General features: G+C 32.0%; 15 protein-coding genes across 18 annotated transcripts; 10 read left to right on the top strand and 5 right to left on the bottom strand.

Moving 5' to 3' along the window:
* Window positions 1-3,320: 3,320 nt before the first annotated feature.
* LOC106713496 (achaete-scute complex protein T5) lies at window positions 3,321-3,950 on the bottom strand. The gene has a single exon (XM_014506306.2). The coding sequence runs from the start codon at window positions 3,948-3,950 to the stop codon at window positions 3,321-3,323; it is 630 nt and encodes a 209-aa protein (XP_014361792.2).
* Window positions 3,951-47,929: 43,979 nt separating this feature from the next.
* Window positions 47,930-56,294, top strand: LOC106713552 (protein yellow). Its single transcript, XM_014506376.2, has 4 exons — window positions 47,930-47,971; window positions 49,735-49,964; window positions 54,237-54,425; window positions 54,533-56,294. Exons 2-4 carry the CDS (start codon window positions 49,742-49,744, stop codon window positions 55,648-55,650), a joined length of 1,530 nt encoding a protein of 509 aa, XP_014361862.2. The 5' UTR covers window positions 47,930-47,971; window positions 49,735-49,741; the 3' UTR covers window positions 55,651-56,294.
* A 2,385-nt stretch (window positions 56,295-58,679) lies between these two features.
* Window positions 58,680-65,209, top strand: LOC106713527 (proton-coupled amino acid transporter-like protein pathetic). Its single transcript, XM_014506341.2, has 8 exons — window positions 58,680-59,079; window positions 61,576-61,726; window positions 62,025-62,146; window positions 62,716-62,800; window positions 62,992-63,236; window positions 63,657-63,869; window positions 64,189-64,358; window positions 64,671-65,209. Exons 1-8 carry the CDS (start codon window positions 59,000-59,002, stop codon window positions 64,919-64,921), a joined length of 1,317 nt encoding a protein of 438 aa, XP_014361827.2. The 5' UTR covers window positions 58,680-58,999; the 3' UTR covers window positions 64,922-65,209.
* A 714-nt stretch (window positions 65,210-65,923) lies between these two features.
* LOC106713533 (proton-coupled amino acid transporter-like protein pathetic) lies at window positions 65,924-69,817 on the top strand. Its single transcript, XM_045678068.1, has 8 exons — window positions 65,924-66,160; window positions 66,529-66,679; window positions 67,121-67,242; window positions 67,577-67,661; window positions 67,853-68,097; window positions 68,475-68,687; window positions 69,149-69,318; window positions 69,562-69,817. The coding sequence occupies exons 1-8, from the start codon at window positions 66,087-66,089 to the stop codon at window positions 69,810-69,812; spliced, it is 1,311 nt and encodes a 436-aa protein (XP_045534024.1). The 5' UTR covers window positions 65,924-66,086; the 3' UTR covers window positions 69,813-69,817.
* Window positions 69,818-71,321: 1,504 nt separating this feature from the next.
* Window positions 71,322-84,250, top strand: LOC106713497 (proton-coupled amino acid transporter-like protein pathetic). Of its 2 annotated transcripts, none has more exons than XM_045677905.1 (9): window positions 71,322-71,595; window positions 79,103-79,232; window positions 79,584-79,734; window positions 80,324-80,445; window positions 81,090-81,174; window positions 81,490-81,734; window positions 82,002-82,214; window positions 82,538-82,707; window positions 83,836-84,250. In XM_045677905.1, exons 2-9 carry the CDS (start codon window positions 79,150-79,152, stop codon window positions 84,075-84,077), a joined length of 1,311 nt encoding a protein of 436 aa, XP_045533861.1. In that variant the 5' UTR covers window positions 71,322-71,595; window positions 79,103-79,149; the 3' UTR covers window positions 84,078-84,250. The 2 variants fall into 2 exon arrangements, with proteins under 2 accessions (XP_045533861.1, XP_045533860.1); XM_045677904.1 differs by having other exon boundaries at window positions 71,323-71,595; window positions 79,098-79,232.
* A 724-nt stretch (window positions 84,251-84,974) lies between these two features.
* Window positions 84,975-90,497, top strand: LOC106713545 (NADH-cytochrome b5 reductase 2). 3 transcript variants are annotated; one of them, XM_045677906.1, is made up of 6 exons: window positions 84,975-85,295; window positions 86,023-86,251; window positions 87,038-87,156; window positions 89,155-89,359; window positions 89,984-90,178; window positions 90,261-90,497. In XM_045677906.1, exons 1-6 carry the CDS (start codon window positions 85,269-85,271, stop codon window positions 90,431-90,433), a joined length of 948 nt encoding a protein of 315 aa, XP_045533862.1. In that variant the 5' UTR covers window positions 84,975-85,268; the 3' UTR covers window positions 90,434-90,497. The 3 variants fall into 3 exon arrangements, with proteins under 3 accessions (XP_045533862.1, XP_045533863.1, XP_014361848.1); XM_045677907.1 differs by lacking the exon at window positions 84,975-85,295 and adding an exon at window positions 85,434-85,472; XM_014506362.2 differs by lacking the exon at window positions 84,975-85,295 and adding an exon at window positions 85,651-85,810.
* Window positions 90,498-91,180: 683 nt separating this feature from the next.
* On the top strand, window positions 91,181-92,794 carry LOC106713498. Its single transcript, XM_014506308.2, has 3 exons — window positions 91,181-91,966; window positions 92,197-92,350; window positions 92,631-92,794. The coding sequence occupies exons 1-3, from the start codon at window positions 91,181-91,183 to the stop codon at window positions 92,792-92,794; spliced, it is 1,104 nt and encodes a 367-aa protein (XP_014361794.2).
* Window positions 92,795-93,086: 292 nt separating this feature from the next.
* On the top strand, window positions 93,087-95,779 carry LOC123721025. The gene is made up of 2 exons (XM_045678039.1): window positions 93,087-93,462; window positions 95,616-95,779. Exons 1-2 carry the CDS (start codon window positions 93,087-93,089, stop codon window positions 95,777-95,779), a joined length of 540 nt encoding a protein of 179 aa, XP_045533995.1.
* A 1,429-nt stretch (window positions 95,780-97,208) lies between these two features.
* On the bottom strand, window positions 97,209-98,948 carry LOC106713539. The gene is made up of 4 exons (XM_014506352.2): window positions 98,780-98,948; window positions 98,438-98,578; window positions 97,946-98,099; window positions 97,209-97,455 (listed from the first exon to the last, which is right to left on the bottom strand). Exons 1-4 carry the CDS (start codon window positions 98,823-98,825, stop codon window positions 97,323-97,325), a joined length of 474 nt encoding a protein of 157 aa, XP_014361838.2. The 5' UTR covers window positions 98,826-98,948; the 3' UTR covers window positions 97,209-97,322.
* Window positions 98,949-100,256: 1,308 nt separating this feature from the next.
* LOC106713499 lies at window positions 100,257-101,901 on the bottom strand. The gene is made up of 2 exons (XM_045678038.1): window positions 101,853-101,901; window positions 100,257-101,393 (listed from the first exon to the last, which is right to left on the bottom strand). The coding sequence occupies exon 2, from the start codon at window positions 101,286-101,288 to the stop codon at window positions 100,257-100,259; it is 1,032 nt and encodes a 343-aa protein (XP_045533994.1). The 5' UTR covers window positions 101,289-101,393; window positions 101,853-101,901.
* Window positions 101,902-102,854: 953 nt separating this feature from the next.
* On the top strand, window positions 102,855-117,145 carry LOC106713500. The gene is made up of 5 exons (XM_045678036.1): window positions 102,855-102,969; window positions 115,207-115,402; window positions 115,830-115,946; window positions 116,161-116,292; window positions 116,958-117,145. Exons 1-5 carry the CDS (start codon window positions 102,967-102,969, stop codon window positions 117,143-117,145), a joined length of 636 nt encoding a protein of 211 aa, XP_045533992.1. The 5' UTR covers window positions 102,855-102,966.
* An 871-nt stretch (window positions 117,146-118,016) lies between these two features.
* LOC106713538 lies at window positions 118,017-119,849 on the bottom strand. Its single transcript, XM_014506351.2, has 3 exons — window positions 119,617-119,849; window positions 118,910-119,086; window positions 118,017-118,293 (listed from the first exon to the last, which is right to left on the bottom strand). The coding sequence occupies exons 1-3, from the start codon at window positions 119,678-119,680 to the stop codon at window positions 118,085-118,087; spliced, it is 450 nt and encodes a 149-aa protein (XP_014361837.1). The 5' UTR covers window positions 119,681-119,849; the 3' UTR covers window positions 118,017-118,084.
* A 3,000-nt stretch (window positions 119,850-122,849) lies between these two features.
* On the top strand, window positions 122,850-125,173 carry LOC106713515 (protein lin-9 homolog). The gene is made up of 2 exons (XM_014506325.2): window positions 122,850-122,934; window positions 123,280-125,173. The coding sequence occupies exons 1-2, from the start codon at window positions 122,916-122,918 to the stop codon at window positions 124,986-124,988; spliced, it is 1,728 nt and encodes a 575-aa protein (XP_014361811.2). The 5' UTR covers window positions 122,850-122,915; the 3' UTR covers window positions 124,989-125,173.
* Window positions 125,174-126,458: 1,285 nt separating this feature from the next.
* LOC106713548 (nuclear pore complex protein Nup50) lies at window positions 126,459-129,221 on the bottom strand. Its single transcript, XM_014506366.2, has 3 exons — window positions 129,151-129,221; window positions 128,806-129,059; window positions 126,459-128,698 (listed from the first exon to the last, which is right to left on the bottom strand). The coding sequence occupies exons 2-3, from the start codon at window positions 128,968-128,970 to the stop codon at window positions 126,491-126,493; spliced, it is 2,373 nt and encodes a 790-aa protein (XP_014361852.2). The 5' UTR covers window positions 128,971-129,059; window positions 129,151-129,221; the 3' UTR covers window positions 126,459-126,490.
* A 6,329-nt stretch (window positions 129,222-135,550) lies between these two features.
* Window positions 135,551-141,191, top strand: LOC106713532 (PHD finger protein 21A). Its single transcript, XM_014506346.2, has 11 exons — window positions 135,551-135,708; window positions 135,810-135,842; window positions 135,919-135,984; window positions 136,158-136,552; window positions 136,847-136,987; window positions 137,330-137,456; window positions 137,876-137,962; window positions 138,207-138,264; window positions 139,984-140,082; window positions 140,347-140,520; window positions 140,920-141,191. Exons 1-11 carry the CDS (start codon window positions 135,625-135,627, stop codon window positions 141,189-141,191), a joined length of 1,536 nt encoding a protein of 511 aa, XP_014361832.2. The 5' UTR covers window positions 135,551-135,624.
* The last annotated feature ends 2,988 nt before the right edge of the window (window positions 141,192-144,179 follow it).

Genomic DNA, 144,179 nt, shown 5'->3' with positions numbered 1-144,179 from the left:
AACAATGTATTTTATGCTTGGCGCCGATGTCTTTACCCGCACGATTGTCGATTGGGTAACATCGATACTCCTGACCCTAAACGCATCTATCAAGCTGGTTCCCAGCGGCCGAAGGAAGCCGATATCCGACAATTATTTATAACCCAGTCCGCCGCTAGCCTTACACCAACTACCAACATACAGAAACAAAGGACTTCGTTATAACACTTCAATTAAGTTTTGATAGATTATTTTATAAGTTCACATTTGTAAATGTTTGAACACGATTTATTTAAAACGTTTTTGTACTTCAGATTTATTATATGTACTTTATTTAGCATTTTGTTATCTGAAAAAGTTAAACAATACAATTTCCATTGGTTTATAGCAAACTTAATTAATTTTAATTTTAACTTAACGATGGCATCATTTAGAATAACAATTTCTCAAAGACACGTTCTTTAAATCTTGAAGAACTAAAGGCTTTTTGAGACGTGCCTTCACCGGTATTATCTGTCTCATTTAAGTTAGTCGAATTAAAAAAATCGAAATAACGGTGTTATTTTATAATTAAGTATTCGAATACTCGTATAATATTAAATTAAGATACTTAAAAAGGTAAATGTAATAAAAATTAAGCAGTATTAAAATTGCTTTTCCCACCCACTGTCTGATACTCTAAGTACTTGTGTATTGGAATAAATCTTTCTCCAGTCGGTGCGACAGTCGAGCGAGGGCCATAAAACATTTGCATAAACGACGGTCGGCGATGTTTCGTATATACTCGTATATGTTTAATTTTAAATATCTTTTGTACCCACCGTTTTCTTATGAACGCAATTTTTTTAAACTTATTTGTTTGTTATAATTATTATTATTAATACATAATAACATTTTAATAAATTTATAAGAAAAATTTTTTTGAACATTTTTTGAAATTCGAACATTTTATAAATACACATTATTCATAAAATTAAACTTAACCTTAGTAATTAAAAACTAACTCAACTTTATCTGTAAAGATTCTAATTTGAGTAAAGAGAAAGTAACAATAATTAAAAATTTACAAATCAATGAACTCATTGTAGGTATAAAAGAAAGCACGAAGAAAATATTGACAATCGGATTAAACACAATTGAACGGCGCATTCAAGGGAAAAGTGAAATCCGCAAACAATGTTTACCACAAACCAACAAGAGATAAACTGATTTAATCTTTTAAAGTACATTCATAGAGATGTCAGATTAAACAAATAGGTATCAACTATTTCATCTTTATAAAGATTAAAATAATATGTTTAGATATCTATGAATTGCTTGTTAAAAAGTCACTAAATATCTGATAGTACATTTTTTATAAACTAATAAAAAATTGTTTAATTAATTATTTAAAATAATATTTAGGTATTTTGATAAATATCGACCAACACAAATGTAGAAAGTAATAATACCAAGTAAGTTATCACAGCCGAAACACTTAAACATATCACCAACCCTCTCATTTAGTTTGAAAAATTGAGAAAGGCAATATTTTTGTATTGAAGTTTCTGGTGTAGAAACCCACCATTCTACGTATTAGTAAAATGGACAAAACCGCAAGATTTCTCACTCACGGTGTAACTGCATGACGCGATTGCCGCTCTTTGTTGCCGGTATTAAAAAACTTACAACATTAAATTTAAATTGAATACACCGAGTAATCCATTTGTAAATGTTTATCGTTAACTTTACGCAAAAAGCACGAACGTTATAAAGCTCACGTGCGCCGAGTAATAAGATTACACGAACAAAGCGAATCGAAACCGAATCGTTACGAGTTTCCGGAATTCGCCAAAATCATTTTTGTATCGATATTCAACTTTTTATATCAATACAAAACAGGAAACATTCGAGTGGGAAATGTATTCACAGTCGCAAAAACTAATCTTTACCAATCCATACAAAGCCACGCGTGCGCGCAGAACTGAAATTAAAAGTAAATAGAGCTTTGAGATAATTACAAAACCTCTCACTTTCTTCACAACTATCATTACCGTAAATTTTTATTTACCACAAATTGATAATTAAAGTAATTATTTTAGAGTTACAAAAGGTTTATTTGCTGCCGTAACGTAAAGAAGTATATTAAAAACCCATTGTGTTACAGCATTTTTTACTTCATTCGGAGAACTCATTTAAAAAATACGAAGCGTTAAATTTAGCTTGTGCAGTTTTGCATCAACAATATATCTATTCGACTATTATATCTAAATACAATTTCAAATGATACAAAAATACATTAGTTTACTCTCACATAGCTAAATAAATGAGGTTCAGTATGATATGAAATTATGTCATACTGAACTTCGTTTATTAATAAGTGATTTCCCACGCATATGTAATACACCGCAAGTCCGCAAGCACAGAGCGTTTGCAAGAAAATAAACTGTATTAACGATTTCTATTCGCCGCAAACTTCTTTGTCCCTTTATCTGTATCGATTTCGCACATGTAAATGCATTCTGCTTCCACTTTCTTATCTCTGCGAACACCATTAATCTTGTATAACAATGTCCAGTCACTGTGACCGCGCATCGATGGCTTAATCAAGGCTCCATGTATAATTTTAGCAGTATTTTTAAGCATAATACTGATAACGGCCACTCTAAAAGATATCCGTACATTCCATAAGGTCTAAAAGATCGATCTTACCTTTAATCAAGACCCGTTGGTGTTACTTCGGTAGAGTTTAATTAAGATATCTACAGATCATTCGAGATATCAAAACCTGACTATATAAGACTACGAGATTTCACAGTCGAAGATATCTCGTTTAAGAACCTTAATTGTGTATTTCTTTTGAAACAACTGCCGCTATTGCATTGTTATCAATATCGAATGTTTTTTGTGTCATTATTTCAATAAAACTAAATAAAAGCATCAATTACTTTCAAAATTCAGAACTCGAAAGTGTGACTTGAATGTTCAGAAATTATAATGGTTAAACTTAAATGAACAGTAACTCTTTTGAAAAATTACTTAATTATTTCCTTTGTATAGAAGTACAACATAATAATAAATTAAAATAGAGTTTTTCATTAATAAAATAAAAAAAATGTTTATTTTAATCATCAATATATTTGTCACATTTTGTACAATGTTATAAACAGTCAGTCTTAACATCTTATAAAAATATATTACTCTCAAGGACGAAATATTTAAACGCTTAAGAATATACAAAACTAAAACATTTTTCTAACTCATCATTTACAATAATATTCACATAGTTACAAACTAAATCTTTGACTAGATATCACATAAAGTATCCGAACTGAATTACAAATTACATAACTCATATAATACTATTTTTGTTGCCACCAAGTTATAGCATCAAGTAGTTCACTGTCGTCCATCGGTGCAGCATCATCATTTTCATACCGCGACTCATAATTGCTTTGATAATGCGTATGATAATCGTTACTAGGTGAATCCGACGAAACGCCTGACGAACATTCCGAATGAACAGGAGAAGGCACGGACTCTGAATAAGGAGAACTTCTATCACCGAAAACACCTTCATCTTCATACGTAACTGGTACGAATGTTTCGGTTTTCTCAATGCCCATAGCCGCATCGCTTTCCTCGATAATTCCTTGTAGATATTTTATGTATTCAACGACCATTCGTAATGTGTCCACTTTGCTGAGCTTCTTGCCCGATCCCCGACGCGCACCTCCCGATAATGCTGCCACAACTGCAGCGGGTAATCTCTTTCTTAATGCGTTAAATCCATCATTCACTTGTTTTACGCGATTCCGTTCCCGAGCGTTTCTTCTCGCAATCGAAGCAGCTTGCCCTCCGACGCTCGCACTTTTGTAATTATATTTCACATAGGTCTCATTTTCCAAACTAATATGTTTTCTTTCCGATGCTGGAGCGATAGCCACTAATTTATGTAAGTCGTTTTTCGCATAATTCGTCAAATAAGCCATTTTATAGCTTAAAGATTTATTATTAACTTCGTGCATTAAATACCGACAGAATCGTTTCCAGTTCGCTATAGGAGCTGCTATGGTCTCCACAATCATGGAATGAATGAAAGTCGTCGGTTCCCGCTTCGGGTTATATGCTGACGGCTGAACAGAAAAAATGAATAGGGAACCCTCCCACCCCTACTCGAAGGTTGTATTCCTTTTTTTTTATTTGTACCTGGAACACTTCAAAGTGGGCTACGGACCCTTTTCGTACACGTGCCGTCGAATTTATTTTGACCATTAATTGACCAATAATTATATAACCCGTCTTCTAAGGTATGGAATTTAAGTAGAAATTTGAAACCTTATTTTTGATTTGATTAGACCTTACGATAGTACAAGTATTATGTGATAAGCCAAGTTATTATCAAACTTCATAAAACGCGTTATCATTTTTTAACTTTTCTATCAATTAGGTTCCTCTCATAGGTGATAATTGATTGGAGACTGAACTAATCAAAGTTTGCTTTTTCATGACCCTAGTAACTGCTTACAATCTATGATTGATCAAAACATATGAGTGCTGATTTAAATCACTGAGGTCTTCTCTACTTTTAGTACGAGTTTGATTAGTTATTTCTCTTACGAAGGAATAATTATATATATACAAGAACAACATTATTATTGTAACTTATATTCTCTATAAAGTAAGTGCTAGGAAAATGTATACGGCAGTGTTTTGCTATAAAAAATAGCAAGTGCATGTAAAAATTGTCCAAGGATTTGTAATTTAAATATATTATTATTCTTGAATGATAATTGCTAGATTTTATATCCTCTCGGTATGAAGTGAATTCACCTAAAATTGAATTAAAAGTATGCACAAAATTATCTTTAAAATAAAATCGTATATGGTCATATAATGCGCAATGGTTAATTTATTACGGTTGTTTAAAATTAAAAGAATTCACGCAATGTTTTATTATAGTTGTAGCAACAATGAGGTTCTGAATATATACAAATATCTAGTAGCTTCAAATTGAACAATTCAAAATGAACTTTATCTTGATATGCCTGAAGATTGATTTTGGAGTGAACGTAAATTATTGACTATTTTAAAAATGCCACTCGCACACTAGGCGGCATCGACTTCAGTGAATTTCTGAAAAAAGTTTACATTAATTTAGAACGTCGAGCATCAGTATTTTAGAGCCCTGAATGGCGAAGGGCCCTGCCATTGTCACATCCATTATGCAGTAAAAAGATTACACGGGGAATGTGGGCCAAGCCATTGAGACACTGCAAAGAATGAATTGTTTAGAAGCCTTCAATCATTCCCATTCAAGGAGGCGCTAAACTTGATTTTAATAGACTGGGTGTCGCCTCGGTCGAGTCATTCGTTTTTAATTTTATCCCATTGACTATTTCTTACCTGCCTGTCTTTGAATCTTATTGTTGGTTAATAAATTTAAATTAACGTATCCATTCGGAAAATAATTTTATTCTAACATTTTATCCCAACTCATTTAGACAAACTTAATCAGTGCTTTCAATAAACTAGAGATGTAATTTTACTAACCTTTAATTATTGTAATTTAGTTTTTTTTTTTCATTTTATTGACATTGATATATCCCTGTTAGGTATATCATTCTCATACTCTATGTATCAGTTTCGAACATTATCAGTACTCATCGACAGACATTCGTTTTGAAATCTTTAGCTTTCTAATCGGACCACCCAACTAAATTGCTATCATAACTATTTCTAGTTCACTAACATACCATTTACATTTTACTAACGTATCCCTAGAGCCCTATAACTTCACACATACAAAGTAACAATGCTGCAAAATACGAAAAGAAAATAATAGCGATCGATCATTTTAGCTCAGATATTCAATACAAGTGAATTCGCAAAATATAATAAAATTGTGGGAGTGATACAAGGAAGCTTAAAGTATAATCACAAAAGCTCAACGGGCGTGCTTACAAAGCGATCGTCAAATAACATTTAGCCAGCCCACACCTTAGAAAATCGCAAAATAGAGACATCTACTGCACAAAGACATATGAGACATACGGACCCGTAGACGATAATTACAGCCTTTGTTGGTCTGATACATTGAGATACTAAAACGCTACTTACAAAGAATTAAGATATATCTATTGTTAATATCTAAAATTAAAATATAAAAACTTTGATCGAATACCTATATATTGTAATAGGTATTTTAGATGCATCAAAAAAACACGACCTTATTTTTTTAGTATGATCAAGAAACTTTTTCTATTATAATCATCGAGTTAATCGAAGAGAGTAATTTAAAAAAAGACAAAATCACTACCATATCATATTTTCGTCGACTTCATATGCATTTTGCTAAATAACATAAAACTTAAATTAACAAATGATGTCTTTTGCAATATAAAAATAGTGAAAGAAATTAAAATAATCTCATTTTCCTTTACATGCTCGTTATTAAAATGCAAATTTCCCGCCCGCAATAGACTCATTCATTCGAAACGAAACTAGTAATTGAACGAGAGGTTCATTAGCCAACAAATATGTAGCCAATATTTATGTAAAGTTCATACAACTGAGGCAGATACGTCTCTTGGTGGTCCGTCCTGCACTGGATAAGTCTTTGATCGATAAAGTTGTAAGTTTAATTACTAAACTGGTACCGAAGCTCGTTTTAAAAGGGGCCGCGGCACGAGGTCCTCCTAAACATAACCATACTAATACAGATAAGCGTGCAATTATTGGAGACTAATATTCGCAAGGTATCTTACAATGTTTTAAATAAAAATGCTAATGGGGACATGAAAATTCCTTAAGATTCAATATATATATAAACTCTAAAACGGTTCGTTTGATTGTAGGCAGTCGGCACAAGCCATGGAAATCTATGATGCGCGGATAAACGCACCTTGCCAGCCATATGTATGCAATCCTTTCGCATCTGCCAGGCTTGCACTGATTTTTATTTATGAATAATATGACGAATTATGGCCAGCCTTTTATTTGCGCTACCACCTTTCCGGATGTACTTCGGCGGCGGATGTTGCCTTTACTATAAATTTGTGTCGTCGAGGTGTTATAATTTTGCTGAGGAAGTTTACAAAATTTATTTTTGGTACAAACATGTTTACAAATAATATTTTGTGAATCGAATTTAGTGTTGTTTTGTTGATTTATAGATATATTGGTGCGGTTAAATTGTATAAATATAAAACTACAGTCACAATATATTTATAACAAAGTTTCTCGTAGATTTACCTTTTTATATAGAATGCGATGCGGTATTAATAGAATATGTCCAAAAAAACATCAATTTAAACATCTTAATGTGGTATTAAGATGTTCCATTTGAGGTTACGAAGTGTACATTACAATAACAGCATTATAAAGCACGCGCCTATCAATCCTCCACGGGGATATCTACTTAATAAAGTTATACGCATCATGGTGTCCTTAGAATTGTGTATTGTTGCGCAACATTACCTCCCCTATTGACATATTACGTATAAGTGGCTCGCGCGTCTTTTGTTATACATCAACCTAACCACAAAAACTAAATGCAAAATAACATAATGCACATTACAAGAAATAGGTCAGTTATTTACGTTTTCAGGAATATATTGGTATATGATCACGATTATAAGTCTCTTAGTTTCATTATTAGTATTGATTTATGACAAGAAATTGAAAACTACGCAGATACCCAAAAATAGCGTCTAATAGAACCATAAGGTCCAACTTATTATATGATTAAATTATTTAATAATCATAAATTCAAGAAGTAAAAGATTTTTACCACTGTAATAAATATACCTTAACCATATTTTACAAATTTTATTCAACTTGTTAATTCTTTACCACCAAAGGTGTAATTTCTTTTATGTTCACATAAAAAGTAAGAAAAAATATTGGGATAACATTATGCCTATTCTCGCACCATATTTTTATACAGACGAAGTTAAAGAAATTAGAAAGTTAAAAACATCTTTTTTACGACTATACATTGACTAAAGTTTATCTAAATATATGTTATTACAGAGTTATAACACAAGTTTAGCTGGTTTCCATGATCCGCGGCGCATCCCGTTGTGAAATGCAAATTTAAACTCAATTTAAAGGCAATAAAAAGCAAGTGAATTGAAGTATCGTTGTAGGGTTAGACTCTTCGTACACAAAGTAACGTAAACTAATATCTTGCCCTTATGTCGTAAGTATCGCGAAGCGAGCGCTTTAGACATACAATGATGAATCGTCGATACGAATTGGCTATTCGGTCAGCCCAGGTATATCGACTACGTGTCAACTGTATTGACTTGATCTACCATCTTGAAAATCGCAGCGACTTTTCTCACGACGATCTGAACAAACAGGTAGCGAGCGACTAGCTTTGGCAATATGTAGAAATGACGACGATGACGCGTCTAAGACCCTAATGATGTGTTGAGTAAAACTAAAATCGCCAGGTTTTGAAAATTTAAATCACCTTGTGTACAAATAGCCTTAAAAATGAAAGAAGTTAAAACTATTCAAATAATATAATAATAAATTGTAATGTAATAATTCATTTATTTAAACTATAATTGGAGTTGAAGTGAGATTAAATTGTAAACTATTATGAGAAATAAGTGTTGAGTATGACATAATTTTCAACAAAACCCATACAATTAAACAACATATGTGAAATTAAACAATACTTTGTAGTTATAAATTAAAACAAAACACTATCTTAGTCGTCGCACTCAATTGAGAGTTTAAAGAAATATGCTATCCATAACAGCTTGTAATTTTTAAAATCGAATTTTTATAAATCAAGAGTTAATAAGAAGTAGACATGAAACTTGATACGGTATACTTTCTCTAATAGGACCTTTAAATAAAATTTGTCGAAATTGAAACAACTCATCACTCTTATCTAATTAATAGAATTATTCAAATTATTTAAACAAATAAGCATATCATTAAATATTAAATTGAAAGTAAAAAGCGGGTCATGCAAATTATGTACTCTTTACAACAAATGTGGTGAAGCGTGAGAGGTTCTTTAAAACTGGAATTTATTATGAACAATTAATAAATAGAAAAACAAACATCTCCAACCGACTTGCGCCGACAGACCTAGGACATATTTACAATGACATTCCGAAAAATAAAATCAAATCAAAATCGCTACTGAAAACTAACGGTAAATAACCACAAATTCTTCGTCAATTTTTAGTTTGTATTTTTTCAGTATTGAAAAAAATTAACTACGGAACCCTTAAGAATGTATAAAAATAACGTGATTAGTTTAGTCGCACCGTAACGGTAGGAAAACTATTAATCACTAATACACTACGATAATTTATTATCTACAGCTATTTGTTCCATTTATGTATTAATCTAATTATATATTCAGTGAACATAAAAATTCTTTCTTGATAAATAAATCTTTATTGAGGCTTACTTGTTTTACAAGATGTTTAATTTATGTATGAAATATTTTCCTAATTTATAAGAATATGTCAATTTTAAAGCTTACTATTAGTCTACAAGTCTACAATCAAATCAACTCATTTAAAAGTGTTTAAGGATAACTGATTTATTTTTTTATGTAAGAGAAGACTATGAAAATCGAAGAGAAATAGACCGCTTTTAGAAAATAGTCACACAGATTATAAAGTAAAAAATAAATAATAGAAAGACTATTCCGTTACAATTCACTTAAAAAAAAAAAAAAAAAAACTTTTGAATAGCTAAGTAAAATCGATGTAAACATTTTCTGAAAAGGATAACTAAACATAAAATATCCACATACAAAATTGTGGATATATTAACCCCATCGTATAAAATATCTTAACGTTAAGTGATTAAAGCCTAAGTCCGACCCTTTTGAAATAAAGTCATGATACTGCGAACTACTTTTTTTTCCTCTCAGCTACCTCATCGTAAAGATCTTGAGACTCTTAGATAGGCGACATTTAATACCTCAGTATAAATGACTTCGAATCTCACGTTTAAGTGATCGTAAAAAAATCATGATGAAATTTATTGGTTAAGCTTTAATATAAATTGATGTTTAATACTTTCATAAAGTACTTAATTATCCTTATATGTGTACTTAATAAAGGAGATATTACATTATACTAACAAAATTGCGTCACATTCACTAATGAGAAAGGACCTAGTGATAACATAATATTCCTTTCAAACCCGAAAGTATTTAAAATAACTTATATGTGTAAGTTTTAAAGAAATTCTTTTTACATTCTATGTCTTTTCTGAGTATAAATTAGTAGGTGCAATAAAACATAACTTATTGATACACTCGTACGAGAAGTAATTTGTCTTATTCAAAAAATTAAATTGTCTAAAGTAACACCTTTGTTGTGTAATTTTACACCACCCTTTAGATTTATGAGGTTAGTTTTATGTTTCACTTGACTTTCGGCTCTTACAGACGAGTATATTTTTCAACAATTTTGAAAATGTTCAAACAAGATGCTATACTTTTATTTGAATTTGAATATCCTGTCAAAACACTTCAATGTTAGGTATATGATAATATGCTTTAAACAAGCATTTTATTCTTACTCAGTTACCTGTCACTAAAATGAGCTCAGATCTGAGAATTTTAGTAACTTTCAATTACCATTAAGTCATCTTTTGCTGTAAATGAATATGTGAAGTACTCGTAGAGTTCGTAATATTGTCAAACTAAATAATTTTTCTACATTATCTCGTCAGTCTGACACGGTATATTGTGCCAAAACAATCTACACATGTATCAAAAGGTCTGAGTTATATTTTTAGTTGATATATGAAGTCAATATAGCACAGTATCTGTTTATGGCTGTTGCGTTGCCTGAGGCTGTTACGATAGTAAATGATGTATCCATTTCGGTCGGAAGATGATCTGCTTGATAACATATCTGATACGAAATTAATATCTACTCCTTCACTTCTCTTAAACAAACATTCATTTGCATATCGGGATCAGAGTTTTTTTCCTAATGTCTACAGAAAGTTGCGATGAACATACGAAAGTAACCTGGGAATTGGTATAGTGAAATTATATCAGAATTCTATGACAGTATTATTCAATAAATATGCTGTTTTTTAATACATGATGATAGAGTTAATTTTTTTCTACAACTTCCTAATCGAAATATATTATGCTACTTTACTAGATTTTATTGTGTCACCATGTATAAGAAAAAGCTATTAAAAATGACAATTTCTTTATTTTCCTATTCACATCTGATTTGCTTTGAATTAAAAGATTGTTCAAGACTTATTATTCTTTCTCTATTAAAAAAATATTCTTATGTGAACCTAAAATCAAACGAGGCAAGTATCAAAATCATTCAGTCAGCAACTACAAACAATATTTATTTTTCCCCCAAAAAAATCAACCTGTTTGGATAAGTAATAGCTTAATACCACGTTGCCTTAGCAAAGGTGCTTGCTTTCTCAGCTCGGGCTTGCGAACTCAACCTGTAGTACAAATGCATGTTATTAAAAACTTCAGACAGTCTACAAATAACTGCCAATAACAATGGCCTATCTGGCTTTTGTTTGATATTCAAATTTGGAACACTGCATGATCAAGTTGCCTTTCCGAACAAATTGTGCAAATTTTTTTTTTTAATCGAACGTAATCTTTGTTCTCAACAATAACAACATGCAACAAGAACATATTTTTTATGTTTTTTACATATTAAAAAAAAAATATAGCTTAATTTTTGTAATAGTATGATAAAAACAATAAAATACTGCGAGTCCCTTAATTTAGTTAATTATAAAAAAGTAATTCGATTGTTATCTTAAATTAACTGATTAACAGGCGAACCGAGTGATATGCAACAATGTATAACGAAATACAGAAGTAATATTTGATCATTTCGATTTTATGAACGTTTAAGGATCTCTTAATTGTAGCATTAAAGATCGCCGGCCACCCATCCAGCGCCCCACGCGGCGTCCTCCGCCACTGTGACGGATTCCCGCCACGCCCCTCATTTGTTATACAAATTTTATACTACCCTCCGAGCGAAAGCTCCGTAAACCTTCAAAGCGCTTCAAAAGAAACAATGGACGAAATGTTTGCACCGTGACTATATTTACGATCTCTCTGAATTCACCTAAAACTAAATAAAATCGTGATTTAAATATTTTTACGAAACAGAAACACAGACTAAATAATTTTAAATTGAAACGAGAAAGACGTCGACAACAAACAGACAATTTGATTATTTTGTTCTAATTGAATTAACTTCTGAATGCGTTCTTCAAATAATAAAAACCCACAGAGTGGGGGAATTTCATTAAACTATCACCCGAGGAAACCGTACAATTGCACGGAGGCTTGGATTGAGTTGGCAGATATGGATTGCACTATGCCGCCCGAGGGACTCGGTGTATGGTACTGCTTTGATTAAATAAATTCTCAAGTGTACATCAGCCCGCGGCATATGTCAGTCATCGGCATGTACCCGGCTACTACGCCTCAACACAGATTTCATTTCAAGTAGTAGATATTTTTATATCTACGTATATTTAAAATGCATACACAATCTCATCCTACAATGACGTTAAATTACCTTAATTTGTGATTTATTAAAAATGAAGGGATATGATAAGGGCTATAAAAACCGCGAAAAGAAAAGTGAAGTCTCTTTACACTACTTTTTGCGGTTTTTCTCTGCGCTGTTTTAAGCTAGTTATTTTTGACCATCATTTAAAAGATGAGTGAAAGTGATATAGTAATTTTAGAAATCAAATTAATAATCAAAAAATAACTGAACGACTGAATATCATCACGTTTTACTTTATTTCTTGGGTAGCTAAACCTATGAATATTCACCGCTTACCGTAGTTTATATTTTTACTTCAAAGAGTAATGGTTCGTTTGAAATCCCTGAGGGACATGTTGCTAGACGAAGCAATTCGTCAGTGCGGACAGCTATTTGTCTGTAAGAAACCGCATCAGTCAACCAGAAATATTGTAGGATGATTGCTTTACCGCAAACCATATAATTTAAGTCTCGATTAAACGTTTAGAATTATTATTAGATCTATTTAATTAAGTGTATTAGCAGATCCGTAAAGTTTTGGAAACAATACAGTTTTAGGAGCTTTGACATTCTGCAATTCGCATGTGTATATTTTATACTGAAGTTACGGTTTTGTACACTGCAGATACTTTCGAACTCAGACTGTTTTTAAATAAAAACTTCGCATCTTTTTACTTAAATTCAATAATGCAGTCTGTCCTCCTTTAAATTATATGAAAATCCATTGTCAAATTATCCTAGGAATGTTATAATGAAGTAATGAACCCAAATAAAAATAGATTTTAACATTTCGTTCCGGTCAAAATTACGACTTAATAAAATTAACCACGTATCATATTTCAAGCTGCGTTAAAAGAATCTGTGACACGTGTGACCATATTAAATAATTTACAAAATAGTGCCATCAAATAAGAATAATTTTGATTTAAAAACATCTATTAGGAACATTTCACTCGACCTGGATAAGGTAAAGTAATTTAAGAATTTCCAATAATGTTATCAAATTACTATCTATTATCCTAAATGTTGTAGGAAAATACCAAAAGACGTCTCAGTCAAAGAGCAACAGTCTTAATTATGAGGAAAATTTCATAACAAACTCTATGTACCTATATCTAACTTTAGATAGAAAAGCAAGTATAATATGAAAATTTAAATTCATATAGGCCTATAGTTCGGCTTAATAGTGTTGTGAGTTTTATCTTCATTGTAAGTAAATCAGTAATCAAACAATAGCTTACGTTCAGTCGGCTACATAAGTCTTGTGACTGTCTTACTTAATAAATTCATGGGATTGACTTTGCGGTGTAGTGAAAATGCATGTTTTACAAAAGCCGCCAGTACGCGGGCATAAATCTAAGCGAAGTGTCGTCGGATGCCAGTTTCTGCATGAATGGCCCTTCGGTATGAGGGATGGCCCCGCATTACACCAAAGGCAGTGCACCGCATGTCAACTAACCGTCTTTAACACGACGTTTTGACAATCGCCGATACGAAAATTGAATTATAAACTGTTGAATTCGATCGTCAATATGGACCTTCCTATCTTAATTTAGATAGTCTCCGAAGAAAATGTTAACTCAACCATAGCATTGTTTTGTAATCTTTACAAACAATCTGTTTTTCAAAATAAGACATTAAACTTTAGAGGCACAAAAAAACTAATATATATCGACCCTTTTATTAAACGCTAATTTAAATGTTACCAGAAATAATGATTAACTATTGAAATATGATTATGCGTAAGCTTCGGAAATCGTGGTCTTGACTAATAAATAACAAAGTACATATACCACAAGTACGTATAAGCAGTTTCATTGATACATATAATAGGTCCTTACATATGAAATTGGCGTTTTGTATGGGAGGAACAAAAAGTCGAATATTTTTTAATATAATATATTTAATTAATCAAAGTATGAACCATTATTTTCTATGCACTTTTGCCATCTCATAGGTAGTTCATTGGTCCCTTTACTAAAAAAACCAGTCGGACGGGAATCAATAAAATCTTTGAAGGCGATTTGGACTGCCCCATCGGAGTTGAATTTTTTCCCTTGCAAGAAGTTATCCAAATTTCGAAAAAAATGGTAATCTGTTGGAGCAAGGTCCGGGGAGTACGGAGGATGTCTTAGACTTTCCAATTGAAGCTCTTCTAATTTAGTAGCCGTCTGTTGCGCAGTGTGTGGTCTAGCGTTGTCGTGAAGCAGCAGTGGCGTGGAGCGATTGACCAGCCTAGGTTGTTTAGCCGCTAGCTTTTCCATCATGGTTTACAATTGCTGACAATAGACATCAGCCGTAATAGTCTGGCCAGATTTGAGAAAACTGTAATGAACAATACCGGCACTAGTCCACCAAACGCTTACAAGTAATTTTTTTGGGGTTAATTTTCGCTTGGGGCAGGATTTGGCTGGCTGGCCAGGATCCAACCATTGCGCTGAGTGCTTCCGATTATCGTAAAGAACCCATTTTTCATCACAGGTAATGATTCGGTTTAAAATACCTTCATTATTGTGCCGGTTTAGTAATGTAACGCAACAGTCGACGCGCGTTTGCCGGTTTGCTTCAGTCAATTCGTGAGGTACCCACCTTTCAAGCTTTTTAATCTTCCCAATTTGCTTCAAGTGAATTAAAACAGTTTTATCACTAACATCGCAGCCTGCAGCTAACTCGGACGTGGTTTGCGATGGATCCGCTTCCACAATAGCCTTCAACTCTTCATTATCAACTTGAGTCTCAGGCCGTCCACGGGGCTTGTTCTGTAGATCGAAATTTCCAGAACGAAAACGTTGGAACCAAAAACGAACTGTGTTTTCTTTTGCAACACGACCGCCATACACATCATTCACCCTTCGAGTCGTTTCCGCAGCACTAGTGCCACGGCGGAACTCGTACTCGTAAATAATGCGATATTTTAAGTTTTCCATTTTGTAAAATGAGTGACGCAAACAGAAAAAAACAGAAGAAAAAAAACAAATGAATGACGGTCATCGAACCACAAATACATGAGTCTATAGCTGTACAAATTTGAATTTGGAATTCCTTACCAAAGAGGAGAAATTCGTGATTAAAGTGGCCAGTACGAAAAACGCCAATTTCATATGTAAGGACCTAATATAAGAGGAAAACATATTATGTACAACCACGTAGATTCTTAGAACAATAATCATCACCGATCAGGGGATTAAAATAAAACACGTGTTTAACTAAACACATGAACTGTATTTTTTGAAGTAATACAGTAGAAGTAGTAAAATATACCAATCGATTCCTTTTTGTAATTTAAAGCTAAAGGTTACAATCCATTTTTTTTATCTTAATGTTGAATGACATTAATTCATATTTATTTACACATTCATTATTTTAACCATTCCATTGAAAACGTCAGACCAGTGCCCGTCGATTTGGAAACATTAAAATCAGTTTAAAAAAATACAATGGCGATTATGCGGTCCTAATGGGCATCGCGACATCGACATTTATCTTATCATACAATATTGATGTTGCCAAAATTTATGGCCAATGTTTGAAGCGGAATCAAAAAGTCAATACGGCTCTATCACTATAAAGAGGCAGGACCTGTCAAGCGCGCTCATTCCCCTTTACAAAATAACAACAATAAATAAGTTCTTCACTTAATTACACGTTTAATGTATAGTCGAATTCAATAGTATTGAGAAATTATAACAAGCCAATCTAAATAGTTTTACTTTTATAAGTCACTTATTAATTTAAACACTATAATTTACAAAATTAAATCCATAGACGAAACATGACATTGTAAGCATAGTGGAATGTGTAAATATAACTTCTCATTCCTTTCTATTTTTCAATTATTACAACGGCGCTTTGTCTAGTCCATTACTCTATAGTCGAAGGTACTTATTAATGTGTGAAGAGGATCACCTCGCAGAATCAGTTCCTTATTGACATATTTTTATCGACGTCACTGAGATCGTTAGCGATGCTTTCCCTCGAATACAATTGAATGTGATAGACGAAAATATAATTCATAATTTTTGATACCATAACGAATTCTTACATTTACAATGTGTTCTTCTGATGTGTAAAAAACTTACACCCTTCAGACTTTCGAAACTCAAAGTTTTTTTTTAATAACAATAAGAAGCAAAGCTTTGAAGTTCTTTGTGACGCTTCTTGACTTTAATCTACTTACTATCAGAGGACATTCGCTTCTGAGGCACGTTTTTCGTTTCAAACTGATTTAATCTTTCCTCTTGTGCTCAATATTTACAATCAATTCCTAAGAAATTTAATCGCTAAATAATTCAGTGACATGTGTTTACATTTGCATTTCTAATACATTGATATATGTTTATATAAAATTTTTATGTTGCTCTATCTTTTGTTATACTTAAATCTATATACAATTAATAAATTGGAGCGTCTGTAATATCAAAAAACAACATATTTTGCATATATGATGTATTTGCTTTACTTATAATCAAAATCCGATTGTAAAATGGTATTCTTCTGTCTGTCTGAAGGCCACGTTTGTTCCGGATAATTTCCGGAACGGTTAGATTTTAACGGGAATAAGACAGGATAGTAGTTGATCCATATGAAGTCACGGATGACTGTTAATATTAATGAAATTAGTTGAATTGTCTTTTATGTAAGACTTTTGGTTTAATACAGTTGTCACAGTTGGCAATATCAGATTGCCTAGTGGGTGCAATATAATATCACAAATTAGCCTTATATGAATTAAGATTCTACGCATCAAAATTTGAAGATTTTTTGAAAATAAGTAAAATATGTTACTTCTTATAAAAGACATCAACGCATTAAACGACAAATTTATTATTTGAATATTATTACATTAGTTCAAGAAACTGAATTCAAATAAATCAGAAATGAAGTTTTGACTAATATTTAAATATTAAAATATGAAGATAAGACTTTACAGCTGACGTAACTTTTTTCATAAATTAAATGTTCCTTTAAAAATCTCAGTGTAAGGTGCAAATTATACTTTTAAAACCTTTAATAAACACAACATACACTTTTATGCAGATTCATTTAAGTGGCATTCCTCAAACCAATCTATTTATCTTCTTTCGGTATTAATTCAAATTTTCACACCTCGTGTGATGTGGGGGCGGGTCGTAATTGCCCGCTTGTATCAACCTTAAATGACTACGTTTCCTTAATAAAAAGTATTTAGATGGTGAAACGTGACGACAGCCGCTTGGGGCCAGTGTCAGTAGAAGCAAATTATGGCAATCCCGACTCCTACGAGGTGCTAACTGACGCCGCAACCTACAATTTGCGAATCTTTGAAGCCGAGGTAACGTACGCTGCCGGCAGTGGTAATAAAGGCACTGATTTTCTCACTTATTGTGTACTTTTGCACAAAAAACTTCTTTCCTCATGTTTTATTGACGTCGAAGATTATTAATATGATAATAAAACACTTATCACTTATATGTATATTAACAAAATGGCATTGACGTTGAATTTCAATGAAAAAATATTAACATAATGTCGTATAATAAGTAAAATATTGCTGCAAGGAAAATTAAAAGAAGTACATTTATAAAATGAACAAATTTGTTTTATAATATCGCGCATTAAAAAGTAAAAAATAAAAAACTAAAAAAAATTAAACGTAAAAAGTGAAAATTGTAAAGACAGTCACACAGGTAAGCAACGTTAAGAATTTGCCTGTGTGTTCTAACAAACCTAATATTCATGTTCTAAAATTTTAAAAAGCTCAAGATAAATGGTTAGTGATAAAGATTGCCGGCAGCTGGGGTGGCTGCCGAAAGCAACCGTGTGTAATTCGGTTTAGACTGGGCAGCGCCGGCCCTTACCGGATTCACTCCTACCGCATCCTCAAGACAATAGCCCCGCAACAAAAGGAAACAGCCGATCGATTTTAAAATCAGCCAGGGCAATCTCCGCGCGGTATAATCTTACAAATATTTATTATATGTCAAAACAATATGCCGAAATGGTACGCTTATTGTGGTTTTTACAAATGCGTCTGTTGCGCCTCGAAGCGCTCGTTAGCGTGAAGTACGGCGCATTGTGGGGGTTACAATGGGGGGCGGCACGGGGCCTCCGGCCATCGCCACGAGACGTGTTCGTTTACGTTTAAATTATTGACACACTTACCTCGCTGTAGAGAACTATCTGTTCACATCAGCTTATAATCTAGCCTGCGATTCCGGACGCGCGGAATTAAAAAAAGTTAATAAGCCAATGTGTTCTTTCAGACTATGCTCTACATCTGTGGCAAATTTCATCAAGATCCGTTCAGCAGTTCCGGAGATACATTCGAACAAAAATCCATCAATCCATCTAAATTTTCGCATTTATAATATTAGTAAGATTAACTGCGGATATTTGTTTACGTTTAAACCCTAAAATTCAGGATGCAATACAATTTATGGGTTAAATTTACTTGATCTAGTCGAAAATTATTTAATCTGGTCGTTTAAAATAAATTTCGGTATTATATATAAGTTTTGGTCAATAAAATTAAACCGCTATTTGTATTAAGAATAATTATCGCATCAAAACATGTATGTAATATTTAGAATTTCGAAAGAAAAAATTCAAGGCGCCATCGCGTGGAATCCTCAGTATTGCACCTTCTTGTACGAATTACACTTATAAGTTTATAATTAAAAACCAGATTTCAACCCGCAATTAAATAACAAGGTTCCGCCACATACTTGAGCATGGAACATCGCGTTTTCCGTAGCGGCCACATCACAGGAGCTTATATCAGATATTTAAATTTCTCATTAAGTTCCCTGTTAATAAAGAAATAATCATAACATTTGTAAAATCCCGTTGCATGAGTTTCAATATTGGCGCGTGGCGAGTCGAAGTGCCTCATTTTTATGACAAAATAATATTCTTTAATTATAATGGAGCGTCTTGAAGTAAAAAGGCGGGACACGCGACATCTGTATTAAATTTTAATTGAATAACAGTTGCACCTGCGCGGATCGAAGTCCGCTTAACTCAGTGGCCGAACTTCGAGCGTCGTAAAGCCCTATGGAATCTGCAAACTGTATCTAATTAAATGTTAATTACATCCAGTGGTCCAAACAAGAATTCTAACGATTGAATTTCACGTAACGAAACGTGAAAAAAACAAATATAATGCCTTTTAAGCTCGAGACGATTTGAAAAACACAAATATCCTCTGTAAATTAATAAGGATGTGAAATAAAAAGTAAGGAGTCGTAAAACAAATAGAAGCAATTGTTTTTACTTATTTTTTTTTTTCAAATATGACTGTTAACCAATTCTATAAAATATCAAACGTTACATTTGATTTGTTTGTCAAATTGATTCGATCCCATTACTATACGTCCCCACTAAGGTGTTCGGAGCCTACCCTAGGTTAGGGGTGACTAGGCCTTTGTCAACCACACTGGCCCAGTGCGGTTTGGTTGACTTCACACATATCTTTGAATTTATTCGCAGATATGTGCAAGTTGCATCACGATGTTTTCCTTCAATGTAAGAACGTGAAAGCGACCGGATAAATGTTTACATATATTTTTAAATCGAAAATCAATATACACATTGGTACATGGGATTCGAACCCACGACCTGTTGAATAAAAGTCAAGTGCTTAACCCCTGAGACATCGACACTCTTATGAAAATATATTAATGCGTATTTCCGTGGCTGGTAATATATCTACATTTTTTTTTATATGAGAAGGGGGCAAACGAGCAGCGGGAACACCAAGGTGTTTAATTAAAGTATGATCCTCTCGTAAGTACGGCCTCTGAAATGTCTATACTAAATCCTAACGATGTTTTACTTTATATTCCTTGATTTGCGTAATTGAACACGTGCGATATATCAACGGAATATGATTATACTTTGTAATGCGTTATAGAAAACCGACTCCATTACTGTTTCGATTTTAATTATTAATTGACATGATTATAAACCATAAATAAAGACAGGTGCAAAATTGACTTTGAAACGAATTAACGGTCGGTTTAACGTTAACAGTTTATCTTGATTTTAACCGATGGTTCTGATTAGCTTAAAGGAATTTTGAATAAAGAAAGATGAAAAAGGAAAGTGATATCTAGGGATCAGGCGTCAAATTCACAATAAGACTTAAAAAAATGGTTCAATCAAACGTATTTGAGATGTGATTAGGATGTTGAGTTTTATCAGAAGTATTACAACTTTACTCATACAAATGTGTCAGTTTTACCGTGCGTTTTCATCACCGAAACATTCCGACAAAGAACACTTATCATCCCTTTTATTTTCCTTAAAAAAAACTTAGACGTCAATATATATTTGCACGGCTTTCGTCATTGGATACTAAAGGTTTCCAATCTTAAACGATGTCAATAGAGAGTAAAACAAACAAATAGCAACCCTATAGAAAATAAGAAAGTAAAACCCACAACGGAAATAGAAAACAAACGGATATGTTGTGGAACTTTAACTTTCGCTGCTGAAACAAACAATAATTGAGAAATAACTTTCACTATCAACATTATTTTGTTATTCTTTTGTTTGTATAGTGTTATTTTGTTTATCATAAAAACGAATTAGGTTTTCTTTATAATTTCCAAGTAGTTAACTATCATATTTTCATCATCGCCAGCTTAATAGCTTAATAAAAGCATCTACCAAAGTAAGTACACACCAAGACGTAGAAACTTCAAAGTAACTTTCAAAGAGATTTCATGTCGATCTAGTCCATTAAACTCCCTTAACCATAACCAAATCGATTGGTTAAAGTACTAAGACCGAGATTTACTTTCTATATAACTAGATTATTTCGTTTCGAATATACGAACTGACCACTACACCTGAAAATAATAATTTAGATATAGACAACTTTAAGGGTAATAAACTTACGCAACTAGAACGTAATCGAATAGGTATGGTCATAACCGCCACAAGGTCCATTCTAGTTACCATCACATTGTATAAATTATATAAAAATAAGCACGTCGAGAAAGGGATATATATAACGGCGATTGGTGTAGTTGAGACAGTGATGGGCGAGGTGGCGAGGGCAGGTGTCACGAGACATCTGCTGGCTCGGCCGCACGTGGCCCAACCCTCTACTCCGACCTCCGCCGCCCGGCTGCAGGAAAAAGTTGAGAAATCCCTCTCGTATCGCAATAACGAATACTTTTAATTACCACTTTGATATTAGGAAATAGATTTTTAACGTGAATATTCTAATACGACAAACTTTGTTAATAATTGTCCAACAATAGCTTGAGTGCTCACTTCCGAATCTACATTCTTATATTGTTTATAACCTTTTCAGATAAAACTTTTTATCTACAGTAAAGTAAACAGTTGAAAGATAGGATTATAGTCTTAGTAGATAATATTGAACTTCAGTGCGCTGTAGTTAAGCACTATATTTGTAATCTATAGATCTGGATACGAACACCGCCATGTCTCGATGTGTTTTTCAATTTTCGAATAATACATACATTTATTCGAAGTACTTACAGTAAAAAATAACATGGTTATGCAACCTTTCCATAATTGCAATAAAATGCAAAGACATGTGAATCAATCTGCACTGAATCAGCGTTGGTCATTGGTATTTGAGGTAGACTCACACCTCTCGATTGGGATGTACATATATGAGCGGAATCAGCCGACCAAATTAAGATCTGAGGATGTGGTCTTCCATGTATTACAATTTAAAGCTAAAAATCTGTTTCACGCTTATCTTGTGAACAACCCATGAGAAGAAATCTTTTACCAAAGAAATTATTAAAATAGTATGCCATGTGAAACCACGTAGTTCATAGCAATAAGAGCTATTTTTAGAATGTATTTAATTCAATCTTCTCGTGTGAATAACTCTTCTTTCATTTTATTTGTATTATATTCTCGATCTAACTGAAACTTTATCCAACTTAACGCTACCACGATAAGCCATTTGCTTCTGTCAGCTAAGAAACGAGATATTATCGCTGTTTAATGATAGCCACCGATACATTTGATTTAAATTTGCAGTAAATTTAAAAGAGAATCCATTAACGTAACGTAATTTCTAAATATTGAAAATGATTGTAATTAAAATAAATTAGATCAACTTAATATGTATCATAGTAAATTGGGGACGTGCTTTCATTTAATTGATGCTGTACGAACGATAAAGTTTCTAAATCTTTTCAATCCATTAGCAAATGATGCCAATCCATCTTATCGATACTTCACTGCTCGAATCGATTAATGTTCAATGTGTTATTAGTCACCTGATTTCATCACCGAGAGCACAGGTGCGTGCGCATGCGTCGCCTTTGACGCGTATTTTGCTTTGAGCTTACATACATAACCTTCAAACAAAACGGAAGTAAAAATTCAATGCTTCCTATTGAATAAGTAAATCTATTCTTTTGCTTAAAAGAAACGAATGTCTTTCAGTTATGTTATTTTGATTAACTGAGACATTAAGTCTTAAATATAAGTCACATATCGTAACAATAATACATCATCAAATGATTATTTTAACTGATTTATTATATTACTGATTTATATATTTAGTTATTGTGACACACACAAAGTTAAGCATAATCAAGCGCCAAAAGATTAAGCTTTGATGGTTTAGGGTAAGCGTCTGGAATGAGAAATAAAGTCGAAAGCACCATTCAAATATAGACGCGTTCCCTAGATTCAGTTGGAATTTCAATGAACCAGTTATTAAATTTGCTATATTTTTTAAATTAAGATAAACATAACGGTCCTGATATTAAAATTATTCATGATTAATATTAGGTCATGCATCGTCATGACATCGCGACAAGTTACCGGAATAAGTGATTTAATTAGTCCGGTGATGCGATCCCTCACCTGTCGCTTCGTAATAGCGCGCGTCTTTTGACTCTGACATGACACGTGTTTATGCTGATAACATGTATCTGGTATTCGAGATGGAATGTGAAAGCGTTGAAAAACTAACTGGCCAACTCAAACTTGCATTACATTTATAAATGCATTTCATTTCAAATATTTTTAACAGTGGTAGACACCAGTAACAACATCTGTTGCACGAATGGGCCGACTTGCTTGGTGCAATACCCTAACCACACAGAAGACAGGCGTGAAGTGGAAGATATATGCGTTTTGTCTTAAAAGTGAGCGTTCCTAAGACTTAATTTTAGTCCTCTTTCCCTTCCTACCCTTTTCTATTCGGAAACAATGGGAAGGGGAAGTGGATTTGACGAAGAAGGAGACGTATAGGAAGGTGAAGTATTCCTTTTCCATGCGTTTCTTCCTCCGTCGATGAAAGGTAGGCAACGCATCTGCAATTGCGGATATCTATAAACATAAAAAATCAGTCCTGTTCAAATCTGCTAAGCATGGAAGGAACCTTATTTTGAAATTGTAGCAAAATTATTTTTCTTTTAACGGAACTCAAATTAGCAATATGTAGCAATTAAACTACATGCTCTAAATAAACTTAAAATTTATCATAGTATCAAACCGCATCATTATACTGAATCATCATTAAATAAGATGTAGGCATTTTTATAAATAGTTAGTAATCTTACTTCTTACTAATATTATAAATGCGAATGTTTAGATGGATGTATGGATGGGTGGATGTTTGTTTGAAGGTATCTCCGGATAGGCTCAACGGTTCTTGATTAATAATTTGGCACAGATGTAGAACCTAGTCTGTTATACCTAAGTTTTATTTTTAATCCGCGTGAACGGAGTCGCGGGCTACAGCTAGTTAGTTATAAATTATGTTGCATAAAATCCAATTTATATTCATATAGTATAACAAAACATAAACAACACCCCATAGAAAATGGAATGCTTATGAAAAATTCATGTGATTTATTGGGAATAAGAATATGTTAGTTGGCAACCAACTCCGCGGGACGTGATTAGTTGGACTACAAGAAGAATTTTGCGATACAAACTGGAAACTACTATACATATTAATTTTTAGTTGGTTTTTTATTTTGTACCAAAGTTGACATTCGATTAAAAGTTATTTATTACTTCAGCTTGCTCAAGATATAAGAATTTAAAAAAAAAAGTTTGCTTTTTAAATTCTTAAAAGATCGCTCAAAATTTTAGTTGACGAGGTAAGAATTAATGAAACGAGCAAAACATTGTGAGCGCCTGTGTAACATTTTCGAGCAATGAATTTCCGAAAAGATATTGCTAACATGCAAATTTAAAATTGTTAATACCTATGTTTTTAAATATTTAAAAGTTCACAGGAATTATAAATCCGTTTTATAATAACCGAATATTTAACACAAAAAAGTAAGCCAATAATTAAGAGAGCGGCGTTGAATAAAATATACCTGAATACTGTCTTGGATAAGTTTTTCTTTTTAATGAAAAGGATTTGTCACAATGGCAATCGCGGATCACGCCTTTTTCTCTTATACAGTAGCAGTGATAACTCGTTCTTGACAAAGATGCTACAACCATATTTAGACGAATACAATAAGACGAAAATAAATAATTGCTCAAAATACCGTAACCATTACTCTCGGATCTATTTTAAGGTGTCTCTAATGCATTCTCGGAATACAATGACCAAACTTCTTCGAATTAAAAGATTTTCATGAACTTGTTTGCATTTGAAATTTAACAAATACAACAAGTAACAACGTAAGCAAGACGCTTAGTTTTATCGTAGAACATCGACTTTGTTATTTTAAGGTACCGATGAAAATGTCATAGAAGTATACAAGAAACATCAATGTATGACTTTAAAAACTATGTATGTCCCTTTCTAATAAATATTAGTAAATGTTTTATACTTACATTGTTGCTATGTATAATTTGACAGGCAAAAACCTTCATGAATCTATTTAACAAATGAGAATGCTGCCAGACGCATTTTGATATTACTTTATGCTAATTAAATAATTGCAAACAGTGATGTACTATTAAGATACATAAGTAAACGTTTTCGTGAACGATTTAAAAGCTGTCCAATAAAGTTGAAACAAACAATACTCTAAATAGACGCGTTTTGAAAATCAAATCATTTTAAAAGATAGAATTCTTGATATGAATGAAATTAGAGTACTAATTTATCCTGATTAATTGAAGAGAATGGAGGCACTACGGTAGGGCACGCGACAGAGTCTTAAAGAGTGGACGCATTGACAGGTTTCCTTAACGGGTGTTGCAGCTCAAACAAGAATGCAACGACGAGTAAAAAGGATGGTTTAAAAATACGACATATTAACATATTATTGCTTTTCATTCTAAAAATTTACATAACAACCAACTACATTATGTTGACATTACTAAATTGATCTCCGTCTTGGAGACAACAAAACTGTACAACTCGACGCCTTTAAGACGCAAGCTTGATTATTTATGGACGAAAAAATGTAACTTATTGCTATGTATGTATGCATTTTTATTGTCCATTTGAAAAATACGAATATGAATACTAAAAATTAATCTGGAATATTTTACAATGTTTGTTTTTTCAAAGCGGTTTTCATGGTGATGCGAAATTCCGTAATTTTTTTTAAAACAATCTTCATTATTAACCTCCCGTTCATTCATTTTGTAATTACATATTTGGTTCTAGAAATTTTCAAACTCCTAGATATCCTGTTTCATTGGTTCATCTTCCTAGTACGTACTTCTCGTATTATTTGGAAGCAAATGTAATATATTTTGTCGTAAGTCGAATTTTCATAAGAAATATTAAACAGCATTTTATGTAATTACCGGTATTTGTCGATTCATTTTGAATGATCAATATTCAAAATCAACATCAGCTAAAATCAGATTTTATCTAACACCTACTACATAATAAATATGTATGTCATTCAAAAACATGTCAAGATATACAAAATTATTAAGTCGGAAGTCAATGATAAATTGCCTAATAAAACATGGTCATTGTAAATGGACCAGGATACAACAAAGAAGTAGGACATAGAAACTACTGAAGTGAAAGTACGCAGTATCTTGTTTTAGTTGCTAAAATCTTACGGGCGAGTCTAGGAAGCAATCCGCATAATAGAACCCAGGAATGTTTTAATTACTTTGATTGGTAGTAGAAAAGATGATTGATCGACTTCAAAACAATAGATCCTTCTTTTCCCATTGCTATGGCGATCCTTAGAACGGTTAAGTAAGACATATATATTAAAATGTGAGCGTCGGTGGCTCAAGGATTAAGCAAAGAGCGTCGGTGGCTCCTGGGTTAAGCACTTGCAATCTGCAGGTCCTGGGTTCGAATCCCGCCATGTATCAATGTGTTTTCGATTTACATATGTACATTTATCCGACATTCTTACGGTGATAGAAAACATCCTAATGCAGCCTGCAAATATCTAAGAAGAAATTCAATGATATGTGTGAAGTCAACCAATCCGAACTGGGCCAGCGTGGTTTACTATAGCCTAGTCACCCCTAACTTAGGGTAGGTATAGTGAGCTGATGATGATATTAAAATTTTTGTGTGTTGATAATGAGAAATGCTTTAGAAAAATTGTTCGAGATCGAGTATTGGAGAGGTACCAGTCAGTTCGTAGATCAGTTGTACTTACATAACATGTAACATGTACTTACATTACATATAGAATAGGCGAAATCACACAGTTCGGCGGCTTGAAATATCACGCGAGTTACTGAGAGGAACACAATTTTAATATTGCTGCGGAGCGTTACGCATAACACATGTTGACCGTTGAAACCAAGCCGCTAAAAAGATTGACACGGATAATACCAAAAAGTGCTCTAACACGATCTGTATTAAAATTCACACCAACATCATTGAATTAAAACAAAACACGATACTTATTGGTAAAGTCATTTATGGCAAAGTGTCAGTGAGTGAAGAAGCATTACAGTTTATTTATCGACAGTTCTCCGAGATCCATGTCCCTCCATACAAAATACGGGAATTTGTTCGTGTAACTGAGACCATATTTATCCTTAAAATACTTAACGTACAGAAAACAATGGCAGTACTCCGTACAAGGTTAAATCGTATGCGAAATAGCAATTTGTTGTTCATTGTCACTTGTTACACGCCTGTTCGGCCTTGGCCGGAGGCATGACATGACATTGAGTGAAATTACGATCTTATTTGTTCCATTTTACTGCCATATCCATTTCCAGTGAATGGAATGTCAAAAAAAATAAACAAAATTTCGATTTTTCAATGTCACATCGACCTTTGAGCTTTCTTGCAATTTAAAAATGGTATTTTTTAATATGTTCTTTGTTATTGAATTAAAAAAACAGTGATTGTACTTAAGGCGGTCAGTATGTCTTGATACATTTTTAAATTATCACAGAATAAATAAATTAACAATACGATAAATGTAAAATCCGTGAGCATCACAATCATTCAAGCTCACATCATTTAGAGTTGCATATTGTGTATAGTTTTAGAGGCCCACACTCTCAAGGGTGAAATCTTTACTTATTGTATACGGTCATTACACAAAAATTACGATCTCCGTGACCAATGCCAACTAAGCATTGAAATTCTTACGTTAGAAAGATTTTTTACTTGAACGTAATAATTGTGAGATGAGAATAACTTAAGTGAAGTGTAAAAATAAAAGTAAAAATCCACAATGATCATTGTGGTGTTACAAGAATAACTTTATTCCGAGTTTAAGTATAAGTTACTAACCTACTGAGTTTGTTATAGAATGTAGATGTTGTAAGAATTCTAGCCAGTTATGAGAAATACTGAATTAACTGGATTACTTCGACGCGTGGGTTAGTAATGCCGATATTGGATAAATATTTAGACTAATATCTTGTGCTTAGTCCATTTTATGGCATATCGAATAAGGTTTTATGCCAGTATGGTTATAATAGTAAAAATATTATTTTACTTGCTCGATAAACTACACATGATTCGGTTTTTGAACAACTTTTTTTTATAATATACGGTGACAAACGACAAGCTGCCACCTGAATTCCGCCGAACTTTTAATTGAAGGAGGATGAGACTCAAAGAAAGAGAATATTTCCCCTTCCTGTGCATCACTTCCTCCATCAAATCCACTTCCCCATAGTTTCCTTATAAGAAAAGGGTGGGAAGAATGAAGACTAAAATTAGAGCTGACCTTTAAACTAAATAAAGGTTTTTTTGGTGCGTATATCAATTTATTTTTATGTATGTGGGTTTGTATGTATGAGAATTCCTTTGTGACAGCCTAGAACCTACAGCACCAAATCTATTTTGACGAGTGAGGTGACCTTCAAAAGAGGACTAACTCAAATAATACTTACTTTCGTCAAGCACTTGTTTATTGATTATTCATACAAAATACAGAATAATAAATAAGTTGAATAGATTGCAAACACGTGCGAATGCAAGTGCCCAGCGTCACACCGGAGTCGCGTGGCAAACTGTGCCGTAATACTCGCTCTGCAGCGCAGGTGGTCAACTCGCGATCCGCTATATTGTGGCGTGTGGCCCTTTAAAATATTATGTTTGGAATTTTATGAATTACTGTTGTCCGCTACTTCGTTCGCGCGGAATTATAAAAAAGATCATCTAATAAATATAGCCTATGTCACCCGAAGATAGTGTGGCTTCCCAACAGTAAAAGAATTTTTCAAGTCAACACAAACAATTAAAAATTTCCGCTTTATAATATCAGTATAGATGATTTCCTGCTATCGCTTAGTGATATTGTCCAATGTGGAACATATCTCTCTATAAGTTTAAATCATCGAATGTAACGTCCCAAGGTGATATATTCGAGTACACTTGACCATGAAGTTAACATACAAAACTATAAAAAATACTTACATCATGATTCTTACATTATTAATAACCTCTAATCGATTTAGACACGCAACGCGAGAAAATGGATACAATAACGTCAAGCATTAAAGGTTATTGTAATAAAAATTATATTGTATGAACTGCTGTAATATTTTGATAATATCCAAAGTACAAGTATCGAAACTTGTTTTCGGAAAAAAATCACTTTAAAATATGTTCCACTTACGTCACAGAGGTTCATTAAGATCGAAATGTTGTAAAAAATTACTCAGATATTTTGTTTCTATGCGCATAAGACATTGAATCATTCCTTGGTATGTTACCGTGTATTCACGGCCGAATACCTTTTTAAAAGCAATAGTGTTGTCCCTATTATTCTTTGAAAAATTTGAGACAACAATATGCTTTTGGATAGATGTTTCTGCACCGCATGTGTAATTTTTCCTCTCAGTAGTAAAGTAACAATATGAATGTAGATTACATCTCTATGCCTATTTACATAGCTAGACGGTAGTTATTCCGCCAGCATTTGTAAATTACAACAAAGAAAATCAAAAATTGCTTACCACATTGTTTGATAAACGGGAAATGCAATAAAGCATTCCAAAATTTTACCAGCATGGATTTTAAAGCATGCATATATTCATAAATAAATAAACTTTTATTTATTGTAAAGAACTATAATTATTGGAGATTTTACGCAACGTTTGTTGATGATTTCGTATACAAGTTATGGCGTATTTAGGGAAACGAAAACAAATGAGTGTCTGAGAATGTTGCCAGTAAGAATACTGCTCTTAATATACATGTATATTAAATGTACATACATATTATATGTACGTATATTGCGTATTTAATATCATAAAGTAAATTACCAAAGGTGTAACACGTGCTTACATTATCATGTTGTAATATGTTGTATAAGTTGGAAGAAGTTACGTTGATCGTAAATCATTAATTATACATAAACATTCTACTGACATTACTTTCAATCTTTTTGTACAGATAGTGGAACTTACCCTTATATGAACATCTTACTAATATTATAAATGCGAATGTTTAGATGGATGGATGCATGTTTGTTTTAAGGTATCTCAAGAACGGCTCAATAGATCTTGATGAAATTTGGAACGGTTGTAGAACATAGTCTGGAAGAACACATATGTAGGCTATTTATAAAGTTTTTTTTAATACTTTGCGGACAGAGTCGCGGGCGACAGCTACTAATCTAATAAGCCATGTTATTAACTATTTAAATAAAGAATAACTTAAGATGAAAGGAATATTTGCAATTGCTCTGATTTTGCCAATGTCTATGGATGTCGGAGATTTTTAACATAAAATATCAAGTTACTTGTTTGCCCCTTATTATTAAAAAAAAAAAAAAAAATAACATCGAAGTTTTACAAAGCTTACAGAAATGATAAGTATGACAGCGAAACCATAAAAGGATGTGTATCTTACGAAGTTATAAACAACCTTCATTCCGATGTGGATGAAAATCGCGCGAAGAATACTAATGTACAAGCATTATGAATGAAAGAGAGATGCCGTGATGCCGTACAAAACACACGATTTATCAAGTGGTCATTAAAAATCTAAACTTGAATGGAGAGGCTCGTGCCTCTTGTTAAAATTCCTTTTCCATAATTCAGTAGCGTTGAAGAACTCAAGCAAATACAATTTCATTCACCGAACTGCGGTCTTAACATGACGTAAAATGAATATCAAGCTTACCTACCTCCCCGTTTTCGATTCACGAATTTTGATGATGAAACACGATTGTCTTAATTGGACTTTTGTTCGCCGATGGACCTTAACATGAATGTATTTATCTTAAAATCGACACTCGACTCTTCCTCCGTTTTAAAATTAATCGACTTTTTTAGATGGCAAAGTTTCGGATATTTCGAATAAGCGCTAAATACACTGTAATTGGGCTGAAGTATGGCCATATTCGTATCAGAGCCATTGCAAAAATACCTATTACGTTGGTATCGAGTTAATAAGTTATCCTCGATTAAAAGACATTAGTTAAAACATCATCCGCTGTCTTTTTCATGAGATAAAAATTGCTAAGATGGGATTAAAGTGTTCACAAATGAAATGCCCAGTGATTATCTCTTTGACCGCTTTAGATATTTTAATTATCCTTTGATTACGTCTTGTCATTATTTAATTATATTCATTTCGCTTTTTGCGATTTAAAAATCATACGAACATCCACTCATCGAATTCCACGTGTTTTTGTATAAGGACTATTTGATTCATGTAAAAGTTAATTTGTTGGTAGGATAAAAAAATAATAGAAACGAATACATAATAAATTTAATTTTTCATATTTTTATTATTGTTTTTATACAAACAATAAGTCGGTTAAAAAATCAGTAACTTACGTTAAACAAAAAAAAAATGTACCGAAAAAGGTATGACAAAATACAATACAATTTTTAAATGTTTACAAAAATACATACATTTTGGCATTGTAATATTTGCAATGCTTACGTGAAAGCAATTTGTAATTAACCAAGAATGTTATGAACGGCAGGAGCAGTTAAAAAGAACTTAATTGTTAAACTTGTTAAGGTCAATTGAAATTGACATAATGGAATTCTAAAACAGAATTAAAAGTGACCTTCAATGTACAATGTTATTTCAACTTATTATAAGGAGTCAAGAACCTTTGGTCAACTATTAAAAAAGGTTTCTTATTATTAATGAACATACTTATATCATAATTGATTAATAAAGTAAGTGTACAAAAATTTTGACTGTGATGAACTTAACTCCATAGCAAGGGTAAGGTCAAATTAAAACAAAACTCGACCATCGTAAAATATCTTAAATATTGGTCAATTTTAATTTATTGATTTATTTATCGACTTAAATTGATGTATTACATGTTCTCTGGTATACGTATCAATTCTTAATATAATTGAACATATGTATTAATTTTAATGAAATAATTAAAAAATCACCACTAACCGTAGGTTTCCGAGATCAAAATCACCGTTTGTAACATATTGTTATCTCTATTTTGTTAAAGTTATTGACAGGGATGACGATATGTTTTATACATATATTTTGGTCTCAGAAACCAATGGTTAGAGTCGGAGAACGGAATGAATGAAATAAAGATTGGAGTGAACGGAGGGAATAATTGAAAAAATATTCAATTAATAGACGTCGCATTAACTAGTAAGTAATATCAAGCCGGTTCGGTTCGGTTACCTTACCAATAAAAGATCAAGTTAAAAAAAAAGTCCATTGATTTATGTAATGAATAAACTTACAAATTCATGTCAAATTTAAACTTTAGGTCACAAACATTTCTGCACGAACTTTAAAGGAAGAAATAAAAACATAAGCTATGTAATTATTTTTAATATTTTTTTTTACTTAGTACCTTCGGGATCCAATTTACAGAAAGATGATATTTCTCTTTCTTATGTGACCTCTTATCCATCAAATCCATTTGTACACACAACAAATATCGTTATTGCAGCATCTACCACTGTCAAATCTGTATTCTAGTAATATTATTATATCGCTTTTTAGTCAATATTGTTCACAAATAGTCTTTCAAACATTTTTGCTGACATCTGTGTAATATCACGACCACAAGGAAGACAGACGTGAAGTGGAAGCAATTCCGCGTTTCATCTGATGAGTGCGCGTGCCGGAGTGCTAATTTAAGTCCCCTTTCCCTTCCTATCTTTTTCTTATAACGAAAAGATGGAAAGGGGAAGTGGTTTTGACATAAACATAGGCAACGCGTCTTTAATTACGAATGTCTATGAGCAGCAGTCGCTTCGCTAATTCGGCGTATTCAGGTGGCCGCTCGCCCATTTGCCAACTTATGAAATAGAAAACTTTTTTTTTATTGCATACTGTTGTTGGTTAATATTTTTTATGAATAAGTTCTAAAAAAATTCTCAAAAAAAACTAGTTTTATTGTTTCACAATATTCTTAAATAATATTCTTTTATAATTAAGAACAAAACTAACACAACTTCACAACACAGCAGAAACTAAATTGTAAGACATTATTTTCAAAAAAAAATATTACATATATTTTATGTCCAAAAATAAAAAATCTGATAAAGATGATTTGAAAAAGTACACAATAATTTTAAAGCATTATTCAAGAACAAAAATGTACCACAATGTTTTTTACTTTTGCTGAAATAACATAGGTTTATTGATATTACTTATTGCGGCAACACCGCTCCCGTAGTACTAATGCGCGCCGCGTGTCAGAATTCGACCTCTTTAGTTCACTTTTTTCTTTTTCTGTCATTTTTCAAATCAGTCCTCTTTTCCTTTTTACGAAATAGAGTCAACTTGAGAACACAGTTATTTTCTTTTATATGTATACATACATCAAATTATTATTTACATCATACAATAAAGCTAAGCTATCGAAGTATTCATCGCACAACACAAAAATTACTAAAAAAATGTTTTTATATTTTGAAGCTCTTTCACCTTTATACAATTTACATGTTTATTTATTATATGACATAATATATTTTTGATATTATTCCGGTTACCATTTGTCAGCTTCTACATGCCTGCCTCCTATAATAAATGACGTGATCACTTTCTTTTTTTTTCCGCTACGGACGATCGCTTGCGTAGCTAAACTGGTCGTGTTATCATTGACTCAATTGGATCCACCACCACGCCCTGATTGTAATAATTCATTTAACATATTTCATTCTTACGTGAACCAGTTTTATGTTGGAGTAGTATAATCTGCTTAGACGCTGAGATGTGCACTGGCTGTTTTAGTTTTATAAGAGTGTACGTCTGACATGTGTCAAGCATTTTATATAGTCTTTCAAGAAAAAATTTTCCCATGTAAACGTGTGTTCTTCATCAGGTTATGGGCCCAGAAACGCAATATTATCAGGTTATGGGTAAATGAAATAAAACGTTTACATAATGACGGCTCAATCAGTGCGAATAGAGTTACTGGATAAAGAGAATTATGAAACGTGGAAAATACAAGTTCAAGCATTGTTAACGAAGACGGAAGGTTGGCAATACGTAAGTGGGAAAAATGTGAGACCGTGTTCAACACCAGGTAATGAAAAATTATTAGATGATTGGTTAGCTGCAGATGAAAAAGCGAAGGCAGATCTGATTTTGTCAATTAGTCCGAGTGAGTTAAAGCACGTAAGAGGGTGCATAACTGCACGAGAGGTGTGGTTGAAACTCGAGTCTATATATGCATCGAAAGGACCTGCACGTAAAGCAATTTTATTGAAACAGTTAACATTACATCGTATGCAAGAGGGCGAGGATGTGCGTGAACACATTTCAAAATTCATGGACGCTGTAGATAAACTGAGTGATATTGGAATCGAAATACATAGAGATTTGTTATCAATATTATTGTTATATAGTTTACCAGCAAGCTATGATAACTTTAGATGCGCAATGGAATCCCGCGACGATTTACCTACGGTGGATATATTAAAAATAAAAATTTTGGAAGAGGATAGCTCGAGGCGACAGAGTAATAATACTATGGAAATACAAGGAGCTATGTATGCTAAGAGAAATGGGACGAGACATAAGTCATTCAAGAACGTCAATACTGTATCTAATTCCGGTGGTACATTCAAGTACAAATGTTTCAAATGTCATAATTATGGTCACAAAGCTAGTGATTGCAAAATAAAGAAGAAAAACCATGAGATAGGATGTGTAACTGAAGAACAAAACAATTATGAAACGTTTAATTGTAATGGTTTACCAAATAATTTAATACGCAATTCTTTTATTTTAGATAGTGGGTGCACATCTCATCTCTGCAAAGATCCTGAAATTTTTGGTAAAGGGGTTTTTCCGTATACTGCAAAATTAAACTTAGCTAGTAATCTGTCGACAAATGTCAAAGGTAAGGGTGATATTAATTTCGTAGCTTCAAATGATCGAGACAAACGTCAAATTCTGCTTCGCGATACTTTGTATGTTCCCAATTTAAGAAGTAATTTAATTTCAGTTGCCAAAATTACTGAAAATGGTCATAATGTTCTTTTTAAACGTGACGTCGCTTATGTCACTGACAACAAAGGCATTATCAAAATGACAGCTGATCGTGTGGGTAACTTATACAGAGTGAGAGAAGTGAAAAATAGAATGAATGACGCGTTAGTTGCTATGAATGTGGATGTACGTTTGTGGCATGAGCGTATGGGTCATTTAAATGCACGAGATCTTATGAAATTACTGAATACTTACGGATTTGATGTTAAGACAGAGGACATGAATGTATTATATGACTGTGAAACATGTACGAAGGGAAAAATGACTGCACTACCGTTCTTGAAGACGAGAGGTCCATGTAACACTAAATTAATGATAGTCCATTCGGACGTGGTTGGACCAATGAGAACCGAATCTCTAGGTGGAGCAAAATACTTCGTTACTTTTATAGATGACAGTACACGTTGGTGTGAAGTGTACTTGCTCAGTAAGAAAAGTGAAGTATTGAACGCGTTTAAAACGTATAAAACTTTTATTGAAAAACAATCTGGTATGAAAATTAAAGCTCTTCAGTCTGACAACGGAGGCGAATACTGCAACAAAGAATTCGATGTTTTTCTAAGGACAGAAGGAATTCAACGTCGTTTGACGGTTGCACATACACCTCAAATGAATTCTGTAAGTGAGCGTATGAATCGTACTCTCACAGAGATGGCGAGATGTATGTTATTGTCTTCGGGACTGTCTAGTTGTTTTTGGGCTGAAGCTGTGGCAACTGCCTGCCATATTAGAAATCGCTGTCCGACGAATACTTTTAATGGTGACACGCCGTATAACATGTGGTATGGAGAACCAGCTAATATTGAGTACATGCGATGTTTTGGTTCTAAATGTTTTGTTTTAGACAAGACGCCTAATAAAGATAAGTTTGTCGCACGTGCTCGAGAAGGCATAATGGTGGGATATCCACGAACTTCTAAAGGATATCGAATATGGATACCAGATGAACATAAAGTTGTTATTGCACGAGACTTGAAATTCCAAGAAAGTCAAAAGAAAGATAGCAATGTAGATGGAAATGAGATTATCGAAAAGGATAAGAAATCAAGTGATGAATCGATCGTTGATATAGTATTCAATAAAGAGACGATATGTGATGATTTTGAAATTGATCATGAAAATAACATAAATGATAACAATGATAATGGCGATGCAAGTGAAAATGCAACTGGTGGAATAAATGAGATTATATTAAAAAGAATGCCTGGAAGACCGAAAATACAAAGAGGTCAACGTGGAAGGCCTAAGAAGTTATATAATGTTAAAGAAACAGAAATCAGTAGCTACATCGTCGATGAAAGCTGAATGCATGAGGAAGCTGAATACGAGCCTGGCAGAATATATATGAAAGAGAGTATATATTTGAATAGCTTATTAGCTGAAGTAGGTTTGGATGAACTTGCTAAAGTGGTGATGCATGTTGACAATAGAGGTGCGATTTGTTTGGCTGAATTTCTTAAACGTAGTGTACGTCCTGTACGTAGTGTTATGAAGGAAAAATATTTAACCTTAAGGCATCTGTCAACGGATTTAATGATAGCCGACATCTTTACTAAAGCTTTGCCAATATCCAAACATTTACTTTGTGTAAAGGGTTTAGGGCTCGTAGATAATGCAGATTAAAGGGGGCGTGTTGGAGTAGTATAATCTGCTTAGACGCTGAGATGTGCACTGGCTGTTTTAGTTTTATAAGAGTGTACGTCTGACATGTGTCAAGCATTTTATATAGTCTTTCAAGAAAAAATTTTCCCATGTAAACGTGTGTTCTTCATCATTTTAAACGTTGTGCAATAAAATTTAATTGACTTCAAATAATAAGGAGGTCGACGTTTGATGAGTACTTTGAGAAACAATTAATCATTGATGTATATAAAATAATTGTCAATTATTGTGTTACAACACATGTTTTTTTTTTAGATGAAGACAAACGTGCTAACAGTCAATAATAGGATCAGATGAGAGTGATCACACATTGCTTGCCAGCCTTTATGTTAACATCTTAATAAAACTTAATCAGTAGCCTAAGTGTTCTTCCCGACTATGTTCTATATCTATGCCCAATTTCAGCAGGATTCGTTGAGCAGTTGTGGAGATACATAGTAACAAACATCCGTCTATTCAAACTTTCGCATTTACAATTCTAGTAAGATAAAAAAAAATACGTAAACAAAAAGTAACTGAATAATGAAGGTAAGAAGTATTTACATTACGAAGTATCACCCTACTACAGAGCTAAAACAAATCATACGCTTACTTATTACTTGGCACATCTCTACTTATAATGATTTATAAGGAAGCTATTGAAAAAAAACGACGCAATGTATTCATTGTATAATTCAGTTCAATTATAAGTGCAGTGAGGAGAAAAGTTCGAGTTTATCAATGTCTTCAATGTGTCAACGAATTAATGAAATAAATCACATACTTAGCTCTTATCAATTAAACAGTACTATGCTCTGTCTGGTATATGTAATTTTTTTTTTAAATAATATATGCCTTTTTTGAGCGTTTAGTATTTGCAACTTATATTTCGTAACAAAACGTGATACTATCGAGATATAGGACGAATTTATTTAAATTACACCATAGGATTATCAGAAACAAATGTTAACTCCTTGTTCTTTTTTTAACGGGACTTTTGTTATCGTCCACCGAAGCGACCTAAGAGCTCGGTGACCTCCCAATCCGGTAATAATAACGAAGTAACAGCCCAAGCCGAGGTCCCCTCTCGGGGGCCTTTGCGCCCAGTCCCTCCATGGAGCGTCCACCGAAGCGACCTAAGAGCTCGGTGACCTCCCAATCCGGTAATAATAACGAAGTAACAGCCCAAGCCGAGGTCCCCTCTCGGGGGCCTTTGCGCCCAGTCCCTCCATGGAGCGTCCACCGAAGCGACCTAAGAGCTCGGTGACCTCCCAATCCGGTAATAATAACGAAGTAACAGCCCAAGCCGAGGTCCCCTCTCGGGGGCCTTTGCGCCCAGTCCCTCCATGGAGCGTCCACCGAAGCGACCTAAGAGCTCGGTGACCTCCCAATCCGGTAATAATAACGAAGTAACAGCCCAAGCCGAGGTCCCCTCTCGGGGGCCTTTGCGCCCAGTCCCTCCATGGAGCGTCCACCGAAGCGACCTAAGAGCTCGGTGACCTCCCAATCCGGTAATAATAACGAAGTAACAGCCCAAGCCGAGGTCCCCTCTCGGGGGCCTTTGCGCCCAGTCCCTCCATGGAGCGTCCACCGAAGCGACCTAAGAGCTCGGTGACCTCCCAATCCGGTAATAATAACGAAGTCCAGAACAGCCCGAGCCGAGGCTCCTAAGTCATACTGTTTTTAGCCGACTTCAAAAAGAAGGAGGTTATCAATTCGACTGTATTTTTTTTTTTTTGTGTGTTACCGCGAAACTCCGCCCCTGGTGGCCCGATTTTGATGAAAAATATTTTAATCGAAAGGAAGTGCTTGCAGGTGGGTCCCATTTTTTTGTTTTTTTTTTTTTAAATAACTAGAAGACTAGTAGATTTTGTGTTCACAAAGTGCACAAGTTCACACGCAACTGTTGTACAAGGAAGGAAATTTCACAATAAGACATTCATGGAAAGAAATTCACAAAAGTAACGTTGAGTTAAATAGTAGCAAATTTTGAACATTTTTAATGCTGTTAAAGTTAAAAATAATTAACACCTCAACGACAATTTTCCGGTTCCGGTTAATTCGTCAGTTTGTCGAAATACCATTTAAGTTTACTTTTATTTAATACGTGTATAACAATTTTATGACTAGTAACGCTAGTCAGATGTATTTTATTAACGGTAATTAACCCATCGTCTGATTTAGCATGTTCTTGTCAACTGTTTTTGGAAGTTATCTACGTTCAGTCTACGTTGAATTATGGATTCTGATTTGAATGGTAGAAACGCGTGGGCTTATCTCAATGCATGGGAGGTAGAAAAGTGTGTCAAGTCCTTGATTTTTTTGGATTGTTAGTCGAAAACGAATCAAACGTTTTTTTTCCCTTTCCATCTGCATTTCATTTCCCGTATTTGGAAAGCTTTTATATTATTTGATATCACAAATGCAATAATTATACAATCAGAAATAAAATATAACCAGCTTGAATGATCTAACACACTATTCAATCTATTTCTCATATTAAAATCGGTTTACATGAAAAATCAACTTAGTATTTCAAAAAAAAATTTAAAAACCAAATTTTATTTAAATCAAAATCGATGTTTAATTTTGCAATCTGATTTTTTAATGATAATATTTGTCAGTAATATATATTTCTGTTATAAAAAAGGACCGGAAACAAGCAGCAAGGAACGTTTTACAGATAATAAATATTAGGCGATGATATTAAATCTCCAATACATTAACTTAGTTACAAATATTGATATTGTATATCAACTAGTCATAGATACATGTTTTCAAAAAAATTTATAATCGGTTACTAAGTAAATACATAAATTAATATTATATTAAGGAACTAAATCGCTCGATCATGTTATGTTTCAAGTATAACTAACCTTTAGGCCAATTATTAACACATCGAAGGTTAATAAGGTGTTTTACATTACATATTACGATACCTGTTTACGAATTTTCAATGCTACGTTTTGTAGCATTTCATCTAAAAGGCCTTCATCGTCATTTTGTCAAAATGAATTAATGTCTTGCGGCTTCATCCAATATGTTCCCGTAAACTTAAATTCTACCTACAATCAGTTAATCATTATTTTTAATCCTTTTCTCCAGTCACCGACCGTGCTACGAGTGGTATTTAGTAATCAACTTAGGGCAAAAAAGGTGAAAATATCGATAAAATTGTTTTACACCATCCACACCCACTTCAACCTAATTAATCGACAGAGCGTAAATATGTACCTTTTGCGTAATTATATTGTACACTGTAAAGTGCGTTGAATACAACATTTTCATATAAACTGAAATCTACAATTTTATTTACCAACAACCCTTTATAACGACCATGAGCATCGAAATTGTCAATATACATTTAAATTAATACATTATTTGACATTGTAAAATAATTGTTTTAACAAGTTTTACATTGCATTTCCAAAATATATCCATTTAACTAATTGTTCACCTTTCATTTTTTACATTCTCTTAAGCTTGCTACACACTATTAATTTTCACTGTACGATTTTAGCTGAATAGTCGAACTTACGTGTGTAGCTTAAACTGAGAACTATACAGTTTAACTGACAGACATATTTAGCCTAGACACGTACATAAGTTCGATTTTACAGGCAAAATTGCACAGTTTTAACTGAAGGTCTGTATTCAGTTTAAAAACACAGAAAATCTATTATTTTTGATTGTTTATTTAATTCTGGAATTAATTAGATTAATCCCATTAATTAATTAAATTAATAAAAGTTAGAACATATTTTCAAAGGCAATGATACATTAGTTTTGAATTAATTGTTTTTTTTTCAAAGGAAACTACGCATCATGAAAGAGTCCCGATGAGTACAAAAAATTGGATTTAAATTTATCAATGTCTTTCATTTACTCCTTCATCCAATTCTTCTTACTACATTAGAATTATACCCAGGAATTCCTCTCGTGGCCCTTCAATAATTAATTCACCGCTCACCTAATGCAGTCACCTTGGTCTAATAAATAATAAGAGAACCTTATCTTTTTATGCAAAACGCCGACCATTCCAGTCAGTTATGTCTTGATATTTTCCCGATCAAATCGACCTACTCGTGAAGGAACTACACGAAACCACAAAATTCAACGAATGATTCCAAAAGGTTTTTGCATAACGGGATGATGATGTGTTTTACACATATATCTTGGTCCCAGAAGCCAACGGTAAATTATTTTTCTAAAAGTTTCTAAAATAATATTTTTCATATTCATGCACAACACAATTTGATTTTTCCGGAAAGATTTCAGCAGCGAAACCTTTTTGTAACTGTTTTTGTTTCGAAGATTTTTAGAATTTTTGGAAGAAATCTAGGCAGTTTTTTAACTATTTGAATTTACTCTGGCGGTGAAAGAACACGTAGTTATTTAAAATTAAATTCTCAATGTTTACCAAACTCATAAAATTGTATTATTTACAATAATCACTAACTAGCTGTCGCCCGAGAGTCTGTCCGCGCGGAATTAAAAAAACGCAATAAGCCTATGTGTTCTTCCAGACTATTTTCTACATCTGTGCCAAATTTCATCAAGATCCGTTGAGCAGTTCCACAGATACCTTCAAACAAACATCTATCTATCCATCCACCTAAACATTCGCATTTATAATATTAGTAAGATGGATAATTTAACCGTCGTTTCAACGTGATGATATACCTTATATTTTTAGACCGATACTGAGTACATAATTTAGAATTAACTCGCTATCAAATAAACGTGAACTCATTGAATATTTTTTTTTTGAAAAAGTCCAATTATTATGACATAGTGGCTTAGTTTCATAGCGTCGCGTCGTAACATTTGAAAGTTTTAAATTCCATACATTTTGACCTTAGCTTAGTAAACAAGGTTATTACTTCGGTTGGTTGGGTTATACGTAAAGCATAAACTGGTATGGTTATGAAATCATTTTTGAAGGTTCCATTTTTGATTATTTGACAATGTAGGCAATGTTAATTATAAGACCGGAGAATGTAGCAGTAGGATGTTGTCTTGTTTAAGTTCTTACGTACCGGACAATTGAGTACAATATATTTTATTACTCACGGTCATGGAAAATGACTAAAGACGCTTTAGTTTTAACTGTAATCAGTTAAGTCACGTGTGCAGACAAAACTGAGAAGTTTACAAACTGACAGTTACAATGTTGCCTGTACAAATTATTTGTGAAAAGTAAACCAATTGAAATTTAGAACTACTAGATGAAATTTGGTATAGAAATTGATTATAGTCAGGAATAGCGCATAGAGTACTAAACCAGGTTTTTATTTCCACGCGAACAAAGTCCGACAGCTAGTTACATTGTATTTTCATTATCTGTATCCTTTATTGATTCAGACACAACTCAAGGGATTTTGAAATAGGATTTGTCTATCTAAGTAATGAAAATATTGCTAAACTTCGTGTCTCTTACATATTACGCTTAGGCAATAAATTTTGCATTCGTTTTTTAAATGTTACAGTTTTTGAATGACCGAAATTCAAATTGCACAACCACTATATCTCTTAGCAGCTATTTGCAGTTCTTTTGGTTTCCAAAAACTTTTGAACATTAAATAATTACTTCCTAATCGTATTTTAAAGTGGCATAGCTTGGCATAGAAAAAAAAATAGAAATTTAAAATCATTAGCATTTTGATACGCAAGGGCGTTCAGTTGCGCAACGAATTAAGATCTTCGAATTTGAACTTTATGACGAGTTACCGTAAGACAAAAAACGGCTTCTTTTGGCTTGATTCAAAATGTGATTTTGAAAGCAACTGGTCACGTGATTAACATATGTCATGTTACACACGTGAGCCGTTGCCGTCAAATGGCTCGTTATGGAATATTTTTTAAAGTTAGGAATAATTAAAAATTACCTAATTACAAATATTAACCGTGACCTGATTTGAATTCTATATACATTTTCTGCTTTACAAATATAACAAAGAACAAAATTTAAAATTTAATAACAGTGCATAGCAGCACCTAGTCTCCTTTATCTATTTAAATTATAATATAATAAACTTTAAAATGAGGAATAAAGCTTATCCAAAATCATTTTGGTATCTACTTCATTCTTTATTGATAAACAGTTTTCATTGTTACCTTCTGATGGATACATTATTACTTGTTGTTGACGAATCTTTTCTTTTTAACAAAATCCACGAATGATACTTCCAGAAAGCACGAAATTAAAAAAAAGAAGTAAAAATGTGAAAACATTACTTCTTTGGATGACGGATATTGATATCTATGTAGAGCACCATTTTGTGCGAGTGAACGGTCTAAAAGTCCGAAGAAATACATATTTTTAATGGAATGGAATAAAAACTGGATCGTATTAAAGGGCATCTACGGTATACAGTCTAAGACATGAATTAAATATTACAAGTAAAAGGTTGTAATCTTTTTTGTAGTCTTCGTATTTTTAATAGAAGTACTATAAATATGGTATTAAAAGGTGTACAACGAAAGTATGCGCTCGCTAGATATATTATAACAGTGAAACGGGATTTAGCGTGGTTTTCCGAGACCAAAAATCCCGTTTAAATCATTTTGTTATCTCTGTTTTGTCAAAGATAATGATAAGGATGAGGATCTGTTTTAATCAGAGATTTTGTTCACAGAAACAAACGATAAATCTCTAAAATTCCAAAGAGTAACTTCGAACCCATTTCAAGCTATCGCAGTTGAATAATATAATATCAATGTTATTTTTCCATGACTGTTTCCTTATTCTGTTCCCACTGTTAATCATCCGTTTTTACCCCGTTTTTTCCAGCCAAAAACTAAAATGATAAGTTCAATTACGCCTTATCATTTCTTTATTAAACGAATTTATGTTAGATATTTTTTTTTACTATAAAAAACCCAGATAGCATAAAAAAATCTGTTCGTAATATGGCACATTAATCTCTTCGTTATCACTGCCGAAACATAATAAATATATATTACAGAAATAATATTTTTTATCTTTTGTTTTTTTTAAGAAAATAATAGGGTAGGGAAACCCATGTTATACAATATATGGGAACTTGTCATAGAGGCGTTCTTACGTACTCTGTGATAGTTACTACTAGTCTATTACAATACGACGCTCCTCGTAAAATGGGAATGAAAACAAATTCATTGTTCAAGCGATAGATAAACAATTGGTGACGATGTTAATTTTTAATTTCTGGAAGTAAACATCATTTTCTATAAACTGTTCCGTAAAATAGGTGTTTCCCGTTTGGCTGATCGGTCTGCCGATTCAAAAACACCCTGTTAATACGAGTATATAATGAAGGAAACAATAAAATGTCATTAATCTCACCACGTTCGTCGAGATAAGCTTAGAATGTGTTAAAAAAAGTGTACTCTAAATGAATAGTATTTTAACTTATAACCCTTACATTCCAGTTAGGTATTTAGTGCTTTTCTGAAATAAATGTTTACGCAACTTACTAGTCAAATTACCAAAGAAACGTCACGTCTCATTTAGATTTATAAGTCGTAAGCTACGAGTTAACTCTTAATCCGGTGTATTAATGATTTTATTAAGGTTGACGGATTGGCTACTACTGTGTCGGTTTTTTTTTTTTTTTGATTAGATGTATCTAATCAAAAAAAAAATATAATGACATAAACTGGCGTATAAGAGAAAGATACATTCAGTTTCATAAGTATAAAGATAGGTAGAGATTACGGATTAGAATACATCTCGTATAACACATAGGTTAACAATAGCTATAATTCAAAATAAACATGTAAATAAATTATACCATCAATAAAATCAACAATTGTTAATATGATTCATACAAATCAGTTTTAGTAAACATAGGATTGGTGTCACTAACTTAGTAAATACATATAAATTTTTGGAGACTTTAGAGTAGAGAAACAAAAGGAGGTCAGAGTGGCAGAAACAAAAATAAAAGCTGAAATATACTACATATTTACATTGATAAATTTTTCTTTTTCAGTTTATTATAGAATTATACATACAGTTTAATCTAAAATGTATGAAATTAAAGGCTTAAAAATAAGACAACCGACATTTTTTAATAAAACAGTTAGTTCTTGTTCCGCTACTCTAATGATACTATTATTTAACGTAAATGACATTTGACGCCTTTTTTCTTTTTTCGCATTAGGACACCGCATTAGGCATCTTAAGGTAAAATATCATTGATTTACAAATTCCGTAGTCATTACCCTTGAGTATAATGTTACGAGTACATGGTGTGCATACGCCAAGAAAGCCACAAAAACCACGACTTAGGGTCCGTTCATACAAACCGGGGCAAAGAGTAGAGTAGATTTTTATAAATAAAATTGAGCTTTATACAATTGAAACAAGATTTTGTTTTACTTTTTTATCAAGATCAAGCATAAAAAAGACGTGAAAATTAAAATGAAACTTTTTGTAATTCTTACAAAGCTCAATTTTATTTGCGATTAAAATCTGCGCTGCTCTCTGCCCCGGTCTGTGAACGGACCCTTAGTTGATAAATGTATCTACGTGTTATTTTGTTTATGCTCTTTTCAATTTATAATTAATGAAATGAACACATAATTTTAGTTAAAGCGTCGTTAGTGGAAATCCTCAGTAATAATGTTCTCAATTCTACAAATCGCAACACAAGTTTATACTTATAACATCCATTTTAGTTTTAATTTCTTTCTATTTTTTTCTTTATTTAACAAACTATTCAGTATAAAGTTCATTCCCCTATTCATAAAAAGTTTGAGTCAGAATCAAAATGAATACAAAAATTCTATAACCCTACTTCTATATGGCAAACGATTGCTTAACTCTTTTGTTATATTTTTCCGCTAAATTCAAATAATTACTCAGCAAAAGTAATTGTTATTATACCTTTTGTTTACAGAAACTTACGTAAATGTTTCCTTGTTTTTTTTTAAATATTAGATATTGGGTCATTATCTAATAATAAAAATAAAACAATTTACCTATTATGATTTTACAATAAAATGAAACTAAGAATTCCCCAAAACCGTCTTCAGTTGGAATGAGGATAATGATGTTGGGGTGATATTTCAAAAAATTTAGTTAGCTCCCACATTTAGAGTAGTTAATTGATCACTAAGTGGGATTTTAAGTGTAGTTTTCTTGTAGTTAATCCATTCAAGGGAAAATTTGTGGCTGAGCGTCAAAGCTTAGCCTTCCTCTAGCTTTTTAACTACTTTTTAAATTTTGTTTTGAAGAGGTTTCTATTAGTATTTATTTTAAAGTATCTAAAAATTACTTTGTTTCAATTAGCAAGAATTTCACAAAACAAAACAAAAATGTTTTAGAGCATAAATAATTTCATTAATATTGTAATATTTTATAGTTTCTGTTTAAGGAAACAAAAATACAAAAGTTTAAATTTTTATTTACATCTCAATGTACATAGTGTATAAAATGTTTTATACAAAAAATAAAGGTGTGTTTTAAATTATCGTCAAAAAACTCAGTTGCCAGATGATAACTTAGAATATCGAACATTAGAACAATCTAGGATAACAATTTGATTAAATACAATAGAAAAACAGTACGTATGTTATTGTTTTCAGTTATTTAGAGGTAAGCTATTATAGGTTAGTCCTATCATAACTTTACACTAGAACGCACGGTTTTATTATTAAAAAAGACTTGTGACATACCGTTTACTGATTGAGAATGATTAACCTAGTATTATAACATTTCATTATAACATTTATTATAGTGGCATTATAAAAATCAAGAACCTCCTGCGTCTATTTAACGCTTTTCAACCCTACGTTAGAATGACCCAGTAATTTCTCCACAGTATACTCGTTAACTAGCGTGATCCAGTGCCAATTTAATTTCTAAACACTACTTAGCTGTGAACTACGCACTGTTTTCAAGGTTACGCATTATTGGAACGTAACGTGAAACGTGTTCTTCTAAGACTTTTTTACGGAACGGGATTATGATTTTTATTAAAACATTCCAGTTTCCATAATTAAGTGAGTTTTCTGTTTTGTATTTTTATTTAAGTGTATTGTAATTAATGAAACGGTTTTTAATAATAAAAATTTGCAAACATGATATGTAAAATAGGATCAAAATCACTCAAAGTGGCGGAGAAATTTTTGCAAGATCGCATCAAAAATGAAGCGATTCCCAGGATTTTTTTAAGCGATTTAGCAACCGACTTTTAAAACCTAAACTGGCCCTGGATATCATTGCTGAAACTTTGAATGGCCAAAGGGATCGATGAGCCCTAGAATGACAACCTATACAGGTCCTTGCAGCGTAGGTGGGTCACAAAACCGGTCAATGATCTGTTCCTATCTCTGTGTCGGTCCTAAGTCTAAGTTCAGCATATCGCGACATAAACTAAAGAAGTAGATTTTTTTTTTTAATTTTGATCGTTTCATATTTCCCGAAATTAAGCACAAAATGTTGCAAAATTAATAAAATCAGATTTTTTATACATGCAGATATGCTAACTAGTTTAACTTAGATTTATAGATTGGACAATCAAAATGCGGGCCTTTATGTAACGTTTTTGAAAATGTTTCTCACATAAAACTTTTAGACAGTACCATTTTAATTTTTTTATATTTTTTTACATTTCATTTAATTTAACTTATATAAAATTGTATAGTATTCTCTCAATGGAAATGTATTATATACGACTGATTTTTAAATATATGTAAATTGACAAAATAAATAACATCAAAGGACTCGTTAAATACTGACATTCAAAACTAAGTCAGAAGCTTAAACCTAGGATAAGATTCCAAATATAAATTCAAAGATGTTTTAAATAAACATTAATAAATATAAACATAAAGTAAATAGAAGCATCTTCACGCACGGAAATTGTGAGAAATATCTAAACCTATCTATGCAATGCTTAACTCTACAACAATTTCTTCTGTGTTTGCTAGTTGGGGAAATCGCGGTAAGGTTTTATATAGTCGGGGGTAAGTCGCTGGAAGTTAGTCTTAACCGAACTGCCGCAGTGAACATTAACGGCACTGGTACACCGTACGTAATCAGTTATTAACCACACATTAACATATAAGATTTCAATCATTTTATTGTGCGTTTACAACAGATACTGTTAACGTAACATTACTATCGTTTGTTTTGGTTTGAGAAATGAGAGTGAATTGTCCGACATATAGAGAGTAGTTAGATTTAAAAACTAAACATTACTTAGAAATAATAATCTTCTAATAAATAATAACAATTTCGGTAATTAAATAAACAAATTTATAGATTCATAAGAAAAAAATTAGGAGATAAAGTTGTGGTCGTGCTATCGATGTGTTTTTTTACTTAATTTTGAACTATAAAATTTATAAAGCCGAGTTGAAATATAATTTCAAAAAATTTCCTTTCGATATAAATTGCATATTATTTGTTGTTATTAAGGCTAGTATGTACTTACTGTGACACACATTTCTAATGGCAAACTGTCGGTACCAACGTTGCTATAATTAAGTGCGCCAACTTCTAGACTTGATTTATGGCCTAACTCGGATATCGCCAATCTAGATCATTTGGAGTACTTTATAAAACAGTAAATTTTCTAATGTAATGATACTTACAATTTTCTGTAATCAATTTTTTTTTTTATTTTCAAAAGTGTTTTTGTTTGAATGTTTTTGCGTTTTCGTATTGTATTCGTACATTTTAAAACCTAAAACATTCGTGGTTTTTTTCCTAAAATAATTTTCGTAAGAAACGGTACTCTTACGACGATTAAATCAAATCGATTTAATTACGATATAAAAGGCTAATCTTCGTGAGGTGAGGTTTTTTGCGAATTTCTATGTTAATGTTTGATATTTTTTTGAGTTTACCTTTTTCGTATTTATTGTTTTAGGTGTAGAATTACCTTTATGTTAAAAAGTCATCATTTAATGTTTAAATAATATTACATTAAAATTAAAAAAGATTTTCCTTATTGTCAAAAATTTGTGTAAAAACTTAGTGAAAAACAATTATAGGCCGAAACCGCTTAATTTTTATTTCGACCTATAAACATAAAACGGGTTTTGATAAATTCTTGCATGACCAGTTCTGACTAAAATCATTCAAAAATTTAAGTGCAAAAACAATGCAATTAAAAAACCAAAAAAACATACAACATTTAGTAGTTCACCTTTTTGACTTTCCCTAGTAGCGCGTTGACCGTAAGGTATCAGGTTAAGTGAAACAATGGCTATTTGGTGGCTGTCTCGGTTTCGAAACAAATACATTTTTAAGAAAAATTTCGATATTATAATTTATTAAACAAAAATCGCTTTCTAAAACATAGATGTCGATCTAAATGTACGTAAAATTTTGAATTAATCTAACGTTATTAAAAATAACAGTATCGAGCTCAAGCTTGTAGTTAACTCATACTTATCTCCTTTTTTTAAACTCAATTCAGATCGCCGGAAAATCGTTATACTAATTAGTAAAATATCAACATTTAAGTAACGAAACAGTTGAGATTTCGTTCCATTAGCTTGCTTTTACCGTATATAATTACCAACAAAAAAGTAAAGGTATTGCATATATCAAAATTCGAATAGTCACAGTTTCTTTTAAGCCGACCTTCGATTGTCCTATTTAGTTTAAACGTTGACCTACCAAAAATTACAATTTCTATGCCAAACCAAAAAACCCGAAATTAAGTTTATTTGCTCTAGTTTTTTTAATAGGCATTCAAAATATTTTAATAAGACAATTATTAAATACCTCAAAATTACAATGGAATTCTTAATACGACTAACAATTACATTTTTCTGTCCTAGATTAAAAATGCTGACGAAACTTTTATTCTTGGGCTTGGTGGCCTACGCGTCCGCGGCTGTGAAGCTGCAAGAGGTGTTTTCATGGAATGCAATGGATTGGAACTACCCGAATGAATATCTGAAACAAGAAGCTATTTTATCGGGTGCTTTGATACGAGAAAACGCCCTTCCAGTTGGTATTGAACGATGGAAGAATAAGCTATTCGTCAGTGTACCGCGTTGGCGACCTGGTATGTATCTACAGGATGTACAATACTCATTATTTTGTTCGTGGTTTTAGGAAGCCGATTTTTTTTACTTAAGTTTGTTTACTATCTGAGTCATTTTATTTAATAATTTATTACACATTCAAAGCAATTAGTTTCGTAAAAATTGAAATGAAAAAGTTGATAATGAACACATACCTCAGATTTATCTTTCATCTCATTAAAGAAATCAGGTTTCTTAACCTTATCAAGGTTTTAAATATTGGAAATTTATTTTTTTTATTGAAAAAATTGTTTTTTTTTTTAAAGAGATCTTTATATACTATCTTCTCGAAGCAATAAAAATAGTTAAACGGCATTAATGATAAAAAAATATAACAGATCCTACGGCTATGCGATGTTTTTAACAGTAATGGTAAATCCATATTCTTTTTACCCGACTAACTTTAAAGGGTCTTCCTCGGGAGCTCTTTCGCGTGTATGTGTGTTTTTTGTGTTATATTAATTCTTTTCTAACGTCCTATAGTTCAAAAGACTGTACCGATTCTGCTAAGTTAAATGTCATTTGATTGGTATTTTTTTACTGCGTGTCAATATTAGTGAGATCTCATTGTTTTAAATTAGCAAATAGTGAATTTAATTTTATTACGACAATGAAATAAAATGAATAACGCTTCATTTAATCAACAAAAAATCTAGTAAAATTAAATGCATCCATTAAAAGATTAAAACCAAGTAAAATATTGGTGTTTAACCAATTAAAAATTAATTAAAATGTCTTTAAGGACAAATGTGAAATGTTTCATATCGATAATTGATCATTAATTTTTTTTTCATTATAAATCATAATTCAAACAAATATTTTCAAAACAAATAAGTCATGACGTTAACTATATATAATATGAACTGGTTAAATAATTAAAAAAAGAGTTTATTATTTTCGAACGTAAAATGAAAAATTCACAATTATTCATCGTTTTAACAATATGACTCATTTATTTATCGTTTCATTAGCCGAAAATACAACGAAATCAAGTAAATTTGTAAAAAAAACATCGAGAGTTCAGGACAACTTCTTAATGATAATTGTTGGTTATTCGTAGCCTTGTAAAACTTATTTACCAAGATCAAAACACTAAAACATTAATCCATTTCCAAAATATTTCACAATCCATATCAGGTATTTTGTCAGCTTCATCGCTTTCATTTCGAAAAAAAAATGGTGCCTCTAGAAAGAGAAAGTATACAGAGCCAACCATATATTAAATTGAAATGTGGGTGCATAATAAGACTTCCGATTACAAAACACTTTTCGAATACTTAAAATTTTTGATATAACTAGTTCAATTTAAAGACCATAACATCAAAGCTTCTGCGTAATTTTACCCTAATAAGCGTTTTTAGGTAGAACAGTGTTCTTAGAATCGTTGACCTATGAAGAGAAAAGTTTGTATCATAACGTGAAGGTTTAGTAACGTAAGATGGTCCTAAATAAAAGAACCTACGAACAAGTAAGTTTACGGCAACGGCAACTGCAGTTCCTTTGTTTTTTGTCCATGGGCGTCGATGATCACCTCGGTGTCATAGCTTCTCATTTACCTCCTTCTCATAAATTGTTTAAACTTTCGTGAAACATAATAATAAATTAATTAAGTACGACTTAAACTCACGTATCGTCCGGTGACCGCACCGACTAGTTTCTGGACCCCCCAAAGTTTTCCTTCTCTTATTAAAAAAAAACCAAAGTGTGGCCTTCTATAGATTCTTGGAGCAAGAGCTTTCAACGAAGTCAATTATGAAATAATAATCCTATATGTTAGTGAGACGTGAAATATAAACGAGACCTAATACATGTAAAAATAAATTTCAGCACGAATACATTAAATTAATACATATAAGCTTTTTCTCAATGTTTCTGATTGTATTTTCAGATACTATTCATATAACTATCAATAAGTAAGTACTACTTCTAACTATCAATAATAAGTACTATCAATAAGTTTAGATTCAATTTTATAATTTTAAATGTAGGATGCAGAAAATAAATCTTTTACACATTATTGTTTATTAAAATTGCACAAGAAATTGGCATTGAAATTCTTTTTCATTGTTCTTAATTGTTCGACTTTCAGTTATTTTTTTAACTAGGCGGTGTTTTTTAACGTAATTGAACTCATGCATAACGGTCCATTAAATAGAGTCAATAAATATTGTTAAAATATTTTAGTTTTCAATAAACAAGACCGAACACAGAATGTTTTCAATAAAAGTAAAAATGTTACCACTGTTGTAATACTCATGCAAAAACATATCATTTCTCTCATTCTTTATAAAACAAAGAAAAACAACGGTACGTTTTATGCAGCTGTTTGGGCAGTGGAAACGGTCGGACAATTCACGCTAGAGTTTAACTCGCTCTTGTAATAGTAACTTTACATCACTGTATTTTATTCATTAAGAAAAACTGATTCGCTGTTACAAACATTATTGTGCCACACCCTGTTTGTGCGTATAAATCAAACCAGTTGCAGGATACTGATTTTCCGATGCACGTAATTAGTGCATAAGTATAAACATTTTATAATACGCGTGATGAAACATCGGTGAATTTTTTTAGAAATCATGATATTGAAATTAATAGGGCAACGCCCTCTTTTCAGTCACTGTCTGGTCTTTTACGCAACTGTTTAACATAACAATGTTACGGCGATGAAATGTGTTGAGTTACGCTTCAGATTTTTTGCTCTCTCCATAGCAACAGAATTTTATGGAACTCATAACACGCTGTTAGCCAGATGTATTACATACATACAAGATTTGACTATATTCACTTTTATATTTTTGGACACAAAAATTCTTCAAGGTTGCAAACGAATTCGCCTAAATAGCGAAGTGACCGTTTATATATACGATCAAATAATCGATTTTTGGATAAAATAGGTATAACATTATAAATGCGAATGTTTAGATGGATGGATGGATGGATGTTTGTTTGAAAGTATCTCTGGAACGGCTCAACGGATCTTAAAGATATTTTGCACAGATGTAGAACATGGTCTGAAAGTATACATAGCCTATTTATTAAGTGTTTTTTAATCCAATGCTTACGGAGTTTGCCTCAAGCTGTTTTGAAAACTAAACAACATATTATTAAATAAATAGTGACGGTTTCAAAATTAAAAAACATATCATTTCTCTCATTCTTTATAAAACAAAGAAAAACAACGGTACGTTTTATGCAGCTGTTTGGGCAGTGGAAACGGTCGGCGATTTAAAACGGAAGAAGGCAGTCTATGTGCGGTCTATTTCCCTCCAAAATTTGTATTTAAATCACTTTTAAAATTCAAATTACATCACAACAAAGATAAACAATACCTTTTAAAATCGAAATAAATAATTAATTCAACACTTTTGTGTCTAGTTTTTGATTTTGAGACCTAACGTCGTGGGTATTTTGTTTCATAATTAAAACGGTAATGTTTAATTTTAATAAAAACAGTGACATTTACACTTAAGTGAACTAAATAACATTTAAGTTTAAGAGTAAACATAATTTTAAAATTATTATTAATTAACACATAATAAAATTATCATACAATAATAATTACGTATACCGATAAAGATCTAATTATGATACTACTGGTGATTTTTTTAATAACTAAACGTAATCTGTTCCATGATTTACCTGATCGGATAGTTTTACATATAACGGATTTTTATAGCAATTTTTGAAAGTGGAAAGTTTAAAAAATTTATAATTATGTATTAGTATAAATCAGTACTCACATATTTAGTTTCCAAATTCTTTTCAAGGTAAAGAACCAATAAGATTATTTTGAATTATTTTAAAGAAGTAACTCAAAGTAAAGTAATTACACCTGAGTTAATACTATGAATAAATACAAAGACAATAAAATATTAACATTTTAGCAACCTGATACTAGCAATGTCAACACATGTCGCATTTAATATAGCCACGAAATTAATATTACAAATACAACATACAGTAATAAATCCAAATCATGATCAGTTTTACGTAAAAAAAGATAGTTTTCGTTTTAAATTTACTTAAAAATATGGAAACTTTGTAGGTCTCTTTTAAATTTAGTTATACTGTAAATAAAGAAATTAGCATCAGAATATTATTTTGTATATAAATGGCAGTCAATCAAGATTGCAGGAATTGAAGTTAAATTTATCATAGGATTTCTTTTCCCAATAAAATTTATGTGAATTCAGAAAGCACAAAGATGTTTTTATTAATCTTTATTAATCACTAGTATTTACTGGTTTCAGGTATTCCCGCCACTTTGAACTACATACCACTCGACGCGCCCCATGAATCTTCCCCTAAACTAACACCTTACCCCAGTTTCGAAGAGAACGAAGTAGGCAACTGTGACACCGGACTCAACACAGTGTACCGAATTAAGGCCGATAAATGCGACAGACTCTGGGTATTAGACGTTGGAACTTATGGATATGGTGAGAATACGTTTTATTTTTTTCCGCTTTTTATTTTAATCAATTTGGAATGTTGTACAATGTTTATAAGTATAATTTTACAATATTTTTTCAATTATTTGTTTCAGATCCTAATGTGACCAACGTATGTCCTTACACACTGAATGTGTACGATCTCAATACGAATACCCGCATTCGGAAATATGTTTTCCGTCCAGAAGATATCGTTGCCTCTACTTTTATCGCTAACATCGCCTTAGACGAAGGACCAACCTGTGATGACACCTTCGCATATTTCTCTGATGAGTTAGGATACGGACTCATTGTTTATTCCTGGGAACAAAACAAATCTTGGAGATTCAGCCATAGCTACTTCATGCCTGACCCATTGGTTGGTGATTTCAACATCGCAGGTCTTAACTTCCAATGGGGCGCGGAGGGTATCTTCGGTATAACTACATCTCCTCCTGGGGCAGACGGTTTTAGAACCCTTTACTTCAGCCCGCTGTCAAGTCATACAGAATTTGCTGTCTCTACCCGTATTCTTAGAGATGAATCTATGGTAAAAGCAGCAAAATTCAATGATTTCAAAGTGGTAGGAAACAGGGGACCAAATGGACATACCACTTCCAAGGTAATGAGCGATACGGGAGTACAATTATACAATTTGATCGATCAAAACGCTATCGGTTGCTGGAGCTCGTCCTTACCTTTGAAACCAGAAAATACTGCGATAGCAGATAAAGATGATGTAGGCCTCGTCTTCCCCTGTGATGTTAAAATAGACGACGACAAAAACGTTTGGGTACTTTCCGACCGCATGCCGGTGTTTTTGGAAGCTGAATTAGACTACAGTGATATTAATTTCAGAATCTTTACTTCCCCTCTTTCCAATATGATTGAAGGTACTGTATGTGAACCACCTTCATTTGCTATTTCCACACCTTTACCCTCACAATCACTGGCTCCATCTATTCCGGAAACTTCGTTATACGGCCTCTCAGTGAATTATCCTTCGCGATCATACTTCCCTTCGGTTTCTTTAAATGGTCAACGTCTAAGATCATATAGCCGAACCATACCCGATCAATCATACGACGACAGACGTTTTATCGATTTACATCGTGGGTCGTATCCGCTGACTGTGTCCACCAGATCAAGCACAAACGATCCATTCACCTTTGACAAATCGCCATGGTGGATCAGATCTACTGTTCAAGGACGTGTTAACGGTCGACAATATTGAAATAAATAACTTTATATAGCATAATTGTATGGTAGTATATTGAAAAATATAATTTTACACATACATGTTATTTTTTACATTTAGTACATACGCAATGAGATCAAATAGTACTAAAAGTACTTTAATAGGAAATGTATACTATTATGTTGTAGTGTTGAATTTTTTTAATTGCTTTTTTTTATTCTATTAAATTTGGTCTATATTTTTCTTGTATGTATGAGGATGTGTAAACCGTCATTTGTGTATTAGTGCGATTGTGTGTGATTGCATGTCAACGTGTATGATTTGGAAAAACCTTAAATCTGTGAATCTGTTTATAAGCAAATGTGATTGTGTGAGTGGTTTCTTACGCACGTAGAAATGTAGTTGAGTATGTTGTTTAAAAGCTAGAATATAAATTGTATAAAAAGTGTTAATGGTTGTTATTTCAATTTTTTTTAAATATATGAACAATTAGAATTTTGCAACGGCAAACCGTAAAGCCTCAGCAAATTGCATATCGAACGAATTCATTCACAACGTGCTGTGTTATTTTTCGTAAAGGTGACACTGTTTTCAGTGTCAGCTGCCAGTTCGCGATTCGTTATTAAATGCAAAGAAAAAAAACATCTAAAAAATGTGAATACTAATAAATCCTTTACAATTTGTTGAAATATAAACAAAATATAACACGTTAATTTTTAAACGCACTCGTTTGATATTCAACATATCGAGTCTTTATGATTTTCCAGAGCAAATTACAACTGGCGGAGTACACTTTGCTAGTTATATATAATATATAAATCTAAGTTTGTTAATGTTTTAACATACCTCTCTATCATGTCTTCTCGTTGTAGTTTTATTAAACAACATACGTCTACTTCTAAGCACCAATTATTGATAATTTTTGTTTTTACTTTTCTAATAAATTTGTTCAAGCAATGTGATATTTTTATTCAAACCTTTTAAACATAGACCTATTATAATGACAACATAAAATTACATATTTATGTTAATTTCGCATAAGGAATAACAAAGAAAATCTGGAACGAAGACATCTATATCTTATTTTACGGTACGATGGATGGATGGATGTTTGTTACAAGGTATCTCCAGGAAGGCTGCAAGGATTTCGACAAAGTTGGGTTTTATATGTAGAACACATTCTAGAAGAACACAGTTTTTTTTTAATACAGCGTGGACGGAGTTGCGCGAGACAACTAGTTAAGAGTACATATCTAATCTATATATATAAAAGAAAGTCGTGTTAGTTACACTATTTAAAACTCAAGAACGGCTGAATCGATTTGACTGAAAATTGGTGGGCTGGTAGCTTAGAACCAGGAAACGGACATAGGATAATTTTTACCCCGTTTTCTATTTTTTTTATTCCGCGCGGACGGAGTCGCGGGTAAAAGCTAGTAGCTAACTAAAATTATTACACATATATCACATCTAGTTGTGATAATATGTGTCAATACAAGTTTCGCTACAATCGAAACATACTAATGCAAACAAGTTGTGACATTCTGCACCAACATTTTGTTGATTACGTTTGTCATAATTATGTTGAAATGGAAACCACGAATCTGTCAATTCATTGTGAAGCCATCAATCAACATCAATACGAAGTGCAATTAATTGAACACGAAATACATATCCTTCGTTTCGATTGTAAGCTTAAATTAAGTCAACAGAGGCATATCAAATTCCACACATGTCCACACAAAATGTGAGAAAAAAACAAAGTAATTGTTATAAAATTATGTGGAAAAAGTGGTGCGACATAAATATTTTGTAATTTACGAGTTTTAGCATAAATTATACTTTGTCTTTGGTTTAAGGTTCTGATTAAACTCATGAGCCGGTGAGAGTGACACTGTTATCGAAGTTTGTTTACAATATGTGTTGTTTGGCCAGTGGAAACCGACAGTAACGTTTATTTTTAAATTATAGTTCTAACACGATGTCTTACTTTTACTGCGGTTTCTTTTAACAACAAAGAATAGGTTATTTGAAACGTTGTATTTAAATAAATCGTTGTGGTTTCTTTATTACATATGGTTTTATTAATATTTATTTTTTATTTTATTTACAAAGTTGTATCGTAGTAACGTTGTTTATAGTATTTTAAATGTTTATTACTATTATTTTAAAAGTCCTAAGGTGTTTCGTTGTACTTGTATTTATAATTTTTAAACGTGCATGAGTTCAATCATAAATAAAAAAATAATATTCAACCAATGTTTATAGACAACCCAAATTAACACAGACTACATAGTAACCACCATATATATTTAAAAAAAAAAAAAACAAAAAGTGAAAATAATAAAATTATGGATTACGATAGTTTACGTAGGAGCCATCGAAATGATTACTGCTAATTAAGAATTTCAATTTAATTACAGTTAGTAGTAAAAACATAAGTAGTAACTGATATTACCGCGGTACAAATATGACATCTCTGTCTTTTCAAATAAGTGTGACAGAGATGGCCAGTGTTTTGCACAATGTGTATCGACAGTGAAAAATGCCGGTTGGTACAAGCAAGAAGAAATAAAACAGAAAATATTTTTAAATCTAATATTAATTCATAGACATAATAAGATCGTAGGATAATAATTTGAATAAAAAATTGAGATAATAATAATCATTGCCTACATCGTTTAAAGATTAATTATTTCAAACCGCTTACATTAGTTATTTTCAATGAATAAGACATTCATAAATACAAACATATTCCATAACCCGGGAAAATGTTACCACAATATAGGAGAAAAATAACAGCTTTCATTAACCGACTTCAAGAAAGTTTTCAAAGTTTACAGGCGTTTTATCTGTGTACACAAAAAACGCTAAGATTTACGATTTGATTTTCGTGATTCTTCATTAGTTTGATGTGGAATCGTTCCCGTTTAGTACCATTTTTTTTTTTTAAATTAAAAACTACCCCGTAGTTTTTGAGTTTGTAACATTAACTTTTGAGTGTATCGCATGTCAAGAAAAGATAAAGGCCTCATGTAAGCTAATACACCTTGTTTAGATTGTTTGCGTTTATAACAAAGCGGCATTCCGAAGCAAATAACACTTGAGCGTGATTTTCTTATCGTCATTATCTTAATACCTTAAGTTATATAAATTGTCATTATAATTTTCTCGCGGAAGGCTACCTCGGTGGAATGATCGTAAAGCGACGGTAATTACCTCTCGAAATATTCACGGATTTAATACATTCAGTACTTAAATGTTCTGCGCCGAAACGTTGATGACTCCAAGTAAATACTGTATTGTGAATAGCGGTGACAGATAGACGTTATTTTTGTTACCCTCATGTAAATGAATTCTGTTTACAAAAGTTTATAATTTAAAAATGTGTGACAATAAAACAGATGTTGATATTAAAACGGATTACAATCCATTTGAACATCGGAAAGTTGAAAAACCAAGTTCGTAAGTGTTTTGTTTTGTATTTTTTTTATTATATAATTGATTGAATGCATTCTTTATGCATGCATTTTGCATTATTTGAAATGGAATATTATATCAGCTACATTAGATTGTTTTCAAAAACAATATTCAAATAGATTTAAGATATAAAATATTCGAGAAAAACTAATATATGTACAAAAACAATATTTTATATAATATACAACGTCAATCTAAATAAATAGAAAACATATGTTTTATTATAAACACGATTTAATTTACTTAGTTGAAGCTGAAAAGAAACTATTAACTGTAACACACTGATAAAATTACTCAAATGAACAAAAAACAGGTATTAACTAATTACTTTTTATAGCTATAAATGTGTCGCGATAAGAAAATAATTTAGGCAATGTATCACACGAGAAATTGTTTAAAATTACATTGAGTTAATCCCTTAAATCCGTATCATTTATGGCTACCATAGAGATAGCATGGCATCAGAGATTTTTCATTATACGTCTAAACTAGTGATAAACGCCTACAACAACATCTGTTGCATAAATGGTTGATCCACTCGACCGGTGAAATACCACGACCACATAGAAGGCGGGTGTCCTTTTTTCCTTCCTACCCTATTTCTTATAAGAAGTGGATTTGACGGATGAAGTGTGACTAAGGAAGATAAATCTTTCTGTACGACCCCTCCACCATCGATTAAAAGTAAGCAACGTATCTGCAATATCGGATGTCTATAAACAGCGGTCGCTTCGCTATTTCGGAGTACTCAGGTGGCCGCTCGCTCGTTTGCAACCTTAAAATACAAAATGGCGTATTTAATGGAAATGTCCTTGACAACTTGTTTTCCTCTCTCAAAGTGCATATAATTAAAACATATATATTTAAATAAACTACACTTCTGTCAGTGTTGGTGCTGTTTTTGATAATCATTTAACATGAGACAAATATTAGATCCTTTATCTTTTAATAATGAAAATGTGGCAATTCTTTTTGCACTTGTTAAACCCTGATTGTGCATATCTGTCATAATTAATCAGTTCTAAATATTGTATTCAGAAATTCTTTAAAAAAACACAATACAATACGTTTCTCATGATAATAAAAAGTACACACATTATATTTACACAAAAACTTACGAAGTTTTTACGTTTAACAAAGAATAAGATTAAAATTCAATCCCAAAGTTGTCAGAAAAAAAATTGATTTAACATCCAAAGTGCTAACTTATCCAATATTTACAAAACAAAAGACGACCTTCACGCGTACACTGTAATTATTGCAAGCAAGAATGTTCAAAACAGGTATTTTCATTCGTTCGCATTTTTGAGCTTAAGTAATATGCAGTAATAATACAATATGAAATGAATTAAGAAAATAATTGCGGTATTTCAAGATAAGCATGACCTTCAGTAATTAAACACACGAAGGAGAGGAAACTGTTCCATTGTCCCTTAGTCTTACGCATAAGAGTCCCAAAAGTGGTCGCAGTTTAAAGCAAATTAGCGTGCCTAATTATTAAAATGTACTGAATAAATTTATCATTAACCAAAATGTTACAGATTAGAACTAACAACATAATTATCTAAGTATTTAAAAATTAATAGACAATATTAAGCGATTCCAATAGCAATAGTGATGTTGCACGAAACATTTAAAAACAACTTAGTTTACATTGTTTTATAATTTTTGCCCATGACTTCGTCCGCGCTAATTTAAAAAAATAAATTATTTGTATATATAGGTCGGTTGAGACGTTCCGAAGATACCTTCAAACATCCATACATTCGCATTTATAATATTTGTAAGATAACCAGAAATGTGATTTAGTTGTCGAATCAGAACTGAAATCCAACAATGTTTCCTATTTTATGACCTTACACAATATTCAAATGCATTATAATGTTTGTTTCTTACAACTTTATAGCTTGAATGAGGTCAAGGTTTGCCATTAGTTACCATGACTAAAACAAAAAATCTTTCACAATGCATAATGATGTATGAACTTGTCTTTATAAAATGTTTCAAAATACTTTGATAAATTTGTGTAGCATTGTTTACTTTGTAATTACCAAAGCTAAATTAAAATTAAATGCCACTTCTAAGATAATCTAAACGTTGGTTTCCACTGATAGATTAACATAACGGATATATTACTTACCAAGTTGTATTATTTGTATAAAAACATATTCTAATCTCAATTTTTTAAGGAAACCAAACTAGGGATAATGTTACTAATATTATAAATACAAAAGTTTGGATATTTGGTTGGATGTTTGGGAATCTATAGGTATCTACAGAACTGTTCAACGGATCTCGAATAAATGTAGAACATAGACTGGAAGTACACATAGGTTACTAATTAAGTTTCTTTAATTCCGCGCGGACGTAGCCGCGGGTGACAGCTAGCAATGAAATATCTGAAAAAAGTGAGCAACTTTTTTTTAAGTGAGCACTGTTTTGACTTATGATATTTTATGTATTATTTAAATCTTGTTTCAGAGATGTAAGATCGACTACAAATCTGATAAAAGCTTCTTTAGGTTCAGGACTTTTAGCAGGTCCTTTGGCGTTTGCGAATGCGGGATGGGGTGTCGGTATAGTCGGTACTTTAATTATTGGCATAATCTGTGGACACTGTGTCCACATACTGGTAAATAAAAATTTTAAATAATAATTATTATTATTATAAAATGTTGTATTTGGAAAGTTGTGACAGAAAATGTTTTATTTTGCCTTCAATTAAATTAGTACGCCAAATTGTTTTCAAACTTATGTTTTTTTATCTCTTTGATACTAACAGAATTATTCTTGTCCAAATTTTTAGCTCCCAGATTATGACTTATTATTTCAAATCATCTAACCTTGGGTTTACAGGCTATAAAATAATACAAAATCATATTTTCATCCCTTTCATGTATTTAGAAATATAAAACTAATAAATGTTTCAGGTAAAAACTTCACGGGGATGTTGCAAATTAGAAAAAAAGCCCTTACTCGGATACGCAGAAACAGCGAAAAGTGTATTTACAAATGGACCGAAAAAAATTAGATCTTATGCTAAATTCGCAAAGTAAGTAGATATTTTATAATACAGTTATTAAGTTACATTTTTTCATTTATTTTTAATAACAGTTTAAAAAGAACTAACGGGACCAACCAGCAATTAAATAGCGAGTTGTTCACGTATTGAAAGTGATATAACATAAACTTTGCATTTACAAAGAAAAGAGACTTTTTTACTGTACTTACAAGAGCGTAAAATGCGATCGTAATCAAATTAAAAAAAAGGATATTAAAATTTAAAATGTAAGTGTGATACATAAGATAAGAGAGAGGAATTAATTTTGTGTATTTACGATACCCAAGCGGTTTGGCAGCTTCCGAATTTGTTTTGTAAAATGAATACAGGACTATAATAAAAATGCAAGACATTAAAATATAACCTCTTCTCATGCAGATAATTATCATTCATATTAGAGAATAAATAATTTACTAAAAGCTTATAAAGAGCTTAATTGAATATGATGCGTATTTTAGAAATAGTTGTTTGTGTGTTAGAAATAACGTTTTTACCACGAAGTGATCAGAATATTCAAACGTCCTAAATTAACTCTATATCAAATCTTCTTATTGTTTCAGAATATTTAGTGAATTCGCTTTGGTCTCCACATATGTTGGTGTATGTTGTATTTACAGCGTACTCATATCAGATTCTATTAAGCAAGTAAGTGACTAAACCTAATCATTGAATAAATTAATTAATCAAAGAATTAATTAATTAATCAAAGAATTAATTAATTAATCAAAGAATTAATTGATTAATCAAAGAATTAATTAATTAATCAATGAATTAATCTTAATTAATTAATTAATCATTGATAATTGATATTAATTAATTTCTTTCTTCTGTTTTAGCTGATCGATAGATATGTTCCCTCTGTAATTTTACCAGTAGAATATTACTGCCTAATTATTTTAGGTCCTATATGCTTACTCTGTCAAGTAAGATATCTAAAATGGCTCGCAGTATTCTCATTCCTGGCTAATATATTCCTTATGTTGACATATTTGATCTGCTTGTATTACATCTTCGGTAGTGAAATCACTTTAGCCGATAAAAAGATAGCTGGCGATCCTTGGAGATTTCCAGCGTTTGTGTCGTAAGTAAAATAATTAGATATTATTGTTACCTTGTAGCAAAGTGTTGCTAGCTAGGCAAACATTTGGACACCTCACAAATATTTGCTCTCAGATTCGAAGCCACTATGTATATCTTATATTTGAACTGCCCATTTAATTACACTTGTGATAAAAAGCGAAAAGTTAGAAATAACTGTAGATAAAAAATATTGTCAAATACTTATGAATACTACTCTTCCTCTATTCGAGTCTTCTAGGAACGACGACATGCAGAAAAGGCATTATACCCTTTTCTTTATTAATTAATTGTCACCGTAACTGCTACCTTTTAACTTCTTGCAAATTTCTATAGGTAGTGTTCAAAATGTTTTTGAAATCAGATGACCTCTTGATCATTCGTTACCTTCTACATTTTATAAAAAATGCTCTTTATGTTTTAGTACCGTAATATTCGCAATGGAAGGCATCGGCGTGGTAATGCCTGTGGAGAACGCAATGAAGAAGCCCCAGCATTTCCTCGGCTGCCCGAGCGTGCTCGTCGTGGCAATGACCGCGATTGTATTTTTCTATAGCACTCTCGGCTTATTCGGATACTTTCGATACGGGGATGTTCTTAGAGGATCGATAACTTTAAATTTGCCTTTGGATGACTGGTAAATTTCACATTTACTAAAACCAAGTTAACTATACACAATTTATAGTTTCATTTTTAACAGATTACATAGTACTTTAGAATCCTTCTATGTAATTTTCCACATCTAAAAGTGATTTTCTAACATTTACATTGAATTAAAATATTGGATAGTTGTTTAAATTTTACAAAAATGACAACAATTAATAAAATACACGAAGCTTACCTATTCGTTAACAGAAGTGCTTTCTATTGGTGAATAAATGTTAAAAGCTACTCCATACTTCTTAAGTTTATCCAGAACAAACAAATAATCAAAACTAACAATTGTTATTTTTTAGGCCTGCAATTTGTGCCAAAGCCTTCATAGCTTTATCTATATTCTTCACCTATCCACTGCAGTTCTATGTTGTGTTTGATATTTTCAAAAAGCACACCGATCGGTACATCAAAGACGATTATCGCAACGTCACCGAGGTATTTGCCAGAATTGTCGGTGTTGGATTCTGTGGTAAGACAATTTACTTATCATAACTAAATCATAGGGCAATCAATCACATATACCTAAAACTTGTTTTCAATCACATATAAAAAGTTGTTTATAAAATAAGTTGTTTGATAACCAGTACGAGTATTTTTTATTTGTAAGACTGAGGAGATTTTGCCACAAATCGCCAAAATTACGGTTCGATAATAGAACCGTCAAGTATAATTATATTTTCTGATAAAACTAACTATGATGAATGTATATTTAAATGGATACAAAAATGGCGTATAATTTTATGATTGAAAACATGATACAATGTACTTATTTTTATTTCAGTTGGAATCGGCATTGCATTACCTTTACTGGAACAGATAATAAACATCGTTGGCGCTTGCTTCTATTCAATACTCGGCCTCATAATTCCAGCCACTTTAGAGACTGTCTTTCGATGGGAGAAGCTCGGCAAATTTAAATGGATCCTTTGGAAGAATCTGATAATTATAATATTCGGCTTCGGAACATTAATATCGGGTTGCACAGTCACCGTATTGGACATAATTGAAATATTAAACAAGAAAACTGTATAGAATTATTAAGAAACGAATCTCATAATATGGTATGGCGAATATTAAGCCTTTAAGATAATAATAAATTTAGCGTTACTTACAAAAGATAGACATTGTTGTTAAATCATGATTATGTTAAAACATAATTATGATTTCTGTGAACTTTCTAGACGCAGAAATTTATTTCCAGCTCACTATTACTATGGTTACTTTTATAATCACTAAGGAATTACGAACTACAGAATTTAATATAACTCAGTGAAATTTGCTTGTCCCTATTGTGAATATCTCCAATATTGTGAAGGCGTGAAAGATACTTGTTTTTTTTAACATAACTGATTATTTTGTAAGCGATAATTTATTTTAGATGCAAAGTTAATAAAATTATAATATAGTAAAGTTTGTTTCATTCCATATGATTAGGATTAACTTAGAAAATAAGCTTATTTTTTAACACTGGTAACAATGAACATCGCCATTGCCTTTTAAAAAATAAAATTGTTAGGTAGGCTCTTTGGTGAAATAATATGAAAAACCTTAAAACCTCTTTAGAGTAGCATTACAATTAGCAAGTAGCGTTGATTGCCAACCATCAGAAGGTGCAAATGGTACCTGGCAGTTTGTAATGTCGTCCGATGGCGCAACTCGATGGCTGAAATCGTTCCAAACAAATGTTCGGTGCTCTCTCCGTGGTAGTTGCGGTACTACCTAGGACTACTAGGGAACTAACGTCCTTCCGCAAATGCAATGTCGAGCTGATCAGTAAGAACAACCGATTAGCAACAACCGATTATTAACGAATATACCAGACAATATTCTAAGAACATGTTAGTGCAAATAATGTTAATTATTTACATTCAATTCCATTGAAATAATTGACACTAATTCCTTGTATTTTAAGTAGAAGAAGTGGTAGGAACATTCAACAGTATTACATTTGTGTCAACACTTGTTTATAATCCTTGCTGTTGACATGTAAGTCACACAATACTTCGTTTATCTTGTTCTACCTTCAAGAGTGACGATTAAAGCAATAAACATGTTAGTCTATTTAAATTAATATCATTTATGCTGAAGTAAACTTGAGTACTGCGACATTTTTTTAGTATTTCGATGGATATTACGTGTTGTTTGTTGTGAATTTAAAAAGAATTCTATGTATTTCGTGACTCAGTGATGAATTAAAATGGAAATAAAAGACAATTCAACAGGACAGGACTACAATCCGTTTGAACATCGGAATGTGAAAAAACCAAATTCGTAAGTTGGCTCATAAATATCAAAAATCATAACTTTTTAAAATATTTTAGACTTTGTTCTCCCCGATTTTAAACTCTATGTGAATAAATAGAAATAGTTTTTTTTTTTAATTTTGATAAATAACATCCTTTAATAGTTCTTTAGTCAAAAATTCGCTAAATTTTTATTTTAGATTCCTTTATATTTGTTTTTATATATTTTTATTATTATACTTTAGAATTGCTGAAGTTACGTGTGATTTTATCTTGCGTTCTAATTTACAATGTCATGTTTAATACACCCTTTAGAATCTCGGTTGCTATTTAAACTTTAACACTATAAAATATCAATTAATTTATTGTTATTTATTTTACTTGTGTATATTTCAGAGATATAAGATCATTAGCAAATTTGATCAAAGCATCTCTAGGTTCAGGACTACTCGCAATTCCTCTGGCATTCGCTAACTCAGGATGGGCTTTGGGAATTGTTTGTACAGTCGTCATAGCATTTATATGTTGCCACTGTGTATATATTTTTGTGAGTACCTATTACAGTTAAATTATACTTTTGCAAATTCATGCAATAGTAATACCTAATTATAGAACTGTAGAAATACAATAAAAAGGTATAGATGGAAGAAATAAAAAAACAATAAGCCCTACTGACTACCATAAGCCATTCAGACTGTATGGTTATAAGGGATGTCTACAAAACTCCGAACTTTAGCTTCTTCAAAAACATCAACTGTTCTACTAAACACCATACTTCGCGACTTCATCGTATTTACTGCTCTTGATTTAAAAAAAAATGGTAGTAAATAAAGCCTATAGCCGTGAGGATAGTGTAGCTTCCCAATACTGAAAGAATTTTTCAAATCGGTTCAGTACTTTCGGAGCCTATTCAATGCAAATAAATAAGAAATCAAATATTTCCCTCTTTACAAGTATAGATTATTTAAACTAAACTTTTAATTTCCAGGTGGAGACATCGCACGGTTGTTGTCGTGTTGTGAGAAAGCCTTTATTGGGATATGCTGAGACTTGTAAAGTCGCTTTCGAAGTTGGTCCAAAACAAATACGACCGTACGCCAAATGGGCAAGGTAATACATTTGCTACATTATCTACGTGTTCTACTCGTACTATAAAATACTGTTATGTATGTATCGCGCCTTAAATTGAAAATCATTTATTTTATCAGAAACAGACAGCACTTTTTATTAGTTACAATGAGTACATCGTTTTGAATTAATAACATGTAAAATAATTGTTACGATTTCTATTTAAGCCAAGGTCTGAATATGTAAAAGTGATATGACGCATGAAAATTTGGTGTTTTAAAAAAAATTTTTGAAAGTATACTAAATAAACAATAAATTAAGAAATACTTGTCTTTTAGAAATATATTTTATTTATTAATCGGTGTGTTTATTTCAGCATATTCGCGGAATTTTCATTGGTCTTTACTTATGTCGGAGTATGTTGCATATTTACGGTACTAATAGCTGATTCAGTTAAACAAGTAAGTGCACTTAGTACAAGTACATTAGTATTCAAATGTGTACTCCTTTTTGTCAACGATCAATCATCAATCCAAACGATAAGTTTGTTAAAACTTTGTAACTGGATTTAATTTAGTTTGAATAGTGTGACTGTTAAATGTGTATGGATAAATAACAATGTAATTTGAATAGGAATTATTATTTTTTACAGATTTTCGACCGATACGTAACAACTGTAGATTTACCAGTAGAATATTATTGTTTGATTCTGCTGGTCCCACTATGTTTGATGTGCCAAATCAGATATTTAAAGTGGTTGGCGCCTTTCTCTTTGCTTGCTAACATTTTGCTAGTCGCAACGTTTGCTATTTGCTTGTACTATATTTTTAAAGATGAAATAAATTTCGCTGATAAAAAACTAGTTGGAGATGGTGCCAGATTTCCAGTTTTTCTCTCGTAAGTAAATATTTTAAAATTACCACCAGTGTCGTTATCTTGTTAGATTCACTGATCTTTGAAGTAAACAAAAGCGCCTGATAAAATGTCATATTATGCTATTGCTATTTACAAAGGCATTATGATTATGACGCACTCCACCTACTCAAACTAATGAATAAATTACATTAAAAGTGGAACCAAATTAGATATTATTCATGAAAATTAACAACTTTATCCTTTCGCAGTAATTGTTTGAAATTTAATGAGCTATATATAGTCAAGTTCCAGTCATATTTCATTGTTCCATAGATTGCTATTATATCTGATTTTAATCCGTCTTCATCCAAATACTACTGTAACACCTATTGCCTCTATTCTTACTTAATGTTTTCTAGAACAGTAATATTCGCGATGGAAGGCATGGGTGTGGTCATGCCCGTGGAGAACTCCATGAAGAAACCTCAACACTTCCTTGGCTGTCGAGGAGTCCTAGTCATTGCCATGACACTCATCATGATATTATACACAACATTGGGCCTTTTCGGGTACTTCAGATATGGGGATGCTCTGAGAGGATCAATCACATTAAATCTACCTATAGACGATTGGTAAATTAATAATTAAGAGATAATTTGTTGCCTTTGAACCAGTTCAGATATTTTTACATAGTTGATTAAAAATCATTATTTGATACAACTTTATTACATCAAAACCTTCATAACAGTTTATTCTTCTACCCATAACATGAAGCACAATAACCAAAAATGAGTCCGCGAAAATAAAAATAAAATCTATATATATAAAAGAAAGTCGTGTTAGTTACACTGTTTATAACTCAAGATCGGTCGAACTGATTTAGTTGAAAATTGATGGGGAGGTAGCTTAGAACTAGGAGACGGACATAAGAACTTTTTTATCTTGTGAGCATTTTTTTTATTCCGCGCGGACGAAGTCGCGGGTAAAAGCTAGTAGTAAATAAAATTTGCAAAATTGAAAAGGGCAAATCTAAAAGTCAATATTTTTCTTTATTTTCTGTTTGTAACTTATTTAACGTAATATTTTTTCACAGGCCAGCAATTTGTGCGAAGGTATTCATAGCTTTGTCTATTCTTTTCACATATCCACTGCATTTCTATGTTGTACTGGATATATTCACAAAGTACACTGAGCCTCATATTAAAGAGAACTACAGGTCAATCACGCAAGTTGTTGCACGGATTGCTGTTGTGTGCTTTTCAGGTAAACTTTATTTTGTTACCAAATCAAAGTAAGCTTACGAGTGAAATGTTCATCTTAACCTTAGCGTTGGTGTTCAGGGCCGAAATATAATATTGAAAATAACATTCATATCTTTATCCTTGAAAAGATATATGTTACGCCAGTGAAAACCCATTGACAACAAAAAATCCAACATAGAAATACCCGGTATTAAAAAGTTAATGCTCTTTTGTTATCTTAATTATAAAAAGTAAATTGTTTTAGGTGGCATCGGTATAGCATTACCAATGTTGGAGCAAATTATCAACATAGTTGGAGCATTTTTCTATTCCATTCTCGGTCTCATCATACCTGGCATCATAGAGACGGTCTTTCGTTGGGAGAATCTCGGGAAATACAACTGGATATTGTGGAAGAATATTTTGATTGTCATATTCGGCTTAGGTAGTTTAGTTTCAGGCTGCACTGTTACTGTATTTGATATCATTGAAAAATTTAATAGCAAAATGGAATAAACAATTATAGGGTATGTTTATTTACGCCTACGATTTATTTCAAACCCTTTTCGTATTCCTACTGTGCTAAATAATACCACCAGGACACAAGCAACTTGTCCTACAACACGATATTATCTGTAAATTATTGATTAAGTTGTTTGATAAAGTATTTGAAAAGCGCACGAAGGACGACAAGCAAGAACCGTAATTAAATATTCGCCCGACTTCTAGCACGGAATGTGTAAATAGGAACAGATGCCAATAACTATAGTTATTTTAATATTTCTTACTTTCTTTTTATGAGACGGACTATTTATTACACCTATTTATTGTGTGCCTTGAAAAAAGGTAAATCAAAAATACATAAGTACTACAAAATATTATTCATCGCCCCCAAGCAGAGTGTGTGTATCATTCCAGCAAAAAATGTCTTAAGACACTTGATTATAAATTTAAGTACTTATATTCAAATATATCAATCATTAATTGTCCGAAACTGATAATCTTTAAGTTATCACATTACATGATCAGAACATTTAACGTCGTAGTATTCTAAATTTATCGAAAATAATAAACAATTACACTCAAGATTCATTGAGCTTCGTTTACTAACACTGTTGAGTCACATAGTAAATCAATATCAAGACAAATGCGTCTTTATTTAAAACACGTTCCATAATTCTAGCTAGACCAATAAAACTAGACACAGTGACCTAAAATGAATAGATTGAAACAGTTCATTTTATCCTACATAAATATGTTAATATTGGAAACAGGTACAACAAGCTGTAAAAGATTAAGTCAAAACTTTAAGGTTTTTAAAACCTTGAGCTCGGTCCCCACGTGAGTGAGATAAGGCCAGGAAGATAATGATACATATCTTAATATCATCTTAATAATTAATATGTAAATTATCTTATATGTAGATCTTACATCTATGAGATCATTGCAACATACCACTTTAAGTTGTTACCAGGAGAATGTTTCGTTACTAAAAAAATATATTTCTACGAGTACCTCAATATTTTCTAATGTAGAACATGAGGATCAAAATCTCGTGTCTTTATAGAGGTGTATCGTTATAATAATAAATAATGTTTAGGTTTATCAATCATTTACTATTCGTAATGTACAAGTATGCTTAATACGAACGCTACATCGTTTTCTGCATTAAAAAAATGTCTTCACCTTGAAAAACAGGAATATGGCAATATGGGATTTTTTGTTTCTTCTTATACTCGATTCTTATGGAAATGGAAATTCCGCACTGGTACTTTGTGGTTATTTTCTGCAATCAAGGCGACTCTTTAATTGTAATTTTTTTTGTAAGGGACTTTCCTGTTTATTGACTTCGCTATCGAACTTATAAATAGAGAGAAATCAATACAATATCCTTCGAAAAATACCAGCTTTTATCACAGCCATAAACTATTATCGTAGTACTTAACAACGGGGAAAATAAGACGCGAAAATAAATTACAAATTCTTGGCGTTGAATGAACACATCTCATCAACGTGAATCTTAAAGTTTAAACTGGGGATACTTGCCAAAACGCCGTCTGAGACGCCACTCGTGTTAAACGATACGAATTATATTTATATTCATTGCGACCGGTCTGAGCACATCGTCAGATTCACACACCTCGAAAGATGTCGTGCGCGCGCGCACCACTTGTAAATAAAGCATAAATAAACATAAACAAATGAGAAAGTAGCGCAAAGTAGTAAATCAGTGATAAAGTAAGAAAAAAATATATGTGAAAATGGCCAATAGCTACAATATGAAGGAATTCAGTTCTACGTAAGTAACGTTTTATTTTATTGTTTTACTTATTCGGTTCGAGATGGTGTTTGAATATCATTAACAAACGTTGTTTAGATAATTTAAAAATCTGCAGTCGTAATGTAATATAAAAAAAAATTATTTACATTTATAATCTATGTTTTACTTCATATTTTACTAAATGCCAAGCATAATCGAATAATAAATATAAGTTACTAGCAGTTTCACCCGAATTCGACCGCGCGGAATAAAAAAAAACTGAACGAAATTAAAAAAAATATATAGCCTATAGCACCACGTGATAGTGTAGCTTCCCAACAGCGGAAGAATGTTTCAAATCGAGTTAGTAGTTTCTGAGCCTATTCAATACAAACAAACAAAGAAATCTCTCCTTTTTATAATATTAGTACAGAAAAAGATCTGAGTTTAGAGACAAAATTGTGAGCAAGATTACTAAATAATTCCATAAGATACTAGGTAAAGTTGGTACAGACTTAAGTAAGAGGAAATATAATACTATGTAGGACTTGTTTTCTTTGTTAGTAAATAGTAACGTGGGACTAAATCGCGAAACTTGTATACTACAAATTTGTTTCATTTAATTCTTGTCAACACTAGCAATGTTTTGATATTTTCTGTAATTATTATTATCATTTTTAAGTGAGATCAGATTTTTCTACAGTGATGTGTCTATCCTTGTATTCAACAAACAACAATTTTTTAATGAACGTCGAAACATTTCTCAAAACTCGACCTACTCGAATATATTTATAAACAGCTAAACAAAACACTACGCGTTTATTAAGTTTACCAATTTTTTGTACAGATTGATACATTCTTTTTTAATAATCGAATAGCTTTAACTTTTTAAAAAAATTGACTTTAACTTGAATTACTAAAAAGATATGTACCAAAAATACGAATTTTACGATACGATTATCGTATCATATATTTTCATCAAACATCGTTGATTAAGTAATCAAATGATTCCATTTAAGTTGGTGACCTTTTTAATTTACTTTTGTTCTTTTTATGTTGAATAAACAATAAAAATTACTGGCTCCAAATCACTTGTACTATTACATAAAAATCGTACCTGTCTTTAAAAAATAATTACGAGCACTTCATCTTATGATACACCTAGCGTTTCAGAGAAGTCAAAAAACCGGTTAAAGCACACGAAAAGCATAAAAAATCTCTCGCAAATAATGCGGACGCCATAGCAACGACGTAATTAATAAAATTGTTACGTGGGAAGCGGATACGTCAGTATGCATCAAACCCGTATAGTTTCCACCATAAAAGAACATCCACAAACAACAGGTTTCCAGGTACTCGATTGTCAGACATGTCACGGTCAGGTAATTGTCTTAAAACATTCAACATATTATATAACAAGACGTACCAAATCATAATTAACGACGTATACCTTTTATATTAGAATATTTACGCTACAGACTATTATGATTAAAATGTTTGAAGGGAATTTCTCATGACCGCTCTACAACTTCATTTCAATCACCTCAGAGAGGAAAAAGTAAGGTCTTATCATGAATTCCAAGTGTCGTTACACTTAAGAATTGTTATGTTTGTTTTTGAAAAAATTTAAAAAAGACAATAATATATTTTATGCGAAGGTGTCGCCAGTGATAATTCACCGCAAAGCTCATCAAACCATCAGTAATTTTATTTAGTAGCTGGTTGCTAAACTTATTATATACGAGCGGTTGCCCGCAACTTTGTCGACAACAAAAAAGCCTTAAGCAGGCTCGCATGCATCGGCTACCTTCCCGTCTATGTCAAAATGGGTCCAGCCATTCCGGAACAAACGCAAATTTTCAGATAGACAGACTAACAATATGTTTAAATAATAGTTTTCCGTTCAGTATCAGCCATGTAAATATGATGCTAATGTGTACGAAATATGATATGTTTTTTCGATAAATTAGTTAATATTTTATTGCTCATAATATTTGAAAATTAAACGTATGAGGAAGGTAATGATATTGACCTTGTAGCTTCATTGGCAATATTTAAGTATCATATAAATAGGCCACTGATGCTGAAAAGATGTCATTGAAAGACCGTTATTACTTATCTTTGATTTAAGGCTTAATTTACTGACAACGACTGGCCGACACATTTAATCCTAACTAATAAAAAAGTATACTACTAACATTAGTAATTATAAATGCGATGGATGGATTATTGTAAGAAGGTATATCCGTTATACTTCTCAACTGTACTTGATGACATTTGGCACAGATGTAGAATATAGTCTGGAAGAACACAAAAGCTAATTATTAAGTTTTTTTTTTATTTCCGTGCGAACGGAGTCTCGGGCGACAGCTAATATAAGATACTTTGTATATATGGAAAATCAAAGCAAAAACATGGATGCGGAACAGTAGCTAGTATAATACTATAGTATAATTATGTTTAAATGCATTATCACCTATAGTAGTCAACGAATGTATTGTTAAACTAATATGGAATCAAATTTTACTCTAGCCACAGTCAAAACGAAGTATACGTTACTTTTTAATATAAAAATGAGTAATTCAGCTAAAATAGGTTTATCATTAACTCTAATATTAGGTCCTTACATATGAAATTGGCGTTTTGTATGGGAGGAACAAAAAGTCGAATATTTTTTAATATAATATATTTAATTAATCAAAGTATGAACCATTATTTTCTATGCACTTTTGCCATCTCATAGGTAGTTCATTGATCCCTTTACTAAAAAAACCAGTCGGACGGGAATCAATAAAATCTTTGAAGGCGATTTGGACTGCCCCATCGGAGTTGAATTTTTTCCCTTGCAAGAAGTTATCCAAATTTCGAAAAAAATGGTAATCTGTTGGAGCAAGGTCCGGGGAGTACGGAGGATGTCTTAGACTTTCCAATTGAAGCTCTTCTAATTTAGTAGCCGTCTGTTGCGCAGTGTGTGGTCTAGCGTTGTCGTGAAGCAGCAGTGGCGTGGAGCGATTGACCAGCCTAGGTTGTTTAGCCGCTAGCTTTTCCATTATGGTTTGCAATTGCTGACAATAGACATCAGCCGTAATAGTCTGGCTAGATTTGAGAAAACTGTAATGAACAATACCGGCACTAGTCCACCAAACGCTTACAAGTAACTTTTTTGGGGTTAATTTTCGCTTGGGGCAGGATTTGGCTGGCTGGCCAGGATCCAACCATTGCGCTGAGCGCTTCCGATTATCGTAAAGAACCCATTTTTCATCACAGGTAATGATTCGGTTTAAAATACCTTCATTATTGTGCCGGTTTAGTAATGTAACGCAACAGTCGACGCGCGTTTGCCGGTTTGCTTCAGTCAATTCGTGAGGTACCCACCTTTCAAGCTTTTTAATCTTCCCAATTTGCTTCAAGTGAATTAAAACAGTTTTACCACTAACATCGCAGCCTGCAGCTAACTCGGACGTGGTTTGCGATGGATCCGCTTCCACAATAGCCTTCAACTCTTCATTATCAACTTGAGTCTCAGGCCGTCCACGGGGCTTGTTCTGCAGATCGAAATTTCCAGAACGAAAACGTTGGAACCAAAAATGAACTGTGTTTTCTTTTGCAACACGACCGCCATACACATCATTCACCCTTCGAGTCGTTTCCGCAGCACTAGTGCCACGGCAGAACTCGTACTCGTAAATAATGCGATATTTTAAGTTTTCCATTTTGTAAAATGAGTGACGCAAACAGAAAAAAACAGAAGAAAAAAAACAAATGAATGACGGTCATCGAACCACAAATACATGAGTCTATAGCTGTACAAATTTGAATTTGGAATTCCTTACCAAAGAGGAGAAATTCGTGATTAAAGTGGCCAGTACGAAAAACGCCAATTTCATATGTAAGGACCTAATATAATCTACATTAAAATACCTACATAAGTACATAATTCAGAAATCCTCAAACAAACTTTATAAATATCAACATTTATGACACGACATAATTGAGCGTTTAATCTTTGAATCTCAACAGGCTTTACTGCGGCTCCCCGCATTATGTTACATTGTGACATTGCACGAATGATTACAGTGCTTTATTGCTGCGATTTGCATTCATAATATGTAAAAGAGATTTATTATATACCACGGGAATCTCATATACTTATTTATTCTGGCTGGGTAGCAAGATCACTCTTAATATAGCTCCACGTATGTATATTTTAAACCATAAAAACCTTAGCTATATATATTCTACAGAAGCTGTCGCCCGCACCTCTGTCCGCGAGGAATTAAAAATAACCTAATAATTATAATAATTAGCCTTTGTGTTATTCCAGACTATGTAGTAATGTAGAACACAGTTGTGTCAAATTTCATCAAGATTCGTTGATCCGTTCCGAAGATACATTCTTACAATAAATTTCAGCGAGGTCTTCAGCCGTTCTGGAAATACCTGCAAGCAAACATCCATCCATCCATCCAAACATTCGCATTTATAATTTTAGTAAGATAGTAAGTAGGGATTGCAATCCGGAAAAACGGATCCGGTAATCCGGCGGATCCGGCATCATTTAATGGTTACCGGATCCGGTACCAATATACCGGATCCGAAGACCGGATCCGGTGCTAGCTGTTTGTGGGAAAATAATATAGCTGTTGCATGAGTAGGTACTTTAAATGCGTTGTGCGGATATATTTGCAGCTCTATTAAAAGTCGATTAGCTGATGACACAATTAACAATATTTGTTTTCTACGATCTTATTTTCAAAATCAATATTGATTTTCTTTTAATACTCATATTTTTTTAGTTACCTACACTACTAAATTTTTATTGTTTTCTTGTTGTCTATTTGTCTTAACATTGGTTAGGAAATAAAGTATATTTTATATTTGTGATTTATTTTTTATAAACTACCTATATATAAGTGCAGTGACACTTGATTAACTTACTTATTATGTACTAAAAAGCGAAAATCATCTTGATTCATCAATCCGGTCGGATCCGGTCGGATCCGGCCGGATTGATGGGAATCCGGTCGTATCCGGCCGGACTGAAAATGACGCCGGATTGCAATCACTAATAGTAAGATAACTATCTAATAGAAGAGCCTTCTTTTAGTACATGAATTTAAAAATCGGTTCTATAATTTTTGTGTTAATACGGAACAAACATTTAAATATTGTTTTAATAATTCAGTGTAAATATCAACTGGATCCTCTGTTATTTATTTAGCAATAGCGGTATTATAAAATGTATTATGTAAAAAGTTACTGACCAAAAAGTATACTACGTAACAAACTTACTGAAATTTAGCACAACTTGTCTAGATTAATAAATATACAAGTCACAGGCCAATGTCTTAAACTAGCTACATTTAAAATTTGAATCTAGTTCTTGAAAGTGAAATTCTTTGGGTGGTGAATCGACATTTAGCGCAAAGTTAAAAGTGAATCGCGTCACTCTGTCAGATTCCGTTACTTGACAAAAAAGACAGATAAAGTAGAAAGAGACACAAACAATTAAATGTTTATATTTGTTAATAGAAAGAATCGTCACGTCCAGTATTTTTTCTTTAGTAATTAAAAATCGATTTAATACTTTATATTTAGAGCACTCTAAACTGACGTGCATGTATAAATAGATGGAGAAAGAATCTAGAAGAAGAAAGAGAGGTGTGTAAGGACCGCGCCAAATCGAAATCTGAGGTCTCTGCTTACCCCTCTGGGTTACAGTCGTGAGTTATGTTGTACTTTGTATTAAAACATCTGATGCGCTAAGAAATTAGCAACGCTTAACGTTTAGAAATAATTGATTTTATGAGTTTATAAAACGCACTTGTATGGCCACAGAGCGTAACTAAGACGTGTTTATAATCGCACCGATGTGTTTTCACATGGCAAGATACATACAATATTCTAAATTAGTAAATTAGTTATGTTGCTTGCTTTTATGTTACTAGTAATTAAAAAAACCGTATTTAATTTAAGCAGTAACAATATACTGCGTCGCTGCTTAACTCGTGATTAGTTTTTATTACATACTATTATCTTAAATTCTTTTCAAGATTAAGATAAATTGTAGAAGTATGTCACGATGTTTAACTTTAAAAAAATATTAAGTCATTAAAACTGATGAAGAATACAAGCTGTTGCCTGCGACTCCGGCCTTGCGGAGTTAAGAAAAAAAACTTAATAAATACCTTATGTGTTCTTCCAGACTATGTTCTACATTTGTGCCAAATTTCATCCAGATCCGTTCCGAGATACCTTCTAACAAACATCCATCCATCTAAACTTTTGCATTTATAATATCCGTAAGATTTGTGGAGTCTATTGCATGTCGTCAAGCTAGGTCTAAATAAATGATAAATTTATTTTTAATTTAGTTACGACCCTGTGAATTGTGGAGGTAGACGACCTTACTTCATAGGAAATATATATAATCCCAATAACATCAGAAAGTATGTCATTGTCACTATTAATACAAGAAAAAAGATTTTCTTATGTTCTTGACTGAAAACAATAATGAATTGAAAACAAATGTAAAAAACAAAATAAACATGAAAATTTCTATTTTCCTTTTTTTCATTGAATCTTAAAAAGATTATTTTGTTTTTTCTACACTTATTGAATGATGTAACTTGCCGTGCTAAGTTGTATAAATAACATGAACTTCCTTTGTTAAGCCACGCCGCATAGAATGATGACGGCATGCCAAAGAAAAACACGGTTTATCTAAATATCAGGGCTATTTGTAATGTTTGCTTTAAAGTCATTATACTTTTATATTTATATTACATTCAAAAGGACTTTTAGTTGTAAAATGTTGGAACTATAATCTTAAGTGGAACAATCCAGTTTTGCTGGACCTGTTTTTGAAAAATTTCTTCGATGGATAAACCAGATGATCTGTTTTTTTTTCGTCAATTAAGTACTAAAGATGCCAATTTATTTTAGTATAGTTGTTTTGAAACAGACAGTGACATTTTTTACTTCTACAGTGGGTGTTGAATAAACGGCTGCACTTAGTAAACTTAGAGCTACATAGAAAAAAACTATAACTAAATAAAATATCTCGCCCCACCGCAATAAACCGAACATAATCCTCAGAAGCGAATCGTAAGATCTAATGCCAACTTGCGTGATGCGGAATAATGCGTAATAATGTGCGCCATTCGACGCTCAATTATTTGCACAAATATATCTGTTATTCTTGCAATTTCCAATGCGAAGACGTTGCATTTTGAAATACTTGAAGTGTTATTATATTAAGGTAGGTGGTGTTTACTGCCAGTTACTCATTCAGATTGCTATTCAGCTATATGAAAATACAGGATCATCTAAACAACAACTAGTGTTATTTATAAACATGTTTATGTTATGATTAAAATTAAGACGCATGATGTGTATATTTTTCGATGATCTTTTCATAAATAGAAGTAACAATACTATGATACGAAGTCATATGTTGACAGACATTTGATCAATATGTTGCGAACTTCGTTAAGTGTTTGCCATATCTAATTTTTTATTAAAATACTTTATTTTTGCAGAGCAGTCATCACCGAACATGGCGTCTACCCGTCGAACTACTCTATAAACACAATGACCACAAAATGCAAAGAAAAAGATGTCGAAGTAAGCGCTTACGATCCTTTCCAGAATAGAAAATTAGAGCATCCTAACTCGTAAGTAGAAAATTCACAATCAGATTAATGAAGTCGAATAATCAAAACACGGTATCGAGGCATTATAGTAGAACATGACTAAACTTTTTATAACACTAGACTGCATCTTCTAACACAAGTACACTTTTGACTTAAGCGAAAGATGGTGTACCCTAATTTAGCATCAGCCTAATATTTTACATCGTGAGTACTGCACGGAGACCACCAATATTTTAGTGTGAATGTATTGTTAATGTGAAGATCAGATGTGTACTCGTGTGACTCGATGGTAGAATAACGGATTTCATATTCGATGCGGTTATATGAAGCCCAAAGAAGCCTTTAATTCACTTAATTATTAATTATTTACAGAGACGTCAGATCATTCGCCAATCTTCTGAAGTCGTCTTTAGGCTCCGGTATCTTAGCAATGCCGGCTGCCTTCAAAAACGCCGGTACTGTGGTGGGCGTTTTTGGTACTATCATACTGGGATATATTTGTACACACTGCGTCTATTTGTTGGTAAATATTGTAGAATATTTCATACATTATCTTCTAAATCACGACTTTTGCGTCAAACAGTTTCTACGGTTATACCATTGGTCCATTACTTAGTTTTCTTTCGTACTAGACAATAAAGTCGTCAGGCAGTACTGCAGTGAAGCTTATTGCACTGATTTAAATGTAACTCTATAATAAAATTTTGGTTAACTACACGTCGATTGATTTACATTGTGTGAAATCAAATTTCTTATAGCAGTTTAAATACACAACCTTGAACTTTTCAAAATAAATTTTTGGCTTCTGTGAAAGTAGGTATTCAGCAAAATAAATGCTATTAACGACCAGAATTGGGACGTCTATATATACAGAAATCAGTGGCAATTGTTATTCAAGCGTCGCAACTGGAACCCGTCCAAAAGAACACAAAATTTTCGTAATTAATATTATTAATAACGTGGATTGTGAAGCGCGCTATTCATGATATTTTTTTTTTAAGCTCTTACAAATTTTAAAGCTAGTCCTGAGCTTCTACAGTTTGAGCCCCAGGCCGTGAAATGTCAATTTAGATATTATAGTAGAATTTAAAGTACTAAACGTTGTATTCCAGGTAAAGACTTCACAGGATGTTGCGAGAGTCTCAAAAGTTCCATCTCTGGGCTACGCAGAAACGGTTGAGGCTGTATTTGCAACAGGTCCTCGATCTCTAAGAAAATTATCTAAAACAGCAAGGTTAATAGTAATTTATAATATTATTTTAATAAATTCTACTGAGTATTTTGCTTTTTACAGTAATTTTCAGAATTTCTTACCCTTTCTGTTAATAGTCAACGTTCTTCAAAATTATATTTTTACTTATGATTATTTAACTTTTGTAAATCTTTGAAATAATTACATTCGATAAATAATTGTACGTTTAGTATGATTAGAAAAATTCTCAGCTCACATGATGACTACAATGTAGGTACTTTGTCGCTACATGATAGAATTGATACAAAGATTACAAACGCAAACGTGATAAGGAAATATTTTCCGATTGATTTAAATTGATTCGGCGCCTTCCTGTTCGTTTGTAATTATATAGACTTTTATTGATTTCTAAATAACTGTCTAACTTGTAGCATAATCTATAAGATGAAAAAAAAATTAAACAAAAGTTGACACGAGTTTCAGTGAGAATTCAAAGTTACTGTTACAAATTTTGTGTCGTACATCATACAAAAAAATATTTCAGAAAAACTTAAAATGCTATCCAAAATTTATGCAACAACAATTGCATGCTTCGATTATAACAATGTGTTACTTTGTAAATTAATAAAGACAAATTGATCATGTTAAAAGCAATTGTATGAACAAATGTTCTACAAATGTTTCAGGATATTTATAGATTGGGCAATGGCGTTCACCATTCTTGGCGCCTGTGCTGTCTATGTCATATTGCTGGTGGAATCTGTGAAACAGGTATTTTGGACGTCTGACAACTTTATATCGACTCGGTATTATTCTATATTTACACGCTATTGTGCTCAGTAACTGACCCTTAACACAAATAACCTAAAATCCTTGAACCGAAAATACCTTTTAGTTTACTGCAATACAACGTACTTCTTTTATAGGATAAAAATTGAAAGATACGGCAAACAAAAACAATTTGTTCTGATCTGATCTGATGACCTGGTGTCACAAATTTCCTGGGGAAAATAAATGGGAAGTGAGTGAAAAATTATAGAACAGTCTCAGTAATTCCATTATTGATTTTGAATTTTCTTTTTGCAGATTGTCACATATTATTACGAAGACAATGGCTATACAGATACAATATACTGCCTGATGTTTCTGGTTCCGATACTAATTTTCACACAGATCAAAAATTTAAAGTATCTAGCACCATTTTCTGGATTCGCCAATATTTTGCTAGTCGCCACTTTCCTTATTTGCTTGTACTACATATGTGCAGACTTTCCGAGTATTGATTCAAGACCTATGTCAGTGGACGTCGGGAGGTTGCCATTATTTATAGGGTAAGTCTAGTCACTCAGTCCCTATTACACTTACTATAAGTAAGGAATAAGCTCGAAGCATATTGGTCTGAAATATAAATTTAAATACATAATTTACTTCTCCCTCGTCTTTCTCGTTTCTATTCTGTCCGATATAATTTACATTTAAATTTTATAAAACTTGTTTTTACATAATCGTCCAAATACTAAAATTGTCTCAATCTCTGCCCATAGTATTATTTAAACTAATTCATGAGCCACATACTGATTTTCTCGGATATTTTTCAGTACAGTTATATTTGCTATGGAAGGCATCGGAGTGGTTCTGCCTGTTGAGAACACAATGGCAAAGCCCCAACACTTCCTCGGCTGTCCGGGTGTGCTCAACATAACCATGTCTATCGTCATCCTGCTCTATATGATCATGGGTTTTCTGGGCTACATTCGCTATGGCGATGAGGCGGCTGGAAGCATTACTCTTAATTTGCCTACGAAAGAAATGTAAGTGTTAATTCACATTCCGGAATATAGCCCTACAATATTAAATGTTACGGCTTTTTGAAATAGTTTAAAATCAAATTTAAATAGTTTAGAGTGATTTAAAATACTGTTGAAATTATTATAATTTTGGTAGCCACATAGCGGCTAGGCTAAGTAACTTCAGATTCCGAACAGAAGGAATTCATACTAAAAATTTTATAAAACACAATTTTTATGTACCAAGATTTGAATGCCTAAATTACCTACGTTGAATTTAAACTTACGTTTTTATTGTTAAAATAGCACGCCGAAAAGATAGTGTCCTAATTTAAATCTATTTTCAGTCCGGCCCTGATGGCAAAGTGCTTCATCATCGTAGCTATTTTCTTCACGTACACGCTGCAGTTCTACGTGCCCATGGAGATAGTGTGGCGCAACACTAACCAACATGTCTCACAGAAATACCACAACATTGCCCAGTCTATTATGCGAGCTGTGTTCGCTATTCTAACTGGTACGGTACTGGTCATTTTCCGGACAGTTTATTGCCTAGTCCGCTTTTAGACAGACATAGTTCATAATCAATCTCTGGCACCTAGGAGGCCCTCCTCTAAGTGATATCACTGTGCATATTCGGTCTATAAACACCTATATAGTGGGACAAACAATTTTACCAAATTGGTCTGTCTTACTCTTAAATAATATTAATATGTAAATTAATTAATTAATTTTAATAATATTATACGTGAAAATTTTTGGATGTATGGATAAATTGACGTTTGTTAGAAGGTAGGATAGAAGTAGAACTATGATGTCATAGTTCAACGAATAGACAACATTAAGTCAATTTTTCTTTAAAACGCGCAGATGGAGCCGAGGGCGACAGCTAGCTAGATAATAAATTTCTAAAGGTTGACCTATACGTCTTTTACCTTCAATTAGAATAGCTTATATTCTTATGATTTAAAAACAAGCCATATAATTTTGATATTTATATTGATCATTGAAGATTTTTACAACATTACAAATAATGCATTGTAATATTTGGACGTCGAATTAATTATGTCCATGGTTAAATTTTGTAAAGTCATGTTTCGTGTTCTTTTTGTTTATATAAAAATGGTTATTCATCATTACAATTTTGGACTTATGAGTGGAAAAATTAGAAAAAAATATCAAACTGATATCTCACGACGTTAATTAAAAATTTAAATTATAATGTTAACAGTAATGATTGTAATGATGACAACTATATGTGATCAAATTAAAAAAAAAACTGTATTTATTTAATTAAGAAATTAAAAATGAACATTCTAGATATAATAAGGATAGACGTTATACAATCCAGTTTGGTGAAAAATACCCAAGAAGGACAGTATTATGTACCCTCAAACCGACGAGCATACTTAGATGTATGAATGTGAAAGAGGCTCAAAAAATACCGATTTCAAAAACTCTTCTGCCATTAAAATGCTGCATTAATACTGAGTAACATAGGCTATATTTATATAAAAAAATATTCCACGCGGACAAAGTCGCTGGAAAAAGCTAGACTGCAGTTTAAAGGTTTCTGCAACCTTTAATGTTTTACATGTTACCTGTATTTGAAAACATCCCATATAAAGTAAATTTCATTTTTCAGTGATTGCAGCAGCAACGTTGCCCCGTCTGGAACAGGTCATCGGCCTGGAGGGAGCGTTCTTTTATTCGTTCCTAGGCCTTATAGCACCATCACTGATTGATCTCATATTCTGCTGGGAGAGAGGTCTCGGAAAGTACAATTATATCTTAATTAAAGACGTATTGCTCATCGTATTCGGAACATTTGTACTGGTAACAGGTGTTATGCAAAGTATTAGAGAAATTATACGTATTAGTGAATAAATTTAATTTATAGTAAGAAATATAAAAGGTATGCCTAAAGATCAATAGTAAAATACTGATAAAGGGGTACACGCCCTACCATCTGGTAAAAAATGCAATATTTCTGATACAACAATAAAATATTAAGCAATGTGTACAACAAATTAGATCGTAGATCTTTTGTATTTAATATCCATCCATCTTGTATTTCTTATATTGTAAATAAATGTTTATTTTTTATTTTTTTATTAATATTATAGTATTACATGATCTTATTAATATTTTGACACTTATGAATTAATTTAAAAAAAATAAAAGAATTGTACAAATGTAATTAAAAAAAAAACTTTTCTTATCATGTTGTTTCATTGAATACAAAAAATAATCCGTTTTTTATTATACTTATATTATTTAGGAGCTACGACAGGGATGACTGAATCGGACGTCAGATTGGGAAGACAATTCGATAAAATTAAAACATTTCAAACATTCAATCAATTAATCAATCTTCTAAGGAAATGAAATGTTGGTCAAGAAATGTTATAAGTTTCTATGTCTAATTGCCAAAAAAAAAAACCATAAGCTTATATTTTCAAATATCTTAAACATTTTAAATATATAAATTTTAAGAAAGAAGCTACAGTTAAGGTAATGCTTAGAGTGTGCCTACTTGTAAACCGCGGGTCTTCGGTACAATTACTGCAGTGTGATGTTTATGAACCAAATAAAATTAGTAATATTAATATATACTATACTTATATGTCTTTTATTGTATCTGTTTAGCTCATAAATGCAAAAAGCACGCAATAAAATCTTTCCTTTGATGACATTACTTCTTTGATAGTAATGACGAAACTTGATAAGATTTTGGCAAACAACACTCGTCTATTATAATTTTTATTTAAAAACACACTTAGATATAGAAATAACTTGTTACTAAAGCCATTTGCAAATAATTTCTATAACAATTAACACTACATACAAATGCGTAGATGCATTATGCATAGCTAGAAATTGTTCTTATAACTCATGAGTGACGGCATGAAATAAGAAAACTAAAATTAAATTCCGCGCGAGCCAGCGTACATTCCCCTTGTGCAACACGGCGTTTCGCGTAATAATTTAACAGACGAGTAGCCAACTGTGTAGACAATCGTTCAATTTTACATAACATCTTTTATTTAATAAAATCAAGTGATAAAGTTATTAAACATGTTTACTAACACAAGTGCTAAAATTGTAAGTATCGATTTGATAAATGTTAGGTTATGTTCTTGAAACAATTTGATCCTATGATTAATACAATCAATATTTGAATTTTTATCATTTTCTGATAATGATAAAAAAGGTAAGTAGGTATATCTATAAAATGTATAGTAGATCCATTTTAACATTTAGTTTAACACGATGAGTGTGGTAAGTCCTTATATTTACATACAATCAGTTGCTTTAAATTTGTTTACAACCTGTGTTTATGTGAAAACTTGTATCAAACATTGGTGTCCCTTTCTCCTTATTCCCTAAATAACGTTTATAGACACAAAGTCCCTTAACATTGTCACGTTTCATGATAAGCGAGTACAAGTAAAAAATTTCATTTAACGATGATCGTTCCGTATTGTGAATGAGAATGATTTATGCCTCATTATCGCATGAACATCGCAAGTGAGCAGTTGTGTTTCTTAAGTTAAAGTTTTTGTGACATCATGGGCAATTTAAAAGTAGCTTTGATTGACCTTTTGGAAAATGCACAAGTATGTATCTGATAACATAAAAACTTGAATATAATCAAGTATAATTATGATAAATGTACTGCCCATGAAAGTTATGTTTGACAATTAAACAGAATTTCTAATAATTTTTATTCATGAACAAATGTAATGTTCTAAGGTGACCATGAACCTAAACTTAAACTTCTACATATACCTAAAATCTGTTAATAAAAATTGAATTCTTTGTCTTATAGGTATTCCCAATAGTATTATCAGTTGGAGCAGTGGTAGTGGTTGCAACAGTAATTGCCCACTGCGTTTGGGGCAAGAAATCTGCACCAACAAAGAAGAAAAGTGCTAAAAAGTTGGTAGCTCTGGTTGATCCTGACACAAAGTATCCATTGCCATTGATTGAAAGAGAAGAGATCAATCATGATACAAGAAGATTCAGATTTGGTTTGCCTTCAAAAGAACATGTTTTAGGTAAGTGGTATTGATTCACTAGCCATTTTTACTTTATAATAATTGTTTTGTGTATAGTTTGTTATTCTGAAACACTATAAATTTATTTGTAGTACTATTAAACAATTTTAAAAATTAATAGTAATGTACCAATGCTCAAAGTTCATAGTTATTTTGACAAAGAAATAGAAATAGATTGATATCACACAATCCATAGAACTCTAAATTAAAATGTCTTAAAATAGTTAAATAAGCAATTTTAGCTTGACAACATTTTTAATGTTTAAGTTACTAGTTGAATATAAATATAATGCTTAGAACATATATAATGCTTAGAACATCTATAAATAACCCAGTTAATTAACTGTGTTTTAAAAAAACATATGCCTTTTTTTAACAAAGTTGTAGGCAATGACTAGAATTTTAACACTTACATAATCTAAGGCTCAAGGACTACAAGTTTAAAGAATGATTCTGCATTTTTTATGTTCCATTACGTTTTTAAATAATTGTTAAATCATCTGTGACTCAACAATAATCATCCCATTATACATATCTTATTGTAACCCTGAGTAGAGTTAATATGTATAGACCTAAAAGGTTATCTGAACCAGTGGGCATAAGCATCACCCTTCAACATCAAAAAATTTCACAAGATTTGCTTTGTAATGAAGCTGACAGTCATTTCTAGGTCTAAATAGGTTTTACAAATAGCCTGACAGAAACAACTGCAATAGCAGCGCCTCTCACCGATTCAGAAATTCCTGTAAAACTATATTCTCAGGTTCAATGTTTTTAATATTTCAGGGTTACCAATTGGTCAGCACATACACTTATCTGTCAAGGTAGATGGTGACCTTGTCATCAGGGCGTACACTCCAGTATCCAGTGATGATGACAAGGGATATGTGGATCTGGTTGTCAAGGTATGTAAACTTTATTTCAATGGTTTGTAAACTTTACACCAATAGAACAAAGTTTTATAATTGAACTAAAAAAACACATCTCTATTTAAAATAAAATTGAAACTCCTCATATATTTGTAATTCAAGACTATCTCAAAAGTCTAGGTTATTTGCATTTATAAAATTGATATAAACATTTTTTGTGCTGGGAATTTTAGATAAGAAATAAGTTTTACGAAAAACGTGATTTTGTCAGTTTAATAGATATCATTTCATATATCTATATCTATATACAGAGCTGGGCATTAACTCGTTAATCCGTTAATCGTTAATTAACGAAGTTAACATTTTGCTTAACGGATTAACTTTTAAGTTAACTTCAAAAAGTGTTAACGCTTTTGTTAACTTCCGTTAAACTCAAATTCCGTTAATAAAAGTCCGTTAATCGTTAAATTAGAAACTTGGAGACGTGCTGTCATTTTGTTTAAATTACGTGCCACGCCACGCTCGTAAGTTCAACTATGTTGGGCGACTGTCGGCGACTCGAATGGGGAACGAACGAGTTGATAATTGATATTGTGTGATGCATCAGAGCGTCCGGGAAAGACGTGACCAACAGGACAAAATCAAAGAAGGTTTGAAATAGTGTATTTCATTACGAGTATATAAAAGCAAGATTATGTAATAGCCCACATTCAGAACGCTCTTAGTTCCTGCAATACGCCACTTTTTGAGCAACTGTTTTAAAACACTTTTTTTACTAATGCTTTTTCTTTATCTTTTCCAAACTCGTGCCTTCTCTTTCCCAACTGTCCAAATACAGTCCAGTCCATAGTGTCTATTATAAAGAAAAAACCAACCAAGAAGTTTAAAAAAAAAAAATCATTGAAGTTTTTATGATTCATGCAAATATTTCTAAAAAGAAGCTCCTAATTTGTTTCAATATCAGATTTAATGATTTGATTCAATAAATTAGGTTAGGTTTCATTTTATTTAATTTCATAAAATGTCATTTTCATTTCATATCAATAAAAATAATCTACTGAAGACTTGGCCGTTTGGGCATAGTTCCCTTTGCCTACCCAGAATGGGTGAAGAAAACAAAAAAAATCTCTGTTTGTATTCTTTTACGGTTGGCGCCATTTATCAAACATTTTAGTCAGTTGAGTTTATTGCGTTTTTATTATTCTATTAAATTGCTTCATTTTTTCGCAACTGTATTAAAAATAGATGTTTAGTACACGTGCGGAACTGTCATTACAACTTGTTCCCACTGTCAACCCACACCTTCAGCTGCGCCTCGGCTCGGTTAGACATTTGTCGGAACTTTTTGCAATGACAGGCTTTCCGCACTCGTAATGAAATATACTATAATGCATTCATACTTGTCTCTAATACTAATGTGTTATAGAATGTATAGTCAAATTACTATTTTAAACAAGTGTCGCCACAATAAGTGTGAAATTAGTATGTATAATTTTGGTATGGTTAACTGTTAACGATTAACTTTAACTTGCGTTAAACTTTCGAGAATTTAACGCTTTAACGATTAACGAAGTTAATTTTTTATTTAACGAATTAACGATTAACGAAGTTAACTTTTCGATTAACTGTGCCCACCTGTGTCTATATATCATTATCAATTAAGTCAAAGTCTAAAGTTTTTAGTAACCATATTCAAGTATGTTATGTTACTAATATAAATGCAAATGTTTAGATGGATGGATGGATGTTCGTTTGAAGGTATCTCCGGAGCGGCTGAACAGATCTTGACGAAATTTGGTAGAGACATTGAACATAGTCTGGAGGAACACATAGGCTACTTATTATTTTTTTTTTAATTCCACCTGAATGTAGTAGTGGGTGACAGCTAGTTATCTATATTTGAGACTATTATTATTTTTGTTGATATGTTCAAAGGATCCAAATAAAAGAAGTAGTTAATTATAACAATCCTATTTTAATATGTAGAAATTAATATGATAAATAAAATATTTAGTGGATAAATTAACTTTTCAGGTATACTTCAAAAATGTCCATCCAAAATTCCCAAATGGTGGTAAAATGTCTCAATATTTGGAAAGTATGAAGATTGGTGATACAATTGATTTCCGAGGACCATCAGGACGTTTGCAATATGCTGGAAATGGACTCTTCCTGATTAGAAAATTGAAAAAAGATCCACCCAATAGAGTGCCAGCAAAGAAATTGAACATGATCGCTGGTAAAAATCTTTTGATTATTGCTTGAAATTATTTGGCTTAATACCTTATCCTAGTTTGAACAATATTTTTTTAATAAGTAAGAAGTATGTTTTTTTACAGTAGAAGTTAGCAAACAAGCAACTAAAATAGTGAAGTGACTGTTGATAATTCACTTCTCATTGTTAACACCTTTATCATTAATGTAGTAAAGTAGTTATGTAAAATATCGTAACTGATAGTTATATATAATTATATTACATAAAATTAATATGGTGCCTCATATCTTCGTCTTATCATGAGTGATAACTCGGGGTCATGGGTTTGATAAATAATAATATAATTGTAGGTTGAAAAATATTATAATGAGAAACATTATTAGACAAATATAACCTAATATTTAATATTTATAAAATAGGTTATTTTTTTTTTAACATGATCATTGAAATTTTTGTCGCCATAGTTCATATAAAATATTTTTTTACATATTATTTTGATCATGGTCAAGCTTTTAATCTTCACAATAAAATACTAGTGTAATGTTCCATAAATAATATAACTAAAAGATATATTATTTTATATCTTACAAGGTTATCTCATATTTGCAGAAATGTTCAATTATTATCAATTGATCAATATTTTTCCAGGTGGTACTGGAGTTACTCCAATGCTGCAACTTGTTAGACACATCTGCACAGACCCATCGGATTCCACCGAGATGAGATTGTTGTTTGCCAACCAGACCGAAGATGACATTCTACTGAGAGATGAACTCGAGAAATACCAGAGAGAATACCCTAATCAATTCAAAGTTTGGTACACTTTGGACAGACCGAAAGAAGGTATTAAATTTTTTTTTATAATTTAAATATTACTTTCCTCTTTTAAACATTTCTATGTCTAAAACATGAATATTGTTTCCAGGCTGGAAATACAGCACCGGCTTCATCAACGAGGAGATGATCAAGGAGCATATGTTCCCTGCCTCTGATGATGTGATCGTCCTCATGTGTGGCCCGCCTCCTATGATCAACTTTGCTTGTAACCCCGCTTTAGACAAGCTAGGCTTTAAAGAAACACAGCGATTTGCTTACTAAATACTATTTGATAGTATGAATTTGTGAATAAATTTGTGTTTTAGCGGAACACAAAATATAGTTTTATAGTTTAAGAAGAAAAATGGTGCAATCATTGTATTTATCACTAGTAATTTTTAATATTAAATGTGCTTTTTGTGAGCAAGATTTCAGCCCGTTGAGGTTATAGTAGTGTACTTGTATGGTGCATGAAATTAAATAGTTGAATTGTAGTTATGAAAAATAAATTGTTAAATAATAAGACGGCACTACTTGTGAGTCTGGTGAACTTAATTCTTTATCCTGTTTTACCCAATGTTTATATGAAACTTTTTTTTATAAAGTTTTTAGTTGAATTTGAAATAAAAGTTATTAAAATATTATGTTTTTTATTACGATTCCCGTTAACACAGACAATAGAAGTGACTTTAGTATTTTTTTTGGTGTAAAATGTAAATTAATCAAGACTGGTTTCATTATCAAATTAACCTAAATGTTAATAGCCACGTATAATTTCAAATTGCCTTTCTGATATACATTTATGTAATATCTTAATGGCACTTCAATAATTACTGGTCGTCAATGTTTGACAAATTAACGAATTTTTATTACATACGTACATATTATTTGTAAATTAATTGAACATTTCGGATTTGGCTTTAACACATCAGAAGTTCACTAAGACAGTTACCTCTATAAAGAAACTAATAAATTAAAACAGTTTACGTTGAAAAAAAAATCGTTTACAGCGACTTTAAAGATATTATAATGAATACGGAGTATCTCTCGTACGATATTTTAGAAGAGCACTTTATAAAAATCTACCGATGGTACGGTCATGTTCAGACTATATTAGGATCCTCCAGAATGGACGTTCGGGACAGATTCGTCACCGCACCATCTAAATATCACAAATTATATACCATAGCTTTGGTTGTTGGCTCTACATATTTATATATCTATACAAACAAACTATTATATGATAATAAAGCCTCCAACCATTCATATTCATACTATATGTACTTTTGTGTAATGCTACTAAGCTATGTTTCGTATATTTGCAACATTATACATGTCCGTTTCGTAAATTCCGATGAGAACTCTAAATTCTTGGTTCAGTTGCAAAAAGTAGACCGTTTGATGAAAATTGATGGCAACAAAAGTATGTATTCATTTATATATTATACAAATGTTCTTACATTATCGATACTTTTGATGTCATATATATTGCTATATGGGATATCGTGGTACAAAAATATAAGAGACGCAACTGAACTTTTGGGTGAATTTTGCAATGAAGTGACCTTCGCAATAGAAATGAGCCAGTGTGCGAACACGATTGTATTCTTTATTACAAGATTGCGATTTTTAAATTCTATAATATTAAACCATTTGCAAAAGGACGATAACACGAACGAAAGCTTTTTTCCAACTAAAAACGGAATGCGGTATATTGCCGCTAAAGCGCACGATTTTGTAACAACTGACACTTTTGTTTGCCTAAGAGCAATATTAGACGCATACATTAAATTTCAAAAACTTTATCGATTTCAGGTAAGAAATTTATAAATGCGATGTTTTTTTTTTGGGCTCAATAATGTTACATTTTACTATTGCAGGTTTTGCTATATTGTATCAAATCGGTTGGAACAATTTTAACGTCGTTCAATATAATTTTTCTTTCTTTGCAAGATAAGGTAAATATACTCAGGATTATGTATTGCGTAATACAACATTATATATTATTAAACAACACACTTAATACGATTTTTTCAACTCCTTAGGAATTAGATTTTTTCATTTATATGCAAATTCCCTTCATAACAACTTTGGACATTTTTATTTGTACATTTCTGTGTGTGCGCAATCAATTATTTTTCAAAGAAGTCGATACGATGAAAAGGTTGTGCACAAAGATAATGTGCGTTCATTACATAGGTACGTTAAAATTATTTTATAATTAATTTATAGAATATAATTTACTCCTTGTCTCATTGCAATAAATTCTTATCAACCACGAAATATTGATTCCAAGAACGACAATAAGCGGAGTAAGCTTTTTGCGTAGAAGCAAATTGAAAAATGCAATTAAAATATTCTTTTGAATTGCAGTTTTAATTCATACAAGGGTTTAGTTAATTCTAATTGCAGTTTTTAATGATTGCCGGTATTTTGTTTTTCCTAAGACAGTTTATTTATAAAATGTGTCTTATTTCAGGACCATTGCGAGATAAAGCTAAAAAAATGGTGAAATTGGTAGAAGAGGCACCTCCGAAATTCTCTGTTTACGACATGTGGGAAATGGATGTATTCTTTATGCTAAAAGTTTTTAACATTCTCACTACATATATGATTACGACTTTACAGTTTGCTCTTCTTTAGGAATTTAGTTTTTACCACAGATAATAAAAAAAAATATATAAAATACACTGAAAAATTTAAGAGTTTAATATTAGAATCGTGTGTTAAATATATTGAACCTCACTTGTTTTAAAATAAAAGATTTGTTATCATTACAACAATTTGTTTTGATTCCCCTGATGTATTCCCGCGAGACTTACTTCCATTAAACGAACGACGATAGAAGCAATAATTTAGTTGGGATTAAAAGGTCATTTTGTGATTCGTAGTCTTTTGAAGAACACCTATATTCTTAACAATATCCTGAGCTGTAATGGCTAAAGACAGTGTAGATAAGTTATCCATGGATATTCTAGACGATGATTTTGTACAGATTTTTAAACCAATCCATATGATGCAGTATTTACTCGGAACGATGCAAGTTAAAATAAAATATGGATTCGTAACGACAACATCGTATGGATACGACGTATTCTGTATAGTCGTTTGGCTTATCCATATAATGTCATTGTTTATTTTCATTGTTTACTGTGATTCTTCAACTGATTCTATACTGACCGATTTCTATTTAAAATTGGGACATACTTTAAATGGCTTGATAATAGCGACGGTAACGATTAAAAACTTTTGCAATGGAAATTCAAGTAGCCAGTTATATGTGAAATTACAAAAAATAGACAGAGAACTTTGTATCAAAAACTTGATAAAAGTAAATAAACGTACATCGGTTATTTCAACAGTTTTTGTAGGAATGTTCGTTATATGTAGCGTGTTATGGTCGATACTGTTATATTTTCATGTAATGAATTCCAAAGTTTCTTGTGCAGTAGTTTTCATCGTAGAACTTCCTATTTTGAGCAACTACATGGACATTATATTGATTTTCTTTCAAATGTATTTCATTGTAATAAGATTCGGATGTGTTGTGACAATTTTAAAAGAAAATTTTCATAAACATATTTGCGCTTCTAAAAACACTGAAACGTTTTCTGTTTTGAATGAAACGTATTCAGATGAAAAAATGTGGAATCGTGTTACGGTAACTTTGCGAGATATTATTAATGTATTGGATGATTTGATTGATGTTCATCAGTTCACGGTAAGTTCCGCTTGTCAAATTGCTAAATATTATAGTCTTAAATAAATTAAGTGACCCAATGTCTAAATGTATAACTCGTACAAAAAACATACTGACTTTCTCCTATCCCAGAAACAAAATAGTCTGTGTAACAGCGTTTTACCAGGAGATTCAAATTAAGACTTATGAGGGAAAGGGAAGTGTATATAATTTAGGTCTAGCCTGTCGATAAAAAAAATAGTAAGAATAGTACATAGTAGTAGTAGTATAACAGTCGCTATTCGAGACTGTTTTATATCTGTGCCAAATTTCAAAAAAAGTGAATTGAATTGAAATTATCTAGTAAATATATAAATAACAAAATCCCACACGAGAACCGTACCTCGTTTTCGAAATCATACATTTGGTCTATGTGTTCTAGCAGACAATATACATTTATACCAAATTTCATCCAGTTCCATGAAGCCGGTCCGGAAATACCTTCTAACAAACGTTCATTCATTCTTCCAAACATTGGCATTTATAAGTTGTTTAATAAACTAACCCATCTTTGTTGTTACAGATTTTTGGATTGACTTGTGAGTTTATAGTTTTGGACATAATATTGATACAAAGCGTAATCACCACTTTTAAACAACAGGTAGTAAGTACTCTTTTCAAATATTTTTTCTGCCTAAGGCCATCGGCGTGTTGCGCACTGCCTTTCCCCCGTATCCCGCTACACCTAACATAATTCTGCGCAACGACTCGCGCGAAGTTAAGAGCCCTAAAGATATCTGCAAACTATAATATGTAAAAAGTAACACTATAACTAGTTTTCTTTATATTAACAGAATATTTTGTCAATCACATTATGGAATGTAAATTTTTAAATACATTTTCATTTTCAGATGTCTATCAATATTTATTCAATAATCAACATAGTTCCTGTCGTTACATTATTATTATTTATATTATTGTTGAGTATTATGGTGGAATTAATTAAATCGCATATAAGCAATTCTAGAAAACTTTGCACTAACATTTTGCGTTTCAGCAACGGTATGTTTAATTTGTTATTATATATCAATAAATCTTACTAATATTATAAATGCGAATGTTTAGATAGATGGATGGATTTTTGTTTGTTTGAAGGTATTTTCGGAACGGCTCAATGGATCTTGATTTAATTTGGCACAGATGTAGAACAGTCTGGCGCATAGGCTACTTATTAAGTTTATATTAAATACGCGCGGACGGAGATGCAGGCGAAAGCTAGTCATATTATACAAGTATACAAAATTGGTTAAAACCGATAATTACAAAAAAATATCCTTAACCCATACCCATAAGTAAATTAAATGAATGAATAAATAATAGACATATGATTGTTATCGTTCTAAATAAACTCACAGATTAAATTCTCATCAAGTGTACTTGATAGATAAGAGACAAAATTACGAATAGTTTATACCATAACTAGCTTTCTCCAGCGAATCCGTCCGCGAGGAATGAAAAAAAATAGTAGCCTATATGTTCTTCCAAACTATGTTCTACATAATATGTCTAATTTCAATGAGATCCATTCAGCCGTTCTGAAGATACGTTTTAACAAACATCCATCCATCCTAACATTCGTACTTACCTATAATATTATAGTAACATTTTTATTATTTTACTAGTAGGAAAAGATACGAAGAGAGGCAAAACCAATTTGTAATGACATTTATCTATCCAATATCAGTTTCATTTTTAAGCATATATTGAAGCTATTTATATTTACAGATGCAACAAGGAACAATATTAAACGTATATTATTGTTACTAGAAGTAAAGAAGAAAATATCAATTTACGATATTTACAACCTGGATAGTCAGCTACCATTAAACTTAGTAGCGATTACCGCTACCTATACGATTGTACTTTTGCAGTTTGCGTTATTACGTTAAGATTATATAAAAACATGTAAATGTGTCCCAAAATATATAAAAATTTGATGCTAATGTTTTCAAATTCAATAACTCAAAAATTCCTAACATAGATTTGTTAAAATGTTTCTGTATCTTGAATAACGTTTTAGGGTGATTTTGGGACCATATTAAATAAATCTAATTTCTTAATAATAAAAGACATGACAAGTCTTAATTTTTAATAGGAATCTTAAATTATTCAAAATTTCGTTAGACATTATCATTAACTTATATAGGAACGGCTAAAACACTCACGTACATTTGTCCGATGTCGGCACCGACTAGTTTCTAGCTCATCGGGGGCCCTTCGTCAGGGTGAGTGGGACTGGTATTATTTCGCAGACGCGGCCCGTCGCTCACTCAACTAGTCGGTGCCGACACCGGACATCTGTACGTGAGTGTTTTAGCCTTTCCTATATAAGTTAATAGAAATCTTTTAAACTGTAAAATATTAAATAATTATAAGAGACCTATAGCGGGAATAAATAAAACATATCTGAAAGTATTGATCAATTTATTTATTACATTTAAATAACATACAAAATTGATAAAAAAAAACAGTGTATACATACATTTAAAACTACTAACATTGGACGGAATAAAAATTGATATACTTATTATAATGTATTATTTATAGTATTGTGAGAGTTGTTTCGAATTTTCGAAATATACTTATTTCACTGTATTTAATATCTTAACTTAATACCCCTAACATGATTTCACTATTAATGCATTATTTTATATATTAAAAAGAGCTCCACTTATCACATCATTGTCAAGGAATGTATTACTGATTTTTTTATTATTTAACGTGTAAATTAAAACTGGCTGTAATTGCAGACATAAAATAATATCTCTGTCATTTCAAATGAATAAATCATGTACATTACATATATATGTATATGTAATATTAAATGCATCCCAGTTATATATGACTGTGACAGTAAAAACAATAAAAATATTTAAAATATATAAAATATTGTTATTTGTAGATAAATATAAAAAAAACTCAATCTTCATTACAGATTACATTTTACTGTTAAATAATCCATTCATAATGACTGTCTCCTCCACTGCCAAAAACATGGTCAAAAAGAAATCTTATTTTAGTTTTTCCAAAGAGTACGAGAGAAATTACATATTTTGCTAGTGTTATGGCAGTAGAAGCCCATGTTTATAAAAATCTATATAGATTTGGATGTATATTAAGTGTCTTTGTATATATCGACGCTGGAAAGCGTAAACGCTGTAACCCAGAAAGTATGAACTTTACAGGAGAGCCAAAATATGATAACTCGTGAGCTGATACGTCTACAAGCATGCGGTATTTAGCAATGTTGTGTAGTTTGTGCTAACCTATAATGAAATCATTATCGTTTGATAATGATTGAAATTATTAACATGTGAAAAACATATTCGCGATTTCAAGGGTTACAGCGTTTATGCTTTCCAGCGTCGATAAGAGATATCTATTGTATACTTACAACTAGCGTCAGTCTCATTTGTATTGCATGACTGACTATCAAAGAAGTATTTTGATCAATACCACAATACATGACAATGTCACCACAACAAATGAATTTGTAACATCTGATGCAGCATTACACCGATGATCCAGGAAACAGAAACACCAAATAGTTTCATCATACCAATCTCTGAAAATAACAAATCTTTATTGTTTCAATTATTTCCATTATTAAAAAACGTTTTTTTTTGTTACATAATGTTTTACTGCAATTTTAATATTGCATCTGCTAGAGCAGGGATCCCCAAACTATTTTGGACAAGTGACCCCCTTTTCCAAAATGAACCATTACCACAGACCCCCATAGCGAAATTACCTACTTTTAAGATCAATTATTATTAACATTATCCATTCTGACTTAGGTCAATAGAAGAAGACAGAGTGAGAATTAACAATGCTTTAAGTTCAATAGGGACCCCAGGGGGTCGATATTGACCCCTTTGGGAATCCCTGTGCTAGAGGATAACATCAAATCAAATTAAGTCCTTGTCTATAGGTGGTTTTTAGTAGTATTTCATTAACATCACACATAAATTCACCCATTGATCAAATTTAAAAATACAACACAATTCTACGATTTTCCATAATGAGGCAATGGACATTGACAATATAAAATTTACCTCTTAACATCTAGTTCTTTAATTGTATTGTTAACATAATTAGCCAAGTTAACATCTTTAGCGGCTGATCTGCAACCTTCATATGTGTCAGCTGGTATATCTGTTCTGAAAGGCTTGAAGTTGCTCAAACAATCTCTTGTTATAACTTCTTGAGCTGTAATAGCAAATCATAAACAAAATATAATATGGATTGAATATAGCCAACAAACATTAGTAGAATGTTCGGAGAATGCAAAGGAAAGCTTGTGACTTAAGTCTAAAAGCTAATATTTAAAATAAAAAAGCAAAGTTGCATTGCCTACCCTTAATGGAATAAGTCAAAGTAAGGGGATTTACAGAAAAAAAGAATTTTCCTCTTCCTGTCCTTTATATTTCCTGTCAAATCGTCTTCCCAGAGTTATGCTTTCTTTTTAAAATAAGGATGGAAAGAGTATATTATCTAGAACTAACAAAATGAATGAAAAAAAAAGAAATCAAGTTGAGCATCCTTACCTCCTTTTCTTTCTATCAATTTTACACAAACATCTTCCCTGTCAGGACAAGGATTCCCGAGGTAACCAATACCACGCCAGTTGAAGGGCTCGTTGCAGCCAGGCGTGGCTGCAGTACACTGATAACACCATATTGCCAAACCTGCACCAAAATACTAACCTTTATACAGTAAAATGTTAACATTCAAACATTTTATTACATGCAACTCATAACTGTAACACAAGGTCCCACCTTTAGTTAAAACATTATAATTAGAAAAAACTTTTAAAATCGAAAACACAATCGAAACTACGTTACAGTAAACCACACCCCTGTGTTTATGATTACAAAAACGTAACTTACATTCGCTGAATAACGAAACAAATAAAATTATTAATTGCTTCTTCATTATTGGGTAATTGTGGATAAAATTAGTTTTTTTATTATATTACATTGAGTTTAAAACTCGGTTTGTTTGAATTTTATTCAAAAACTAAACAAGCACAACATGAACCGATCAGTCATTGCAACAAACACAGAACACAGATTAATATTTAATTTAAAACGAAGGATACCGGCTCGGCCTAATGTTCACACCAGGCCAGCTCAGTAGGCCAGTCGCGCTGGCCTGTCATGGACGGTGTTCTCCACATTACGCCAGTCCAGTGTGAGGCGTGGCTTAGTAAAGACTACAGGGACAATATCGTCGAGAAAAAAAAATGTAATACGCTACATAAGCACGCCTTCAATTTAGTACTTCAGGAAATTGAAACAGAAATTAATTGAGTTAAATAATAAAAAAAAAAACCTTGGATAAGAAAGTAGATTAGTGCAAGAGATAAGGGCGGTCGGCTTTACTATTAAAGCAGCTCAAGGCGGAAGATCTGGCGTACCATAAATTACATTTTATAACTTCAAAAAGCAATTTTAGTTACCATTGTATCAAAAGGTATAACTTTTTCCATCGTAGTTGCATTACGGCTTTGGAGCTCTATTTTTAATATTTGCTTCCGTCACAGTTTTAACATAATATATTTTTACTCAAAAAAAAACAAAAATTGCAAATAACATTGACAGATTAAACAGTCTAGATAAAATAACAACGTGTGGTAACTATACAATTGTTTAGTCAGAACTGGACTGGCCTGTCCCAGACCGTCCACACTATGCCAGTTGCGGCGGAATGGCCGAACTGGCCTGAAAACTAGAACGCCATCCCAGTTATCGGTCAGACTGGCTTATTGACTTCCATGGGTGTCCACATTAGGCCAGTTGTATGTTTAGCGCTGATTTCGAGCGCGACTGGCTTACTGAACTGGCATAGTGTGAACGGGTTTTAAAAACATGAAGTTACGAACTCTATTTAATCTATGACCAACTTAATTTATGCGACCGGTAAAGCAATCATTTTGCCAAAACAACTTTGGTCAAGATATTCATCAAATATAAACTTTTTGTTCATTATACAAAGCCGCGAACTATCAACCATAAAACTATTACCATTTTATAATTCCAAATGTTGCATAGTAGGATTATAAATATTATGAATTATCGATATTTACTGTTTTACGATGGGGTTAGAAATATGCCTGCTGCAAAAATCCATTATAGGTAACATTTATAAACCAAAACCCATGCTATAAATCTAAGGCTAAAAATAAAAGGCCTTTAATAAAAACTTTTAACTGCAAATGCAAACGATATTGATAAAGACGGACTATTTATTATAACAACAGCATAAGTGACGATCAAGCACTATAGGAAACATGCAACTACTGTTCAAAAATTTTAAATGATATTTATTATACATACGTATATTAACGATTTATAATTAATTACGTTAAAATTCTTCTTCCTCCTTAGGAGGATTTTCGTCAGGGAATACTGCTGCCCTCAACATTGCAATATCATCTCTATTTAAATCAATACCTAATGTTCCAACCACATCTTCAATGCCAATGGTACCATCATTACTAAGGTCGACCTCTTTTATAAGATTTTCCAATATTTTCGGTGGTAATTTATGACCTTGTTTCAAAAGTAATTCCTTGAAAAATTCTCTATCAATCATACCAGTTTTATTGGGATCGAGAGATTGTAAAGCTAATCTTAGTTCTTCCTCGATGGGAATAGCTCTTTGCCTTATTGTTACTATTTTGACGAATTGTTCGAAGGTGATATGGCCGTCTGGGTGTGGGGGCCTAACACAAAATTCTATTAATTCTTGCAACTGTTCGGGTGTATAAGTCATGAGGAGCAAAGCTTTTAACATGTATATCAACTCTTTTTCAGTAATATAATTGTCTATGTCAGTGTAAGCTGGGTTATAATCTTGATAGATATCCCAAAGCTGTTCCACTTCAGCTAACTGATCATGTCGAAGAGCAAAGGGCGGTTTGAGAGCTTCTGTAGAATCTGTAAGATTATACGGCGCCGCGGGGTCCGGAGGTGGTTCTTCCACGAATTGCTCCTCTTCTTCTACAATGTCTTCAGTTACTTCAGCTTTTTCTTCCTTTTTCTCTTGTCTATTTTCTTCGCCTTCTATTGCTTGAGTCTCATCGGTTGGTTCATCCTGCAATACATTTTCGGTTTGATCAACATTTTCTTGCTGGTCTATATTTTCTAGCTGATCGACGTTTTCTTGCTGATCTACGTTTTCTTGCTGATCTACGTTTTCTTGCTGATCTACGTTTTCTTGCTGATCTACGTTTTCTGTATGTTCTACATTTTCTAGTTGTTCTACATTATCTGGCTGTTCGACATTTTCTGGCTGGTCTACATTTTCAGGCTGTTCCACATTATCAGTTTCGGTAGGTGCTATTTCAGATTTCACTTTGTCGATAGTTTCATTCTCAATTGCATCGTTTTCCATTATGTCATCACTTGTAATTTAATATAATTAGTCAGATTTTCATAACTTCAGTTCATACTAAGAATTTGTCTCCACATCTTGGTTTTCTTAAGTGCGACCTTAAAACTATAGTTAAATTTTCAGTTATTTGATCATAAAGATTGTGACTTTTTAAAGAAATGCTATCAAGAATATTGATAAATTCCTTTAAAAGCTCCTCTCGTACATCGTCTATAAAATTAAACATTGATATTACTCAAAATAAGTAAATGTATCATATACAAAGACCAATTAAAATTTGACATGTTGTCACTTATTTCTTTTTTTAATGATAAAGGCGTTAAATCAATATGATTATTTTTCAGTCAATGTGGTGAAATCAAATTAAAACTGTCTACACAAAAGAAATATTAAAAGACGATGTATGTAGGCATACATACATCGTCTGTAGGCATAGGCATTATTGACTATACCTGAAGAATGAAATACATACATTTCCGACATTTAGGAAATTAAGGCAGGTGAAGAGAAGAACAGGGATACATTATAGGGTTACATCAAAAGTATATGTAATTTCTACTTTACCGTACGTCTCCATTGCCGTCACAATCATAAAATATTGTGATCCCTCTTATTATCTTTGAAGATAACATAGATTACAAGTTTTTGTTCAGGCGTGTAAGCATTGAAAACCCACGGTTGCGAAGAATGAGCTTGAACACTGTAGAGTTTAAATTTATTTTCTGAGCTAAACAGAATACAGACAACAGAGAAGACTATAGTCAAACAAGTGAAAGACATACCGTTACAGTCAGTCAACGGGTATTGGTATTTCGGTAGTGGAATTCCACGGTAATAATAAATTTAGTATATGTCATGTACCAATCGTGTATGAGCCCTTCTATTGAAGATGAGACTTTAACAGAAAAGCTGTTGAGAATAAATTATATAAAACTTTATTTTCCATTAGTACGATGTATCGACATTTTGGGGATTCGAGGATTTTTAAAATTCATATTTAATGTTACTGCTTTCGATAACCATTCACAATATTAAAGAATCTCATTTTAAGTGATTGCGTTAGATTACAGTTTCGTATAAACAACTATTTTTTTACGTAATACACCGTAAATTACCTGAAAACTAATAACACTAAAAATAAATAACTTTCTAAGATCGCTAGACTATGCTCACTTGTTTACTACAAGTCCTTTTACCTATTTAGAAAACAATCCATGTATTTCCGAGCGGTATATAAAATGTTTCCGTATTTATTTGCAGTCAAGTACACGACGCATTGCTGACTGCAGCACTAATGCATGGACAAATAAACCATCTTACAACCTTCCGTACGATGTATAATATTATCTAGTATCTACATTAGTGGACGATAAACTAAATCAACGCTAGGTAATTCAAAAGTTCTAGTATCCCACGGCCAATGCTTTCATACAATGAATCACGTGCTTTTCGTTTGTGAAGAAAGAACGCGTCTATGTTGTGGTGAGTGGTGAGCGAGGATAGGTTAGACCAAGCGCGGCAAACGACAGAAGACAAGCCGCGCGGTTCCGTCGCGCATGCGCACTGGTTACCGCTTCGTTCACAGTTGCCGCGAAATAATACGAATACGATTTTTTTATCGAATTTGCGGTTATGAAAACTTTTACAGTAATACGGATAATATTTAGAAGAAATTAAAATGGTAAGTGATGATAGTTAAAATTTAATTTCTAAGAATAATTATTAAAAACTTACAACATACGTAAAATAAACTGAAAATTAATTAAGTCTAATAATGCGAAATTGGTTGTTATAACAACAAGTACTTACATATTTTGTACTTACATACTCGTATATTATGATTGTAACAATTTCATAGTAACAAACGTTTAACAATCAATGTATGTTTATTTCGTAAAAGATTTGGTTGTGTGTTTTTTTAATATTTTGTTTCTTATTTTTGATAAACCTAATATAATTTAAAAAAATTAAAACTCACACCCAAACATAGAAACAAATAGTAATTCCTCCTTAATGTTTTTGAATTAAAATAGGAGCGACAATAACAAAAAAAAAATCGTTTGAGATTTTTTAAAATTTTGAATTTGAAATTGATTTTGAGAATTTCGATGCGAGATTTTTGTCAATCAGATCATAAATTTAATGTAAGGATTTTTACTTTGTTTATATTGTAAGGAACAATAATTTTAAGGAAAATACAATTAGCCTGATTAGATTAAAAATTTAAACTTTGTCCATAGTTATTGTACTTAGGATTATTTTCTCAATAAAAAATTAAAATCAGAAAGAAGTATTCATTGTCTTATCTAATTCGAGTTGAATTAGGACATTGTTCAAAGCTTTAGAAAATTTACCGAATTACCCGACCTTCATCATTATGTCCCAGCTTATTTTACTATAAGAGGTCGGAACAGCACATTCTCGTCTCTCAAATCGATCTATAATTCGTCATTTAAATCGTAACTTCTTAATCATTTCTATTTTCACGCAATCCTATCATTTCTTGTAAGGCTCAGGTCTATAAAATATAACCCCCCAAGTTTATATATAAAACAGCTTTCCTCGTTTCTATAATTACAAATCTATGAAATGTACCTTTATTTAGCAAACTGTAGTAAGTAATAATTAAATATGACGAAAGAGTATTTATGCAGATGTTCTCGTTGCAAAAGATGCGTGTGAATGGATTTGTACGTTATTAGCGATAATTCCTTGCAGCAGAAAACGCTCACTTGGTAGGTAAACACGGTTAGACAACAAAATGTGTGAGATAAAGCTAAAAAGTAGTAATGCAATGCCTTTAAACCTTGATTAGTATTTGATCTTTAAATGTATTCGTTTAATTATATGTGTAACTGAAAATTTTAACCAATGAGCGGATTGTTTGGAAATTTTTTCTTTCGTAGTAGCCTAATGAAGTCAAAGACGATGCGATTCAAATATATTACACAAACTCGTTATATTCACTCAATAGGAACCCACTTTTTATAGAACTTTACAGTACTCATTCATTACAAATATTATTTGAACAAAAAATGTGTTTGTTTTATTCAAATAAAGTTTTTGTATTTTATGTGAAGTAAACACCTGTTGATCTTGTTGACGGAGATGAAAAGAATCAGTACCCATAGGCAAAGATGTAAACGAACAATGCTGTTCTAAAGTTATCACATGAAAATTGTCACAGTTGAGAATCAGCTTGAAATTGCATCTAAAGTCGAAGCTAAGAAACATAATATTGCGGTTGTCGAATGTGAAGGTAACGCCTACGATAAGTACTTCAACCAATGTTCAAAATTCCTGACGTAATTTTCAAACAAAAGTACTCTAATTGAAAGACAAATAAAATACTAGAAGTCATCATAGGTATCGTTACCAAATAAAACAGGACACCAATAAGAGACGTGACAAGGTTCTATGCATCTAAATTCGCAGTCACGTCACGCGTGATAAAATATTTGAATTTGAAACGTGCAAACAAATTAAGATTAGACCCGTGTTTATTTTTTAATTTCCTTATTATGTTATAATTCGATTTTGAATCCGTGGAATTACTTTAACCTTGAATACATATCGTGTGAAATACGGTATATCAGGAAGAGTAACAGCAGAAAACGAATAATTTCCACTTAATTCATTTACAACGATATTGTTATTTGATAAAATAGTTGATAAATACCTCTCAAATTTTTGGGTCGACATCTGATGACTACGTCTTTGAGAAATATTTTTGATCATCAATGTTCAGTCAGTCGACCGTTTGGGGTCTAAATAGGTTTACTTTTCTTAGCTCGATTTCCACTTCCGAAACATCTGAAAAAAAAAGAAGTTATCGCCTTTTATTTAGAGAGAATATATAGGATGATTTTGTATACTAAGTATTTCGGCATTAAAAAACCCACCATCAATATATTCACACAAAGGAATACATGTTTGCGTAGTAGAAAATTGATTGAAAACATTAACTGAATAAGAAATAATTGACCCAACAATCGATATTAAATCAATTTACGATAAACGTGAGGTTCGTGATAAAGATCGATCGAATTCCGAAAGGTATTGTTAATCTACAAATCTTTGACCTCAAAGCTCCGCCCGTGAACTGAGCATCGTAATAAAGCATCGGTAATTAGTGTTTTGCCAAACAGACAATATCTGTAGCACGCACTACGTGATGATCCTTGAGAGCTTATTTTAATTGACTTCCAACGATCACTATTAAGCAACCTTGTCATAGCTTTTATATTTATTTTGACGTCTATAATCATGTCAGAATTGATGCTTATTGTCTTAATGAGTACCTTTAAATTGATATCATTTGAATTTAATATCCGTTAACATTTATACAAGTGTAGTTTATACTAATTGATGTATTTTAATTGACTTCAAAAGTAAGAGGTTCTCAATTCGTACGTACGTTTTTGTGTCGAAGCTTTTGCTCACCGAACGACAGTCAAACGGTTGATTACCGAAAAGACATACGATTACGAAACTAAGTGAGAAAATTTTGAAGAAAGAAGGAAACTTTACTCAGTTGGTGATTAATAACACGATTTCCATACCATGGTAAATAACAGTATACAAAAGAAATAATATATCATAATATAAATAATATAATATATAAATAATATATATTATACTTCTTTTAGCTTTATTCAACTGCAAAAATGATAGACATCTTGAGCTTTTCTTTTCGGTCAAGTCAATGTCAGTAGCCATACTATGAACATTACTTACATGATTATATCGAACAATAAATGCTCCTATCTCTGTTTTTTTCAAAGAAAATGAGAGGGATGTCAATATGTTTTATATGGGTGTTCCGGCCATGGAAACCTACTGTTACAGTAATGTGCAATAAAACATGTCGAGAGAAGGTCACGATTGTACAATATATCAAAGTGATGCGTCTCAATGAAATATTTTTATCGCTTGTCGCTTGTGATCTAATTCTGACATGATTGTGACAGCTTGGTCTTATGGCATCTTTACGTAGGTTTTAACTGGTTTTGTTATCTTTGAAAATACAAACAACATCTTTCAATACAAATGTTAAGGTAGTAGAATTTCGCGCCAGGTTTTATTGAATATCAGGAAACGAAATATAAGCAACACTAGGCATAGATAAAAATTTATTATTTTCTTATACAAAATGAACATATACCGGAATATGCATTCATTCTTTTTTATTTAGCATCGGCTTATCAACGCCGTGGTCAGAATTTTTTTGAAATCGGAATTGGTCAATTTGTTAAATTTCAACAATTGTACTTTCAGTAGCTTATGCAAAACCAAAGCGGATCACAGAAATATATTAATTTCCTAGTTTACATAGCTTCCTAGATATGATTTAAGGTCAACTTCATCACATACCTATGTAATTAACAATATACAATATTATGTGACAGATTTAATATATAGCATTTGATATGTGCATTTATTTATGGTATAATAAATGGCACATTTCTTGAATATGACGTAGTTTTTAATTGACGGCAATATTATTTTTTCTGCAACTTTTAATTTTTTTTATGTAAGAAAATGCTAGACGTATAAAATTCTATTTTACTATGGGCGATGTCTAGATACGCCAGTCGATGATCAAGGTCTTGGGGGGGGGGGTCTTATTCGAAGTAGTTTATAGCTATTTTTAGCCGACTTCAAAAAGGAGGTTATACATTTTTCAATTCTTTCTCTACGCTTCCTGGCAACGCCCATAATATTACTATGGATTTACATTGTCGAAAATTATAGATAAAAACATACTATTGTCTGTGTTTTTCAAAGATACGTTTTTATATAAGTGGTTTGATAGTGGGAAGCTATAACCACGACAAATGTAGCTTAAGTGGTTGTGTCGATTGTCATTAAAAAAGGAGCTTGTTTTCTGATAGTAAAAAACACATTATAAACCTAGATTCTTGTTCTAAAGGTCTTGGGCAAAAGGTTTTACATAATAAATGTACAAATCACTTAGTAATATATCCTTCATCACACAATCAATAACTTTCGCTTTCAAATGATCTTGTATCCTGCATTACTAGTCTTAGTAGTAAGGTCTGCATCTTAAATCTTGGTCCAGGTTAATTATTATAGCGAGTTATAATATATGTATTTAAAAGCTTTCTCCTTCTTCTTCAGCTGCTATCTTCTATTCAAGATGGCGATTATCATAGCCTCTGACACTACAGCTCTTAATAGAGCACATATGATTTCATTATATATAGCACTGGTACAATTGCACTATAAGAAAAAAATATATAAAAACAAAACGAAAAAGATGTTCCGTTAATTTATTTTGAAATATTAGACAACGCATCTTTGCACAAGTTACTTTCATAAAATATGCCGCCAGTATTTTCTCTAGTCTACGGCGTACAAACAATAAGTCAATTACAACGAAACACCCATGTACAAATACAGCTAAAGTACCAGGGGAACATGAATCTTTTAATAAAATTATCGTATTTATTTATCTACTTAAACTTTAGGTTCTTTATAAACTATAGTCTATAGTCTTACATAACAGTTTTCCTGTGTCCAGTTTTATTACTCTTTGATGAGCGCTACTAAAGTTTAATAAACATCGTCTACATAGAAAAAGTTAATTGTATACGATAGAAAAAGTGCCTTCGGAAAAGTGTTATTATATTATTATATTTATGCATTAATCTTGCGTAGTAAAGAATCAAAAAATGAATGTATATTTTGATAAAGAATACTGTAAAGAATTGGGAAAATATTAATGTACTTAAGTTGCCATTTGGAATAATTAACCTCAAAAAAAGCAGTAGTTATGTTTATTTATTCACTAGCTGTCGCTCGCGGCTCCGTCTGAACGGAATTAAATAAAAACGTAATAATAGCCTATGTGTTCTTCCAGACTATGTTCTACATCTGTGCCAAATTTCATCAAGATGCGTTGAACCGTTCCGGAGATACCTGCAAACAAACAACCATCCTAACATCCCAATCTAAACATTCGCATTTATAATACTAGTAAGATTTGGTTCCTAATTAACAATTTCTCTCTCCGCTTGAAAGTTACAAGTCATCCTTACTTGTGCTTTATTTCGTGTATTGTATAATGTTTAAACGTATTGAAGTCTTGCCTACAAATATTTTATGCTGTAAATGCGGAATTTACACTGCGCATAAACTGTTGTTTTCGAGCCAAACCACTGACCCAATTTATCACTGATTAAATTTCGGAACCTTCTTCATTTAACTTAAAATTATTGATTGACTAACCAATAAGTACAAAGTGATTAAAGTAACTGATGAATCACATAATATTATAAATATAAATGTATCCATGAATTATTTATAACTGTCTTGAGGTATATTGCAAGGTATATAACAAGGTCTGGTATATAATAAAAATGCATTTCTGACCTTTAAACGGAAACGAACCATTTATGTTATCTATACCTATCCTACATTTAACTAACAACTACCTGAATCATACAGTTTCATCAGTTTTTGTTGTTCATTGTCAGCTCCTCAGGATCTGGCAGATAGGCAGCTGATAGGCTGACTTTCAAATAGACTAGCTATTCATAATATTGAAAGTTAATAATATAAAAAGAAAGTGAAACCCACAATTAGTAGTCTAAGTGTTCTTCCAGACTATGTTCTACATCTATGCCGAAATTCCGGATTTCGACTTCCAGAGATACGTAATAACAAACATCCATACATTTCTCTATCTCTTAAAAATATACTACTAATATAACAAAGATAAGCATATGTCTTAGCAGACGTGTTTTAGTAAAAAAGTCACATTTAGATTGACCCGTTCAATTTTCTCCGTTTATTAACCGACTTCATAATATAAAAGTTGAAGATGGCAAGGAGCTAAAATGATCGTTAGGAAGCTCGGAATCGACCTTTGTAATTTTTCCGGGTGAAAGTATGGGAGTGGCGAGTGCCGTCGTGGACCACGGATTATTGAGGCCCCATCGTATCTCGTGAGATGTTACGTATTGTATCATATACATTGACAAACTGCGTATATCAGGTCAGTGCTGCTCGATTTTATACGCCACTACAATATTAACAAAAGGATTTATGTACAACTGCATAATCATACCATATTAAGTTTGTCATAGTCTATTGTGTAGCAGAATCTGCTTTTTTTTATACATACATATAACACAGTGATAGACGCCAGCAACAACAGCATCGGTTGCACGAATGTGCCAGTTGAAATACCACGACCACACAGAAGACAGGCGTCAAGTGGAATCAATTCCGGATATCGTGTGATGTATCGCTTTCCCTTCCCAACCTTTTCTTATAGGATAGTATGTGAAGGGGATGTTATTTTGGCATAGAAAGGGACGCATAGGAAAGGAAAATATCCTCTTTCTGAACGTCTCTCCCTCCATCTATTAAAGGTAACTTACGAGATTCAAAAAATTTAAATCGAGGTAACATTAAACGCAAATCACGTGAACCATCTCATCAAATTGCAGACTCCGCTCCAATTGGCATGTGAAGGGCTGCATTCTGTTATTTATGTCCCATATTGTTTTCACTACGAATGCCTACAGTACCTTCATATCAGTAAGCACAGTGACATACAAAATTTGACTTTAAAAACTAGTAGTTAAGAATCAAGTTCGCTACTTCAAAAAACAGATGACATGAGATCACCGGCAATTTCACACGATTAGAATATATTGAAATTGGCCCAGTTTTAAATAGTGTATTGTCTTCATCGATACTACAAAAGGAGGTTTACAATTAACAGTAAATAACATTATGTACATATCTTACATTTGGAGTTGTAGCTATCAAAACTGTTTTGTCACCACTACATATTTGTCAAAGGTTATCTCGAATTAAACCAGTTGAGATACAGAAATTCATACACAAAACCATAAAGGGTTCAATGCCTTGCAATTGTCATAAAACGGTCCATTTTGGTCATTATGATGTCTTGTTATATCCGAAAAAGGAATTTTAAAACATAAGTTACAATGACACGTGTTTTAAAGTTGGTTTCTGAGGCCAAAATCTCTGTATAAAACATATTTTTATCTCGGTTTTGTCAAAGATAATGTGAAGGATAATGAAATGTTTTACAGGGATCAGGTCTCAGAAACCAACAATTACTGGGTTATACATTTGCGATTCCATCTTCTCCTCTATCTAAAAAATAGTAAAGTAATAGTATTACTATAAGTATTATTAATTTTTTAAAGTTACTTTTTTACGCAAAAAAAGTAAACTAATTTGCACCAGGGTGTTAACATATTTTAAAATTGTTACCCAGGTAGATATAACCAATCTTGCTCATTTCGCATTCATTTAAAGTGAAATTTGTAACCATAGTACTTTTTATATTATTGCATTTCATATTATAATTTTAAGTTCGTCATTTATTTGAAACATCTTTTCAAAACTGAATTTTGTAAAACACCGTACAATGAAATAGCATATATACTCATGTATACTTTGTCCAAGCCTTTCTCTTGCCATATTGATAAGCGTAGGTTAAGAGAAGGGAGAACTGGTGAACCTGTAATTTGTTTTGACGCAAAAAAGCTTAGATCACAATTTCTTTTACCAAATTAATTTGCCACAATAAATACTTCATTCAAAATATTTTTACGTATTCACAATCAAGGTAGACACTTTGAATTAATGTGTTATGAAATATAAAAGTGCCCGTGAATGAAAAGAATTGCGCTGACAGCAATATTATTGAGCAATATAATTTGAACTATCAAATTAGTTAGCTTTTAAAACATCAGTAGCCTTAGTTATGTATAAGTTAGTTGTTGTTGAGTATATAATTTAATTTGTATCCATAATCTTCGTCCTCAAGAAATTTGCAAAAAACCTGAAATACTTAGGTACTAAATTATTTGTTTTGAAAAGTGTGTTCATTTGTTTTCTTCTAAAATATCTGCAAAATTTCACGTCTCAGGTCCCAATAAATGCGGTCAAACAAATTACAATATAATTTCTCCTTCCTTATCCTCTTTAAGTTTCTTGAATCGTAGTGTAGAAGCAAAGTAACTGTGACACGTAACGCAAGCGATTATGCGATTTTACTCCTCGTTCTCTGACGGTAAGTTCGGATATAACGAGTGGTTTTAAGATAGTGTTCATTTGAATCTCGTAGGCTCTTGTCCTTGGTACATCTGATTCGGCTTCGTGACCATTCATATGCCCACGCAATAAATGCTCGTGATATACTTTTGCCAACTTGGTCTCTTTGTAATTTACGAATCACCTATTGCACAAGGAACTTTGGTCTAGAGACCGAAGATTTAAGTGACAGTATACCAAAAATCTCAAAATCAGAAATTGTGCGTAACCTTATTAAATTTGTTAAATGACCTCTATTTCAATTTTTTGAAGGAAAAATGAAATGTCTGATATGGAAATAAGTAGCAAGGTCCAGTTATCAATTAATTGTAGTAATCGTTACTTAAGTACAAACGGTTTTGCAACACAAAAACCAATCAAGCGAAGTCGTGTCTCATCACTAAAATGCAGAGAAGGTGCACCACATCGATTACTCTCGGAATCGAGAACATATATTTCGCAACACAAATGATCTGTGTCGGTCTTGATAATTAGCTGCCGTGGTGTCTGTAGTCACGATGTGGTGAGCCGCTTGTTATGTGGTGGGATGTATTCATGTGAATTAACCGATATTGGTTGATTTTACACATAATGTAAATCCAATGTAAACAATAGAATAACACGTTCGTAGGAAACATGTTCACTAATTTACATAATGAAAACATTAACACCATATATTAAACTAAAGCAACAAGGTCAAAAGGTTAAGGTGTGAAAGAATTTCTTCACCCACAAAATGCGAAACTGATTGATGAATTAATTAAAAGTTATGATTAATTAATCGTTAATGGTTGTTGATTTGTAAGAATATTATAATATAATCTATTAAATGATAACAATACATTCATTAGTAATTGACTATCAAATACTATAACATAAAGTATGTTATCATGATCTATACAGTTAATAATATTGGAGTATCTGTAGGTAATCATAAGATCATTTTTAAAAGTTTCGTCTGTCTGTCTGCCCGCAAGTTAATTGACGATCGATTTTGACGGGACATTCACTGGAAGCTGATGTGTGCGGGCATGTTATAGGCTACTTTTTTTATTTCACGCTGACGAAGTCATTAATGTTACATAAATCATCTTCGTATAATGCGTTAACATCTATAAAATATCTAGAGGAGGAGTTGAAAACATGTGTGTTTTTGCAGTTGAACCCCACAAAGTCAAATAAAAATCTTAATGGAAAGATGCTACCGTGTGACTCTATCGTGATTATAACGTGAATTACGATGGTTAATTTTCCGCATAACGGATAAACATCAAGACCTGTCCACTTAATGATAAATTAATCTCTGCTCTTACGTAAATGACATTTGCTGAATGTATGACGAATGAAATGTTTCTGAGGATCCATGATAATAATCAAGTCTCATTTCTTTTATACTAATCCATGTTAGATATGATGAACGCTTAAATATAAATAATTGTAACATTGTTGTTTACATACAAACAGTAATGTTATAATTAAAAACCTCTGAACAAATAATATCTAAATATTTTTTTTAGTAATAAGCAATAAGCATAAAGATGACTGTAATTTGTAAGCTCTCTATAGTTATAGTGCTTGTTTAATTTAAAATAAAATAACCTGTTGCTGGTTAGTTACAACTTGCATTTTTGCAAGCTTAAACTTTGACTTTAAGAAAACAAAAATCAAAAATTAATAGAGTAATTAACCAAAAAGATAATTTCGCATGTTTTATTTTGGTAAAGATTTGATATTTCAAATGTTACTGACGCCTTTTCTTATATCAAAGAAGTATCAAGAACCTACTTATAACCTTCAGACTTAACATATGTTAACCTTTTTAATTTTTAATTATTAACGGCTACTACTTCAATTCGATGTAGCTAGTCTCATTAAAAATTAAACTTCCTGTATGCTGTTTCCTATATTAATTACTAATATCATAAATGCAAAAATTTTGATGAATGGATGGATCGATAGATCTCGCCGAAATTTATTATATGAAGAACATAGTCTGGAAGAATACATAGGCTACTTATTATGTCTTTTATTAATTCCGCACTAACGGAGTCGCGGTCGACAGCTAGTATGTATATAGATGCGTAAATTCCTCATATCATTTACTTTAATTTATATTATAAACACGATTTCACACCTGTTGATACTCCGTAATCAAAATAATAACGTAATTTTGATTCTTCTAAAGTATTTAGACAGGGTTGCCTCTCAAAAGATTCTTGAGTAAATTTAATACAATTGTTGTTTTTACAGTTCAAAAATAAGATAAAAAGCTTTCAATAAATTTTTAACATGGGAAAATACGTTAGTTAGGCTTGTAGTTGATTTGCCTAAAAACTAGTCCATCTAATAGAGATTAATAATTTCATTTCTATTACCCGCACGAATAGTATCACTTTATTTTATTACTATTATCCACTTTAGGGCTACTCTAATTGTTGCAATTCCGACTTTTAAACTAGAAAAACAAAAAAAATTGTTAATTAAATATTGTTTAAGAGGCAACCCCGAACGACGCATCCGTATTTTAGTAACAAAGAATTACACGTGATAATGACAGTCTCACCTTGTAGCAATGCTGATCTCGTATTAGTTGGGTCTATTAAGCTTTCGAGCGTCAAGATCTATTTGTTAGGCGGAAGGTCACGGTTCAATGGGCTGTTTCGTCACATCACGCGCACTTGCTACTTTAAAACTTCTTTTAATGCAAGAAGAATTTAAAAAAAAACATTTTAAAGTAAATTAATCCAGTCTAACGTCATTAAAAATAAAAAGACAACTTATATTTTATATTACCGACATTTTAGAAAACTTACATGCGGCTTGTTTGATTTTCGCAACATAATCATTGCTCGAGTAATGGATATTGCAAACGTAACGGCCAGCTCTAAAGCTAAACCATCATGTTGAGGGATATTTCACGAAGGTTATTTATGGTACTATGTTAGAACTAGTGACTTGTGACCTATTGCACCTAACATTAAACCATAAACATAGGGTCTTCATCTTGCCTCAGTAATGGTAATCTGTAAAGGAAAGGTGATATTGTTATCTAAATAACTATGTGCATAATAAGAAACGCCACGCGCTGTCTGTCTGTCACATAAATACTGTTAGCATCATTGTTTTCTAGACAAAAGAATTTGAACGTAATTTACTTTCATCTTTTACGGTTGTAGTTTTAATAATGACCCACAAATATTGTCTATTTATAAACTTTTCTTTTTCTCCAAACCAAGTATCAAACGTAATGTATTTAACGCTCATTTTAATAGCGTTTAGGTAGCATTAATTGCGGTTAGATTTAGAAGAATAAGGATAATTCCGATTTAAAATATTACCAGTAAAACATTTACTGGTAATATTTACTTTTTTATACTTTTTTATTTACTGGTATAGCTCCAAGTATCTTCGCGTAACAAATGTGAATTTTAAAACATCTTATCAATGAACTGAATCTAACTAGATATACTCGTACTTATAGGACAATTCGACTTGTGCAGAATTTCATAAACGAAAGGAAAACATAGATCACCTTATCATAACATCCAATTTTAAGATAATATACCCTCGTAAAAAAAACTACAAAAGCTTTTAAAGGTGTCAGTCCTAATAATAATGACTAATCACTATTAAATATTCCAATATAATTAATATTCAATGCAACAACCACTATGTAGCCTGGAGCTGTTTCACGCTTTCTGTGGAAACGCTTAATAAAATAACAATGTAAAGATGGAGAGACTTGATCACTAAATTAAAAGTATAACCAAGAAAAAACATTAACATACCTGTACATGAAACTATTTTCGTATTGCAGAGACCGCTGAACAAATTCTCTGGCGTTTGCAGTCTGTTTGTGTGTTTGGCACAAATGACAGCAAGCGGTATGGCGGGAACGCAGTTCTCTTCGCACGTGAGCGTCAGTACGCCGTCTAGAAGCTTCTCGCATGGCGTCGGCGATCCATTGCAAGTGCCACCGGCACAACTCAAGTCAAAGTATAGAAACTTTAGAAGTAAGAGAAAGTTTTCTTTTCTAATATAAAATGGTGTTCGATGCTCTGGTCAAGAGGTAGTGCACAGGATAAATGCGGCTGGAGATTGTTGCGATCAATGGCCGAGGTTCATGTCCAGTAGCCGAAAACCATAGGCTAAGGAATTAGAAGAACAAGAATTTGTTATTGATGAACGAATGTATTAAAGCAAGTGATTCACGATCACAAGATGTTAAATTACCCATGCTTTGATATTACACAATTTCGAAAGGCTCTGTCCGTTCCGATGGACGATTAGGTAAACTATAAAAAATCTATATTTTACCGTGTATAAAGTTTTGGGAAAGTGGACGTACAGCCAGTACAGGCTTAATCTTGAGAGTATTATGTGTACCTACTGATTCAGCTTCATTGTTATACGAAGGATAATGATTTCTTTGTGTTTTAGGACCGGCATTTTCTGAAGACTTCGGATATCCGAGAGTGAAACCGGCAATACCATTTGTTCATGAAGACATAATCCGTCCCAACAACGGCTATAGTGCATCACGACATAACTTCTTTGGTAAGGTTACGGGCCTTAGTTGTGTTGTAGTTATTACGGAACACCCTGTGTATTTGTAAAAAAGCAACGTCTGTTATACTCTTTAACACTTTAAATTCATCTGTCGGCAAAATCGTTCGCCGCACCTGTTTTTTTTTTATATTTAAAAGATGGGGAACTGTTGACGAAAAATAACAAGCTAAGTGCTTTGCACTTTTGCTTTGTTTGAATTCAGATGCACCAATACCCGTATTGCCGCCGTCGCCATACAAAGTTGATTCCCCGGACCCGGAATCCCTATGGCCGGAAGGCCTATTCGTGCCACCATTGACCCCACCCCGCTTTGGATTACGAAGGGTTGACGCCCGTAAGGTTTTATCGAAATTGATTTAATTAAAAATTTAATTAAGCTAAAATATAAATTAAGTATTCTAGTTCTGATAACAAAAGGCAACCAGGTCCATAACCGAATCCATACGTTTATACATATTAATAAAATTTGAGTGGTTGTGTGTAACATGTTGGACAAAAATATATTAAGTTTCGTACACATATATTTGTGTTGCTGATAGCGAAAAAAACATTTTTTTTTTTGTCTGTCTGTATGTATGCCGCAAGGCCGCGTTTGTTTTGGGTAATCTCCGGAACGCCTGGACCGATATTGACGGAACTTGGACGGGAAGGTAGCCGATGCACTGGCATATTATAGGCTAATATTTTATTTCTGCGCTGACGAACTCTCGGGCGACAGCTAGTGTATTAATAAATTTAGTAAGACTTCTTTAACATTCATAGGTGTTTAAATTATACTTTTTTTTTTTAAATAGTTGTACAATGAACTTTTTTAAATCATTTTTGAGATTTGTCGAAAACACTGCAACAGTTTTCATGCATATTTTAATATGCGTTTGTACCATGAACTGCATTTTAGTGGCTCAAAGCCTTTGATAATTTACACAAAACCATAGCCACAATTAATTTCTCATTTATACCTTCGTTTGCTATCGCTTAAGTTACTTATTTATTTTTCAGATAATTTACTCGATCCATACTTATTAGATGGCTCGGAAGCTGTCGCCGCAGTGAGGAGGGCGGACCATCATGGCCATTACTTCTTCCACGATATACCTCACATAGAATCGTTACTCGCGAACCAAGACCTCAGAGTGAAGAACAACTTGAAGCCACATCGAATCGGAAGCATTCGCCGCACTCAGTAATAAATCACTCAGAACTCAGTAATAAATAAAAAAAAACAAAAAAATATTTATATGTAAAAATTATAAAAATAGTCATTATTATACATATGAATAAATAAAAGATTACCTCCATTGGTTTTTTTTATTTTTATAATATAAAAAAATCGTCGTCAAAATAAATATAAGGCAAAGGTTTTATGTGCTATATTATTGTCTTTATTAAAGTGAATAATTTGTACAATAACTAAATAAGTACATTTGAGTATATTGTGTTTATAAATTCGAAAATTGTACAAGATTATAATAATACTCTATAAATCTTATCCTACATACATAAGTACATATTCTCTCCGTAGTATGTATGAACAATAGTACAGTGGCATTGCCCGTTTTTATTTACAAGAGAACACATCCAAATCAATTTTTCTGTTTCGTATATATCACATAAATTGGACTTTTTAAATATAATTTACATTAAGGAATGATTTTAATTTAAGTACGTAATAGATTAATATTTTTCAAACTAAGTTTGTTTAAAATTGTCAAATAGTCGACTTCAAATAACACATTAAGATATTTGTCCTCTTAATTTTTATAGCAATAAAACATTTGAGAAAATATATATCTCTATATAAAATCACGACATTCACACGTGGAAAATTTGGACGGATTAATAAATAGAAAAAACAATTTTATTTTACCAATAAAAATAAAAATATTTAAAAATGGTCTTTCGCAAAAAAAATAATTCTAAAATAACGACCTTTTAGTAACATATAAACAAACTATAAATTTTTTTAAAGAACACAAGAAAAAATTACTCATGCAGTTAATTTGCAAAATATAATGCAGTCTATATAAAGTTTTTAAATTTACACTTGCCAGGATTACAAATTATAGAGATTCAAATACATTACAAATATCACATTTAAAAAACTAACTTGGACACATTTAAGTCACCTATGAATAAAAAAAATTATAAAAAAGTATGGAAATAGTTACTAAAATTACCGAAGGAATAGCTACAATTTTATAAGATGAATTACAGAGGTCTCCGTTACAAAAACACATGTACACTTTCCTGTGACTCCACATAGTATACGCACATCTCTCTTCATAGTCGCTTGGTGGACGTTGGAGACACATTCTTTCTGTTGCAGCACCATAATCTGAAATTATAGAATATACCAACATTCAACATATTCCATGCAACTACAATCCTTTCACGAATCAATAGCACTAAATTTGTTAAATATGTTATTTAATTGGAACACCAAATTTAATCATTAAATTATGAAGTTCATGTTAATAAATTGACAGAAATTCAACTAAGGCTGGAATTTTTTTTTTGTGTTAAACCTTTGTTTTATTTTGAATTTGTTTATGTACCTTTGAGTTACAATAAAACTTTTTTCTATTTTATTCTAAACATAAACCTCCTAAATAATGCAAACCATTTTCTTTTTAATGAATTTGGTAAGAAAAGTCAACATTAAATTCTAGCAAATTGTATTTTAATGTGAGTAAATTAGCTCTGCATTTTTTCAAAAGTTTAGGTCACATAGACTTGAATTATCTTGAGCTGCTCAACAACTATAAATTGGCAGCACACAGGCTATCAAGAGGTATAACACAGTTTGCAACTTGGAATACACAAATCTTAACTCTATGCAGATACAAATCAAACTGAGCTGTGAGTCAGTTCACTGAGCTACTTCACACATGTGAATGAGCAGATCTGCAGTTTACCAATTTTAGTTACCCATGACTTAATGTAATACATACCATCATTTTTAAATGCACCAATATTGCCCTCAAAAGACTTTCCACACCAGCCAGATGGGCATGCTACAACATGAATGCCCACCTCCGCTTCCGGTTCTGTTACATTAAAAGGGAATGGATCCCCACATGAGCCAAGTTCACCTCTCGATCTGCATTTTATACATCTCTTGTTCAAACCTGTAAAATGTAAATAAATCATAAAATATGTATTTTTATATGATTTATTTTAAAAATTTAAAATTTTTAATATAAATCAATACATCATACAAAGTTATACCATTTTGATCTTTTGTTTGCCTTTAATTTTGAACTTGCAACAATTATTTATATGTATTATTTTTCTTTACAAGTAAATTAGGCAGGATAATTGTGTGTAATGGTTCAAGCAGCTAAATTTAATAATTTCTGTTTAAATTTTATATTCTGCAGATACTGCAGGAAACGGTTTTTGTACTAAACTTCCAATAATAATAACTTGTTACTTGTCACGTTACTAACTACCTGATACATTCTTTGATATTATTTAAGTAATTAGTTATTACTCACACCGTACCCTAATTATTCATTTAATTATATACGGCACACCTTTAAATTACAAATGATCTTTTACAACTTATATGCAATCAAAAAGTATTTTACAGCGCAACTCTCACTTTACCTTGACAATTGTATCCGCGTTAACAAAAATATTAAAAGTGAAAACTTACAGTTTGCTTCCTTAAATAAAAGAACTCCCACCAAGGAACATAGAAATAAAGTTTTGTAATTCATCTTTGTATTTTTAGTACTGAAAGTTTTATTTACAACACACTTTTAAAACTTTTCATTTTGTATATGAAGGCACGTAACAAGTTTCAAAACTTTGGTTTGGCACTTTGACAGATTATTGAATCACACAAGTGCACACATGCAAACATTCACAATCACTTCGGTAGACCATAGACTACACGACATAACATACTACTGACAACCAACTCGTCGATTTTGATAAATATTGTAACAAAATTCTTTATGTAGCACCGTTATATCATTACTAAATATGCATTATATTTCGTTACAAATGTTCATTAGTAGTAACCGCAAAAATCAGTTACTCATACTTATGACGATTAAACCAGCGTGAAGTTAGGTTTGAGTATGGATATTTATTGCGGGAATGTAATAACATAATACAAGAAATAAATGTAATAAAATATCATAATATATGTACCTTTCTTGCGTTTCCTTTTATATAAACACAAGTACTTCGATTTTTAACAAATTAAACTTAAGTACAATGGATCAGCAAAGTAATTTCTTTGATGCCAAGCAACACAAATCCCAGCACAATAACATGTTATAGTTAGAGATAATACAAATCCAAGATAAATGGAATATCTAAAAAATTCTGAAAAAAAATTGTGAAAATTACAATTGAGATATTTATGAATTGGTAACCAATTAAACGCAGTCTTACCTTGATTCAATAATTTAGATTTGGATACAATTTTTACACAGTAGGCTTGATATGGTTTCCCGTCTACATAACAAGTGTAAATACCTTCCTCTTCCTTAGTGGCTTGTAATATATAGAGGGAATTATATGCGTCAATAGTTAAATGTGGTTCTTTTTCAGTCTCTGCCATATTATTTCTATAATTGACAAAACACTATTAGGACAACACCGATGATACAATAATATCCTCAATCCTATATTAGCCAGAAAAGGCTCTATTAATTCTTGCATAACCATTAAGCATAAATTGTGTATGTAATTACATAAGCCTAAACAATTTGAGGAAATGAACAGATGATCTGGTAAAGGTTGCGGGAGTGCACTGGATGCAGGTGGCCAGGGCAGGGTATTGTGGCAATCGATAGGGGAGGCCTACATTCAGCAGTGGACGAACCCAGGCTGATGATGATGATAATGACGAAACAATTTGGCTTATCTAAACATACCTAAACGAAGAATTTAACTTTTCACTATTTTTATACCATTCGACCTTGGATTCCAATGTTACTTCGGGGCAGTTAAGAGTCAGATGACCGTTTTCACCTATTATTTTTTTAATTTTGTTCTTCGTGAATTCTCCCTGATGTTTATTTTCTTTTTTATCTTAAAACATTCATGGAATGATGAATATTCTTAAAATTTTACGATGATTAATATCTAGTAAGATTTAAAACTAACGGTGTTCGCAATTTTTCGATAACATCATCATAACTTACCATTTCCGATCATTGTTTCATTCAAATTAGAAGTATATTGTTCATTTAATCCTTCAACCAAATTAATCAAATTAAATTTCGCTTCAAAGTCGTTGTTCAAAATGTTTCTCTAAAAATGAAACAAAGTGGTACTAAATGTAACATGTTATTTTCTTAAACATCAACGGTGTAATTAAAACGAGTTAACGTTGAACGGGGAATTAAGTGACCCCCACTATCTTCACCACATTTGAATCGGCTATGAAATCAGTAAAATTTACCTTTCTTATTTTGTGAAATCCATATGATTTTCGATATCTGGTAATTTTTCTAACATGAACAGTAGGGGAATAAATAAAAGAATTCAAAATTATTATTCTTTTTAACTTTGGTACACATTTATGTTTACGTATATACTCATTTTTATTTTTAAAAATGCTTGCTTCTTCGAAGTTTCCTTGAGCTGAAATAAAACCCCTACATATATACAAATTATTTACAAATTTTAGTACGTAATTGCTATTTACCTGTACCAATATTAAAGAGGAAAGATTTGTTTGTTTTTTGGTTTTTAATTGAATAGGCTCCGAAAATACAGAACCGATTCGAAAAATTGTTTCACTTCAGTTAACCCACTCTTTCATAAGCTACACTATCCCATAGGCTATAAGCATACTTTAATTTTTGAGCTGCGCGGACGAAGTCGCGGGCAAATAGCTAGTACAGTATTATTCAACTTTTTGCGCTACTTTTAACTAAATAAATATAGCAGGTAAAAATGTAACTTACTTTTCAAAGCGAAGGTTTGTATAGAAGTAGCAGGAATATTTTTATGTTGTCGATTAAGTCCAGTATTTCTCGAAAAGAAAAACGTTTCGGGAACACTTTTGCTCCAATGCATTTTACTTAGTGCTCTTCTACAGAAGAAAGCATTACCTTTATGAATGATGCTAAAAACATAAAAAGTATTGATAATACTATTTTGTTAATAGAACGTAAGTTAATAGAACAAGGATTTTATAAATCGTTAATGCAAACTACCTAATGTTCAACCTGTGTACGTACCAAAGTTGACGAAGTAAAAGATTATTTGGATCAGTTGCTATTTTAATTTCTAAAATGTATCGATTAACACGTTTAATTGTATTAAAGTCGACATTATTGGAGAAAACTAAGGTTTTAAGAGTGAAAAATAAATTTATCAAAATAAAACACTTCGACATTTCTTTCACGTTTGTGATTATTATAATATCTGTCATACTAGTCATGCGACATAAATAAAATATTTCCCGCAGTAAGAAATTCAACTTTTCCTTGTTTGTAGCAAAATAAAAAACCTGTACGTACTTTAATAAAAATCACTCTCCCATACAATCCTTCGGTTACAAAAACTTATTTTTATACTAGCTATCGCCCACGACTCCGTCCGCGCGGATTAATTAGTAGCCTACGTATTATTCCAGGTTCTTTTAAATACTCTTTGTTCCAGGCTATGTTCTCCATCTATGCCAAGTTTCATCGAGACCCCTTGAGCCGTTCTGCAGGTATACCTATACCTTCTAACATTCATACATCCCTATCCCTGTAAACTTTCGCATTTATAATAATAGTAAGACTGTGTTCCAATGTTTCCAGGTAAACTTAGAACGAAAAAGTAGCTCGAATTTTAATTTTTCCCTATTCCAATGACCATAAACTAAAATAGAGAAATAAATATCCTTTTTATAATCTCGAAAAGTTACCAAAGACACTTTTATTGTCTTTTGCCAGACTTGGCGCTCTCCTCTTTAAATTGAAACAAATTTACGACGTCAATATGGCGGATAAATGGAAAAGTAAGTTTGTTTATATTTTTATCAAACAAATCTTTATCTCTAGTTGCTTTATATAACAAAAAAATTCAAATAATATTTGTTAAAATTTGAATTAAGATCTCTTTTTAAATTGAGTACCAATTTAAGTACTTCATCTGTTAAGTATAGAATATATTTTGATTCTAAAGGTTCAAAATTTGAAAAAATTCAAATTTTTTGCCTTATTGACAAAGATCATTTTGTTGACAATTTTCGAAATCTTATTCCACTTCATAATATACCTGCTATGACAGTGGACATCTTAGCGACATATATTAAAACTTAAATAAGAGTCATCCAATAATAATGAAATATTTTATCTTCAAGGTAGTCCAAAAGATGGAAGAAATTCAACGGGGTTACAGTATAAAATTAAGAATGAGCCAATGGATTCCGATTTACCCGAGGAAGACGAGACCCCACTCGCTTTTGGACCTGCCGCGCTTGGACTGCACAGAGTTGGAACAAAGTTACCGCCGAAACCTGCACCTAGCGAACCTGTTCAGAAGCTGAACGCAAGAGGTATGCCAGCACGTATACGAAAGAAAAATAGATTTATTTTCGTTGACGATTTTATAAATACGTCTCCTCCGCCTCGGCAATCTCCGAAACGATTACCTAGACTGTTGAGTAAGTCTCCAACCAAATCATCGAGTGCTAAAAAACAAAAATCTCCAACAAAGGGACAAAAACCTGGCGATAGATATGAGGAAAAGGTTGCATCACAAGGAAGTCAATCTCCGGATCGCAAAAGTGGACAAAGGATAGGTATGCGATTAAGGAATTTGTTAAAGTTACCTAAAGCGCATAAATGGGTATGTTTTGAGTACTTCTACAGTAATATAGACAAGGCTCTATTTGAAGGTGAAAATGATTTTATGATTTGTCTTAAAGAATCCTTTCCCCAACTAACAGTTAATCGAAAATTGACACAAATACAATGGGCAAAAATTAGGCGAATGATGGGTAAACCTCGAAGATGCTCACAAGCTTTTTTTGCTGAGGAGCGCAAAGAGCTTGAAAGAAAAAGGAAATTGATACGATATATACAACAAAGGAAAACTGCTGATATATGTGTTAAAGATTTACCTAATGAAATACCAATGCAGTTAGTTGTTGGTACCAAAGTCACTGCAAGGTTGCGCAAGCCTCAAGATGGACTGTTTACTGGGTGCATAGATGCTGTGGACACATCTAACAATACATATCGGATAACATTTGAGAGACCCAAACTTGGAACACACTCGGTACCGGATTATGAAGTGTTGTCTAACGAACCACCTGACACCATTAATCTCTCTTCAATAACACAGAAATTTAGACCTCGATATGTAATGCAAGAAATTTTTAATCTGTATCAACCATCTTCCGGGTCCAATAACACTAGTAAAAGTGACCCTTTAATTGGATGCAATGATATTTCAAAGCAAATGGAACCAAATATTGGTGGTTTTCCTTTCGACTTGCTTGAATTAATAGTAAAATTAGCAAAAATACTGCGAGCTAAAAGAAATCAAATAAATAGATTAAAGGAATATAATAGTGAAGCAGAGAAAAGAAAACCATTTGGCCAAAAACTGCCTGAAGATTTTGAAAGGAAATATGCTGCAGTTGTTATAGAACTGGAGAGAATGAATATGGACTTGCAAGATTATATCAATCAGGTTCAGCAGTATTGTCAACAAATAGCACCAGGCCCTAGTCTTGCTGCTATGTTGGCACCTTCTCATCTTAGAGAAAAATGTCGGGAGGAGGCATCATTGCTTGTGGAGAAGAATAATAACGGCACTTTAAAGGATGCTAACATTATTGACCTCATAACAGATTTAACTGCCCTTATGCTACAAGTGAAAAGCTTGTCTGATTCAGATCAAAATGCATATGAACTAAGTGTCTTACAGGGTACCATGGATCAAATAAAAATGAAGCTTGAACCTCAGCATCAAAGATTGTTCCAAAGTAATGTTGAGATTCACATGCAAAGAATTCAGATGGGCTTAGGGCAGATGTCAAATAGTTATGTTGCTGGCACATAATGATGTAGACTCGTACTTTTTAACAAATTATATTTATTGTTACAAAGCTTGTCTGCAAATGAATTGGTGTTAGATAGAAAATCTTACAATTAACACTTGTATGCAGAGTCTGAAAGATAGATGGAATAAAATAATATAATTAAGAGCCCTGCTATATATCTTAATATGTAAATAAACCATGTTTTTATTTTTTTAATATCTATGGGGAGGATGTAGTAAAAATTTTATGGAAGTGGTGGAAATTGAAAAAAACTTTCCTTAGATTTGATTACAGTTTTAGAAAACAATGCATGTGTGAATATATAGGACAGATTTATTTAAAATTATAATTATTGTTGAGTGCTACAATTTATGTACTATACCTATATATACTCGATTTTGTTATTTGTTACAACTAAGTCTATTCAAATTGCAATAAATGGTGACAAAATATAATTTATATAGTTTATTTTAATTCTGGTGTACTATAGTTGACATGTCCTTAGTAAATATATAATGTAATCTAACCAATTTCCATAAACTCGTCAAAGAAAGAAGGGCGGGTAGTTCAAAATGATCATGAACCCTTGTTATGAAACAAAGTCAGTATACTATAGTATAAAGTATTCCGTAACAAAGTTAAAATATTGTTAACAATGGGAACATTGCACATTTAACGTTTTAATTGAAAATTCCGAAATAAAAACACTCATTCAATTAGTTTTGATGAAAATATGAAATAGTTAATAATGGGTACCGCCATATATGAATTTGGCGTTCCTGTTTACAAAATTGAGCCGTTCATTTGATTGGATTACATATAGGTTCTTAAAATTACAAATGTACTGAACTCATCTTATTTCTACAATTCTACAGTTTTCGTTACACAATGTGTGTTTACCAGATTTAACAGACGATATAGCAAATAATAGATCAGTCACAGTAAATAGAGGTTAAGTCCTATTTCATATTATAGACCAGCTTGTAAAGAATCTTTATAAGAAAACTTCATATCTAACTCGTATTTAAGTAGAATATGATGCTGGTTACCCGATGTTGAGAAGTTACAAGCCCTTGCTAATTCGTTCTACATCTCTGTTGCAAATATGCATTGAGGTAGTATTGGCCACTCAACATCAGTCGGTTTAACTCTAAAACTAATCTGCTTATATGCTCTCTTCTTACAAAAAGTTTACTTACATTTCAAAAGATATCCATATTTTAAGCATTTGATGTAGTAAATTGATATAAAATGATACATTAGGAATAATAAAGTATTTATTTTTAATTGTGTCATTCTAAATAAATAAATATAGTAGATTATCGATTTCAGGGAATGAGATACTTACAGATGGTAATAAACATCAAAGCCTTAATGTGTACTTGTGGAAAAAATGCGAGTGAATTATATAACATTTTGCCCTAATTCGGTTAAGATTAGGTTTTGATAACAAATGACCTAATATGCAAATTAATTACACAAAAACAAAGACATTTGCCATATTGTTTATTACAATGATGTCTTAAGCCTTATATTTATCTAATGTGTTTAATAAATCATCAGCTTCCTCAGATGTTTTCACTCTAATCAGTATGGGAACAGGTGGTGGTTTGGCCTCCGGAGTGGGAATACAAACCAACATAACATTATTTTTACCCATGCGTTGAGTTGGTATAGAGGATGTGAGAACTAAATTAAGTAATATATTTCCCAAATTTGTGTTTGCCCGCACCAAAAGTTGGTGTTTCTCACTATCGTTTATTTTCTTTATGTATAGCGTACCAACACCTTTGTCTACAAAGTTATTATCTTTCTTAATGAATATTTTACAGCGCTTATCAAAAACGCTATTCTCTTCAACAACTGGAGTAAACTCTACTTTTGGTGGCTCATCATTTTCTTCAGCACTTTCATTTGTATTTTCTGTGTTTGACTGTGTTTGTATATTTGAATTGAAGCTGAAAGGTTTGCCTGACCCAAATGAAAAGGGTTGTTGTCCATTTGTCATAGAATTCGAAGTGCTCACAGCAAATGGAGATGAGGTGGTTGATGTACTTTGAGTTGAGCTTGAGCCAAATGTAAAACCAGAACTCGTAGTATTTGTGCTTGGTGTTGATGTAAACCCGAAGGAGAAACTTGGTGATTGAGTTGTGCTTTTGATAGCTGAGGAAAATATAGATTTTGGTGCATTTACAGATGCAGCAAAGAGTGATGCAACAGAATTGTTGACAGTCACAGGTGGATGTTGATTGGCTTCAGAAATTTTGGTGGAGACATTATCACTAGTGGTTTCTTTCTCTTCTTTTTTACTACTTTCATACTCATTTTGAATTTCCACAAGATATTTTTCATAATCCTTAAATATTGGTGTAAGTATGCACAGAGGTGTTTCATCCACATGTTTTTTGATCCACTCCAAAACAGATACATTTAAGCCTTTTAACTTACTGTAGTAAGTTAATTTATTTTCTTGCACATTTTGAGAGTTTGTTTTATTCTCAGAAGTTTTTATCTCTGTTTTGTTTTTAGTTACGTTTTCATTTGCAGGTAGAGTTGGTTGGGTCCATAATTGTGATCCCTGTGATTGAGTGGTCTGTGTCTGCGGTGTCTGAAACAGTGAGGTTTGGGACTGGGGACTCTTAAAATGTGGGGTTTGTGATTGGAATAGTGAAGATTGACCTGGTGGAGTTTGAAATTGTGAGGTCTGCGTTTGTGGTGTCTGAAAAAGTGAGGATTGGGACTGGGGACTTTGGAATTGTGAGGTTTGTATCTTTGGTGCCTGAAATAGTGATGTTTGAGACTGTGGACTCTGGAGTTGTGTAGTTTGTGTCTGTGGTGCCTGAAATAGTGATGTTTGAGACTGTGGACTCTGGAATTGTGTGGTTTGTGTCTGTGGTGTCTGAAAAAGTGATGTCTGAGACTGTGGACTCTGAAATTGTGAGCTTTGCGTCTGAGGTGCCTTAAACAATGATGTTTGGGACTGTGGACTCTCAAATTGTGAGGTCTGTGGTTGTGGAGTCTGAAACACAGAAGGGATTTGTGATTGTGAAGTTTGATTTTGTGTGGTTGGTGGTGCCTGAAACAGAGATGACTGGGACTGAGAACTCTGTAATTGTGAAGTCTGTGTTTGAGGTGCTTTAAATTGTGGGCTCTGGGTTTGTGGAGCCTTAAATTGTAAGGGCTCTGCTGGTGGAGACTTAAATTGAAAAGCCTGTGTCTGTGAAGCCTGTATTTGTGGCATCTGATTTTGAGTTTGTGTATCTAACTTTATCTGAGAAGCATTTGAAGTTGTTTGTATTTGAAATGGTGATGTAGCATTTGAGGCAAAAAGAGATTTATTATTGGAATTTGATGAAGCTACTCCAAATATTGAAGATGGTAATGTAGAGTTTTCAGGGGCTTTCCAGTTGAAGCCACTTGTAGTAGACCCTGATGTTACCGGTGCCTTAAATAAGTTCTCATTAACAGTTGAATCTGCATCAGGTGGATTTCCGGAAGATGTAGATTCTGTTACTAATTTGCCAAAACTCATTCCTGTAGCACTTGTAGATGTAGGTGTAGTAAAAATGTTACTACCAAAAGGTTTCATATCACTGGCATTCACATTTAAAGTTGCACTGTTGGCTGTGGTTGGTGCATTAGCACCTTTAGTTAAATTTGCTAAGAAATCAAATGATGATGGTTGTGCCTTATTAAAACCACCAAATCCACTGAAGACAGGTTTTTTAGACTGCAAGAAAATTCAAGGTTATAAATACACGCAATAATGGATGTACAAATATACACAAATGTTTTATTAACGTAACGTTTATACAAAATAGAGATTGGACTATTTACCTCATGGCCTGGAACATTTTGGCTTCGTCGTTTAGCGAGTCTGAAAACACGCTTTTCAAGAACATCTCCTGGTGCTGTTTTAAAAGTGCCTATTTCTTCATTTTTCTCTTCTTTATCCCAATTATCATGATTTAAATCGGCAGCCGCCCGTCTTTTAACTGACATTATGTTGTTTCTAGCAGTCAAGTGGTATTGATACCTTGTTGATGCTTTAGCTCCATTGAGCGTAAGAACTTGATATCCGAAGCTTGTATCTGTAAATTGTATTCTCTGTGTTGATTTCAAATTTGAACGTATTACTTAAATTCTTGTCTCTTGATCCTGACTAAATAAATAGGATTTTACTTTTAACATGGCATGGCGATCAGCAGATACAGACAAGAAATAAGAATTAAAATGTCATTCATTTTGAATGATTTTTTTTTTTTTTTTTTTTTTTTTTTCGCCCATGGCGCAGGCTATAGTCTTTCGACCATACTGCCTAGTCTTCCGTAGAATTTTTTCCTTTAATTATATATTAAGTTCATTTATGTCTTTCGTAAAACAGTAAAGTAATCAATTAGTTAATTTCAATTTCTTTTCTTCTTCTTTTTATTTTTGACTTTGGCACGGGTTGTGTATTAGCCAGCGTCAGGTAATTTCTTTTCAAATCCATTTTTTAAGTTATGTCAAATCGTTGTCAAGTGGTGTCAGATGTATTATCACCTGTTTTGTTAGCAGTCGAATCCTTGCAAATATCCATTGTACATACATAAATATAGACCTAAATTATAACATATAATAAAATTACAACTAATTATTACAAGTATTAAATATTAATAAGTCTTAAATTAAACAATTATATGTCCTTTACAGTCTCCAAAATGTATCTATACAAAGATAAATAAGTTGAGGCATTCATAAGTAACTCCTGTATGTTCAGCGGGACCTTTTCAGGCTTCTCATAAATTTTTAAAAGTTCGCCCGACAACACAAGGCGCTGAATGTTGAAGGACGAACATTCGAAGAAGATATGATATAAAGATTGTACACTTGTTGTTTGACAATAATCACAGCATGGCGAACTAACCATTTTGAGACGATGAAGATGGTAATTTAAACGACAATGACCAAAGCGCATACGACAAATAATTGAATAGAATTTTTTATTTATGAAGTCACCTTTTTTGCAGAACCAAGGTACAGAGTTAATTTGAACATCCAAACTATTATACCAAGCACCCTTGTTTTCATTTTCTAAGCAGTGATAGGAATATCTCTCCCATGCTTCACACATACGCCGTTTTAAAAGACTAACTGCGTCTGTGTGGGGCACAGACCTATCAATATCAGAACAAGGTATTAGGTTTTCCATTTCAACAATTTTTTTGGCAAGATAATCTGCTTTTTCATTACCTACTACACCAATATGCGATGGTACCCAAACAAAACGAACTACTATGTTTAACTTTGACAATTCAACCCATAGTTCTTTTATCTGGTAAATGATATAATTAGTATTAGCATTTAATGTATTATTAGCCAAGTTTTTTAAAACACTCATACTATCACTTATTATGATCCAATGTTTATGTTCTGAATAACAAGTTTTTATATATCTCATAGCGTTTAAAATAGCGACAGCTTCAGCTGTAAAAATGCTAGCAGTATTAGAAATTCTCCTACCAATACCTATATTTGAAGAGGGCTCATAAAAAGCAAAAGACACAGCTGAATCATTCTTGGAACCATCTGTATACATCAATTTGTGATCTGACCACTGTGACAACATTGTATACACCTCCTTTTTTGAGGGCAAATCATTTTTATTGTTTATAATTATGTCCATTGCTGGAAACTTACTATCAAAAGTTCCTTCATAGCATGGTAAAATGTGTTTAGATTGATAAATATTAATACTTTGAATAAAATCTATAAAACTTGAAAGATCTTGCAATATATATAAAGGTTTTAAACCTATGTGAGTAGGTGAGTGCAAAAAATTAATCAAAAGACTATTACTAGATGTACTATATAATTTCAAAAGAAACCTTTCTTTCAAGTAATTGAACCGAATAGCTAGTGGTGGAACATTACATTCAATCTGTAATGCATTTACAGGAGTACTTCTGAATGCCCCAGTTATTACACGGAGACACTTATTTTGCAAAATATTTAGACTATTTACAAGTTTTGAATCTGCAGCAAAACAGTAAAAACCATATTCAAAATTACTACGAACTAGAGATTTATACAACAATAACAAAATTTTAGGGTCTGCACCCCAGTATGTACCACTCAAAGATTTTAATATATTGTAGGCTTTATTAGCCTTACCAATTAGGTGTTTTATATAAATATTCCAGGACAAATTATATGAAAAAATAACTCCTAAAAATTTTACCTCAAATGTAATAGGTAACATGCAATTGTTATACATCACAGCAGGAATATTATTTTTCTGTTTACCAAATATAACAACTTTACTTTTAAGAGGATTAACACAAAGATCAAGGCAACAGAAATATTTATACAAATTCGCTAAGGCAGCATTAACTGATTCAACAACCTGAGAAACATTCTTTCCAGATGCATAGACAACTAAATCATCTGCAAACTGTAGGTTTTTAACCTGAGACCCTAAAATTAAATTTAAACGACGAATATACAATATGAACATTAAAGGCGATAAAATACCACCTTGACAAACTCCTTTTGACGACATTCTAGGGCCATAGAGGTGCTTGTTAAATTTAATGAATACTTCCCTGCTATTGAGAAAGTTTTTAACCCAGTTTATAATTTTGCCAGGAATACCTATCAGTGACATCTCATTACACAAAACATCTATATTTACACTATTAAAAGCTCCTGCAATATCAAAAAATACAGCAACCAAATTTTCATTTTTGGACAAGGAGTTATGTATATCAAACTGTAATTGGCAAATACTTTCCCTAGCAGAACGATTCCTACGAAAACCAAACTGATTTGATGGCAAAATACTATATTTTTCTATGTAGAACTCTAAACGTTGTTTTAAGAGTAGTTCAAATAACTTCCCAACACAAGAAGTAAGAGCTATAGGACGATAAGAATCAGGATACATTTTAGGCTTATCAGGTTTTAAGACAGGCACAAGACAGTCCATCTTCCAGTTATGAGGTATAATATCGTTTTCCCATAGTAAATTCAATATATGTAAAAATATTTCTAAACTAGTAGTACTAAGTTTTTTGAAAAGTATATAAGGCAAGCCATCAAGACCATAGGCAGTATCTCTTCTGGAAGTTAAGGCTGATAGCAATTCTTGTAAAGAAAAAGAGTTTAAAAGAAAATTATTGCTAGGATTGGTGGGATTATTGTAGGTTTTTGTGTCATCCGATACAAAGTCAGGTGTATATTTCTTAAGAAAATCTAAGACCCAGCTATCATCACTCTCAGCATTAAAATGGTAAGTTCTATTATACTTGCGCATGAATTTCCATATGACAGATAATGGTGTACATCTGTTAAATGTTTCACAAAGAGAAAACCAACTTTTTTGTCTTTCTGTTTTTAAAATAAGCTTTTTACATGCACGTAGTCTTTTAAATTGCAAGTAATTTTCTTCCGATGGATTAGCTTTAAAACTAAGATATGCATTTTTAAAATTTAAAACAGCTTCTGTACATTTTTGATTCCACCAAGGAAGCGAATACTTTTTAAGAACTTTATGACATGAGCGGCTAACAATATCAATACTGACAGTAGATTGATTAGAATTTGGTATAGAATTTGCAGCGGCTGAGCGCAAAATTGTACAAAACTGAAGATATGCATCAAGAGGACTTAAATTATCAACTTTAAAATCAAGTAATAATTCATCGGCACAACTTCTGTACCTTTGCCAATCTACCAGTCTATAGTTCGGATAAATGGGCAAATGTGCAGCATTACAACAATAGTTATATTCCTCAATGTTATGACTATTACTAATATTTACTCTTATGATTAAAGGAATGTGATAACTAGTACCAAGAGGACTATCGTGTACACCCCATTCACAATTAAGTGCTAAGGATGAAGAAACCAGGGTTAAATCCAGGGCATTAGGACGCCAAGTTAAAGATCCAACTGTTGTTGCTTGACCATTATTAAGCAGAACTAGATTATTATCATCAATAACATCCAAAACGTCACGACCACGTATTGAGTCTGAGGCACAACCCCAAGATGTATGATGAGCATTAAAGTCACCAGCAAATATGAAAGGTTCAGGGATAGATTTAATTAATAAATCGAATTTGTGTTTTTTGAATTCTGGATTACATTTTAAAGGACTATAAAAACTTACTATACTAATTTCTTTGTTATCAATTTTTATTCTTATACAGATGTTTTGCAATGAGCTGTCAAAGTAGGTATTGACTTTATTGTAGGCAATACTGTTGTGAATGATTATTGCAACTCCGTTATGTTTGTTACCAGTATCATTTCTTTCAATATTATAATGTTTTATTTTAAAATTTTGTTCAGGTTTTAACCATGTTTCACTGATAATTGCTATGTGAATATTTTGATTGTAAAGAAAATCCATAAATATATGCCTATTACTATTTAAACTTTGAGCGTTCCATTGTACTATCTTTAATTCAGAGAGATCCATTAGGAGGTTAAGGAAAATTTATTGTTAAAGGACGTTTTCAATGTTTCTTTTATTGAAGCAAAATTAATAGGTGTCTCTTTATTATTCACTATTTGAATAATTGTATTAACTAAACTATTAACAAACCTATCAGATTTCATGAGATTATTTACTTGAGTATCTAAATTACGTGCTGTTAGAGCTGGGAAAGCATTAGTATCAAATAAATCTGAATATGTGGCATTCCTAGCTTTTATTTTATTTTCCTCTACTTTTCCCTTTTTTTTCGGGCATTTAGGAGAAATAGCGATATGATTACCCTCACAGTTTGCACATTTAGCATCCTTGGGGGCAACCTGGCAAGATTTAAAATTGTGTTTCTCTGCACAAATTGAACACACTTCCGAATTACGACAAAATTTAGCAATATGTCCGAAACGCATACATTTCAAACATTGTTTAACAGGAGGTATATATATATTTACTTTATGACGCCAAGAGTCTAAATAAACGTATTCTGGTAAGATGGTTGAAGCAAATGTGACAGCAACTGTCTGTGTAGGTATGAACGAAAAACTACCACTATCACTTCTGACACGTCGCATGAAGCGCCTGACTTGTATAACATTCTTAGAACTACCAATCAAAGAGAATATTTGTTTATTAGACATATCTATTGGAACAGATGTGAGAACTCCAGTGACTTCCGTGTCCTTAGCAGGTATTGAAGCTTTAAAAGATAACTGATCAAGCAGTTTTTTATTTTGCAAAAACATATTTGCATTGTTAGGCAAATCAAATGTTACACCAACTTTATATTTATTAACAGTGCGCAAATGCATAACTCCAGATACCCCATGTTCTCTTATGCCCTTGGAAAGAGCTAAGCGGTCTTTATCGCTGAATACAGTATTCTCATCCATATTGGTGAGAAAAACAATTAATCCAGTCTGTTTTGAATCCTCCGCGTATTTGCGGGTATATCCCTTGACTCTGTAAATATTATATTTATTTTGGGTTTCCTTTACCGCATCCTTGTCTTTAAAAACTGACCGCGCCGAAGCCATGGATTCCGCTGAGTCGGAGTCCGTGGAGTCTAGCGGCTGCTGGCTTGATGGACCGGGACCATCCCTCTTCCGTTTCTTCTTAGGCATTGCGATATCCGATAATGTTAAAACACTACTACACACTTATAGCAACTATTTGAAATATATAAAATCAACTTTAGAAGATTTTATGGATTTTTTTAAAAAAAAAACGCGCCTTTACACTTCAAATGCTTCCCGCCTTTTTTTTTTCGAAAAACTTTTTCTTGTCATAATATTATGTAAACAAAATGTTTTCTCTCATTTTGAATGAATGATTCATACCATGTCATTCAAAATGTCACCAGGCAAAAGGCAAAGGCATAAAATGAATGCTGTATAACTATTTTGATTTCAAACAAATAATTTTGTCTAAATTTACAAAAAGTAATGTATTATTATATATTATATAGGAATTGTGTAATAAAACAATATATACAATTCATGTAGCTCTTTTAAATGCAATTTAGAGAGTTCTTTTTGTGATCTTATTTATCATATATTATAGTTTTCATATACCATTTGTAAAAGATTATTATAATATTATTTAAAATTTTATAGAAAAATAATACCAACAATTTGTAAATGTCTACGTATCCCGAATAGTTTATATATACTTTCGCTTTCTGTTTGTTCTACGATACAAAATTTATTTTAAATTTTAACACCTTGGAATTAGATTTATATTCGAATGTCGTAGTTGTAAAACTTTGCAGTCCAAAAATTTTGTAACTTCCGACTTCCGAGTTGTCACACTTAGTATATTTATATATAGTATAGTTTGAATGTAAATTTTAGAATATTTGTTACTTTTCTTTAAATAAAAGCATTATCAATAAAGTCAAGAACTTTTTTCGTAAATTAGTGCTCTCTTAGTTTACGTAAATAAATCTCTACACCTAACATTCATAAAAAAGTATTTAAATAGTGTTTCCGAATAGTTAACATTCAGATATCAGTGTTTCCTTTGGAGAGTTTTTTTTGTTAAACTGTGACTGCGAACCAAAAGTTGACTTTATATCATAATAAATTAATTATTTACTTATAGATCGTCGTAATATAACAAAAGTATATTTAAAGTTAAAATTATGTGATGTGTTTTATAACTAGAAGTATATTATTTTATGTATGATCATGGAAGTATCTAATGAAATAAAGGAAGATATTCGCAAAACACAAACTGACTTGAAAAATGCAATAAGAGTTCATCAGGCAAGTTTTATTTCTGGATAATGTTCCATAATTTTGATAAACTTTTATTGTAGTCACTATGTAGCAACTAAACAAGTATAAACATTTTTCTTAACTTCCAGATTTGGGTTGCGCGACTTCAAGAAGACGAAAATGTAAGTTATGTTTACCATTACTGTTTTTTTTTTTTACTTTAATAATAGTTTTTGCTAAACTAAATTTATTTTTCAGAATGTACATCTAAAAATAAAAGTTAAGGAAGCAGAAAAAGAAATTATCGCTATTGGAAGAAGTCAAGTGAGTCTTTTATTTCGTTTATTTTTTGCTAGTTACAAAGCACATCACAGTTTATTTATATAATAGTAATCTAGAACTATTGTTAAATGGAATTAAATTTGTTCTAAATTTTTATAAATGTAGTATATGACTTAAGTATCAATTTGTATTACAAATAAAATTTCTAATTTCAGAAAACCGTAGTTGATAGATTACGTAGAGAACTGATACTTTATCAGCAGCGACTTAAAGCAAGGAATAAGCAAGTCAGTATTGAAAATGAGACTCGTTATGTGGCTCAGCAATTACGGGACCATCAGTTACAATATCGCAGTAGAAACAGATCCATATCATTATTGAAACCATCCGTATTAAATGAAATATTGATAAAATCGGAAAGTAACGAGGGAACTAATGCTTCTGATTCAGAACATGAATTAAAGTCTTTTAATGATAAAGAAAACTCTAATACAAGTGAAAATGATGGTAATGGTAAATACAATAAGAATATATCTCAGTTATCAAATACAGTTCATGACAGCAGAAATAATTTTACAAATGCTCTTAAGAAAGTCAAAGAAGCTTTAATGTAAGTGTTTTATGTATTTTTTATGTTCTAGAAAGTTAAGAAAGAAACAACTAAACAAAAAAAAAATTAAACAGGCTTAACATACTTCTTATTTATTGACAGTTTAAAACATAGTAATATTTTTTGGGGGCTTTATTTTTGTGCATTTTATTAGAAGGAAAGATCACATTTTTGTAATTTTTTCAATCAGACAAAAAAAAAAATCTTTTTAAATAAGACCAGTATTTTAAATAGTGAATTAAAATAAGAAGTTCTTATTCTGTAATGAATTAATATGAAATATACAATATACAGAGGCACTAAAGTTGAACAGCAACAATGGTGTGAGCAGCGATCAGATTCCGACTCATCACAGGATCATGAGCCATCACCCACTCCATCACCTCCGCCTTTGCCGGAATCTGGTGAGCTGGTGCCACAAGAGATCTTCATGAGGTAAGCATAATTATTTTACCTTAAGTAGTATTGCAGTATCTTGAGAAACCAAAATTCATCTTTTAGTTAAAATATTGGAAGTATAACACAAGAAAATTTTGTTGAATATTTTTATTTTTTAATCTTTTTTGAAATTCTCAAAACACCTTACCTAAGTTTCAACATCTATTTTATTACTAAAAGATGCCGTTTTTATTGTTATTTGTAAGTAAATAATTTTTTTATTTTTTAATGGTTTTTCGAGCGATTCTGAAAAAACAAGCAAAAAGGTAAAATCTAATAACTATATTATATTAATGATACATGTTACAATTAAATGAATCTCATAATTTTTTTTTTCAGATTAATAGGCCTTATCACACATCAACAGAGAGAATTAGTGGAAAAGAAAAGGAATGAACGTCGAAAAAGAAGAACAACTACAACTGCAAATAGTGACTTCATTTATGGAAACTTTGATATGCTGCCAGTAAGTAGACAATAACTAAATTGTTAATTACAATGAAATAAAAAAATAATATGTAGGAAATATTCTTAGACTAGAACTTTGATTAGAAAACATTAAGAAACATTTAATATAGATCATACATACATACTTATTTCTAGTCTTATTTCTTACTATATAAATGTGAATGTTTAGATGGATGAATGGATGGATGTTTGTTTGTTAGAATGTATCTACAGATCGGCTACATGTCGCTTAAATTAGGTCTAGATTTAGAACATAGTCTAAAAAATAAATAGGATTATTAAGTTTTTTATGTCTGTATAGATGGAGTTGTGGGCGAAAGCTAGTATTGTATAAATTAAAAAATATATGTCAAGTTTGCTTATGTATAAAATAATTTAAAATGTCTATCTCCATTAATTTTGCTTGAAATTTTTCAGAAACGAAAGAAATTGAACCAATTTCCGTATCTGCAGTCACATAGTGATCCGCCGCAGACGCGTTCTGCAAAGTTAAAAAAACAACAGGTAATGTGATTTATACATATACATTTTTACCGTTCGAAAATCTGTATGAAAATTATCATTTTCTTTGTAAATAAAATAACTAATTATGTTGCATAGTTTTTTCAATGGAATATAATGTTAATATTTGGATATATTGAAGATTTTTTTTTTAAACGCAACACAAGAAGAACAAAATTTTGTTAGTACTTTTTTGTGTATTATTTTATTATTTTTGTGTCTTCTATATACTTAATGAATATTACAGGGTCAAGTGAAGTCATCACGTGAAGGATCACCTTCAGGATCGTCAACAGAAAACAAAGGTATTATTAATATTATTATATAACACCGGTCTACAGCATTTTTGCGCACGGGTTAAACGTAACTTATTTTTATTGCTTTTATATCTAGAAATAAGAATAAGAACAAAAAATAATTCTGAATTTGCTTTTATAAGTAAAAAATTGGAAAATTAAAAACTAATGAAAATACATAAAAAACTGACATAGAGGTGATTTATTAAAGACACCGAACATCAATTTAAGATTTTTTTTACAATAGAAGTTTTAAAAGAGTGTTACAATGTTTAAAACTGAACAGTTTTATTTTTCCTATCATGTTCAGTACAAGTTTCTCTTTATTAAACCCCAATTATAATCTCCCATCATGCTTTCCGTATACTGGCCTTGGTAACGTCTCTCAAATTTACTCTGCTTTACTTTTTGGTACATTTAAGTCTCTTATTAGGTTATTGAGATCTTCAGAGTTGATGAGGTGTGGTATTTTTGATTCAGTTTCAAAAACGAATTCAGATTGTACGGATACAGATTAACACCGAGATTGATGGCTGCCTTGAGAAAGTAGTTGATTTCCCAACTTACGAGGAGCAGGTACAGGATTTTCTTCTGTATGTGGTATTGGAGCGGATGTCAATGGTAGATCAGGATAAAATGTTTTCTTTGAATGTTTACCTCTGAGTGGATTTACAATGCAAAAACAACAGTCGGTGTGATCACTGGGTTCCCTCCAAGTTCTCGGCACTGCAAACTTAATTGCTGTTTTCTCACCTCGGTACCAACCTAAAATAAGACGTAATATAATATATATAATCTAATTAATGTTAGTACGAGTATAAAATAGTTAATAAAATTAACAAAAAAGAGGAAATAAACTCACCGTCCAGATTGTAGCTACAAGAGTTACATGACACGTGTAGAGTCCATTTTTTTGTCTTGATTTTTAACAGGTAGATTGAAGTAAGCTTGATATGCCTCGCAAGTATTTAAATTTGTACTTAAATCATACTTTTTCTCTCTCACTTTAATAAATGAACCGCAAATATAGCAAAACTAGTCAGCGTCTCGTTTACAATGTCTAGTAGCCATTTTGTACAGGTTGATACAGCGAAAAAAAATGAAACGCGTTATTTCTCAGTAACAACCAAACACATATACTGTCGTACTCAACAAGCAGCGAAAGAAACACTACTACACTTCTTCTAAACTCTCTTTTTACACCGATAGAGCGCAAAGACCGGTATTCTTTGGGCACGAAAATCAAAAATGGTTAAATCGCTCTAATTTCTTAAAAAGCAAATATTTTCGATTTGTAATCTCATTTTTGTTTATATATGTAGTTATATAATAATTATTAAATAAGTAAAACCCATGCGCAAAAAAAAAAAATTTTTTTGTTGACCAGTGTAATTCATTAATTCATGTCGTACTACCGAGCTGTCAAGATATTTGAATATTTTGGCATGCATATGGGAATATTGCAATGCGAATTTGTGGCATTTAACATGTTATATAGTGCCCTTCGGTGAGATCTGGATATACAAGAGTCCTAGGGACCTGAGTTTCTCGCTTTATGTCCTTCAATACTGGATATAGACACTCACTTATAAAGGTTTCTCACTTATTAAGGTTCGATTGTATCGCTATTTGTCAATAAAAAAGTTCTGTAACCAAACTAAAACATCTGGACCATGTATTTGTTAGTGGGAACTCACTGTTAATAAAGTAATAACATATTTTAATTAGGTTGGAGTCAGAGCGCAGCCAATTGGCTCTCACAGTTACCTGCGGGGCTCACTGTGGAGCCGGCGATCAAGAAAGTATGTCACAGTTGTGGCAGAAATGGTGAGATTTTACTTTAATTAATTAAAAAATATATATGTGATAGAGCCTAATTTTAGTCTTGTTTCCCTTCCTATCAAGGAAAATATTAGAAGGAGAATTTGATGAAGGAGGGGATGCATAGTGCGTGGATTAAAGGCAACACATCTGCGATTGTGAATGTCTATGGGTAGCGGTCACTTCGCTATTTCGGCGAATCGGTCATCTTGATTGTATTTGTATACTTTATAATGTACATGTAAAAAAATATTATTATTTTGTGTGTAGATGTGCCATCTTTGCTGGTGTGTTGTGCTATGTGTGGCACATGGCAACACACGGGCTGTGCTGCTCGTGGTCGCTGTGCCAGTTGCCGGGCGCCGTTGCCCGACCCCGCCGCTTGCCCGCCCGCCTGCCCGCCTGCTTGCCCGCCCGCTTGCCCTCCGGTACAGATATTCAGAGGTAACACATATGGTCACTTTGTACGCTAATTATCTTAAAGTAAACATTAAAAAATCATCCCGTAAACGATTCTGAGTAGTGATCTGTTAGACACCATACAGTATTGACATACTAATTCTTACAATAATATACGATTCTATGATTTCGATTTATTTTTTACATTGAAAAAAGACAGTTAAAATATGTGCATTTTGTTTTTACTAAAAATATATATTTTTTTTTAAATATTTTTCTGCCTTGGTTCTTGTACATTGCACAAACGCGTTGTAAACTTAATATAATTATACGAATCTATATATTAAGCGACTTAATCATGAAACACGTGATCCAGCTTTAATACATACGCTGAATTAGTCTAAAATTATTCTAATAAATGTCAATTTTTATATACATTTCCAGATAAAGTAGCGGAACATAAACGCTTACAGCAACGGAACATAGAATTATGTGAAGAACTAAGCAAGTTGGAAGCGCGTGCGGCGACTCTGAAGGAGAACCTGGACGAGCACAATGAGGAGAAGCGGCAACTCCTCGCTGATCAGATCAACACGCAGAGGAACCTGCAGAAACTGCTGGACTTCATCAGCCAGTTTAAAGAGACCTCCATCAGCATACGATCCACTTCTGTCAGCGAAACTGGCAGCGATCTCAGTAAGAGTAACGAGGAATGAATTGGTAAGTTATTCTATTCTACTTGTTGTCAAATAAAAATGAAATATTTAATTTAATATAAATTATGTTTACTGTAAAATGTTATAATAGATAAGACTGTTTTTACTGTGTGGATACTGTTTTTAATTTTTTTTAATTATTTTTTTGTATAGTCTGGTAAAGATTTCCACTAGTTTTATTTCTTCTAATAATATTCGTGCTGGAGGACTAATTTTAGTTCTTTTTCACTTCCCATCCCTTTTCTTATAAGGAAAGTATGGGAAGGGGAGGTGGATTTGTTGGGAGGAGGAGATGCATATGGAGGTTAAATGTTCTCTTTTTGTACGTCTCCTCCTTCGTCGATTGAGGGTAGGCAACACATCTGCAATTGCGAATATCTACGGGCAGTGGTCGCTTCGCCATTTCGGCGAATTAGGTTTCAGGGAAAGAGGACTAAAATTAAGCCTCCGGCACCACACACATCAGACTGTACTTGGAATTACTTCCACTTGAGGCCTGTCTTCTGTGAGGTCGTGGTATTTCACTGAGCGAGGACAATTCGTGCAACTGATGTTGTTGCTGACGTCTACCACTGTTAATTAATTTATATTTACCTTTTTTTCTATTGTTACAGTTGACAACATTTGAAGAATTTGGTGTTTGACTTGGTTTTTGGTCAATTGTTAGTTTTTTTATATAAAATACAGTTGATTTTGATTAGGATAAAATTGTTGTTTTATACCGATGTTTTTTTTTTTTTTAAATAATGAAATGAATTTAATTTTTTCTTTAACAATTTGTACATCAAATTGTTTATATTATTTTTGCGAAAGCTTCGGAAACATATCTCGGAGTATTATCAGCTTTGGATGTAAAATTAATTACAGTCAAAATCTGTTATAACGACATCGAAGGGACTACTCATATTGAGTCGTAAAAACCGATAGTTGTAACAACCGGTGACAGGTATTAATAGGAAAGATATGTATATAACATTCAGCCAGGACCTTTGATTTTGGTCAATTTAACCGGTATGTTGTTCTAAACGATGTCGCTATAAACGGTTTTGACTGTAGTTGTATCAACTAATAGTTATTTAGTTATTTTATCATAACTAAATATAAACCTTTAATGGTATAAAGATGGTAAACGAGCCTCTTATAGACATCCGCATTAGCAGGTGCCTTGACTACATTTAAATGACTTTAGTGTAGATTTAGTGAGAGAAATCTTCACTAAATGAGTAACTTAAATTACTTGTAAACGTGGCAATTGGTATTAAAGATATAAATAATTATAATTCAGTTTTTATACCAGTTTATTAATTATTTTTTTATGGAAAAATCGTTGAAACTAACAAATAGTATGTTTTTTTTACAAGAAAAGGAATTGATGCTAATAAAAAAAAAATTCCATCCAAACATTTCCATTTTGATTGTCTCTTCCTGAGAAATGTCTGCTGTTGGTAAAGTTATATTTTTATTGTGGAAAAAAACGTAATTTTTACGAACAATGTATATAATAAATCATATTTTTTTCTTCTATATATTTAGTTCATTATATAATAGTTTTTGTGTTACGTAATTTTTTTTTGATGCCATTTCGGTATTTTAACTATTACTATAATTCTGAAAAATTATCTCGAGTCGTAAAACCTAAAAAGCTATTAAAGTACCTATAGAGTTCATTGTCTTAAATTGTCTTTATACCAGTGTACAGTTGAAACTGGATAAGAGAAGAATCTCATATAAGCGAGAAAAATCTCGCGTTCTCTTGGATTCTCTTATATCCAAGTTCGAATGTATTGATATTTTTTAGTATCAATTTTTTAAATCAAATATATGGAACAAAATAAGAAAAAAAAAAATCTGGTAACCATTTTCTTTATTGACGTTATTTAATAAATCTGATTGTGTACTTCAATGTGTGTTAACTAATTATATCGTTGGTATTTTTTGTCCACATTTTTTTTTTGTTTAGAGAATTAATCGTAGAAATCATTTTATTATATGTGTAAAATCATTTTTTTAATGTCATTTGTAAATTTACTATTCTAATTTTAGTTTATAGAAGACATTCGATTGAACCTGAGTGTTATAATCATTTTATATTTATAATAAACTAGCCGTCGTCCGCGACTCCGTCCGTGCGGAATTAAAAAAAATTAATAAGTACTCTATGTGTTTTTCCAGGTTATGTTCTACATCTGTGCCAAATTTCATTAAGATCCGTTGACCCGTTCCGGAGATACCTTCTAAAAAACATCCATCCATACATCTAAATGTTCGCATTTATAATATTAATAAGATACACTTGGACTATGGCCAAATTTAGCACTTTAAAATTTGATTAGTACAAAATTAAACCATAAAAATTTTATGGGCACGCCATATTTTATTTTACGGATATTTGAGTAGTAAATCTTTGTAAAAATTCATCTAATAAAGTGAATTTCATTTAAAATAATGCACATAAATATGTTGAATATAAATTGTTTGGATTAAATTAAATCAGAGACGTATTGAATTTTATGAATTAATTTGTTTTTGCAATCTCTGGAATATGCATAATTATATTTTTTTAAATATCTCGTTATGAATATAATGATTATCTACACAGGTTTAATATTTTTTTTAAAGCAACAAAGTAAATATGTGTCAATTAATTTATTCGTTTTTAAAATCATTAGAATCGCTTTAATAAAATAATTTAGCCGTTAACATATTTACTTCAAATAATATAAAATTGCGCTATAGTTTTAAATTGTTACTTTTTTAGAAGTAATCCAACGATGATTAAGTTTATACAAAATGAAGACCCAAAGCTTTGTAAACTTTTGAAATACTTGAATAAAAACATATCACCCTGTAATTTTTAATTTAACGGTTTTATGCTAAGTAAATACCAAATTATTTGCGGATATTTTTTTTGTCGTTTAATATTTCTACAATTTCTACAAATAACATTTACGGTGAAAATAAAAAATATATAGTACAATGGATTCCTAT

The sequence above is a fragment of the Papilio machaon genome, chromosome 5 (genome assembly GCF_912999745.1).
Source record: "Papilio machaon chromosome 5, ilPapMach1.1, whole genome shotgun sequence".
Taxonomy (NCBI): domain Eukaryota; kingdom Metazoa; phylum Arthropoda; class Insecta; order Lepidoptera; family Papilionidae; genus Papilio; species Papilio machaon.
Note: the sequence above shows the minus strand (reverse complement) of the source record. Positions and strands in the feature narration are given on the sequence as shown.

What these genes read in the sequence shown, in the direction of transcription:
- LOC106713539 (XM_014506352.2), bottom strand. Translation starts at nt 98,825, where the DNA reads ATGAAGAAGCAATTAATAATTTTATTTGTTTCGTTATTCAGCGAAT. An exon ending in ATTGATAGAAAGAAAAGGAG is followed by an intron (nt 98,100 to 98,437) that starts GTAAGGATGCTC and finishes TTGCTATTACAG; the next exon opens with CTCAAGAAGTTATAACAAGA. An exon ending in AAAGAACTAGATGTTAAGAG is followed by an intron (nt 97,456 to 97,945) that starts GTAAATTTTATA and finishes TGTTATTTTCAG; the next exon opens with AGATTGGTATGATGAAACTA.
- LOC106713527 (XM_014506341.2), top strand. Translation starts at nt 59,000, where the DNA reads ATGTGTGACAATAAAACAGATGTTGATATTAAAACGGATTACAATCCA. An exon ending in GACACTGTGTCCACATACTG is followed by an intron (nt 61,727 to 62,024) that starts GTAAATAAAAAT and finishes TAAATGTTTCAG; the next exon opens with GTAAAAACTTCACGGGGATG. An exon ending in TATCAGATTCTATTAAGCAA is followed by an intron (nt 62,801 to 62,991) that starts GTAAGTGACTAA and finishes CTTCTGTTTTAG; the next exon opens with CTGATCGATAGATATGTTCC.
- LOC106713538 (XM_014506351.2), bottom strand. Translation starts at nt 119,680, where the DNA reads ATGAATTACAAAACTTTATTTCTATGTTCCTTGGTGGGAGTTCTTTTA. An exon ending in TTTATTTAAGGAAGCAAACT is followed by an intron (nt 119,087 to 119,616) that starts GTAAGTTTTCAC and finishes TACATTTTACAG; the next exon opens with GTTTGAACAAGAGATGTATA. An exon ending in TGGTGCATTTAAAAATGATG is followed by an intron (nt 118,294 to 118,909) that starts GTATGTATTACA and finishes CTATAATTTCAG; the next exon opens with ATTATGGTGCTGCAACAGAA.
- LOC106713498 (XM_014506308.2), top strand. Translation starts at nt 91,181, where the DNA reads ATGAATACGGAGTATCTCTCGTACGATATTTTAGAAGAGCACTTTATA. An exon ending in AAAAACTTTATCGATTTCAG is followed by an intron (nt 91,967 to 92,196) that starts GTAAGAAATTTA and finishes TCAACTCCTTAG; the next exon opens with GAATTAGATTTTTTCATTTA. An exon ending in AATGTGCGTTCATTACATAG is followed by an intron (nt 92,351 to 92,630) that starts GTACGTTAAAAT and finishes GTCTTATTTCAG; the next exon opens with GACCATTGCGAGATAAAGCT.
- LOC123721025 (XM_045678039.1), top strand. Translation starts at nt 93,087, where the DNA reads ATGGCTAAAGACAGTGTAGATAAGTTATCCATGGATATTCTAGACGAT. An exon ending in AAAAATAGACAGAGAACTTT is followed by an intron (nt 93,463 to 95,615) that starts GTATCAAAAACT and finishes TTATATTTACAG; the next exon opens with ATGCAACAAGGAACAATATT.
- LOC106713533 (XM_045678068.1), top strand. Translation starts at nt 66,087, where the DNA reads ATGGAAATAAAAGACAATTCAACAGGACAGGACTACAATCCGTTTGAA. An exon ending in GCCACTGTGTATATATTTTT is followed by an intron (nt 66,680 to 67,120) that starts GTGAGTACCTAT and finishes TTTAATTTCCAG; the next exon opens with GTGGAGACATCGCACGGTTG. An exon ending in AGATTTCCAGTTTTTCTCTC is followed by an intron (nt 68,098 to 68,474) that starts GTAAGTAAATAT and finishes AATGTTTTCTAG; the next exon opens with AACAGTAATATTCGCGATGG.
- LOC106713496 (XM_014506306.2), bottom strand. Translation starts at nt 3,950, where the DNA reads ATGGCTTATTTGACGAATTATGCGAAAAACGACTTACATAAATTAGTG.
- LOC106713499 (XM_045678038.1), bottom strand. Translation starts at nt 101,288, where the DNA reads ATGGAAAACGATGCAATTGAGAATGAAACTATCGACAAAGTGAAATCT.
- LOC106713497 (XM_045677904.1), top strand. Translation starts at nt 71,558, where the DNA reads ATGGCCAATAGCTACAATATGAAGGAATTCAGTTCTAC. An exon ending in ATGAAGGAATTCAGTTCTAC is followed by an intron (nt 71,596 to 79,097) that starts GTAAGTAACGTT and finishes TTATTTTTGCAG; the next exon opens with AGCAGTCATCACCGAACATG. An exon ending in TGTGTTCGCTATTCTAACTG is followed by an intron (nt 82,708 to 83,835) that starts GTACGGTACTGG and finishes TTCATTTTTCAG; the next exon opens with TGATTGCAGCAGCAACGTTG.
- LOC106713532 (XM_014506346.2), top strand. Translation starts at nt 135,625, where the DNA reads ATGATCATGGAAGTATCTAATGAAATAAAGGAAGATATTCGCAAAACA. An exon ending in ATCGTCAACAGAAAACAAAG is followed by an intron (nt 138,265 to 139,983) that starts GTATTATTAATA and finishes TATTTTAATTAG; the next exon opens with GTTGGAGTCAGAGCGCAGCC. An exon ending in TCACAGTTGTGGCAGAAATG is followed by an intron (nt 140,083 to 140,346) that starts GTGAGATTTTAC and finishes TTTTGTGTGTAG; the next exon opens with ATGTGCCATCTTTGCTGGTG.
- LOC106713545 (XM_014506362.2), top strand. Translation starts at nt 85,763, where the DNA reads ATGGGCAATTTAAAAGTAGCTTTGATTGACCTTTTGGAAAATGCACAA. An exon ending in ACCTTTTGGAAAATGCACAA is followed by an intron (nt 85,811 to 86,022) that starts GTATGTATCTGA and finishes TTTGTCTTATAG; the next exon opens with GTATTCCCAATAGTATTATC. An exon ending in TTTGGACAGACCGAAAGAAG is followed by an intron (nt 90,179 to 90,260) that starts GTATTAAATTTT and finishes TATTGTTTCCAG; the next exon opens with GCTGGAAATACAGCACCGGC.
- LOC106713552 (XM_014506376.2), top strand. Translation starts at nt 49,742, where the DNA reads ATGCTGACGAAACTTTTATTCTTGGGCTTGGTGGCCTACGCGTCCGCG. An exon ending in TGTACCGCGTTGGCGACCTG is followed by an intron (nt 49,965 to 54,236) that starts GTATGTATCTAC and finishes TACTGGTTTCAG; the next exon opens with GTATTCCCGCCACTTTGAAC. An exon ending in CGTTGGAACTTATGGATATG is followed by an intron (nt 54,426 to 54,532) that starts GTGAGAATACGT and finishes TATTTGTTTCAG; the next exon opens with ATCCTAATGTGACCAACGTA.
- LOC106713548 (XM_014506366.2), bottom strand. Translation starts at nt 128,970, where the DNA reads ATGTCAGTTAAAAGACGGGCGGCTGCCGATTTAAATCATGATAATTGG. An exon ending in AAAATGTTCCAGGCCATGAG is followed by an intron (nt 128,699 to 128,805) that starts GTAAATAGTCCA and finishes ATTTTCTTGCAG; the next exon opens with TCTAAAAAACCTGTCTTCAG.
- LOC106713500 (XM_045678036.1), top strand. An exon ending in ATCACGACATAACTTCTTTG is followed by an intron (nt 115,947 to 116,160) that starts GTAAGGTTACGG and finishes GTTTGAATTCAG; the next exon opens with ATGCACCAATACCCGTATTG. An exon ending in ATTACGAAGGGTTGACGCCC is followed by an intron (nt 116,293 to 116,957) that starts GTAAGGTTTTAT and finishes TTTATTTTTCAG; the next exon opens with ATAATTTACTCGATCCATAC.